Here is a 131,793-nt window from a genome sequence, read left to right on the forward strand (position 1 = left end):
TGTCAGTTTGACTAAAGCTACGTTTGAATGTCGCCCATCATGCGCAAAAATATAAACCTTAAAGTAAACGTTGATATGAATGATATAAAATGTTATTATATGAAGCAAATGAACGTACACTGGGCAAATCATTTATGATTAAGCAATCTATTCACGATTTCATTTGGACGTGGAATATAAATAGATAGTCACTTTCAAAACACGAAACATGTGAGAACCACTCTGCAAACAGTATTTCTACGGAACATCCTTTAATAGTTTCAATATAGACGTGTATGCCTATAACAATGAGAGAAAAAATCTTGAATGGTGTTAGTTTACACAGCGTTAACATCGCCGTTCAATCCACCTCTTGAACGTTTCTACAAATCTGCCTTGTTTTCCCTTCCCATGGACTGCATTCTATGGAGTCGACTGTATCTATATGAATTCTGGACGCCATTGTTCCAGGGCTGTGAATTAGCACAGTGCAAAGCCGGTTACCAAAGGGTAGAGAAACGGGTGTTTGCGTATAGACACTGGTTTTGTAGATTTACGTCGCACCTTTAATGAAAATAAAAGCGGTCCCTTTCTTTAAGAAACTCAAGTAATCAATAGAATATGTCGAGTTTTTTGTTGTTGACCACCAAAGTACCCGGATATCTTTTATTTATGTTTTTAAAGATTTTAACAAAAAAAAGATTTTAAAAAGAAATATACAAGTAAGATGGTTTTGACAATTAACTGTATTTTCCTCCACGAAAACAATTAGTTTGCTAAATTGATTAACACACCCGCTGGAATATTAGGCATAATCACAAATAGTATTGAGTGTTTTTGCACTAAAACGGTATCCACCCAAAGAAACACGAAGCGACTATTCAGTCTTTTCAGACATAAACCCTGTCACTTGAATTCTGACGTAGCAGGATGGCGTTCTGTGAAATCAGTGTGGTGTTTTTGGCACTGATTTCTTGCAGCTCTGCATACTGTAAGTACTATAAAATATTTCTTTTTCTTTTTCAAATATGAAGTATTATTACACAGGGGCGGATTATGGGGGGGGGGGTTCCCAGTTGTATGGACACCCCCCTCCGGCTAAAAAAACAACAACCCCACCACGTCTAAATTGATGTCCATGTAATATTGTAAAATTTCAAATTATAAACATTTACATATTGTTTTGGACCCCCCCCCACCCCTTTACCTAAAGCCTAATCCGCCCCTGTTACAGACAGACAGGCCGATAATTTATTAACGTCTCACTTTATGTACATCATACATATACAAAATAAAACAAAGATAAAAGTACATAAGCCATTCTTTATGGAACTATGACAGACAGTATGGTTAAATAATATAACTATGTACAATTAAAATAATAATGATAAAACTACTGTGTATATAAACGTGCTTGTAAAAAAAAAATATATATAATAATAAAAAAAATAAATAAAAAAAAACCCCACAAAAACACACACAGGTTTTGGCGATTAGAAACGCAAAGTTAAGCTCTGACATTAAAACACTTTTCTAAATCAGGTAACAACATATTTTTGTTTACAACATAACTGAGCATGTTAATACACATTAAAACGAAAATCCCCAAATAACGGACAGATCATAAAACATGAATTTCATCCTCTTCAGATTGGCTATCATGTACAAATAAAGTTTGTTTTGTTTAACGACACCATTAGAGCACATTGATTTATTGATCATCGGCTATTGGATGTCAAATATTTGGTAATTTTGACATATAGTCTTAGAGAGGAAACTCGCTTTTTTTTCTATTAGTAGCAAGGGATCTTTATATTCATCATCCCACAGACATGATGGTATATACCACGGCCTTTGGTATACCAGTCGTGGTGCACTGGCTGAGAAGAGAAATAGCCCACCGACGAGAATCGATCCCACACCGACCGCGCACTAAGCGAGCGCTTTACTACTGGGCAATACTACGTCACACCTTAGCTATCATATACATGCAAATGATTAAGAAATTGTGCTATTAATCGTTAGTACTAACAGAAATTTATTTTCACTTTAACCGCCCTCATATATTACCATAACAACTGTTGTTGCTACCAGGGCCGTACCCTCTGGGTGGCAGGTGGAGGGGGGGGGGGGCAGTTGCCCCTCTCCCCTGAAAATTTCACTTTTTTCTTTTTTTTAGTCCAGAAAATAGCATACCCATCTCATGGTTTAATTTGTATAGTTTTTCATTTGTTTATATCCGATGACTGAGCTATAACGGTTACACCTCATGAAACAGCGGGTTCATTTTAAGGCGTTTTGAAGGATAACCAAGAGATCATATTAAGGTTGCTCGTGAAAGAATTATGTTGCCTCGATTTTGTGTTTTCCGAAACATTTCACTATATATTGATGCGGAAACGATAAACATTTAATATGGAATCTTTTTTGTGTACTCATCTATTCATCATATAACCGAGCTCAACATGAACTCCCTTATACCAAGAAGCTGTGTGGCAGTGACTTAACAAGAACTTACATAATTTAACCGACGGGCAACTCCGATAATAAAAATGAGGTTGGCAGACTGAAAAATAAGTCGTCACGAACGATATGATTACAGGTCAAACAACAATTCCAGGGTGGGGGTGGGGGTAATTATATGGTTATATAAGAATACTCTTTATAAACTGTAACTACAAAATTATCACCACACCCGTTTCCCGGGGTTGTTGTTTGAGGGTACATGTGTTTTGTACGAACATTAAATGCCTGCTATATACACCCAGTTATCTCATCATCATATTTGCCTTGAACATAGTGATCTTGTTTCACATGGGAAAGGTTAAGATATTGTTTCACCATACCACAACACATTTTTAAACTACGGTTTATTTGGTGTCTTAACACATGATCATTTCGACAGTTGTTCTAGACAAAGACAAGAAACTTGTCGGTCGCCACATAAGCTACTACTACCGAATAGCAGTACGGGCTATCTTTGGAATAGCACAGCATATACTACCAAATATACCAGTCGTAGAGCACCTGTTGAAACGCTACCCCTTAATAACACTGAAGTCGTTTGGAGTTGGGCGTGATGGGCGCGGCTTCCTCCCCAACAGCAAAACATGCTGGAAACTTAAAATATGTTTGCTTTTCCCGTCATTGAGCTGAAAATTAGGACAATGAACTAAACATTCGGACTATTAGCTGAAAATTTTATGCAATAGCCTTTATATATGAAGGCTATTGTGGGACATTTTAACATGGATTTTGTTGTTGTTATCGTTTTTGCAATAAGCAAAAAATCAAGGCAATGAGCAAAAAATCAAGCTAAAAATATGAAGATAATTTATTCAATAGTGTTTATATATTTATTTTTAAAATGTGAAAAAAAAAGAATGTGTAATGTTAATCACGTTTATTCTTACAGTGTTTGTTTTCGTATGTTTTCAGATTGTACACTGATACCTCGCCAGTTGTGCCAGCTTGGAAGTTTCTGCACTTCAGGGATTTTGGTACCAGGTGTATTCTGGTGTCCCTCTACCATGGTTTGCTGTAAACAGCAACCAGGTGAGTCAAACAGCATTGTCAATTGTTGACGTATTCAGGAGGTGGAATGTGCGCGAATATCTTGACTGGTACCATCGTCTTTTATCACATCACATTTATCTAACGTTCGGCGCAAAAAACCAGTCTCGACCTCCTTTACATGTCTCAATTTATTTGTCTATCTGTGTTGATTTTCTGACGCATTTCCCATCTCATGATATACCTCAAAGCATGTGCGGTCAACTATATCGTAAATATTGTAAAACAATACCTCACAATAAAAGCATGATTATATTATACCCAGCACGTGTATTGTTTTTCATATGTCTTATTTTTGAAGTGGGGTTTATGGACCATCGTTACGGAGCATTAAAGAAATTGTCCTGAGTTTGCTGTCATTATAAATCTGAATGACAAAACCGTAGACAGTATTCAAAATCGTATCTCTACACAAGGCCGGATCGAGAGGAAGTGTTAGGTAAAGTGGTGACTGCTTCTGTGATCCACTTTCAGGTGAACGTTCCTGAGAGGACCGCCACTCCCCTAGTAAATACAAGATGTGTCTACTAATAAATTCTGTTAACGACTAATTAAAAAACTAAAGATATTTTCATGTTTAGAATATCAGTGTCTGTATATATGCAATGTTTGTAAGTATCCCAATCTTTAATCTCCAAATCATTTCGTACATACAAAACAATAATATTATATATATATATATAAATATATATATATATAAATATATATATATATATATATATATATATATATATATATATATATATATATATATATATATTAGGAAACAAAATGAAGTATAAACACCAAGGCGACCACAAACACAGCCAATGATATTTTATATAGAAAAAAAAAATATGTAATTGTAGTCATTAAAACGTCTGTTATGCTAGGCACAGACTACCAACTTCCAACACAAAGTTAACCAACGTTTTGCTGTCACGACTTTTCAGAATCTCGTCATCGTAAAACCCATTAGTTGTTAATCTGAGCACACCCGTCGTTAATCGGGAATTACAACGCAACCGTCGAGTTGGCCAACGTTTTGCTGGCAGTTGGTAGTCTGACCTCAGCATTAGGCGTCAACATCTTAACAATAGCAACAAACTCAGGACATTCCCTTTAATCGGCCAGTGGAAGAAAACACCACTTGCTCCACGGTGGATAGCCAGTAGGATTTGATTAGCTAAGCCCCTGCGCGTGCTGTAACCTCACCGTGGTGCAGGGGTGTAACATTCTCTTTGAGAATGGCCAATACAGCACAAATTGAAGTTTAGAGTAAAATTCGGTGTCCGTAAAATTCTGTGATATTTGTATTTGTATTTTTGCACAGTTCTTTACACTGTTTTTGTTTAAACCTTGAATTTTTATATTGATGTTGATCATCACTTTATTTATTTGCATTACCATAGTTTGACACCCAATAGCCGATGTATTTTTCGTACTGGGGTGTCGTTAAACATTCATTCATTCATTCATTGATTAGCTAAGCGGCGTCGGTGGTGTCGTGGTTAAGCCATCGGACATAAGGCTGGTAGGTACAGGGTTCGCAGCCCGGCTCCCACCCAGAGCGAGTTTTAACAACTTAGTTGGTAGGTGTAAGACCACCACAACCTCTTCTCTCTCACTAACCAACTAACCCCTAACCCACTGTCCAATGATCAAAAACGGCTCGAATAGTGAAAAATACGCCGTAGTATTTACAAAACAGGGTATGTCACGTTGACAAATATCTTCTTTTTCTCTTTCCCCTAGATGTAAACGAATGTGCCACGATTCCGAATGTCTGTCACACTAACGCGTTTTGCACCAACACAGACGGATCGTATTACTGCACGTGTAATGCTGGATACCAAGGGAATGGAGTATCCTGCACAGGTATACCTTTTTGGTTTTGTTATCACTAGAATAAATATTGATGAAATAACTATAGAGTTTGATTCTAACGGAATGGAGTATCCTACACATGTATAAATGTTTATTATGTTTTTGTTTTCACTAAAATAAATATTGATGAAATAGCTATATAGAGTTTGAATCTAACGGAATGGAGTATCATACATAGGTATAAATGTTTGTTTTTGTTGTTATTGTCACTATGGAGTGTACTGCAGAGGTATAAATGTGTGTTTGTGTTGTTATTGTCACTATGGAGTGTACTGCAGAGGTATACATGTTTGTTTTTGTTGTTATTGTCACTAAGGAGTGTCCTGCAGAGGTATAAATGTTTGTTTTTGTTGTTGTTGTTGTTGTTGTTGTCACTAAAATAAATATTGCTGAAATAACTATAGAGACGTGCGCGACCTAACTTTAAGCATATTAGCCATTCAAATGTAAACAGATCCGAGGGCGTTTGTTCCAGACCCAGCTGAAGTGACTGAAAATTAAACTGATACAGGGACGTAAATAGAGTGACAATGACAAAGTAACAGCAACCATGTACATTTATTTTGAAACTTTTATCCAATCACAAATTCAAGCACGATGTCCTCGTCACACATTTTATCAGCTTTCTAGACTGTCTGTCCAAGAATGACTCTATGGGAAATAATATGTTCATCTTTCGCGAACACCAGCCCTCAGTTCAGTCAGTGAACGTTTCGTTAACATTCGCGAACTATTTGATTGGTTCCCGACGTGGCCATTTGGCTTACCGTGCAGCGCATAACCAGTCTAGAGAACGTTTTTCTGCTCGGTCTGGCTGAACGCAGCCCTGATATCATCACTAGTTTGATAGCGAATCACGTGTGCTTGTCATTACAAGTTCACAACTGTTTAAATATCCATTGGATTTTGTCTTGGGCATGAATATGGTTTATGTAATTTGTTATATACACCATCCCATAGACAGGATTTTACTTACCGCGACCTTTGATATACCAGTAGTGATGAACTGGTTGGGAACGAGAAATAGCCCAATGGGCCCACCAACGCGTCGTGGTTAGTCATCGGTCTACAGGCTGGTAGGTACTCGGTTCGGATCCCAGTCGAGGCATGGGGTTTTTAATCCAGGTACCGACTCCAAAACCTGAGTGAGTGCGCCGCAAGGCTTAATGGGTAGGTGTAAACCACTTGCACCGACCATTGATCCATAACTGGTTCAACAAAGGCCATGGTTTGTGCTATCCTGCCTGTGGGAAGCGCAAATAAAAGATCCCTTGCTGCCTGTCATAAAAGAGTAGCCTATGTGGCGACAGCGGGTTTCCTCTCAAAATCTGTGTGGTCCTTAACCATATGTCTGACGCCATATAACCGTAAATAAAATGTGTTGAGTGCGTCGTTAAATAAAACATTTTCTTTCTTTCTTTCCACCACTGGGCTACGACCTGCTCCAATAAATTGTAAAGCAAATGGCAGCTTCTTTAATAGTTTTTACAGACAAGTCTAAATGTGTCAGTAAGGATTTAAAAGAGTATCTAGAATACATGGATATTATGCCATAATAATTGTTGTGAAAATGTAAACATAAATTTTTTTATTTTTGTTTTAACAGATATAAATGAATGTTCGAATCCTACCATCTGCGGTTCGAATGCCGTGTGTAGTAATACACAAGGATCATACCAGTGTACCTGCAAAAGTGGATTTCAGAAATTAGGAAGTACCTGTATAGGTAATATTTTGTTTCTTTATAAAGGTAGAGCCGTAAGCGTTTTGAATGACTTTCGTCTGTGCTCATGAAATATTTCATTCACAACTATTGTAACCCTAATCCTAACTCTGTTGGTGAAGAGTAGACTTGAATAAAATAAATGTGTACCGTTAACTAGAATAAATATATATTAGAAAATAATCGCATCATGTTTTATATAAGGGCTATTCCAGAATGAATCACGGGGGAGGGCAGCACCGTAATTAGTTTACACATAGTGGATATACCACATGATTGCCCCTATGCAGTTGGTTTAAACAAAGCTATATTTTGTGGGTGGCTGGTATGTAAACAATACCCCTTACCCTCGAATGTGTTGGTGGCCTCAAGTTGCAAAGGAAATGAAAGAATTGCGTATCATTAAAAACAAGAAAACTGGATGACCTATTTTGAATGCTTAAATATTAAAAAATATATATACATACATGTATCTATAAATTACATTAAAAGTATTTTTGTATTTCGTTATTATTTGTTTGTTTGTTTTTATGTTTCCAGATGTAAACGAGTGCACGACAGGGGCACACAACTGTGGTGCGGGTTCTTTCTGCCAAAACCAAATTGGTTCCTACTCATGCGTTTGCAACCCTGGTTACCAGTGGAATGGTGTAGCTTGTGTTGGTAATTATGAAGTTATATATAATTTACATTAAACAAATGATGCTCCATATTTATTATGATATCAAGACGGACCTGAAGTGCGGTGGGTTGTAGGGTCGATCACTTTCAATGGACTCATGCTATATTAAGAGTATTCTGCCATTATGAAGCTGTTTCCAACTATTAGAACTAAAATTACTTCCTCCTCGGTTATTTTAGTCTAAGTGCGGTCCGGTAGCTGTGGGTTTTTTTTAAAAAGACTGTGCATCTTTCGTTCCACATAGTTATTATATTACTTCTGGATTTGTAATTACAATTATCTGGTCCCTTTGGTCTTTTTATCTAAATTTCATATTATTTCATAGTGCACTAATGGTCTTGTAGAGCATTAGAAAGAAATTTTTAAAAATACGAAAAAAAGAAGAAGCGAAACCTCTTATTAAAATAGACCTTCAAGGAACAGACACTAGTTTTTCAACACTATGACGTATTTGTCATTAATAAAGCCGTTTTTAATCATTTAAATTACGAGTACTTACATTTTATTATTTAGAATATTCATTTTCGTACACCTGAAGTAGTTCTGACCATCCAGGTTTTTATAATAACCCAAAATGCATTTTTCATATTTCTAAAGACGCACGTTCGTCTGAGAAGTAATGGTTATCGAGACAGCCTCTAGTCTATTTTTAGACGATATTTTCAGGTTTAAACATCACACTTCAGCTTTTCTCTATTATAATCTTATCCAAATGTTTTGCAGGTGTGTTGATTAATTAAACTTACTGTCCATTTTCACAGGCAAAACTAGGGCCTTTAAATTAATACGTTTCTTCTTCTTTCGTCTTCAGATATTGATGAATGTGCGTCTGGAAGTCATCAGTGTAGCCCATTCGGTTCTTGTTCCAACAACGCCGGTTCATACACGTGTACCTGTTTGCAGGGTTTCTTTGGAACTGGATTCCAGTGCACTGGTCGGTCAAAGTCAAGTTTCCTCTGGCCATACTATACTGAAATTTGCAATCTCATCTCACTATATATATATATATATATATATATATATATATATATCATCATCATACTACATCATATACTAATGCAAAAAGCAAACACAACTATAATTTTAATAAAGGCGTGTGTTATAGCTAAAAAAACAGTTAACGTCACCTGCCTTGATATTTAATACTTCTAGATGGTTTAAAATAATTGGAATATACTGTAGATTGTAACTTTAAAACAGTTCTGTTATGTGAGTTTCAACATGATAGCGAAAGAGGTTCCTTTAATTTAATCCACACGATCTGTACTTTTATTTGTATAGTATCTTACAACTATAATCATTTGAACTCAATACTAGTATATAAACCAGACGCGTGTACAGGAAATTGCGTGTATTTGTTTTGAATGTGTGTGTGTGTGGGGGGGGGGGGGGGGGGGACTGACAAGTGAAGTTAATAGAGACGTTCGGGTCATGCTCCCCCGGAAGATACATGTATGCATATCCATCCATCCATCCATTTATCCATACATCCATTCATTCATTTCCTTTGTTTTCAGATATAGACGAATGCGCGGGTAACACTCACACCTGTGCCGGAAGCTCGGTTTGTAGGAACATACCCAGCTCCTTCCAGTGCACGTGTTCGCCTGGATTCCAGTACACTGGGGTTACGTGTGTAGGTAAGTCATCTTTAATAGGGGGCGGGACGTAGCCCAGTGGTAAAGAGCTTGCCTGATGCGCGGTCGGTCTAGGATCGATCCCTGTCGGTGGGCCCATTGGGCTATTTCTCGTGCCACGACTGATATATCAAAGGCCGTGGTAAATACTATACTGTTTGTGGGATGGTGCATAAAAAAGAGCACTTGCTGCTAATAAAAAAAGAGTAGACCATGAAGTGGCGATAGCGGGTTTCCTCTCTCAATATATGTGTGGTCCTTAACCGTATGTCCAACGCCATATAATCGTAAATAAAATGTGTTGAGTGCGTCGTTAAATAAAACATTTTCCTTCCTTCCTTCATCTTTATGACGACAGAACATCTAGGGCCGAATTTATTTCTTAAACGCAGGTGTTTAAGCAGTGTAAATGTATGCAGTTACACGTGTGTAAATCATAAACTGGTGTTTAAGCAGTGTAAATGTATGCAGTTACACGTGTGTAAATCATAAACTGGTGTTTAAGCAATGTAAATGTATGCAGTTACACGTGTGTAAGACATAAACTGGTGTTTAAGCAGTGTAAATGTATGCAGTTACACGTGTGTAAATCATAAACAGGTGTTTAAGCAGTGTAAATGTATGCAGTTACACGTGTGTAAGACATAAACTGGTGTTTAAGCAGTGTAAATGTATGCAGTTACACGTGTGTAAATCATAAACTGGTGTTTAAGCAGTGTAAATGTATGCAGTTACACGTGTGTAAGACATAAACTGGTGTTTAAGCAGTGTAAATGTATGCAGTTACACGTGTGTAAATCATAAACTGGTGTTTAAGCAGTGTAAATGTATGCAGTTACACGTGTGTAAATCATAAACTGGTGTTTAAGCAATGTAAATGTATGCAGTTACACGTGTGTAAGACATAAACTGGTGTTTAAGCAGTGTAAATGTATGCAGTTACACGTGTGTAAATCATAAACAGGTGTTTAAGCAGTGTAAATGTATGCAGTTACACGTGTGTAAGACATAAACTGGTGTTTAAGCAGTGTAAATGTATGCAGTTACACGTGTGTAAATCATAAACTGGTGTTTAAGCAGTGTAAATGTATGCAGTTACACGTGTGTAAATCATAAACTGGTGTTTAAGCAGTGTAAATGTATGCAGTTACACGTGTGTAAATCATAAATTGGTGTTTAAGCAGTGTAAATGTATGCAGTTACACGTGTGTAAGACATAAACTGGTGTTTAAGCAGTGTAAATGTATGCAGTTACACGTGTGTAAATCATAAATTGGTGTTTAAGCAGTGTAAATGTATGCAGTTACACGTGTGTAAATCATAAACAGGTGTTTAAGCAGTGTAAATGTATGCAGTTACACGTGTGTAAGACATAAACTGGTGTTTAAGCAGTGTAAATGTATGCAGTTACACGTGTGTAAATCATAAACTGGTGTTTAAGCAGTGTAAATGTATGCAGTTACACGTGTGTAAATCATAAACAGGTGTTTAAGCAGTGTAAATGTATGCAGTTACACGTGTGTAAGACATAAACTGGTGTTTAAGCAGTGTAAATGTATGCAGTTACACGTGTGTAAATCATAAACTGGCTATGTAAATTCGGTCCTTAAAGGGACATTCCCGAGTTTGCTGCATTGTAAGATTTTTCCGACTAATAAAATATTTCTACGATTAAATTTACATATTAAATATATTTTCTTGTTTAAAATATCAGTGTCTGTATATTCAATGTGTTTCTGGTCGTCTTAATATTTGTAAGAAGCCCAAACTGGATTTTGTCTTCAAATAATTTCGTACGCACGAAAAAAATTATTTTAGGAAATAAAATGAAATTTAACCTAGTACAAATATTAAAACGATCAGAAACACGTTTAATATACAGCCACTAATATTTTATGCAGAAAAATATATTTGATATGTAATTAGTCTTAGTAGTTAGTCGATAACATCTTAAAAATTGCAGCGAACTCAGGAATGTCCCTTTAATGTTGTAGTAGCTATTAATTAAAACGGACACGTTTCCATAATATATGCATATCATTAGCATCTTAAATTATACACAAATGATTAATCGATTAATCTACTCGCATGTAATAGATCTTATAATATAATAATCGTGTGGAGAAGTTGGGGAGGCTGTGTATAGTAGAAACCGGGCTCGGTGGTGTCGTGGTTAAGCCATCGGACATAAGGCTGGTAGGTACTGGGTTCGCAGCCCGGTGCCGGCTCCCACCCAGAGTGAGTTTTAACGACTAAATGGGTAGGTGTAAGACCAATACATCCTCTTTTTCTCTCGTTAACCGCTAACCCATTAACAACTAACCCACTGTCCTGGACAGACAGCCCAGATAGCTGAGGTGTGTGCACAGGATATCGTGCTTGAACCTTAATTGGATATAAGCACGAAAATACGTTGAAATTAATGAATATAGTAGAAACAATTTATAATTAACAGTGGTGAATCCAAAAAATCCATTGGGGGAGGGCAATGACATGAGTCGTAATGCCAAGGGAACTTTGGGGAAGGTTTGGAGGGGGATCGTAAAACAAATGATAATTAATATATAAGAAAATTATAGCTGTCGCAAAATTTAGGGGGGGGGGGGGGGGCGGGCCCCTGGGGCCTCCTAGATCCGCCTTTGATTAGAATAAGCTTACGTATACTAAAATGCTAAATGTGATTGTTTAGATTGCTGATTATTTCACAACGTATTCCATATATAAATAAATTGATATAATTATCCCTTGCCATAAGTGTATTGGACAGGGGCAAGTGGATGATGTCAACTGCCGTCCTAGTGCTGGAGCAAAACCTCAAATTCGTGGAAAAAATGATAGAGATATTCGGGCAAAATGAGACCTTTTTACCATGAATTTCCATCATTCTACCCTTACAATTATTGTAATCCATCTAAAAATGAGTAGTGATTCATTTGCAACCCTATATTGGGGCCTAATTCACTTTATACTCTCGCAACTTTGCGATCTCGCAGTGCAATGCTAAAAGACTTGCAAAGAAGATGCTTTGTTGTCCAGCACAGCCTAAGAGACCTTTGTGAATTATTAGGCCCTGTTTGGTAGTAATGTTAATGTGAATAAATGTTGTTATCCAGGGGCCTAATTCACTAAACCCTCGCAACTTTGCGATCTCGCAGTGCAATGCTGAACGCCTTGCAAAGAGGATGCTTTGTTGTCTAGCAGAGCCTAAGAGACCTTTGTGAATTAGGCCCCAGATTCGTGAGTCCGTACGCCTAGACCTCCAGGCCTGTGACCTTAAACCGTCTCTCCACTAACTGGGGCCTGGGACCCGTTCAACGAAGCGACCTTAGCCCTAAGATTACCTTAAGCGCATAGCTACCTTATGCACTTAAGTTGATCTTAGGGCTAAGATCGTTTCGTGGAAAGGGGCCCTGGACAACACATGACACTAGGATCTTTACAGTTCACATTCATGTTCAATTATTTGGTATTGCTGGTTATCCTCCATTGTGAGTTATTTTTCAGATATTGACGAATGTGCGACCGGGACTCATAATTGCGGCCTTATGAGCACATGCACCAACAACGCGGGGTCATACACGTGCAACTGTGGACCGGGTTACTATTCAAGCGGAACGCAATGCATTGGTCAGTCACCCTTAAAAGAAATATTAGGAATGTTCTGCCACTGTTAAGATCAAATTACATATTAAATACATTTTAGTATTTAGACGATCAATGTCTGTATGTTCAATGTATTTATGATCGTCCTAATATTTGTAGTAGTTTAAAAAAATAATTTGATAATATAAAAAAAAAATGTTTTACGTACGCGAGTGCGAGTGCGAATAATTTTTACTTGCTCATATACCACTAGAGTTTTGAGCATGTCCGTCCCGGGGCCTGTCTCTGGATAGACAATGACTTGCTCTGGGACAGAAGAACAAAATATTAAGGGGACAATTTTGAAATTTACATCCAAAAATTAAATAGTGGGCCTTAAACATTTTGATGCGCATCTTTAATTAATATAATTAATAAAGAAAATTCTACTCATTAAATTTGGTCGCTAGATTAGATCGGGCGGTCAAAAAGAAATTAGATAGATAGATAACTTGTTTAACGTGGTGTTCGTATACCACCAGGGCCCCGAACACGCCCATCTCGAGTCCGACCTCATAAGATCGGTGGCCTGACTTGGAATGGGGGGGGGGGGGGGGGGGGAGGGTTGAAAATGGACAGAATTTTGTAATTAGCAATTAGTAAAAGAAATTAGTAGTATTAAAAAAAAGTTACAAGCCAAAAATAAAATGAATTGACTGCTCGGCGGAATATTTATATAATTTGGAGCATTTTAGAAGGACAGTCCAAAAATAAATAAAAGAAAGAAGAGAGGATCTGACTATTTAATAATATTATAAAAAAAGATTTTACGTTCGCAATTATACTGAACAATAGTATACATGTATATACATAATATATATTCGCGTTTCATTTGGTCTTCAGTATAACTATTTGGCATGTACGAAAAATTATATTTTATGTTATGAAATAAATTGATATAAATTTGAGCTACTACAAATATTAAGTCCCTCTTTAGACGTCAGTATAGTTGCTATAGCAGCTGCAAGCTTGCAGCAGTCGCTGCTTTAAAATTGATATAACTAACTAACCTGGTTGAATAGTATTAACATAGATTGAGAAGGATTACATTCATATTTTACATTTAAGTTGTTTATAAATAATAGATGATAGATAATAAATAAATTATAACATTTGTATAAGTGCCACATGCAATTTATGCAACTCGATTGAGAATTATTTTATACCCTCCCTCTTCTCTCTCTCTCTCTCTCTCTCTCTCTCTCTCTCTCTCTCTCTCTCTCTCTCTCTCTCTCTCTCTCTCTCTCTCTCTCTCTCTCTCTCTCTCTCTCTCTCTCTCTCTCTCTCTCTCTCTCTCTCACTCAATATATTATATAAAATTAATTCGATAAATATACTTTTAAAATGGGCCTAACATGTTCACAAGACTTTTAACAGACACAAAAAACTAATGGGATTTACAGTGATTACTTTTAAATAAATTAAAGAAAATTAAATTAATTTTCGCGTTTCTTTTGTTGAGTACACATGCATACATATATATATATATATATATATATATATATATATATATATATCTATATATATATATATATATACTCTTTAAAAAAGTAGGGGAACTCTAATAAGAATTTACAATTGCCAAAATTGTACAGTATATTAGCTGTGGGGAATGGTTATATGATAATAGTGAATTAATTGGGCAAACGTTACAACCGGTAGTTCAGTATTACAGTAGGTTTTATGACCACCAAAGATCTTGAACGACGATTGGGGTCATAAGTGAAAATTGAAAGTTGACGTTTTTTTATCAGTAAATCGCAAACAATAAAAATAACTAAAAACAAAACAATAACAACAGTATGATCAACAGAATGAAACAGATTGACAGAAATAATGTTCCACAGTGATTAATGGACCTTCCTGGAAATTGACAAAATCGAGAATGACACCCCACGCACGTGTACGGGGCAACTGTATGATGCACGTGCAAACTATGGAATGTGTTTCTGTGTGTTGATAAACAGATCTGAACGTTCTTTACTAGGGTGTCTGTAGTCAAAACGTATGTTCGGTCTAATAGTTGATATTAACATTAATATTTCAGGTTCCCCTACCTTTTTTGAAGAGTATATATTATATGTATATATTATGTTTTACAGAATATGCCTGCGGTGTGGTTGGTCCACTTCGGCGTGTGAACAACGGGCAGAACGCAGCCCCGTGCGCCTGGCCCTGGCAACTGTCTATACGACGGAATACAGTGAAGCCAAATCCACCGAGTCTTTTGACTTCTTTCCATGACTGCGCAGGGACGTTGCTAAGTCCGTACTGGTTCTTGACAACACCCGAGTGCATTCTCTAGTAAGTTTTATTATCAACTGGTATATCGTTGAAAAGAAACAAGGACAGTAAAGAAATACGTGTATAACGATACCTCTGCTTGGTATGGATATTTAAAACTGTGATCGAGAGAAAGTGGAAAATACAGAGAGAGAGAGAGAGAGAGAGAGAGAGAGAGAGAGAGAGAGAGAGAGAGAGAGAGAGAGAGAGAGAGAGAGAGAGAGAGAGAGAGAGAGAGAGAGAGGAGAGAGAGAGAGAGAGAGAGAGAGAGAGAGAAGAGAGAGAGATAGGGAAAGATAATATATATATATATATATATATATATATATATATATATATATATATATATATATATATATATATATACACACACACACAGAGAGAGGGGGGAAGAGATGGGGGGGGGGGGGGGGTAGGTGGGCATATACACCTTCCCAATACGTCTAATGGCCTATTCAATACACTCGTCTTAAATGAGTTTGTCGACAGACCCTTTAAATTGCATACTTTTAAAAGCATGTGCTGCTCGACTGATAAAACGAAGGCCTTGCAGATGGTATGTGTGCTACCCTGACTTTGAGAAATTGCATAAAAATATTCATTTCGGATAATCGATAAGATCTCTATAAAACCACGTGGAATAATAATTCAAAGGGAAAACAGTGCACTTATCTTTCTCTATCATTCACTTCACAGTTCTGCGAAATACAAGGTCACCTCAAACCCCCAGACTGAGGCGTTTGTCGTCGCCGGGGACAACAACATTAACATCGACGAAGGCATCGAGCAGATCCTGACGATCAGCAAGATATTCATTCACCCCGACTACCCCAACGTGAACTCTTACGAGGAACTGACCAACTACTTCGGACGGTTTTCTAACACCTCAAAACAAGGCAAGTCCATGCTGTGTCCACTACCCCAACCCTGTGTATATGTTATGTTCCCGAGATGACATACAAACAGGGTGTTATGTTCCTGAGATGACATACAAACAGGGTGTTATGTTCCTGAGATGACATACAAACAGGGTGATATGTTCCTGAGATGACATACAAACAGGGTGATATGTACCTGAGACGACATACAAACAGGGTGATATGTACCTGAGATGACATACAAACAGGGTGATATATGGAAGGAAACGTTTTTATTTAACGACGCACCCAACACATTTTATTTACGGTTATATGGCGTCAGACATGGCTAAGGACCACACAGATATTGAGAGAGGAAACCCGCTGTCGCCACTTCATGGGCTACTCTTTTCGATTAGCAGCAAGTGATCTTTTATATGCACCATCCCACAGGCAGGGTAGTACATACTACGGCCTTTGATACGCCAGTCGTTGTGCACTGGCTGGAACGAGAAATAGCCCAATGGGCCCACCGACGGAGATCGATCCCAGACCGCCCGCGTATCGAGCGAGCGCTTTACCACTGGGGGCTACGCCCCGCCCCAATAAATCACAAAGAAACAAAGGAACAAAAACCATGGACAGAAATAAATCTTGAAAGTGAGGCGGTGAGGCGGTGAGGGGGAGGATGATAAAAAAAAAACAAGGAACAGAAATACATCTTGAAAGTGAGGCGGTGAGGGGGAGGATGCTAAAAAAAAAACAAGGAACAGAAATACATCTTGAAAGTGAGGCGGTGAGGGGGAGGATGATAAAAAAAAAACAGGAACAGAAATATATCTTGAAAGTGAGACGGTGAGGGGGAGTGTCACGGGGATTCTATAATTCCCGTAACTGAATAAAACACGATTATAAAAATATCTCTCCTAACGGTATATCTATTAGATCTCTCTGTAACAGGCTGTTAAACCCTAGTATGGCTCGTCTCTAGGTATGATCAGAGATACGATCTTATATAAAGTATATATATTTATAGCACGTTTAGCTCACTAGAAACACAACAAAACACAATACACTTTGGAATCTGTATTATCCTACGCTGACAAATGTACAGCCGTAGTAGTTAATTAATAACAGCAATAATAACAACCCAGAACTGATCACTTATTTAGTTAATCTCTAGGTGTCTAGTTACACAATATGCGAATCACTTCACCGTTACACCACACCCACACGTGTGATAATTGAGAAACGCTTCCAGGAGAAGTTAATTAATAAAGTAATTACAACACCATTCCTAACTGGTTAATTTTTAATTAACCCTTACTACTTGTTCAGTAACGTGTGATAATTTAGGAACGCTTCCAGGGGAACTTAATTAATAAAGGAATTACAGCTCTATTCCTAACGGGTTAATTTTTAATTACCCCTAACTACTCATTCAGTAACCTTGTAACACAGAATTAATACTGGTACCGATCACAATAAAGACAATAACCTACAGTGTACCTAGGTCGTCTAGGATGACTGGCTAAGCTTTATATTACCAAATACTCGTATAATGTTAGAACAAAAAGTCTACGATTTACTTCGTCAGATGACCGAAGACACTGTCTAAAGAATATTGGTATAATACAGTATCAAAATATTTAAAGTCACATCAATCACATCAAGGTTATACACAGAGCAGAAATAATATTTACCAAAGTCCAAACGGACTAACGTTCCCTGGGAGCCGTCCTTTTCTCGTTCTCCTCGATATCTCTAAAACACTAGCTATTTATTATAAATCAGGATTTTGCCTGGGGGTACAAGGCGGTACCTCACGTATCATCTCATTTTCTAACTCTACTAGAGTCGGTATATTTCTCTCTGATCGTCAGTCTGGCTGTCGCCAACCGCGAGCAATCTCCTGGCCATAAACAGCACTACCGGAGATATTACGTAATTACTCGCCACATGGCCTCCACAGCTGCATATTGGAATGTCCGATCGCGCGAAGTATTACGTAACAAGTTGCCCACCTGGGCTACGGGCAATAAACTGCACACGGCCCTCTAACACAATTAAAATCGCCACAGGCGAAACAAATTTAAGCGCATGTACCGTCACAGGGAGGATGATAAAAAAACAGGAACAGAAATACATCTTGAAAGTGAGACGGTGAGGGGGAGGATGATAAAAAAACAGGAACTGAAATACATCTTGAAAGTGAGGCGGTGAGGGGGGAGGATGATAAAAAAAACCCAGCTCGTTGTGGAGTCTTTGTCACAGTATTATATGTGTTGACGTGTTGCTTTTTAAAAGCTAATTTCAGTCCGTGATATATATATATATATATATATATATATATATATATATATATATATATATATATATATATATATATATATATATATTCATTTTGTTTGTTTTTTTCGCAGCGAACGCCTTTGCCTTAGTGAAACTTTCCACCCCGGCTGTGTACAGTGACTGTGTAAAGCATATTTGCCTTCCCGAGCCAGATGAGAAATTCTGTGAGCAACCATGCGCAGTAACTGGCTGGGGGTACGACAGTTCATTCTGTAAGTCTCGTAAACAGTGTTTGCAAAAAAATATATATCCAGGAGCACACATGAGATTATATTCTATTTTTATTTTATTACATACATGTAATTAAAAAGAAGAAGAATAAAGATAATAAATTCGTTGTAAATTAGGGTATAATTAGTTTAGTGGGAAGGGTGCACACAACTAGAACCCATCTTTGAATTCACCACCATCTGATACAGAGATACGACTCATAGGCAACTTAAGCAAACGGTTTTGTCGTTTTTATTATAACTGTCCTTTGAAACTAATATTTAGTTACAAATACCCCTCCTCACCCGACCCAGAAACACAACAACCGAACCCCAACGAATAACGTCAAATAACAGGCAACCTAGCAAGCAAGCAAGCGAGCAAATTGTTTTGATCAAGTTACTGATGCAGCACAAGTTTTAATAGACAGCTTGTTTTATAAAGGTATCTAAGCTTTAATGAATGTGTTACTGTGTTAAACTGAAAGGCGTCAAATACAAACTGTAACCCGTAAACGACAAACTCACGTGTCATGTTTAGTTTGTTAGCAGAGCATATGCTGTCCTGTTTGTGGGAAAGTTCATTGTGAAAAGATCTTTGTTGTGGGAAAGTTCATTATGAAAAAAACCCCACTTGTTGTGGGAAAGTTTATTATGAAAAAGCCCTTGATGTGGGAATGTTCATTATGAAAAGACACATGTCGTAGGAATGTTCATTATAAAAAAAAAACACCCTTGTTGTGGGAAAGTTCATTATGAAAAGACCCTTCATTATGAAAAAACCTTGTTGTAGGAAAGTTCATTATGAAAAACCCTTGTGGGAAAGTTCATTATGAAAAGATCCTTATTGTGGGGGAAGTTAATTAAAAAAAAAAAAAACTTTGTTGTGGGAAAGTTCATTATGAAAAGACCCTTATTGTATGAAAGCCCATTAAAAAGACCCTTGTTGTGGGAAAGTTCATTATTAAATCACACCTATGTTCCCAATACGATGGATGCCCTCACTTCCCCAACTAATAATAACTTCCTGGGACATTGGCCCAACTTCTCCTACCTAACCTCCCCTTCAATCAAGGGCTAAATTTATTTTAAAATTAAATGATATATTTTTGAAGTAGTTTTAAATTTTGGAAAGCCCGATCATAATTTGCGTCAAAATTCAATTAATATTTTATTTAATAAATTTTTATTTTTTAGAAATGCGCTTTTAAAAACAAATTAAAACCCCCTTGGACTTAATTTTCAAAATTGCCCGGGTAATTATTCTGTCCCAGGTCAAGTCCCTGGCTATCCAGAGACAGGACCCGGGATAGACATGCTCGAAACCTTAGTGGTATATGAGCATGTTAAAATTAGCCGCTCCGCTCATTATTAAAATACCGTTGTTGTGGGAAAGTTCGTTATAAAAACACCCTTGTGGGAAAGTTCATTATTGAAAAAACGTCTTGTGGGAAAGTTCATTATGAAAAGACCTCTTGCTGCTATTCGGTAGTAACGGCAACCAAATGGAAACAATGAGTTTCTTCTCTCATTTTGAACGAGAAGTAGTATTCAAACTTAGCGATAATAGCCGATGATTAAACAATATGCTGATATTTCGTTAAAGAAATATTCCATTTCTTTCTGGGGGTTTTCCGCCACAGTGACTTCACGTTGCTAAAGGAGCTTGCAGCTAGCAGCCACGTTGCCAGTTACGTGTACATGTGTTCGCTCAGAAAAAACAACAAAAAACGTTGTCGTACACGTGAACATCTACAGACACGTTGTCCAACACATGATAACAAATAACTGTCTTTATAGTGTGGAAAAATTCACGTTGTGTCCTGTGTGACTCCGGCCTAGTTTACTAAGACCACGTTGTCCGATGGTCAGCACGTTGACCTGCAACGTGAATTCCATCTACATTCACTTTGGGTTGTCCCATGATTGATAACATGGGAGGGGAGGGGAGGGGAGGGGAGGAAGGGGCAATCTGTGTTTATACACCCAGCACATACAAAATGAATTTTACATAAATCTAGTATGCACTGAGAGAAAAAAAACAAGCAACGTACCCACCACGCACAAAATAATAAATACAGTGTCGCCCACCTCCCTCATATATTGAATTCTGGAATAGCCCTTGAAACATATAATACATAATACTAATTGGACGAGTTTACACTGCTTTCTCTTTTTTTTTTTTTAGTTGTGTTTTACTGATCACAGGAACGTTGTTCCATAGATATAGATTTATTCGCCACGTTGCCTATTATTTCAATACACAGCGCAATAATTTACACAATACACATCATGTATGCTCTCTCTATATTCTACTATACTGGTCGGGGATGGGAGTGCGTGAGGGCTGCTAAGAGTTCTGCATTTTACTTTTAATTGTTTACCACCATAATACATATACATTTTTGTGATATAAATATGTATTTGAATAAAGATTTTTTTTTAACTGCGACAGTTCACAAGAATGCAGCTTATAAATGCAGGAAATGTTTTTATTTAACGACGCACTCAACATACTTTATTTATGGTTATATGACGTCAGCCATATGGTTAAAGACCACACAGATATTGAGAGAGGAATCCCGTTGTCGCCACTTCGTGGGTTCTCTTTTCGATTAGCAGCAAGGGATCTTTTATATGCACCATCCCACAGACAGGATAACACATACCACGGCCTTTGTTACACTAGTTGTGGAGCACTGGCTGGAACGAGAAATAGTCAAATGGGTCAACCGATGGGGATCGATCCTAGACCGACCGCGCATCAAGCGGACGCTTTATCACTGGGCTACGTCCCGCCCCTCAGCTTATAAATCTACATGTTATTAGAACACTGTTTTAATAAGATCATAGTTGATTATAAACATTCTTAATAACGTCCCCCATCCACCCTCAGTTTGCAATCCTCCGTTACCGGTACCATCCGACGCCTATGAGGTAGAATTGAAAACAGAAAAAAAAAATCCAGAGAGAGAGAGAGAGAGAGAGAGAGAGAGAGAGAGAGAGAGAGAGAGAGAGAGAGAGAGAGAGAGAGAGAGAGAGAGAGAGAGAGAGAGAGAGATTGAGAGAGAAAGACAGAGACAGACAGACATATATACAGACAGAGACAGAGAAAGGGGAAGTGACGGGAGAGAGGGGGGGGGAGAGAGAGAGAGAAAGGGAGAGAGAGAGAGAGAAAGAGAGAGAGAGAGAGAGAGAGAGAGAGAGAGAGAGAGAGAGAGAGAGAGAGAGAGAGAGAGAGAGAGAGAGAGAGAGAGAGAGAGGGGAGGAGAGACAGAGACAGACACCCAGATAGACATATAGAGACAGACAGACAGACAGAGACAGAGAGAGAAAGGGGAAGTGAGGGGGGGGGAGAGAGAGAGAGAGAGAGAGACAGAGAGAGAGAGAGAGAGAGAGACAGAGAGAGAGAGACAGAGACAGACACACACACACAGACAGACAAACAGACAGATAGAGACAAACAGAGACAGAGAGAGAAAGGGGAAGTGAGGGGGGAGAGAGAGAGAGAGAGAGAGAGAGAGAGAGAGAGAGAGAGAGAGAGAGAGAGAGAGAGAGAGAGAGAGAGAGAGAGAGAGAGAGATAGATACTTCCGCTATAGGCATATGCTACTCTTATGGAAAAACCAGCAACGGGTATTTTCCTAACTGTCATTAGTTAAGGCAGGTCAGTGAGGAAAAGTCACTGCACCAAATTCTTTCGGACTAACCATTAACGCTTGATCGGACACTGTTGCTGTCGAGACGACCTCAGTGAAATAAACTGTTCTGAGACTGAAGTAAACTTGATCAATCTGAACGACAAAACCTTCAGGGCCGTATCTCTGGACAATGCACTTGGCAAAATAGTGGGTTATTCCATCTATATCTAATGCCATGTCTTGTAAGCGGACAGCCACTCCCGAGGAGATTTCATCATTTTTGCACTGCGACAAAGAGGACTGCCAGTCCCAGACTAGTTTACTAAATCAAAACTAGCACAGGACAGAGCTCAGTCGAATAAGTACAGCTGAAGACAACTTAATAACACACGTCCAATACATTTGCATGTTAAAGCAAAAAAAAACCAAAAAAAAAACCCCATATATATATATATATATATATATATATATATATATATATCGAAAACAAGTGCCTATAAAAATCCATTACTTGTAATGGAAAAATGTAGATCGGATTTCCTCTGTTAGTATTCATTCATTCATCACTTTATTTTTGCATATATCATAGTCTGACACTCAACAGCCGATGTATTTTTTGTGCCGGGGTGTCGTTAAACATTCATTCATTCATTATAATGGTCAGTCCCTTTTTTCAATGTGCTTTGTATAGCTAGAGCTTTACCACTGGACTACGTCCTTAATAACCGGCCTCGGTAGCGTCGTGGTTAGACCATCGGTCTACAGGCTGGTAGGTACTGGGTTCGGATCCCAGTCGAGGCATGGGATTTTTAATCCAGATACCGAATCCAAACCCTGAGTGAGTGCTCTGCAAGGCTCAATGGGTAGGTGTAAACCACTTGTACCGACCAGTGATCCATAACTGGTTCAACAAAGGCCATGGTTTGTGCTATCCTGCCTGTGGGAAGCGCAAATAAAAGATCCCTTGCTGCCTGTCGTAAAAAGAGTAGCCTATGTGGCGACAGCGGATTTCCTCTAAAAAAACAAACAGTTTCAGAATGCTATATGTTTGACGTCCAATAGCCGATGATAAGATAAAAAAATCAATGTGCTCTAGTGACGTCGTTAAATAAAACAAACTTTACTTTTTTACGTCCCTAATAATTTAATGCATATGCACTTTAATACACGTATATCTAAAGCCTTACAACTTGTGTTTGTTTTTAATTATGGATTATATTTGGTGTTTTCGTGTTATTTGTTTTTGCAGCGTATGTCAGTCCACTACAAGAAGCCTACATGACGGTCTTCACGGCGGACACGTGCAAAGCGTTTGACCTCACCATACTCGAGAGTTTGACCGAGGTACACCCGGAAAAAACCATCTGTGCAGCAAGTACTAATAACGTCTGGCCATGTCTGGTAAGTCGGATGCCGCTTCATGCAGCTACGTCATAGGGTCCGATTCCATTTATCCTTAGGTGCAAATTCCACTTATCTGTAATCGAATACGCCATCCATAATGCTTATAGTGATCGGATACGCAAACGCATATTTACACGTGTACGGAGACGCATAAATGGAATCAACTCCACCTATATTTGCATTGAAAGTGATTGTTACGGATTACGCATTACGCACACAGATTACAGACAAATGGGATTTGCGCCTTACTCCGCATTCATATACGTAATCCATAATTCGTTATTCCGAAAAGTAACTTTGTGACAGTAGGTTGTATAGATTTCATTATACGTATCCGCATCCACCACTCTAGAGGCGGGACGCTTGATGCGCGGTCGGTCTAGGATCGATCCTCGTCGGTGGATCCATTGGGCTATTTCTCATTCCAGCCAGTACTCCACAACTGGTGTAACAAAGGCCGTGGTATGTACTATCCTGTCTGTCGGATGGTGCATATAAAATATCCCTGGTTGCTAATCAAAAAAGAGTAGCCTATGACGTGACGACATAATCATATGTATAACGCCATATAACCGTAAATAAAATGTTAAGCGTGTCGTTTCCTTCCTTCCATCACTCTAAGGAAAGATTTTTTTTTAATGCGTAGTGATTCGTTTGCAATTAACCCTATGTAGCCTTTTGGCAGTAATGCTAATATTGTTATCCAGATTCAGCAATTTTTGTTTAATTCGAACACAAATGGGAGCCCGTACGCCTATGAATATAATGCACCTTATACTTATATTAAACGTCTATCCAACAATTGTTGTAACAAAAATGTTGAAAATGTGGACCAATGAAGGAAGAAAATGTTTTGCTTTACGACGCACTCAACACATTTTATTTACGGTTATATGGCGTCAGACATATGATTAAGGACCACACATATATTGAGAGAGGAAACCCGCTGTCACCACTTCATGGGCTACTATTTCGATTAGCAGCAAGGGATCTTTTATATGCACCATCCCACAGACAGGATAACACATACCACGGCCTTTGATATACCAGTCGTGGTGCACCCGCGAACGCTTTATCACTGGGCTACGCCCCGCCCTCCTGTGCCGCTCGCTGTGAACCAGTGTGTCCCAATTTGCAATTTTAGTTCATGTGTGGTGTTATAGCTGAATATTATTCGTGTGGTTATTAATTATTGTGTGGGTAACAGAAGCAAAAACAATGAGTCCACTAACAAATGGAAGTATCTACTTAGCCCCCCCCCCCCCCCCACATTTCCTGGATCCGGCCCTGATTGCAATACATCATAAGTGTATATGAAAAGTCACTAATTGTAAAATAAGTTTCTTGAGCTTATTGTTGTAATAAAACAGAAATAATCACTGATGCGGTTTAATTTTAATGTCAAATGAAAAAAACCCAACTCAAATAGGTGTAGACTACCTTCCTTATAACTTTATTTGTACTAGTTTGCTCAAATGGCATCATGCATTTTTGAATTCTCGACAGTCGGGCTATTTCTCGTTCCAGCCAGTGCACCACGATTGGTATATCAAAGTCTGTGGTATGTGCTGTCTTGTCTGGGGGATAGTGCATATCCTTTGTTACTATCAATGGAAAAATGTAGTGAGTTTCTCTGTAAGACTACGTGTCAAAATTACCAACTGTTTGACATCCAGTAACAGATGATGAATAAATCAATGCTATCTAGTGGTGTCGTTAAACAAGACAAACTTTAACCTTAACTTACTTTCACTATACTTCTTTCTGAACAGGGTGACGACGGCGGGCCTATCTCGTGTAAAGAGGGTAACCAGTACGTACTGCGCGGGACATACAGCTACCCCGACAACTGCGGGGACATGGTCAAGGGCATCAGCCTCCTGTCAATAGGTGACGTCAGCAAAGTCGTCACGTGGATTAAAACAACCATGATGTCAAACTAAATCTCCAGTTTCCCCGGCTCGGTTATTTGTGGTTATAAAGGAGAGGCTCTCCTTTTTAACGTATTTTTATGCTTTCTGTGACTTAGTTTTTATTTTTATAAATCAGAGTTTCAAATAAAATTGCTTTATTAATGTAAAAAGAAAAATTAAACAGCAAAGAGAATGTGTATCAGTAAAATGAAGAAGAATAAGAAAACTACATATGTAATAATATTGATAATATATATATTATAAACATTTAAAATCCCAAGCTTTATTTAAGAGTGAAACGAAATTTGCTATTTTCTTTCATGTACTATCAATACAATTTTCATTGAATCTAAAGGTATAAGGATATGTACTTTTTCTGTGTTGAAAAATATATATTAAAAAAGCATATTATCGCCAAAATATCACATCGTTTTTATTTGTTTGTTGTTTTGTTTTGTTTTTCTGTTGTTGTTTTTTTCATTTCAACAATTCTGTTAATCTTCAAATGACTGAATAATAGTTGTTTTCAACACCTAAAACTCATAACCTAACTTAAGTTGGATCTTTCTGTCTCCTACACCGTCAGTAAATCTGACCCAAACCAAAATTGTATTCCATAAGGCTCATATTGACTGTTACCGGCGTCGTGGTTAGGCCATCGGTCTACAGGCTGGTAGGTACTGGGTTCGGATCCCAGTCGAGGCATGGGATTTTTAATCCAAATACCGACTCCAAACCTTGAGTGAGTGCTCCGCAAGGCTCAATGGGTAGGTGTAAACCACTTGCACTGTCCAGTGATCCATAACTGGTTCAACAAAGGCCATGGTTTCTGCTATCCTGCCTGTCCTGTGGGAAGCGCAAATAAAAGATCCCTTGCTGCTAATCGGAAAGAGTAGCCCATGTAGTGGCGACAGCGGGTTTCCTCTCAAAATCTGTGTGGTCCTTAACCATACGTCTGACGCCATATAACCGTAAATAAACATGTGTTGAGTGCGTCGTTAAATAAAACATTTCTTTCTTTCATATTGACTGCATGCGGCGCTTGCGTGCGGTCCGGCTAAAAAAAATTCGAAATACATTAGTTTCAATGAGGGAGCGGGACGTAACGCAGTGGTAAAGCACACACCTGATACGCTGTCGGTTTGGGATCGATCCCCGTCGGTGTGCCTATAGGGCTATTTCTCGCTCCAGCCAGTGCACCATGACTGGTACATGTATATCAAAGGCCGTGGTATGTGCTCTCTTGTCTGTGGGATGTGCATATAAAAGATCCCTTGCTACTAATGGAAACATTTAGCGGGTTTCCTCTCTAAGAATGCACGTCAAAATTACCAAATATTTGACATCCAATAGCCGATGATCAAGAAATCAATATGCTCTAGCGGTGTCGTTAAACAAAACACACATTAACTATAGTTTGAATGAGAGCTTCTAGACTGAATACGTGCGATGGGTACATCTACAAAACGCATGCGGCCAGCCGCAATGAAATAATCGTTTGTGATGCATATGCCCAAAACGCAAGCCGCAGACGCATCAGACGAACAGTCCACCGCATGCACGCGCCGCATCCACTCTATATGAGCCAATATGAGCCTTTAAAATAGCTTTTATTGGAGAGAAGTCTTCTTGTTTTCCCTATTTTTCACTCATTGCCCGAAAGCGAATTTTGACGAATTTTACGAGCCACGTCATGTATGTCTTAAGCCCTGTTCCATTAATTCGTTATTTTCTATTTTCGTACTTATATATTAAGGTTCAAGAATGCTTTCCTAGACACAAACTAACCCCAACAAGGTTTTATATAGCTTCAGTTTATGGCTTGCCCATGTACCTTTAGAGGGGCGGGACGTAGCCCAGTGGTACAGCGCCCGCTCGATGCGCGGTCGGTCTAGGATCGATCCCTTCGGTGAGCCAATTGGGCTATTTCTCGCTCCAGCCAGTGCACCACGACTGGTATATCTAAGGCCGTGGTATGTACTATCCTGTTTGTGGGATGGTGCATATAAAAGATCCCTTGCTGCTAATCGAACAAGAATAGCCCATGAAGTGGCGACAGCGGGTTCCCTCTCTCAATATCTGTGTGGTCCTTAACCATATGTCCGACGCCATATAACCGTAAATAAAATGTGCTGAGTGCGTCGTTAAATAAAACATTTCCTTCCTTTCTTCCGTAAATAAAATGTGTTGAGTGCATCGTTAAATAAAGCATGTCCTTCCATCGCCGCTAATGTACATCTTCCATTTAAGTAGTTGCATGTAGACTTCCTACAAAAACACACAGGATGTGTGCGTGAAGGTAATAAAACGGACATCGATCACTTTACTGCTTTTAAATATTTTACGTGTTGATGATGTTATTGTTCTTTAGTCGTTATGTCGCCAAGTGACAGAGCGCAGACTGAGGAAAAAATCTTATCACAATAAATAATATATTTATTAAAACAAATTCTTTAAAAAACCAGAAGGAAAGGAAAGATTGTAACACTATTTTAAATACTGTATCACCTACCGAATACAAACTGTTTTCTATACGTAGACTTCATCGGATTTAGTTCAGCTTTTATAGCTTTTAAAAATATATATTTATTGCCAGATGGAAAATATTTTATTCCGTAGTGGCTTTGGCTATGTCTGGCTATATCAAGACTTTGGTGATGTATCACCTACCGAATACAAACTGTTTTCTATACGTAGACTTCATCGGATTTAGTTCAGCTTTTATAGCTTTTAAAAATATATATTTATTGCCAGATGGAAAATATTTTATTCCGTAGTGGCTTTGGCTATGTCTGGCTATATCAAGACTTTGGTGATGTATCACCTACCGAATACAAACTGTTTTCTATACGTAGACTTCATCTGATTTAGTTCAGCTTTTATAGCTTTTAAAAATATATATTTATTGCCAGATGGAAAATATTTTATTCCGTAGTGGCTTTGGCTATGTCTGGCTATATCAAGACTTTGGTGATGTATCACCTACCGAATACAAACTGTTTTCTATACGTAGACTTCATCGGATTTAGTTCAGCTTTTATAGCTTTTAAAAATATATATTTATTGCCAGATGGAAAATATTTTATTCCGTAGTGGCTTTGGCTATGTCTGGCTATATCAAGACTTTGGTGATGTATCACCTACCGAATACAAACTGTTTTCTATACGTAGACTTCATCGGATTTAGTTCAGCTTTTATAGCTTTTAAAAATATATATTTATTGCCAGATGGAAAATATTTTATTCCGTAGTGGCTTTGGCTATGTCTGGCTATATCAAGACTTTGGTGATGTATCACCTACCGAATACAAACTGTTTTCTATACGTAGACTTCATCGGATTTAGTTCAGCTTTTATAGCTTTTAAAAATATATATTTATTGCCAGATGGAAAATATTTTATTCCGTAGTGGCTTTGGCTATGTCTGGCTATATCAAGACTTTGGTGATGTATCACCTACCGAATACAAACTGTTTTCTATACGTAGACTTCATCGGATTTAGTTCAGCTTTTATAGCTTTTAAAAATATATATTTATTGCCAGATGGAAAATATTTTATTCCGTAGTGGCTTTGGCTATGTCTGGCTATATCAAGACTTTGGTGATGTATCACCTACCGAATACAAACTGTTTTCTATACGTAGACTTCATCGGATTTAGTTCAGCTTTTATAGCTTTTAAAAATATATATTTATTGCCAGATGGAAAATATTTTATTCCGTAGTGGCTTTGGCTATGTCTGGCTATATCAAGACTTTGGTGATGTATCACCTACCGAATACAAACTGTTTTCTATACGTAGACTTCATCGGATTTAGTTCAGCTTTTATAGCTTTTAAAAATATATATTTATTGCCAGATGGAAAATATTTTATTCCGTAGTGGCTTTGGCTATGTCTGGCTATATCAAGACTTTGGTGATGTATCACCTACCGAATACAAACTGTTTTCTATACGTAGACTTCATCGGATTTAGTTCAGCTTTTATAGCTTTTAAAAATATATATTTATTGCCAGATGGAAAATATTTTATTCCGTAGTGGCTTTGGCTATGTCTGGCTATATCAAGACTTTGGTGATGTATCACCTACCGAATACAAACTGTTTTCTATACGTAGACTTCATCTGATTTAGTTCAGCTTTTATAGCTTTTAAAAATATATATTTATTGCCAGATGGAAAATATTTTATTCCGTAGTGGCTTTGGCTATGTCTGGCTATATCAAGACTTTGGTGATGTATCACCTACCGAATACAAACTGTTTTCTATACGTAGACTTCATCGGATTTAGTTCAGCTTTTATAGCTTTTAAAAATATATATTTATTGCCAGATGGAAAATATTTTATTCCGTAGTGGCTTTGGCTATGTCTGGCTATATCAAGACTTTGGTGATGTATCACCTACCGAATACAAACTGTTTTCTATACGTAGACTTCATCGGATTTAGTTCAGCTTTTATAGCTTTTAAAAATATATATTTATTGCCAGATGGAAAATATTTTATTCCGTAGTGGCTTTGGCTATGTCTGGCTATATCAAGACTTTGGTGATGTATCACCTACCGAATACAAACTGTTTTCTATACGTAGACTTCATCGGATTTAGTTCAGCTTTTATAGCTTTTAAAAATATATATTTATTGCCAGATGGAAAATATTTTATTCCGTAGTGGCTTTGGCTATGTCTGGCTATATCAAGACTTTGGTGATGTATCACCTACCGAATACAAACTGTTTTCTATACGTAGACTTCATCGGATTTAGTTCAGCTTTTATAGCTTTTAAAAATATATATTTATTGCCAGATGGAAAATATTTTATTCCGTAGTGGCTTTGGCTATGTCTGGCTATATCAAGACTTTGGTGATGTATCACCTACCGAATACAAACTGTTTTCTATACGTAGACTTCATCGGATTTAGTTCAGCTTTTATAGCTTTTAAAAATATATATTTATTGCCAGATGGAAAATATTTTATTCCGTAGTGGCTTTGGCTATGTCTGGCTATATCAAGACTTTGGTGATGTATCACCTACCGAATACAAACTGTTTTCTATACGTAGACTTCATCGGATTTAGTTCAGCTTTTATAGCTTTTAAAAATATATATTTATTGCCAGATGGAAAATATTTTATTCCGTAGTGGCTTTGGCTATGTCTGGCTATATCAAGACTTTGGTGATGTATCACCTACCGAATACAAACTGTTTTCTATACGTAGACTTCATCGGATTTAGTTCAGCTTTTATAGCTTTTAAAAATATATATTTATTGCCAGATGGAAAATATTTTATTCCGTAGTGGCTTTGGCTATGTCTGGCTATATCAAGACTTTGGTGATGTATCACCTACCGAATACAAACTGTTTTCTATACGTAGACTTCATCGGATTTAGTTCAGCTTTTATAGCTTTTAAAAATATATATTTATTGCCAGATGGAAAATATTTTATTCCGTAGTGGCTTTGGCTATGTCTGGCTATATCAAGACTTTGGTGATGTATCACCTACCGAATACAAACTGTTTTCTATACGTAGACTTCATCGGATTTAGTTCAGCTTTTATAGCTTTTAAAAATATATATTTATTGCCAGATGGAAAATATTTTATTCCGTAGTGGCTTTGGCTATGTCTGGCTATATCAAGACTTTGGTGATGTATCACCTACCGAATACAAACTGTTTTCTATACGTAGACTTCATCTGATTTAGTTCAGCTTTTATAGCTTTTAAAAATATATATTTATTGCCAGATGGAAAATATTTTATTCCGTAGTGGCTTTGGCTATGTCTGGCTATATCAAGACTTTGGTGATGTATCACCTACCGAATACAAACTGTTTTCTATACGTAGACTTCATCGGATTTAGTTCAGCTTTTATAGCTTTTAAAAATATATATTTATTGCCAGATGGAAAATATTTTATTCCGTAGTGGCTTTGGCTATGTCTGGCTATATCAAGACTTTGGTGATGTATCACCTACCGAATACAAACTGTTTTCTATACGTAGACTTCATCGGATTTAGTTCAGCTTTTATAGCTTTTAAAAATATATATTTATTGCCAGATGGAAAATATTTTATTCCGTAGTGGCTTTGGCTATGTCTGGCTATATCAAGACTTTGGTGATGTATCACCTACCGAATACAAACTGTTTTCTATACGTAGACTTCATCGGATTTAGTTCAGCTTTTATAGCTTTTAAAAATATATATTTATTGCCAGATGGAAAATATTTTATTCCGTAGTGGCTTTGGCTATGTCTGGCTATATCAAGACTTTGGTGATGTATCACCTACCGAATACAAACTGTTTTCTATACGTAGACTTCATCTGATTTAGTTCAGCTTTTATAGCTTTTAAAAATATATATTTATTGCCAGATGGAAAATATTTTATTCCGTAGTGGCTTTGGCTATGTCTGGCTATATCAAGACTTTGGTGATGTATCACCTACCGAATACAAACTGTTTTCTATACGTAGACTTCATCTGATTTAGTTCAGCTTTTATAGCTTTTAAAAATATATATTTATTGCCAGATGGAAAATATTTTATTCCGTAGTGGCTTTGGCTATGTCTGGCTATATCAAGACTTTGGTGATGTATCACCTACCGAATACAAACTGTTTTCTATACGTAGACTTCATCTGATTTAGTTCAGCTTTTATAGCTTTTAAAAATATATATTTATTGCCAGATGGAAAATATTTTATTCCGTAGTGGCTTTGGCTATGTCTGGCTATATCAAGACTTTGGTGATGTATCACCTACCGAATACAAACTGTTTTCTATACGTAGACTTCATCTGATTTAGTTCAGCTTTTATAGCTTTTAAAAATATATATTTATTGCCAGATGGAAAATATTTTATTCCGTAGTGGCTTTGGCTATGTCTGGCTATATCAAGACTTTGGTGATGTATCACCTACCGAATACAAACTGTTTTCTATACGTAGACTTCATCTGATTTAGTTCAGCTTTTATAGCTTTTAAAAATATATATTTATTGCCAGATGGAAAATATTTTATTCCGTAGTGGCTTTGGCTATGTCTGGCTATATCAAGACTTTGGTGATGTATCACCTACCGAATACAAACTGTTTTCTATACGTAGACTTCATCTGATTTAGTTCAGCTTTTATAGCTTTTAAAAATATATATTTATTGCCAGATGGAAAATATTTTATTCCGTAGTGGCTTTGGCTATGTCTGGCTATATCAAGACTTTGGTGATGTATCACCTACCGAATACAAACTGTTTTCTATACGTAGACTTCATCTGATTTAGTTCAGCTTTTATAGCTTTTAAAAATATATATTTATTGCCAGATGGAAAATATTTTATTCCGTAGTGGCTTTGGCTATGTCTGGCTATATCAAGACTTTGGTAATGTATCACCTACCGAATACAAACTGTTTTCTATACGTAGACTTCGTCTGATTTAGTTCAGCTTTTATAGCTTTTAAAAATATATATTTATTGCCAAATGGAAAATATTTTATTCCGTAGTGGCTTTGGCTATGTCTGGCTATATCAAGACTTTGGTGATGTTAAAATATTTCTAAAAACTTTAAAACTTAGACTAACATATGTATATTTACAAGGATGGTTAACAGATATAAATAGTAGTGATAGATATGAAATATATAGATCTTTTAAATCAACTATACTTTTAGAAAAACATTTGGATTGGAATATACATCATTTTAGAAATGCACTCACAAGATTTAGATTAGGCTATACAATTATTAAAACTCATAGATACAGACATGACTTGCTCAAACAGTGTCACTATTGTGATGACATATTGGAAGATGAATTCCATTTTTTGTTTATATGTCCATTATATAGGGATTTAAGAATAAAATATCTGTCTCCAAAATACAGGTGTCATCCCAGTAGATTAAAAATGATAATTTTATTAAATACAGAATGTCATACACAGAAGTGGAATTTAAGTAAATTCATTTGTGAAGCACTTAGAATTTGGGAAGTATTCTGTAATAGTTAATTCAAGTCATTTGGTTAGTATGCATAGATAGTATGATTGGTCTCCATATTTCATATGTATGTGTTGATGTCTGCGCTACTCATCTTGTAACAGGGTGGTCAACCCTAACAAATAAATAAATAAATATTTATTGCCCTCCCTCGCCCCAACGAGGTCGAAAATGTATGCTTTTTGGTCCTACTCTATATAAATAATATACATTGTGTGTGTATATATATATATATGGATAAAAATCTGGCTAGAGATTGTGGCAGCCGCACTAGATATTGTAACCCCCCCCCCCCCCCCCCCCCCCCCCCCCCCCAATACAGTTACTATGGCCTCTTGTAGTGTTACAGTGTTGCTTAATTATATACAGTAAAACAAAGTCGAATCAATAACATGTCAGCATTATGGCTATATACTAGTATTTATAGCATTAGGCCTATTATATCTTCCATATATACAAAACCAATAAGGCACCACGCGTTTGCTTCAAGAATAGTCCGCAGAGCGTTTCTCAGCTAAAAAGATTACAGCAAGGTCACTTCGGGTCATCTCCTAGACTTCGTGTAAACAATCAATGAGGAAATCATTGTGTTTTGGCTATTTATGAAGCCGAACGCACACTCGCTATGCGCCGTTCGAACGACACGGAATATCGCCCCCACGGAGCGCACTCGGATTTTCGCCCGACCACGGCGGTTGCCGTTGTAATGACATTATACGACCACGGACGTTCCTACGTCGCCGCTCGAACCGTGGAACGGACAGTCTGTACAATGTCGTCGCCGCTGTCAAGCACGTGTATGTGTGTGTGATGTGTTGACTGACTTCCAAGGATATAGCCTTTGAGCCGTGTGTCATTCTAAACACAGCAACTGGAAACACGAGGTTATTAATTCTATGACGCTGCCGCTGGAATATCGCTGGATCGGTTCGTATTAATCGCAGTCAATGACTGATATTACCACAGGTGCTGTATTTGAAGAACTTGATTTGAAGATCTGGTTACGTGAAATGGAAAAGCGGTTTTTATTTTATCACGCCGACACTGGAATCAATTGATAATCAATTAATTGTAACGAAGGACCGATTTGAAGACGTGATAACACAGAGGGCTTGCCATCGAATAGTATTACTACTACTACTACTTCTACTACAACTACTTCGCGTGCTAACGTGCTAAAATAAAAAAATAAAAAATCGTTGTACGATATGTGTTTCCGTGCTTATTATTATGCTGTGACAATGTCGTTAACGTTGATGCTGTTGGAATCAAGGTAGGCGTGGTAGTTGTAGCTGTGATAGTGTCGTTAACGTTGATACGGATTTAACCAAGGTAGGCGTAGTAGTTGTAGCTGTGATAATGTCGTTAACGTTGATACAGATTTAACCAAGGAAGGCGTGGTAGTTGTAGCTGCGACAGTGTCGATAACGTTGATACGGATTTTATCAAGGAAGACGTGGTAGTTGTAGCTGTCACAGTATCGATTACGTTCATACGAATTTAACCAAGAGCGACGTAGTAGTTATAGCTGCGACAGTGTCGATAACGTTCATACGGATTTAACCAAGGAAGGCGTGGTAGTTGTAGCTGCGACAGTGTCGATGACGTTGATACGGATGAAACCAAGAAAGGCGTAGTAGTTGTAGCTGTGACAGTATCATTAACACGTTGATACGGGAGAAAATAAGAAAGGCGTAGTAGTTGTAGCTGTTTTTGGTTTTGAGTGGAAAATAATGTTTTTTTAACCAGGCCAGTTGTTGTTTGGAGATTGTACGATGATTGGCGATGGTAAGGTGATGTCGTCGCTAGGCCCGAGAGAGCGCCTTTCAAAGGACAGCCCGTACTACAAGGCGACGGACTTTCGACAGTTGCAGATCATAAAACGGCGAAAGGAGGCAGCGGAGAAGGCACGTGAGCGACGTGAGCGACTACAGCAGCTGGCGGAGGTGAAGACGATCTCCAGGTCGACGGTTACCATCGACACGTCTAAAGCGAAATCTAACAGCGAGGTCGTCAGGGTGTGTAGCGAGGATCTGGGATGGAAAGAGGTAAGATAAATAAATAAATAAATAAATCATTAGTATCATATATGCATGTATGTATGTATGTATGTATGTATTGATGTATGAATATCTATATATTGTATGTATGTCGAGGTTGACTATTACACACATAGATATTAACGCACTGGCGCAGGGGATAATTAAATCCTTTCTGGCCTCACAAATTGTCCCATGGCGTTGCTGGGACTCGAACCTGTGGCACCGATTCGCCCGCAAATTGCAAGGCTAACCACGATACGCTCTGAGCTATCGAAGTTTCCATATGTATGTATGTATGTATGTATGTATGTATGTATGTATGTATGTATGTATGTATGGATATCTATATATTGTATGTATGTCGAGGTTCTGGCCTCAACAATTGTCCCATGCCGTTGCTGAGACTCGAACCTGTGGCACCGAATCGCACGCAAATTCCAGACTAACCACGATGCGCACTGAGCTATTAAGGCATCCATATATGTATGTATGAATGAATGAATGAATGAATGAATGAATGAATGAATGTATGAATGAGTGTGGTGGTGGTGGTGGTGGTGTGTGTGTGTGTGTGTGAGAGAGAGAGAGAGAGAGAGAGAGAGATACATCTCTCTCTCTCTCTCTCTCTCTCTCTCTCTCTCTCTCTCTCTCTCTCTCCTGTGTGTGTGTGCGGTGTCTGGTACCGATGTGTGTCTGTCTGTGTGTGTGTGTGTGTATGTGGTCAGTCTCTGTGTATCTCCCTCTCTGTGTATGTGTGTTGGTGTGTGTATCTGTGTGTGTGTGTGTGTGTGTGTGTATGTGTGTGTGTGTGTGTGTGGTCAGTCTCTGTGTATGTGTGTTGGTGTGTGTATCTGTGTGTGTGTGTGTGTGTGTGTGTGGTCAGTCGCTGTGTATCTCCCTCTCTGTGTATGTGTGTTGGTGTGTGTATGTCTGTGTGTGTGTGTGTCTGTCTGTGTGTGTGTGTGTGTGTGTGTGTGTGTGTGTGGTCAGTCTGTGTATCTCCCTCTCTGTGTATGTGTGTTGGTGTGTGTATTTGTGTGTATGTCTGGATGTAGGTAGTAGATAAGTAGGTAGATATGAGAAAGGAGGTGTTCTTAACTTTTTTTTAACTGACGACAAATTCTCTTGGTGGCGCCGATTTTATATATATATATATATATATATATATATATATATATATATATATATATATATATATATATATATATATATTGATGTACAAAGAAAGTAATATGCAATAACATACAAGCACAAGACAGTCAAGTTAGTCAAACAATGGACACTTCAACAACAGTTTGCTTGAGGGTGGGGACGAAAATCGCTCGCGATTCACTTAGAATATTTGTGAAAAAACATCCCAGACGACAAACAAGAACAGACTAGTGTTATTTTGACTCCGCGTTCAGCGTCAGCGAGCTACACCAACGTTCGCGAACAATATAGGACTGATTCCCAGCGAGGGTAATTCGGTTTAAGTTTGCTTTTTTGTTTAACGACACCACTAGAGCACATTGATTAATTAATCATCGGCTATTGGATGTCAAACACTTGATAATTCTGAATCGTAGTCAACAGAGGAAATCCGCCACATTTTTTCTAATGCAGCCAAGGATCTTTTATATGCACTTTCCCACAGACAGGAAAACACATTGGTATACCAGTCGTGGTGCACTGGCTGGGACGAGAAATAGCCCAATGGGCCCACCGACGGGGATCGATCCTAGACCGACAGCGCACCAAGCGAGCGCTAATTCGGTTTAAAGTGAAGCGCAAAAACCAATCTAGTGAACGTATTATTTTCTGCTTCGTCTGGCTGAACGCAGCGCTGTTAATACAAAACCAGACCCTTTCAAATATGAAAATGTGTAAATGAATCTTATAAAAAAAAGTTTATTGATTTATAAAAAAAAGATAATCAGTCCGCGTTAATTTGTGTGTATTGCTGGGTTAGCGCTCTCTAGTTCTCTAAAATGCATATCATTTGCCATCTAAGTTTGTGTTTGTTACACGCTTCATGCACTACAGGGATTGGCCACCCTCTTTCACTCTGATATATATTGACTTTGTGGCAATAATAAATATATTACAACGCCTGAATGGATATATGGATTTTGTAGCTTATGGGATTTGCTGTTATACGAAAACAAGGTTGTGTGTTTTCGGGTTTAATAGCTGTTACAACGTCTTTGTATGTGGTCAGCTAATGGCCGCATTGTTTCTTGATATTGGTGCACTATTGAAATAACATGAACGTACCAGATTGGCATATAGATACGACAGAAAGAAAGAAAGGTTTTATTTAACGACGCACTCAACACATTGTATTTACGGTTATATGGCGTCAGAGATATGGTTAAGGACCACACAGATATTGAATGAGAAAATAGCTGTCGCCACTTCAATGGCTACTCTTTTCGATTAGCAGCAAGGGATCTTTTATATGCACCATTCTACAGACAGGGTAGTACATACCACGGCCTTTGATATGCCAGTCGTGGTGCACTGGCTGGAACGAGAAATAGCCCAATGGGCCCATCGACGGGGATCGATCCCACACCGACCGCGCATCGAGCGAGCGCTGTACCACTGGGCTACGTCTCGCCCCCATAGATACGACAGATATTTGTCTTGGATGACTTTGACTCCGATGTATAACATAGGTTTGGTAACAGAAATATATTAGAATATTTTTAATTCCATCCAAAATTAATTTTAAAGAATTTAAAACATTTAAAGTTTTATATAAAGTTTTAAAATATACTTACCTTGATATTCCTGTGATGTTTCTACCCACAGCTCTTTACACTGTGGGTTTTTTTTTTTTTTTTACATAATACCTTTTATTTTTAATTTAATCTTATTCATATACTTACCTTTGTTTGACACCCAGTAGCCGAGGTCTAGTTTGTGCTGAGATGTCGTTAAACATTAATTAATTAATTCATTCATTCGTTCGTTCGTTCGTTCGTTCGTTCGTTCGTCCATTCATTCATTCATTCTGATGTTGTAGCACAGTGGTAAAGCGTTCGCTTGATGCGCGGTCGGTCTGGGATCGATCCCTGTCGGTGACCCCATTAGGCTGTTTCTCGCTCCACCCAGTGCACCACGACTGGTATATCAAAGGCCGTGGTATGTACTACCCTGTCTGTGGGATGGTGCATATAAAAGATCTACTAGTATTGCTGCTAATCGAAAAGAGTAGCCCATGAAGTGGCGATAGCAGGTTTCCTCTCTCAATATCTGTGTGGTCCTTAACCATATGTCCGACGCCATATAACCGTAAATAAAATGTGTTGAGTGCGTCGTTAAATAAAACATGTCCTTCCTTCATTCTGATATATAACGTGGCTATACGACGAATGGTTGTTATATAAAACATCACATTGGTTTCATTAATTTATTAACTGGTCCTGGAGGCAGGAGGTTCGAGAGACGATAGCCCACCAAACCCCCACCACGTTCCACGATTAGCAATATTTGAATAATGAACATTTCCATGTTAATAATTGAGTTTTAGAGAAGATGAGGTTGTTAAAGGGGCATGCCTGAGTTTGCTGCAATTTTTAAGATGTTATCGACTAACAGAGACTTTTTAACGATTGTAATATATTAGTGGCTGTATATTAAACGTGTTTCTGATCGTTCTAATATTTGTACTAGGTTAAATTTCATTTTATTTCCTAAAATATTTTTACGAACGAAAATGACAAAATCCAATTTGGGCTTCTTACAAATATTAAGACGACCAGAAAGACATTGAATATACACACACTGATATTGTAAATAAGAAAATATATTTAATATGCAAGTTTAATCGTAGAAATATTTTATTAGTCGGAAACATCTTACAATGCAGTTAACTCAGGAATATCTCTGTGTTTGTTACGTGCTTCATAGATTTCTTTGGTTTCTTTTCTTTTTAAATGCTATATACGGAAATCAGAACACTGTAAAACAAAAGAAAGAAAGAAAGAAAGCAGGACCAATTCCTTTCGATCCCAATACATTTAACTCAGCTTATTATCACAATACAGCCTTCGTGGATCAATCAGTTGTAACATTCATTTGGACAGTTGCCATTTTAGTCATTTGACCAAATGACTGGTTTAACTGATTGTAACGTATACACCCATGCATTATCGTGTATTTATAAGGATTTGACCTACACAATCCACAGGCTTAGCCTAGGCCTAGAAACAATCCTCGATTATGAGCTCTGCCAGAGACTGGACGTGGGCGAGGGGCGGGATGTAGCCCAGTGGTACAGCGCTCGCTCGATGCGCGGTCGGTGTGAGGTCTATCCTCGTCGGTGGCCTCATTGCGCTATTTTTCGTTCCAGCCAGTGCACAACGACTGGTATATCAAAGGCCGTGGTATGTACTACCCTGTCTGGGATGGTGCATATAAAAGATCCCTTGCTGCTAATCGAAAAGAGTAGCCCATGAAGTGGCGACAGCGAGTTTCCTCTCTCTATATATCTGTGTTGTCCTTAACCATATGTCTGACGACATACAACCGTAAATAAAATGTGTTGAATGCGTCGTTAAATAAAACATTTCCTTTATTCATTCCAATAGCCTATGATGAATAAATCAATATGCTTTAGTGGTTTTGTTGAGCAAAACAAATTTTAACCATCCATGCTTAAGGCTATTTCTATTAACTCACTGTCCAGGACAGACAAACTAGATAGCTGAGGTGTGTGACCAGAATAGCGTGCATGACACTGAATTGGATATAAGCACGAATATAACTATATGCTGAAGGAAAGGTGAGAATGAAATTTCATTAAGACAACCACTGAGGTTCTGAACAGCGTGTCAATTACTTCGACCTGATCCGCCCACTTTGCTTTTTTTTTATTTTATTAATTCATGGTAGGTCGAGCAAGGAGTAATGATGCTTCCTGAAACCAGTATGCCCGTAGGAGCCGGGAGTGGGGCCGATATGTCTGTATCTGTCTCTGTCTGTCTCTGTTTGTCTGTCTGTATGTCTATCTATCTCTCTCTCTCTCTCTCTCTCTCTCTCTCTCTCTCTCTCTCTCTCTCTCTCTCTCTCTCTGTGTGTGTGTAAGGGGAGGGGGGGGGGAGGGACCACACAAACACACCTGCGGACGAAAAATCAACGTTTTATTTTACCTACTCTCTATAATTAAAGATAAAAATCGGGCTTGTGCCCATCACTAGAGATTGTGCCTCCTTCCACTTCTATATTCGTTCCTACGGGACTGAACCAAGCTTGAAAAATTGCAACATTTAAACGTGCTTGTTCATCGCATGTGGAAAATACATGGACTTTTTCAGTGTTTGACTAAACCTAAACAGTCAGTGTTTTAGAATACACCACCAACCTGAATGGTGTATGACACTGGGGTCCATTTTAAAATCACATTACCACCCCAACCCCAACACCCCACCCACCCCCACCACGACGCATATGAGCAGTTATTAAAATTTAAGCAACAAATTACGATTGTGTCTACTGCGATTACGCCATGCGGTCTGTGCAGGCTATTTCCACACCTCTAATAGAGAATCTCCATTAACAAGATGACTTTCAATTTTCGATCTCTTCTAATGATTTACATTATTTATTGCGCCGGGCCGGAAAGCAATTACTGCTCTTAGCAATAACAATACAAACCTCTTAATTGAGAAGAGCAGCGGATACAATGCTTGAAGTAACCAAGGATATTGAACTCTCTAGAGAGAGAGAGAGAGAGAGTCATTGGTGGGAAGACGGAAAGAGAAACAGATAGTTAAGAGTGGATGGAGAGAGGGGGAGAGGGGGGGGGGGGGGGAGGAGGGGTACGGGTAAAAACTGCCCACAGTAGGTGTAATGGTGTTTGTCAAGAGTTATGTAACTTTTCTCAATGTGTAATGGTGTTTGTCAAGAGTTATGTAACTTTTCTCAACAATGTCTCATTTTCGTTCGTAAAATAAAATACAGCGATTCATTACCCCCCTTCCCCCCCCCCCCCCGCCAAAAAAAAAAACAGAAAAAAAGAGCACATTGATTTATTAATCATCGGCTATTGGATGTCAAATATTTGGTAATTTTTACCTGTAGTCTTAGAGAGGAAACCCGCTACATTTTTTTTTCCATTAGTAGCAAGGAATCTTTTATATGCATCATCCCACAAACAGTATAATACATACCACGGCTTTTGATATACCAGTCGTGGTGCACTGGCTGGAACGAGAGATAGCCCAATGGGCCCACCGACGGGCATCAATCCCAGACCGATCGCGAGCGCTTTACCATTGTGCTACGTCTCGCGTCCTCCAAACAAAGAGTAACATTATAAATGTCGTATATGTCAAAGTTACAATGACACAATAAAATAAAACCTATAATTATGGTAGGCTATTACGAGTTGTTGGTATTGTTTGGCAATAAGGTTAGGTATAAATATCCCACGAATGCATTACTACAGAGCTGTAAACTTTAAAATTCAATTATAAATATCTCAAAATACCGTATAATAACGTGTGCCCCCACTGGTTATTCCCATTGGAGGGATTACAAATACGTTTAAAATACAGTTAAAAATCAAATTAAATGGCAGCAAAATCAGGTCTCTTTAACAGAATAATGATTCCATTTTCTAGGATACCAAGACACCAAACAAAAGTACAGCCAGTAAATCCATTAATGTTGATTAAATCTAGGCAGTGAGAGGGAAAGAATGAATGAATGAATGAATGAATGAATGAATGAATGGATGAATGAATGAATGTTTGACGACACTCCAGCACGGGGAAGGATGGATGCGACGTGACAAATGTTGCCTAACAAAAAAAAAGGTTACATGGGAAGGGACATCTTCACAAACCAAGGTACCATTTCCTATGCAGTAGTTATACGGAATGGTACCCTGGCTTGCGAACATGGGGAATGGGTATAGAAACTACCATTATTTGTTACCAATTGTTGAACAGCCCCTAAAACCCATTGGTATTTTTTCTTTTGCAGTTACCGTTCGGTGGCAGGAAAGATAATTGTGATGTCCATTGGCACGCGGTTAGCTTTCAGGATAACCCAGATATATACCGAGGGAAGGTGAATAAATTCCCAGGTAAGGACATTTCTTTCTTTCGTTCTCTCTGACTCACTCCTTTCTTTCTCTGTCTTACGCTCTCTCATTTCATCTACATATCTTACTCAGTCACACGCACGCACGCATACATCCATGCAAAGTCACACACACACACACACACACACACACACACACACACTTAGGCACCCCAAGTAGGCACCCCAGACGCGTTTAAAGTTTGTTTTGTTTAACGACACCACTAGATTACATTTGGTAATTCTGACAAGTAGTCATCAGCGTATGCAGCAAGGGATCTTTTATGTGCATGAAGAAAGTTTTAAAAACAGCTATATTGCTTGCTTGAAAGGCTTTATTACAAATGTTAAGGTCATTACTAGAATGAAAAGCATAGTGCCAACTACAAGTACTTATTAAGAGATTTGAAAAAATATATAAACAACAACAAACAACAACAAACAAACAAAACAGACCGTAAATTGAACTTTTAAAGTAGCATTATCCGAGTTGTATCAGAAGCTCATTTTGTACATACCTATATTATTTTGATTGTATACTGTGTCTCATAATTCCGTGATGAGTGACTTATATACTTTTATATTTTGTATATATGTGATGTACATAAAGTGAGACATTAATACATATTCTGTCTTTCTGTCTCATTACAGTATTCTTAATCGTTAGTTTTCATTTAAACTTATTTTCGTGCTTATATCCAATTAAGGTTCAAGCACACTGTCCTGGACACACACCTCAGCTATCTGGGCTGTCTATCCAAGACAGTGGGTTAGTTGTTAGTTGGTTAGTGGTTAGTGAGAGAGAAGAGGGTGTAGTGGCCTTACACCTACCCACTGAGCCCTTAAGAACTCGCTCTGGGTTGGAGCCGGCACCGGGCTGCGAACCCTGTACCTACCAGCCTGTAGTCCGATGGCTTAACCACTTTTTTTTTGTTTACTTTAATCCAGGAGCTGGTCAGATCTTCAACAAAGTGAATCTCTTTCGTTGTCTGGACTTCATGAAGACTTTGTTCCCAAACGAATACAATTTCTACCCAAGAACTTGGTTCCTTCCTTACCAATACACGGAATTCGCGGCCGAGGCGAGGCGGTTAGCGGAGAAAAAATCCCGACCCAAGCCCACCTACATCGTGAAACCAAGCGAGGGATCGCAGGGGGAGGGGATCTATCTGTTGCGTGACCCTCAAAACTACAACTACAATGGGCGCAGCCACGTGGTTCAGGAGTACCTCACGAACGTGTTTCTTATAGACGGATACAAATTCGACCTGCGCATCTACGTTGTTGTCACTAGACTGGAACCGGTGGAGTTCTACATCTGCAACGAGGGTCTGGCACGGTTCTCGACGCTACCCTACGAGAACCCGACCAACAAGAATCTGCAGGAGACCTTCATGCACCTGACGAATTACTCCCTGAACAAGAAGAGCAGCCACTTCATCAAGTCCGAAAAAGACGACGAGGGGAGCAAGAGGAAACTGACGAGCGTGCTGAAGGCCCTGGACCGGATGGGTCATGATTCCGGGACGCTGTGGGAGTCCATAGAGAGGATCGTGTCCAAGACGCTCATCGCAGTTCTCAGCGAGCTGAAAATTGAACGACAGGCAGCGCTGCATGGGAAGGATGCCGTGACGTGTTTTCAGGTTGGATAATTAAAAAATTTATTTTATTTTATTTTTAAAATTTAATTCCCTTAATATATATATATATATATATATATCTCCAATGTTCAAAAAACCTTCTCTGAGAACACATCTCAACTAACTCAGCTCTCCGGCCAAGTCAGGGTTTTATTGTAGTTAAGGGAGTGGGAGTGTGCTGGACGTTGCCCATTGGTAAAGCTCTCGCCTTATGTGCGGTCGGTTTAGGATCGGTCTCCGTCGGTGGAAAAAGGCCGTGGTATGCACTATCCTGTCTGTGGGATGGTGCATATAAAAGATCCCTTGCTGCTAATCAAAAAGAGTAGCCCATGAAGTGGTGACAGCGGGTTTCCTCCATCAATATCTGTGTGGTCCTTAACCATATGTCTGACGCGATATAACCGTAAATAAAATGTGTTGAGTGCGTCGTTAAATAAACCATTTCCTTCCTTTCTTCCAATAGCCGATGATTAATATATCAATGTGCTCTAGTGGTGTAGTTAACAAAACAAACTTTAAAATGTATTGTAGTTAGAGTGCTGTAATGGAAAATGTCTTGGCTGATCGGAAGACGTATGTCAAAGTCAGTGCTTCGATATCGTATCTAGGGTTAATGGTTAGTGATTACCGAGAGCGTTTACCACGTGTAAAGGCTCAGAAACATTTCATTTAATTAATTTCGACTTATCTTCATGCTTATATCCAATTAAGGTTCAAGCACGCTGTCCTGGGTAAACACCTCAGCTATCTGGGCTGTCTGTTGTTAGTGGTTAGTGAGAGATAAGTCGGTGTAGTGGTCTTACACCTACCCAGTGAGTAATTAAAACTCGCTCTGGGTGAGAGCCGATACCGAGCTGCGAACCCAGTACCTACCAGCCTTATGTCCGATGGCTTAACCATGACACCACTGAGGCCGGTGGCCCATAACCTGGTCAGGTCAGGTCATAGCGTTTAACGTGCACATTCAGAGTAAGCTGTTGTCGCGCACGCCTGTCATGGGCGCAGGTGTCGGCCTAAGCCGGCTACTCCGCCCACGACAGGAAAGGGTTTGGGGTGAGTGGGAAGAGGCATTTTGAATGTCCCGTGGGATTAAGTCAAAAATAATAGGAATGCGCAATTTTCATAAGGTAATTTTGGCGCATCATTTGGAACGGTTGATCGAAAGAGAACAAGGAGCTAGCGAGTAATTTTGCTTTAGTTTGCCGAATAGTAGCAGACATTGAAGCCCATAACCGACAGCACGGGTTTTTAAATAGACTAATATCTAAAGGTGACGTCACACGGTACGAGTGCCTTGTTTGAGAATAGTCGATTGCATACTAATGGACACCGATGAAATCGTAATTGCTTTCTTGTCACAATCGACTATTCTCGTGGTTATTATTGTACGAGGTAGTCGCATCGTGTGGCGTCGGCTTAAGCCAATATATCATTACATGACTGCTATTGTACTCAAAATTGTTATTAAAATTAGTATTATAATTCATTCTCGCTTCACTTGAAACTGCATCGTATTGCGAAACTACTAGCGGAACTGCCTTTGTTCGTTAATGTATGTAAGATCTATAACGATTGCAAATGCATTTCTGAAAGCTGCTTTGTGCCAAAACTAGTGTTGACTTGTCAGTTATATACTTCCCTCCCCGGGGCCCCGTTCCACAAAGCGATCTTAGCCCTAATATCACATTAAGTGCATAGCTACCTTATGCACTAAGGTGATCTTAGTGCTAAGATCGCTTTGTGGAACAGAGCCCAGGGGACCTAAGCAAGTTCAATGAGATAGACGTTTGTTCTTGTTCAGTTTAGTGCACTGCCATTTTGGTTTAGTTCAGGCGTGTGTGTATGATATATTATTGATAGTGTTAAAATAATTCGACATACAGTAAAGATGATTTATGAAGCAAAAATCTTGAGTTGGGTAACTTCTTTGAGGGGGGAGGGGCAGGACGTAGCCCACTGGGTAAGTGTCCGCCTGATGCACGGTCGGTTTGGGATCGATCCTTGTCGGTGGCCCATTGGGCTGTTTCACCTTCCAGCCAGTTCACCGCGTCTGGTTTACCAAAGGCCGTGTTATGTGCTATTCTGTCTGTGGGATGGTCCATATAAAAGATCCCTTGCTACTAATGGAAAACTGTAGCGTGTTTCCTCTCTAAGACTATATGTTAAAATTACCAAATGTTTGACATCCAATAGCCAATGATTAATGAATCAAGGTGCTCTAGTGGTGTCATTAAACAAAACAAACTTTACTTTTCTTTGAGGGGAGTATGTCATTGGCAACGATATTTGTTGGTAGCGAAAACACACGAGTTTATTAAAACTTGTTGTGTTTGTATTTTGAATTAATAATAGATTTTATCAAATGAATAAAGAGTGAAAAAAGCTTTAAATATTTATATTGATTAAACTACATGTTACGCCCTAGGCGACCACCAAGTTCAATAAAAATAGCACTACAGTCTACTTTTCAGAAATTATGTATTCAAAGCCGCTGTATTCTTTTATCTGTTAGCCGAGACTGTTTGGATAACGCAAACACACAATGGACATACTTAAATGTATAAAGCTTCTTTTTTATGTGTCGCGTACATAAAAGAAACCTCTTGGTATTTTGGTCTAACAGTAAGCAAACACGTCAAATGGCTAACTCGTATTCATAGTGGAGCTGAAAACATATTTTATTAGTTATAGACATAAAAGGCTTGGCCACATTTTTACAACTTGCCACTCGATACATGTATGTATACTGTTAATAAGTGCTAACATTACAGTTTGCCATAAAATGTAGACTGTTCAGAAATTATCGCGGGGGACGGGAGGAGTTGGAGGGGGCGATTTAACAAAAAGAATAAATAAATAAATAAAGCAAAAACAAAAGCAAACACAAAAACACACATTTATTCAAACATCTAGATACCGACTCCAAACCCTGAGTGAGTGCTCCGCAAGGCTCAGTGGGTAGGTGTAAACCACTTGCACCGACCAGTGATCCATAACTGGTTCAACAAAGGCCATGGTTTGTGCTATCCTGCCTGTGGGAAGCACAAATAAAAGATCCCTTGCTGCTAATCGGAAAGAGTAGCCCATGAAGTGGCGACAGCGGGTTTCCTCTCAAAATCTATGTGGTCCTTAACCATATGTCTGACCATATGTTATTATTTATGTTATTTACACGCATATCAATCCCATTAGTCGCTATAATAAATAATATTATTTTGTATGATAAACCTAATTTTTGATATATTTCTGAAAAAGCCTAGGACGTACTACAGCGACATAAATGTTTCCTTTGTGATTTGACAATGGGATTCGATTATTTTGGTGCTAGACACAGAAAAGTAATCACCAATAAAACTGTCACACGCGTACTAACTCTCAAAACATGTTGGTCTGTTTCACTGGTCGTTTAGTAACCGTCGATGAAGGGATTCAGAGAACGGTTTGGAAACTGGATCTGTGCATGTTGAGAACTTCTATTCACTGTTACATTTGTGTTACCTGCCTCACTGAATCGGTTTGAGCATGTCCGGACTCCATAATGAGTTATAAAATTAAATCTAAAGAGGGAACAACGGGCGGGTATAAAACTGTTTGCAGGGCGCGCGCGCGCGCGCGTGTGTGTGTGTGTGTGTGTGTGTGTGTGTCTGTGTGTGTGTGTGTGTGTGTGTGTCATGTGTGTGTGTGTCATTGTGTGTGTTTCTGTGTGTGTCATATGTGTGTGTGTGTGTGTGTATCTATGTGTATGTGTGTGTGTGTCTGTGTGTGTGCATGTGTGTGTGCGTGTGTGTATGTGTGTGTGTGTGCGCCTGTGTATGTGTGTGTGTGTACGCGCGTCTGTATGTGCGTGTGTCATTGTGGTGTTTCGTTGTGTGCGTGTGTGAGAGAGTACGTGTGTATATGTGTGTGTCTGTGTGTGTGTGTCTGTGTGTATGTCATTGTGTGTGTGTTTGTGTGTGTGTGTGTGTGTGTGTGTATGTGTCATTGTGTGTGTGTGTGTATGTGTCATTGTGTGTGTCTGTGTGTGTGTGTCATTGTGTCTGTCTGTGTGTGCGTGCGTGCGTGTGTGTGTGTAGATGCAAATACATAAATGGAACTTTTATATTGGCGGTGATAGCAGAGATATATTTTTTGTTTTCAAAATTTTGATTAGCGACGTTTCTTGTCAATTAATTGTGAAGTGATCTCTGAAACTTGCCTAACGAAGCACGACACGATAATGAACATAATGAACGCAGTTTCTTTCGTTATGAGCGGGGAGGGGGGGGGGGGGGGGGGGGGGTCCGGACCTCCCTCTGCCCACTGGATCTGCGCCTGAACAAACAATTATTAAATAAATCTAATTTGTTAACTCTTATCGTCTGCTCAAATTCTTCCGAACGCTATTTCTGTTACGTATATTTACACAAAACTGGTTCTTAAAAAACACACCAATCCCCCCCCCAACCAAAAACCGCCCCCCCCCCAAAAAAAAAAAATACAAAAAAACCCCAAACAACAACAAACCTTTCTTACACGCCCATTTAAGGGAACATCATTTGAGATTTGTGATATCATATATTATGAATATATCCAATAATTGTTGGAAATATGTTTAAGGACATCTGATTGGCTCCTTCACGACGATGACATACACATAAAAGCCACACCGTTCAATTAAATTAACACAACCTACACCAATTTCGACCGATGACATGCAAGATATCTGTTCAAGCACAACAACGGAATTAACATAATTGAAAAAACATAGGGGAGGGTGTATTATTATTATTATTTATTTTTTTGTCGTCACAACCGGTTTTTCAGAATATGTTTTAAATAAAATATTACATTTTTTTTCGTGCGTTAGATACCGTTTATCTTACAACTCGGTCGTTTAAAAACGTATCCAACTCTTTTTCGCTTGTTGGATACATTTTGAAAGAAAGAAAGAAGTGTTTTATTTAACGACGCACTCATCACATCACAGGCAGCAAGGGATCTTTTATTTGCGCTTCCCACAGGCAGGATAGCACAAACCATGGCCTTTGTTGAACCAGTTATGGATCACTGGTAGGTGCAAGTGGTTTACACCTACCCATTGAGCCTTGCGGAGCACTCACTCGGGGTTTGGAGTCGGTATCTGGATTAAAAATTCCATGCCTCGACTGGGATCCGCACCCAGTACCTACCAGCCTGTACACCGATGGCCTGCCACGACGCCACCGAGGCCGGTCATTTTGAAAGAAGTCGTAAGATAAAATATAATGATATTAAACTGCCGGTCATAATTCTCTGTAGCTATACTTATGATATCAGGTTTATACAACTTCAGTACATTTGCCAAACGTAACACTTAAGATAAAGGCGTTTTAATGGCTAATAAAAACATTTAGTAGGCACGCCCACCATTCAGTGGGTCACTTCGGTCACTGCCCTTTCTAATCAGCTTTTCCCTGGTATGTGCTGTCATGTCTGTAAAAACAAATGACTATAGACGATCGTTTAGTGGCAATCTTTAAGAGTTGCGTGTGCGGCATAGTGGATTTCTTTCACGATGTAGACCAAGAATCGAATTAGGCCTACCATAGCGGTTATGTAAGCCTATCTAATACTAATAGGCATCCAGTACAAATTTACTAGGATGTCGTTTAGCAAAATGTGTTTTCCATTCATTTACCGTGTGTTTTACGGCACCACACCACCACTTGACATGTCGTTACTTGTTGTAGCAGCTTAATATAGTCCGGCTTAGGAAATAGTTCCTGATACAAAAACATTCTTCAAAATTCTGATATGCTTTTAGAAATCTTTCTTTGATGTTTACACATAGGTTGACCTCCGTATTATTTAAATAACCCATTGGTTACTGCATGTTATATGTAGTAGTAACAGATAACAACTTTGCAAGTGGTATAGTGCCACCTGCATAACAGCAACACGAGGCGTTGCTCAGGCACGAGGGCTGATAACTAAAACATTTCGTGGTTGATCTATGTTGATTTTTTAAAAACACGGTACTTGTCAGTTGAGAGCACTCCATAAAATTAATAGTCACATGACCCTTTCGATAGTGTTGTATTTTTCACAGAATATATTCTGACATGTAAATGTTATTGAACTGAATGGAGTAATTAATGGTGGTGTGTAACCTTTAGGGTTATTCACAAAACGATAATCTCCGTTTAATGGTTGGCAGACCGTGAGAGGGAGAATAGGCAATTTATTTTAAATGTTACTGGTACTAGTACTAGTAAATATATTGTTATTTTATATTATTTTATTTTATATCATGTTAGCTATATATATATATATATATATTATTCTCTTTATAGTTTATTTTATTTTAGCTATATATATTTTTTTAAAATTATTATTCTCTTTATAGTTTATTTTAGTTTATTTTTGCATGATTGGAGCACAGGCAATATCAAACAGTTTACTGGAGCATTCCGGAAACCGATTTTTCCACCATAAGTGATAATTACAGATTTTGTGGGTGGTAAATATATTTTTAATAGCCCTTACCACCATCCTTCAGGGGCGGGATATAGCCCAGTGGCAGAGCGCTCGCTTGATGCGCGGTCGGTCTGAGATCGATCCCCGTCGGTAGGCCCATTGGGCTATTTCTCATCACAGCCAGTGCACCACGACTGGTATATCAAAGACCGTGGTATGTGCTATCCTGTCTGTGGGATGGTGCATATAAAAGATCCCTTGCTACGAATGGGAAAATAATGTAGCGGGTTTCCTCTCTATGACTGTCAAAATGACCGTATGTTTGACATCCAATAGCCGATGATTAATAAACCAATATGCTCTAGTGGTGTCGATAAACAAAACAAACTTTAACCGTCCTTCCCCCGCATATCTAATGTGCTCATATCTGGAATAGCTATGCTTGAATGTGCGTTGCATGTGCTGTCCTTTTAGTGAGAAAGTGCATACAAAAGATCCATTACTTCTAACGGAAAAAAATGTAGCGAGCTTCTTTTGAAGACTACGTGTCGAAATTACCAAAATGTATCCAGTAACCGGCGACTATTTAATCAATGTAGTCTAGAGGTGTTGTTTAACAAAACAAACTTTGAACTGGGTTTTTTTTTAAATAATTGATTTCATATTGTTGACTGTGCCGTTGCATGGTTCTGCGTGTGGTGCAGAAACAACAATAGAGTTGTTAGGGTGAGACACAACACCACACATAAATCCTAGCATCTAATGAACGGTACACCATGACCGTGTTTTATAATTAATACACTTCACACAGAGCGATGATAGACACGCAAGTAGGTGTTGCTAAATCAACACAATACCACAATGGAAGCTAAATTGCCAGGGGTACAAAATAAATAAACCGACTGAGACAGTGTCTATCTACTCCACCCCAGCCCCATATTACAAACATGACACACCCATTCTCACACAACTATGTTTGATTAATTATATCCACACACACACAGAGAGAGAGAGAGAGAGAGCAGGAGGATGAGAGAGAGGGAGAGAGAGAGAGAGAGAGGGAGAGAAGAGGGGAGGAGAGGGGTGAGCGAGAGAGGAGAGAGTGAGAGAAGAGAGAGGGTGAGAGAGAGAGAGAGATGAGAGAGGAGAGGGGAGAGAGAGAGGAGAGAGAGAGAGAGAGAGAGAGAGAGAGAGAGAGAGAGAGAGAGAGAGGGAGAGAGACGGAGAGAGAGGAGAGGAGAGAGGGAGAGAGTGAGAGAGAGGACGAGAGAGAGTGAAGGGAGAGAGAGAGAGGAGAGAGGAGAGAGAGAGGAGAGAGAGAGAGAGGAGAGGGAGCGAAGAGCGAGAGAGAGAGAGAGGAGGATGAGAGTGGGTGAGAGAGGAGAGAGAGGGGGAGGAGAGGGGGAGGAGACCGCGAGGAGAGAGGGTGGAGAGAGAGAGAGTGAAGAGAGAGACTGAGGGAGAGGGGAGAGAGAGAGAGAAGGAGAGGAGAGAGAAAGAAGTGAGACATGGAGGGAGAGAAAGAGTGAGACATGGGAGAAGGGAGAAGCGGGGAGAGAGAGGAGAGAGAGAGAGAGAGGAGAGAGAGAGTGAGAGGAGAGAGAGATCTGCGAGAGAGAGAGAGAGAGAGAGAGAGAGAGAGAGAGAGCGTGTGTGTGGGGGGTGGGGGTGGGCGGGGGCTATGTTCAATTCAATTCAATTATTGCATTGTATGTAAGGCCATAAGCCCATATATACGAGAACTCATATATTGATATATTTTGGGACCAGTTGCCAGCTGTTTTAGAAACACAAAATGGAAACATTTATTACACATACAGAGGGCTACATGGAAGAGAAGACAGATGGATAAAGGGATTGAGGTCGCCAAGCTTTCGGTTACGTACCAAGCAAAATAAAATTGAATGTATCACATATTCTTTTTAACTCTCGCGATATAAACGTGATAATAGCTGGTAGTAAGTTTAATATTCTGTTTATTTACCCCATTCTTTTACTCTTCACCTCTTTCAATGTTCATTATGCACTAATAAATAATTGTTATCCTGGTGATTTTAATAGATTATTGAAGAACTGTCAGAAAACGTATTTTTTTTCATATAAAGAAATAATTAAAATAAAATAAATCAAATCAAATAAAATAAAATATAATACAAATAAAATAAAATAATTGATAGATAGATAGATAGATAGATAGATAGATAGACAGATAGATAGATTTATTGATTGAATAAATAAATAAATAAATAAATAAATAAATAAATAAATAATAAGTAAGTAAATAAATAAATAAATAAATAAATAAAATAAGTAAATAAATAAAAAATCTCTTTTCCTCAGATATTTGGATTCGACATCATCTTGCTGAAGAATCTGAAGCCGTACTTGCTGGAGGTGAACGCCAACCCCAGCATGAGTATCGTGGGTGAGCAGGAGGTGAGTCCGGGCGTCACCCAGACCGTGCCCAGCATCAAGGACGAGGAGGTCAAGTACCCGCTCATCAGGGACACGCTGCTGCTGATAGCTCCAAAACACAAGTATACACGCAGAAAGTAAGTTGTTTATACGGGCGGATTCAGGATTTTGTAAAGGGGTGGGGTGGGGGTGGGTCGCAAAATTATAAAAAGAGCAAGTATGAGTTTGTTAAAGGCAAATGAGCGAGATTTGATGGGAGTTCTGGGGCATGCTTCCCGGAATATTATGAAATAAAAAAGGAAGGAAATGTTTTATTTAACGATGTACTCAACACATTTTATTTACGGTTATATGGCGTCAGACATGTGGTTAAGGACCACACAGATATTGCGAGAGGAAACCCGCTGTCGCCACTTCATGGGCTACTTTTTTCGATTAGCAGCAATGGATCTTTTATATGCACCATTCCACAGACAGGAGAGTAGGCCTACATACCACGGCCTTTGTTATACCAGTTGTGGAGCACTGGCTGGAACGAGAAATAGCCCAATGGGGTCTCCGACGGGGATCGATCCTAACTCGACCGCACATCAAGCGAGCGCTTTACCCCTGGGCTACGTCCCGCCCCATTATGAAATAAAGATTCTCAGAGACACGTTTTCAGGCAATTTAGTGTTGTATATTGTGGATGTTGAATTTAAACAAAGGTAATTAAAAAGGGCCAGCCTCCGGATCCGCTAATGATTTACTTGAGGCCCATAGAAATCGAAACTGAAATTGTTATGTAAACAATTTCTCTTTTTGTCCTCTAGATGCTTGATCACATTTGAGCTCATCCCTAGCTAAAATCTCGAAGAAGGTTGTACCCATCACCCCCTAAATAACGTGGCCCCCTACCTATATTTTATCCTTCATACAGGCCTTTTTTCAGTTATCCAGCTTAGAGGGTGGAACTCGGTGTTAAAATTATTCAGATTAGTAAATTGGCGCTGAATGACCACTTTAATTTAAGGCATTTGAAGTGCGTGTTTTCTCTTTCTCACTCTCTTTGTGTCAACGTCTTGACATCCACTTCCACACTCGAGTCCATGTCTCTCCAAATACAACAGAAAGAAATGTTTTATTTAACGACGCACTCAACACATTGTATTTATAGTTATATGGCGTCATATATATTGTTAAGGACCAAACAGATAGTGAGATCCAGGACGCAGAGCAAATTCTCTAGGAGGTTCTGTCGTATGCTCCCTCATGAAATTTTGAAAACTTGATGTCCTGAAATGCAATTTCCTGCATTCTACAGCCCCCACCTTCCCACCCCCGCTCCGCCGTGCCTGTTAGTGTTTCTGCTACTGCTGCTTTTGTTTTTGCTGCCGCTGCTACTGTTGTTGCTAATATTACTGATAATCCAAAGTAAAAAAACAACATTCTAGTATATCTGTTTAATTGCAGACGACAAAAATGGCGGTTAAGACAGCTGGGAGACCCAAACTCGGTGCAGAGGGATCGCGTCAACAGTAACGAGACTATCACCATCGTGAAGGACGACGACACGACGGGCGACCCAAACCTCGACTGCGGGGCCAGGATAACCGCATCAACCTGGCCGACTTCGACAAACCCATGCAGACGCCCAACGCGCTCATCATCAGGAGCGAGTCGTGCGAGGAATCCCCGAGCTCCAAGGACGAGCACGAATTCACAACGACGGAGACCGACGTCGATGGTAACGAGAATGGCGGCACGGACAGCGACAGCAGCCGCGACGACACGGAGCAGGGCACGGACGAGCAGGGCACGGACGAGCAGGTAGAGGAGGATGAGGAGGAGTCGTGTCTGAAGAAAATATTCCCAGATATCTACGGGGAGGAGTACAAGAGATTCCGTCTCATAGAGAAGCTGGCCTCGATGTTCCTGACCGCTCTGGGACTGCGAGGAATTCAGCGGCTTGGTCCAACAGGATTCAGAACGTTCTCAAGGTAATGTATAGGCGTTGTGATTAATATTTTTTGTCTGTTTGTTTTTTTCCATTATGTTATAGTCATTGTGTTGAGGTTGTCTAAAATGGTTCACGGGTGTGAAAGGGTTAAATTGTGGTCGTTATCACAGTAATGGTCATCTCCATCGCAATGACCAGTCCCATGGAATCATTATCGTCATTATGCAGCTGACATTTTCAAGATCACCACTACCACCACCGGCAACCACCACCACCACCACCACCACCAATCATGATAATCCTGTTATCATCAATATCACCATCACCATCACAACCATCAACGTCATCATTATCATCATCACCACTATCATCATCACCATCATTATCATCATCATCATAATCAGTATTAATCTTGACCATACACGTACTAAACATGGACGCACGAACGCCACACACAAATACAGACAGAATGATGAACGCACGTTTATTTGTTGTTTTTGCAGAAAATGTCGGCTGAACAGAAAAGGTATGACCAATGCCGCCATTGACATTCTGTATATCGACATGCAGAGAAAGTGGGACCACATGAATCCTGACAGATCATCAGGTACGAAAATACCATCTAGTGGGTTACTTTTCTTCAACCGGCCTCGGTGGCGTCGTGGTTAGGCCATCGGTCAACAGGCTGGTAGGTACTGGATTCGGATCCCAGTCGAGGCATGGGATTTTTAATCCAGATACCGACTCCAAACCCTGAGTGAGTGCTCCGCAAGATAGATAGATAACAATTTAACGTGTCCATATACCACTAGGGTTTCGAACACGCCCATCCAGAGTCCGACCTCCGATAAGATCGGTGGCCTGACTCGGGATGAGGGGAGGATAGAGTTGAAAATGGGCAGAATTTTGAAAATGGCTATTAGTAAAAAAGTTAATAGAATTAAAAAAATAATAATAAATAAAAAGTTACAAGCCAAAAATAAAAAGAATTGACTGCTCGGCCGAATATTTATATAATTTGGAGCATTTTAGATGGACAGTCCAAAAATAAATAAGAGAAAGAAGAGAGGATCGGACTATTTAATAATATTAAAAAAAAAGAGAATAATTTCGACATATAATTTTGAACGGAGGTCTAAAAGTTTAAAGTCCGATCTAAATGGTCCGGTCCGGGGGGGGGGGGGGCGTGTGAGTTTAAGGTGGGCGGAATTTGGAATACGAATTTAGTAGTTAGGTCAAAGACCTAAAGCCAAAATGAGGTCATTCATACAACTCATGTCTGGACAAAAATTTAAGTCCAAAGAACAAAATTAGACTGCTCGACCGAAAGGGTTTTAAGGTGATTTGAGCAATTTAGACGGGCTGCCAAAATAAAGTGCGTCGGACTGTTTACCAAAAACAAAAAAAAACACAATTAAAGTCCAACTAAGCCCTAGGAACGGTTGGCGACTACGGGGACGAGATGAAGTGCTTGGCGTTGAACTGTGGCACCAGTTTCCTCCAACGGTGGGCTAGCAAGGTCTTAGCTAGCTCGACGTAATGGGCACCGGCGATGATCTTCAGTACTCTGTGGATGGTGTAGTTGTCCATGTCTTCGAAGAGTATTCCCTGTCTGTAGAGATCATCTCGGCGCGACGTCACCACAAGTCCAAACTTCCCGTCTCGTAGTTCCATGGCGTGGATGGCACACTCAACTCCGTCAGGAAACTTCTTAAAGTTGCCCTCAAGAATGCCTCCCGGCAGTGAGCTGGTGTCCGAGGTGTCCCCGACCAAGTATCGAGCGTACTGGCCCTTGATCTTGGAGATGGCTAGGCTCCAGGCGGCGTCCCTGCCCCGGGCGGTCGCGGAAGGCCGGGCCTTGGCTGGCTGGTCACTACTCGGTGGGGTGACGGCCTTCCGCTTCGCAGCAGCGCCATCCATAGGGGTCTTGGCGGAGCCCCCCGGGGGTGGGGGACTCGACGCCGACCGCCTCGAAGGGGTTGGAACGGGAGACGCACGCCGTGGAGTTTCGCAGATCGCTGTGTCCAACAGCGGCGTCGACTGGTCCGCTGGCTCAGTCTGTTCAGAGGTATCTGCGTCGGCTGGCACTGGTTGATCGGGTTCTGGGGGTGGGGGCGGCGACGCAGACAGGACCGCCGCTGGCGGTTGAGCCGCCAGTTTAGGTCCCCCCCCCCCCCCGAGCCGTCCCTGGTGCAGGTTTCCTCTTCCTCCTTCCTCTTCCCTTCCTCTTCGTCGTGTTCGTTACCGCGTCGCCATACACCAAAGTCACGGTTGCCCGTGAGCCAATGTAAGCGACGCGGTACTCTAACAAAGAGCCGTAGCTTGCAATAAGTCCCCCCAGGTGGGGGGGGGGGGGGGCAACTCGAGAGAGCAGAGCGACACGTCTTTCCTCATCGAAGGCAAGGCTCAATGGGTAGGTGTAAACCACTTGCACCGACCAGTGATCCATAACTGGTTCAACAAAGGCCATGGTTTGTGCTATCCTGCCTGTGGGAAGCGCGAATAAAAGATCCTTTGCTGCTAATCGGAAAGAGTAGCCCATGAAGTGGCGACAGCGGGTTTCCTCTCAAAATCTATGTGGTCCTTAACCATATGTCTGACGCCATATAACTGTAAATAAAATGTGTTGAGTGAGTCGTTCAATAAAACATTTCTTTCTTTCTCCAAGTGAACGGATATAAGTGTACGAGACTGGGACGCTTTACCACTGGGCTACGTCCTGCCTCGCACCTAGTATGAATGCTTTCCATGAACATCAATAGTGAACTTTAACTTTTGAAGCACCACATCCTATGAGAATAATACATTGACAGAATTTTTAAAAACCCACCAACAACAACACACACCCACCCACACCATCCCCTCACCCACCAAGAATCAGAAAATATCATAATTCTCGGCTGGCCTGTGTTACAAGATCGATTGTGTAATCATGTAGTATCGTCTTCTATAGTCGCACTTCGTCCGTGTTGAGTTTATATAAAACATAGTCAAATTAAAGTTATCCTAGTTGCACAGAGCTCTTTTCATGCATCGGTAAATTCTGTATATAATCACTTCCATTGTTAAAGCTATGAATCAGATTTTAAAGTCTCCACATACAATATGCATGTGATTTGTAATTGTGGTCACCAGATGAAACATGATATGGGTGTCACTAGACGTGTTTCAAAGGAGTTCATTTTATAGTTAATCTTTCTCGTTTTTTTTTCTCAAACAAATTGCAATCTTTGCAATGCTTTGTTAATGTTCCTGATACAATATAAATACAAACTGTAATTTAAACCAAAGTACAATTACTGTACATGTGTTGTTTAGGAATGCTTTTTTTGAATTAATTATAATTAGTTTATTCATTCATTTATTCGTTCATAAATTATTATCTTTCCATTTTAATATAGGGTTTTTTTCTAATGCTATTTTCTTGATATCACCTCTATATTTGGATTTTTTTTCTTGCCTTTCCAAAGCTTTAATTTCACCTCTACATTTTAATCTTATTCAAAGGCTATTTTCTTGATATTACCTCTTCATGTTAATGTTTTCCTAATGCTTTTTTTTTTATATTTTTTTATTTTTATTATTACGTTTATAATTTTACTGTTATTCGAATACTATTTTCTTGATATCACCTCTACATTTTATTGTTATTCTAATGCTTATTTTATCATCTCTACATTTTAATGTTAATCCAATACTCTTTTCTGTTATCAACTCTATATTTTAATGTTATTCCAATGCTATTTTCTTCAGATCACTTCTATATTTTAATGTTATTCTTAATGCTATTTTCTTCATATCACTTCTATATTTTCATGGTATTCTAACGCTATTTTCTTGATATCACCTCTCTATTTTTATTTTATTGTAATGCTATTTTCTTGATATCACTTCTTTGTTTTAATGTCACTGTAATGCTATATTTTCTTAATATCACCAGGTTTGGGTTTTCATGGGTTCTTGGACGCATGTTTCGAGATCGCCAGGAGGAAGTTCTATTCCCCAGATCGTTTGGAAATGTTTGAATCCTTTATCGACTACTGCGAATCGAATCTGTGCCAGAGACTGAAGGAGGAGGACATCAAGCGAAAACCGGTGGCCGTGAGAACAGCGCACAAACTCCCCAGACGCACGGTGCATCTGTTTCCGCGGACTACGGTTACCTCCCTTGAAGAGGAGACCGTGCACAATCTGTTCAACCACTCCATGTTCAGGAAACTGCCAACGTTCGTCAGTCCTTACGACATCAACCAGTTCATCGCAGTAAAACGGACCGAGACGTACAGACCTCGCTCGCTGAAGCGATTGCTCAGAACTAACAATGGCCGCGAATAATATCCAGGTGTATTTGGATGATACTGTGTATCATAAAATGACACACATTTATTCATATTGGCGCATGGTGGATATTTCATAAAGTGGATGTGGCAGATAAAAGTTTACTCCAGAAGCAGATGAAGCTCCATTTTCGGTTCTGTTCGATTGCCATTATGGAAATGGTTAAAATGTCAGCCTGACTTATGCTCACACTGTCGCTCTAACTCCACCTTTCATGTCTTTGACTTTAACATGTTAGGACAGTACTTAGTGGATATAAATTCCCAGATGAAACTTCGCTTTAGTCAACTAGGAAAAAAACCCCTAAAAATTCAACTTTGCTTACACATGCATATTATAATTTGATGTGCAAAATCTCACCTGTTTTCATATAGTTTACGTTTTGATGAGAGTAAGAGAAACACATTTCAGATGAAATGAGTCATCCGCCACCAGTTTTCGATAAGCCTATATTTTACTCGTTTTGTTACTATTTTTTGGCACCATGCATTCTGGTCTAATCTGGATCCGCCACTAATAATGGTATTAAGTTCGGGAGCCTTCGACGTCATCATATAGCAATGCACGTTATTGTAAAGGAAAGGTCATCCCCAGTATAGCTACGTAAGTTCTTCATGTTGAAGATAATTACTGAAGCGAAGTCGTTGCATTATCATGGATCAGCCCAAATCCGTCTCCAAGTCGTGTATATAATTGAAACAGAATTGACAGGATCGGATACAGGATTTGTCTAGGGAGGGATTTGCAATGTTCAAAAATTGCATCTCCTGTATTCAGGGAGGAATGCAGTGTTAAAAAACGGTGCCCACAGTATTCAAAAGTAAAGTAACATGCATTATCTGTATACTAATATTTCACAGTAATATCAAGCTGAAACAATAAAGGCACAGTGTTCATCTACTCAACACTGGATTTTCTTCGGGGCAGTTCGAATTACGAGAGAGCGTGCTCGCTCATGCACTCTCCCCTTGGACCAGCACCTTCTAATATACAAGTACGTTTTGTGTCTGACGTTATTAGCACAGTTGTATTCGATTGACTGACGATCGATAGATCTCTACCACCAGTGCTTTTAACTCATTTAAACTCTAGTTCGAATGTCTTCATGAAGTCTGAAGACTTTGCTAGACTCTCGAGTCTGCATTAAAGTTTCAAGGGCCCTGGAGACTGGTGGCCAACTACGCAATGTTTTGTAGCATACACAGCTGAACAGTATACGCAGCTTGTAAAGAAGATATTCATCATGCTATATAAAGAGAACATGAACGAAGGTATACGTTTAAACATGTATACAAACAAAAGAAACAAGACACATCTCCATATATAAATGTGATCAGAGACGTTGCTTGCAACTGTCACGTGGAATTCTATATATATTAAGAGTCAGTGAATTAGCATAAGGAAGCCAAAAAGACACACTTTCAAAGCTATTGGCTTAAAAAAGGCTGGAGTTTGTTGATGTCTTAAAACTGATAGTGGCTTTGACGCGAGAATAGTCCATGTTGGGGCCTATTGAATGAACTCCACGAACCCATATCCTGATGTCGATCCTGCCTAATATTTAAACACAGGCCAAGTAATATCCTGATGTTGATCCTGCCTAATGTTTAAACACAGGCCAAGTAATAATATTCTGATGTTGATCCTGCCTCATGTTTGAACACATGCCAAGTAATAATATCCTCATGTTGATCCTGCCTCATGTTTGAACACAGACCAAGTAATATCATGATGTTGATCCTGCCTCATGTCTGAACACAGTCCAAGTAATACTATCCTTATGTTGATCCTGCCTCATGTCTGAACACAATCCAAGTAATACTATCCTTATGTTGATCCTGCCTCATGTTTGAACACAGGCCAAGTAATAATATCATGATGTTGTCCTGCCCCATGTTTGAACACTTGTTCAAAGAATAATGTCCTTATGTTGATCCTGCCTCATATTTGAACACAGACCAAGCAATAATATCATGATGTTGATCCTGTATTATGTTTACACACGTGTTCAAATAATAATAGTCTAAGCACAGGTTCAATCAAGACTAGTGTCTTTAGCGCAAGATCCATATACACTAGAGTGAACACAGGAAACTACATTCTAAACACCAATTCCATTAAAGCTAGACTAAACACAGGTTCAATAAAACTAAACTGTAAATACGGGTTTATTAAAAGTTAAGACTTTTAAAACACATATTCAATAGAATCTATACTTGAAACTACATTCTAAGCACCAATTCAATTAAATCTAGACTAAACACAGGTTCAATAAATCTAGACTAAACACAGGTTCAATAAATCTAGACTAAACAGTTTCAGCAATACTAGACTTTAAACACGGGTTCAGTTAAGAACTATAGAATTTGAACACAAAACTATGCAGTGGCGGATCAAGAAAATCTACTGGGGGTGGCGGGAGGGGTGCAATGACAAACGTTCCCGAAGTGATTCCTCGGATTCTCCAACGTGAAAAATTAAATAAAAATATAACTGCCGCAAAATGATCCGTCACTGTAGTCTGTCCTCAAACAGGATATGCCAAGTGTTAGGCATTATTAGAGTGTATATTTAAAGTATTCAAGTCTCAAGTTTAATCCAGAGTAAACTTTTATAAACAGGATCCTGGTGATATCACACTTGTTCCACTCATATTCCAGTACAAATATTCTAAATGCATGACTGCATAAAATTATGACTGCGTGTACAATTAGAATATGTCACTGCATATACAGTAAAGACTTGTACACTCGGTGGAGGCGGAATAGAACTCGGTGGTAAAGCGATCGCCCGAGGTGCGATAGGTCATAGAATCGATCCCCCTCGACGGACATGTTTCACCCCACCCCCGTCACGTCTCATCCAGTGCCCCACGACTGGTACATTAAAGGTCATGGCATATTCCTTCCTGTCTGTGGAAAAATCCACATAAAAGATCTCTTGCTGTGTTTTCGGTAGGGGGTAGCTTTTGTGGCGGCAGCAGGGTTTCTTTCAGGCTCGCTCTCTCGACCAAGTGTCGAAATAACCATATGTTTAGCTATAGTTTAAAACGTGTTGGAGGTGTCGTTAAACAAAATTATATTCATTTTATTTGTATTACTTTTGAATTACTAAACTCCAATCAATATACCGGTAATCTACTCGTCGTGTACGTGCTGTTCAAACACGTTTGTCTCGATCACAAAGCACGTTAAGCTAATAGCGCAGATACTTTTATCCCGATCACGAAACACGCAAAGCTAATAGCGTGTGACATATTATTTTGCTTTCTAAATTAGTTTTCTGATTTTGTTTTTTTGTGGGGGGGTTTTCAAATCAAATTCTACATCAAAGTCCACAAGGTGTGTGTCAAAACAAACATACATGTGTACAGTGTTACGTGCTGATGTAATGGTTTTCGATTAATGAAATGTTTTATTTTAACGACACACTCAACACATTTTATTTACGATTATATGGCGTTAGACACATGGTTACGGACAACACAGATATTGAGAGAAGAAACCCGCTGTCGCCACTTCATGGGCTACTCTTTTCGATTAGCAGCAAGGGATATTTTATATGCACCACCCCACAGACATGATAGTACATATCACGGCCTTTGTTACACCAGTTGTGGAGCACTGGCTGGAACAACAAATTGCCCAATGGGTCCACCCAGACCGACCGCGCATCAAGCGAACGCTTTACCACTGGGCTACGTCTGTTGCATTTGACAAAAATGATAATTCATCCATAAGTTAAATAATAATAATAATAATAATAATAATAATAACAACAATAATAATAACAACAATAATAATAATAATAAAATCCCCAAACCACCTAATATTTTCTACTGTTTAATAAAGGTCTAGTACCAGCGGCTCTAATGATTCGCTTCAGTTTTCAGTGTAATAAAATATAAACATTAACATTAATTGTAGAGATTTTATACCATGCATCACAATTACCGTAATTATTATTATACAAGTCACTTAAATTAAAATGTGTTGAGAAAGTCGTTCAACAAACATTCTTGTCTTTCTGTTTATCTAAACTCATATATTAATGTGGGGTTGTTGTTTTTTTCGTTTCTTTTCCATGTCTTATTTTGAAAGTTTCATCAAAATCAAGCAGACCTAATACATTTGGAAAGTAACATACAGTCCAACGTCGTTATCTCGACCTCTGTTATTTCGACATAAGCCTAGAGTATCTCGCAGTCGAGAAATTCCACCACTAAGTCTACATTGTATCTCGAACATCCAATATCTCGTGATTGTTAGTTCGGTTCCTTCAACATCGAAATAACAAAGTTAAACTAATGGATCTTGTTCGCTGCACTAGAAGAAGTTGTAATATATAATTAAAATGACAGTATTTATACCCTAGTTACCTAGTACCACAGTGCAAGAACCAATATACATTTCTCTCGGGATCACCTTAATATACTTGAACACGAAATGATATACATGAAAACGTATGCATAATTGACAGCTGCCCGAGAACAAAAATGTATTATTTGTGGTTTCGTCATACAATGATTGCATGCTTATATGTTGATAATCGTGTTACCTTACAATACCGCATTAGGTGCCATGCAGTTACTGAATGTGCAATTGGTCAATATTTTCAGCCTTTGTGCTCCTTTGCTCAGAATTTAACATACATATATTTATATTTACAGCTGCTGTAAACAGATTTTTATATATTTAAATTAAACACATTTACTGTTTATGTTTATGTATACTACTTAAAACAATTAAGGGGACACAACTTTTTTTTCTATGTACTATCGTGGAATCACTTTTCATATGCATTGATAATAATAATAATAATAATAATAATAAGACTGACATTTCCGCGTGTGACTTTACGAGAAGCTTATTTGGAAATGTTTGTTGACAAACTGCATACAAAAAAAACTACCAGTTATGCTTCAGTTTCATTTTCGTTGCATTTTAAAATAACTAGATGATTCATACGCACGCCCTCCTTTACAGCATTTTGTTCAGTCACAGTGTTGCTTTAAGGATCCGCGGGGTGTGTAGCACAAATAACAGCGGGGCCCCTTTCCCAGGATATATATTTTGCAACCACCCTCAGAGAGAGAGGGGGAAATGACCTGGAGAAAATAATTGTACACATCACCGCGGGGCCCCCTGAAGCGTGGGACCCGTAGCACGTGCTACATGTGCTACTAGGATAAACCGGCTCTGCTCAGTCAATGGATACAAAACTCACCATACTGCAAATATGTTGTGTTCCCTAAATTGTTTGACTAGTATCAGTCGTGTTTGTTATTCTTATTTAATAAGAATCATCGTGTTATTGCTTTCTGTTGTAACTTTTCTATACGGGCTTTCACGTTTTATTTATCAAGAGAATTACCGATGTATATCATGTTGATGATCTTCTTAAAGGGACAGACCCTAGTTTTTAAACACCAAGGCATATTTTTCACCTAGACCCTAGTTTTTAAACACCAAGGCATATTTTTCACCTAGACCCTAGTTTCAACCCGTAATAATGGACACTAAGTTGGTTAATTTACAAACCTGTAACAAATTTGGAAATACCCTTAAAAATAGACCAAAACGCGAATCAATAGTCGTTACTTCTCAGAAGGCACTTGCGTTTTTAAAAATATAAAAAAAGCATTTTGTGGTATTAGAAACACCAGGATGACCAGAAACACTTCGGTAATGGATAATCTAAACAATAAAATATAAGTAATGTTTGATTTCAGTGATCATAAACGGCTCTAATAGTGAAAAATATGCCTTTGTGTTTAAAAACTAGGGTGTGTCCCTTTAATCAGACGACACCTTGTATACTTATGTCATTTGATAAGCAATTACGGAATTGATAAAATATGTAGGGATGTAGGAAAACACTAATATTATATGTATGAGTATGTGAATGATTTTATTCTGCAGTTGGTGCATACTATTGTTCCGATAAAGTTTCACAGAGTAACAAGAAAGGCAAACTATCAGAAATTATGACTGGGGAAATACATGTGTACATGATCTGCCCATAGACTCAATACTTTTTTTGCGGAGATTTTCTTTTACTTTTTTTTTTTTTTTAAATCCAATAGCTTTTTAACATTATGAAATGAAGAATTAAAACGTGGATTTGCATGTATCAATATCAAATCTTTTTTACTGGCACCCCCCCCCCCCAAAAAAAAAAAGAAGAAAAAAAAAAAAAAAAAAGCAAATATATATATATATATTTTTTTTTTTTTTTAAATAATAGAAATAATAATAATAATAATAATAATAAATTAAAAAATATATATATAATAAATTAATTTAAAAAAATAACCATTGAATTCTTGAATGTTGTGAAAAATCGAAAAGTATTGTGCTAATGCCAGCCATAACAAATACGAATAGCACCTCAGACGGACAATTTGAACAATGCATCATGGCTTAAAACACGATTTTAGTAAAACAATATGGTACCCCACTTTGTCCAACTACCACTGTTCTGTATCCGGCCCTTGTTGGGCCAGCAATAATCCACAAGATTACCCTGTCAGTTAGGGGAGGGGGAGGGGGGGGGGGGAGCGTCAAAGGTTAATGGAAATATTACATTTACTTCGGCGACAAAGAGAGTTCTAACAATGGCCATTTTATAGAAATCGAACTGTTGAATGAGAATCGATATGGTAGATACATGAACGATTATTCAGATGGATTTAATACAGCGATAACGTTTCGCATTAAACAATCGTAAATAGCATGGTGTCTATAATGACAACTACAATCAATGCATATTTAGAAAAAATATCCACAACTGTTTAATATTAATGAATACCACGTAGAATATAGAATTAGGCTACACCAAACCAGACACAGCATAGCAGGGCCGTAGCTAGCGGGGGGTGGGGTGTGTGTGTGTGTGGGGGGGGGGGCATTATAGAAACTGAAAGAAAATTCTCTTCTTAACTGTTTAAGGAGTTTTAGACTTAACTACTGAGTTGCCCCCCTCCCCCCCCCCCCAACAAAACATCCTTGCTACGGCCCTGCATTGTAGAGTTGCTTCCTTACAAACTACTGCTTTTTTGGGGGTGGTGGGGTGGGAGGTTATTAGTAATATTATTATTACTTAGAGAAAGGTGTAAATTTATTTATTTTATATTCATGCTTACATTAAAGTTTTGTTTTCCCCAAACAGTTCTGGGCAAACTCCTGGGTAATTCGAGCTATCTAGCTAGATCCAAGATAGACTTAAGCAATATTGATGTCAAAATCTGTGTACTGGCCTTTACACTCTATAGTGAGCTGAGCTGTTGACTTAAGAGTGGGACTTAGCTCAGTGGTACTTAGCGCTCGCTTGATGCGCGGTCGGTTTGGGATCAATTCCCGTCGGTGGGCCCATTGGGCTATTTCTCGTTCCAGCCAGTGCACCAAAGAAAGAAAGAAAGAAATGTTTTATTTAACGACGCACTCAACACATTTTATTTACGGTTATATGGCGTCAGACATATGGTTACGGACTACACAAATTTTGAGAGGAAACCCGCTGTCGCCACTATATGGGCTACTCTTCCGATTAGCAGCAAGGGATCTTTTATTTGCGCTTCCCACAGGCAGGATAGCACAAACCATGGCCTTTGTTGAACCAGTTATGGATCACTGGTCGGTGCAAGTGGTTTACACCTACCCATTGAGCCTTGCGTAGCACTCACTCAGGGTTTGGTGTCGGTATCTGGATTAAAAATTCCATGCCTCGACTGGGATCCGAACCCAGTACCTACTAGCCTGTAGACCGATGGCCTACCACGACGCCACCGAGGCCGGTAGCCAGTGCACCACGACTGGTGTATCAAATGCCGTGGTATGTGCTATCCTGCCTGTGAGATGGTGCATATAAAAGATCCCTTGTTACTAATGGGAAAAATATAGCGGGTTTCCTCTCTAAGATTATATGTCAAAATTACCAAATGTTTGACATCCAATAACCGATGATTAATAAATCAATGTGCTTTAGTGGTGTCGTTAAACAAAGCAAACTTTACTATCGACTTAGGAATTAACCCCAACCGAGCACTTATCCGCCTTAAAATCAATGATATAACTAATGCACCGTCAAGGCCAAATGACAAGAGTGACGTAGACCATTGCTAGGTCGTCAGGTTTGATGTTCAAAGTGGTCGATGGATCAGTAAAGCCCATTTTCACAAAACCACGTTTACCAGCGGTTTTGCACGTAAACGAAATCTACGATGTCAAAACAATATTTGTACAGTAATTAATAACTGTACACATAATTTGGAATATCATTCACCCCCCCCCCCCCCCATCACTGCCTCTGTAAAATTGAACTCGAACACGTTTATAAACGATATTTTGTGAAATTGTTTCCAAATGGTCAACGACTTGCAATCAGACACGTATGCACAATATTGTGCAGGTGGGGGGTCCTATACCGTGGTGAGTATTGAAGTTGGAGGTGGGGTTGGGTCATGCTGTCCCAGAAAATATTTTTAAAAATAGAACGTTCGCTTGCAGTGTGGGGGGGGGGGGGGGGGGGGTGTACGGGTCGATACCCGTTACTCCACCCAGATCGCGCGCTTGCCAGTATATTGAAACAGTCATTAGACAGTCCTGTCCGTTCCTTGTGTACTGACGATAAAGTTAGATAACATGTATTCTGTGATAATGTTATGATACAAAATGTTGCTCAAACCACAGTACCTGTATGTATACTAGTATATATATATTATATATAATCACAAATTATTTTTCATTATCATTGTTGTTAAAACACATTATGCAACACAAATCACCAATGTAACAGTATTAAAGATGGAATCATCTCTGCGTTTTTTTTAATTGTTTTTTTAATTTAAACAGCCACTATCATCATTGCTGGGGTGGGATCTAGCTCACTTGGTAGTGCTCGCCTTACATGCATGCGTCATAGGATCGAACCACCTCAGTGGACCCATTCTCATGACTGGTACATCAAAGGCCATGGTGTATACTGTCCTGTCTGTGGGGAAAGTGGATATAAGAGATTGCTGCTGTTAATGGAAAAATCTCCCGTCATGGACAGAACTGGAGAAGTCAGAGGTTGTGCCCACGACAGGCGTGCTTGAACAGTTCTCTGATGGAAGTTTAAAAAAAGTTTTTGTTCAACGACACCACTAGAGCACACTGATTAATTAATCATCGACTATTGGATGTCAAACATTTGATAATTAGGACTCGTAGTCATGGGAGGAAACCCGCTAAATTTTCCTAATGCAACAAGGTATCTTTTATATGCACTTTCCCACAGACAGGAAAGCACATACCACGGCCTTTGTCCAGTGGTGGTGCACTGGTTGGAACGAGAAAAAATCTGATGGAAGCATGCTAAAAATTACCCACCCACACTGGAAAAAATGTAGTGAATTTTCTGTATGACTTCATGTCAAAAATGACCAAATGTGGGGGGGGGGGATAGCATATTTTATTTTGTCTTGTTTATATGTTAAGGGGGAAAAAAGTGTCTTGGGACTCAAATGGGAGTGCATAGTACTTCCATTTACTACAGACCTACTACAGTTACAGCTATTCTGATACTGCTGTCTGATCTGATGCAACATATGTATCCATTGTTAATACACTGCATTTAGAAAATGTCCCATCTTTTCAGTGGTGATGTGGCAAATTCGCTTTCCATGCCCTAAATTGAAAATTAAAACTGGAGACTTTAGTGTCACTTTAGAATTTGAAAAGTGAGAAAAATATGCTTGCTGGTTCATCATCATAGTAAACAGACTCATAGACATGACCAAAAATGTTCATTTATTATCAAATAATATTATAAAATAAGGCAAATCAAATACTATTTTTATAAATAACAAACTATATTTAGGGATATAATTTTTCAGTTTTATTTAGCATTCATTTTATTTTGACATCTACTTTTGAGCACTTGGTTATTGGTTAAATCAAGAGGTGCCATTAATCAAAAACAAACGTTTAACTTTGGTTATCAGTTAACATATCAGTTCAGCCTACCTAACTGGGCAACTCGCAATACAAAATAGAATTGTTCACAGAATTTGTCAACTGGCCCTTGTGTCCTAATAGTTAATCTATTGAGAGTAAAGCTGTTTAAGCTGGCCTTACAGCTCCAACCCAGACTGAAGACACATTTCTCAGACATTTAATTGCATGCTTTAATCCAAACAAGGTTCAAGCAAGTTGTCCTAGGCAGACACCTCAGCTATCTAGGTTGTCAGTTCAGGACAATGGGTCAGTGGTTGGTGAGAGACAAGTCTGTGTAGTGGCCTTTCACTTGTCCATCGAATGAGATTGATGAAGCTAAAGTCATCACACTTAGATGAGATTGATGAAGCGAGAGTTATCAAACTTGGATGAGATTGATGAAGCTAGAGTCATCACACTTAGATGAGATTGATGAAGTGAGAGTTATCAAACTTGGATGAGATTGATGAAGCGAGAGTCATCACACTTGGATGAGATTGATGAAGCGCGAGTCATCACACTTGGATGAGATTGATGAAGCGCGAGTCATCACACTTGGATGAGATTGATGAAGCGAGAGTCATCACACTTGGATGAGATTGATGAAGCGAGAGTCATCAAACTTGGATGAGATTGATGAAGCGAGAGTCATCACACTTGGATGAGATTGATGATGAGATTGATGAAGCGAGAGTCATCACACTTGGATGAGATTGATGAAGCGAGAGTCATCAAACTTGGATGAGATTGATGAAGCATGAGTCATCACACTTGGATGAGATTGATGAAAGTCATCACACTTGGATGAGATTGATGAAGCGCGAGTCATCACACTTGGATGAGATTGATGAAGCGAGAGTCATCACACTTGGATGAGATTGATGAAGCGCGAGTCATCACACTTGGATGAGATTGATGAAGCGAGTGTACAGGTGACCCATCGTGTGCACATTGGAATGAATCACGGAACTGATCACTGTGGTAAACTTGTCATCACACTCTGAAAAATAAAACATTGACGCAATACAGCTCTTCATATCAATTCAATCTAGAAAAGTAACATCGGTGGTGTTGAAGATTTTATACACACATGTACATCTGCACACTCACATGCATGCACACATACCACACACTTTTATACACATACATGTTTATACACACACAAAATACTTTTTTTTTATCCTATAACTTGCCCATAACATCCATGTCATAAACCCATTAAATATTTACCATTATTCACTCGGTTAATAATGTTTAGCTGTCAATGTGTCATTTGTTTACAGTCAACAAGATTTGTATACCTGAGCATAACATTTTTATGAGATTTAGTTGAAGTGAAAGATGTCAAACTATTTGGTGCTAATCGTGATGATGTCATATTATTGGTGAGGGGACTTCAGAACTTTGATTTACTAAATATCAAATTAAACTGTTATTTTAGAAGTGTTATAGGATAAATAGAATTTGCTATGCCTGATTTTTGATATGAAAAATATCAAGCTTGTCTAGTTAATCACTATTTATATTGGCAGAGCCTCAACAAATACCGATTAACAGACTCTGTTGATATTTTCCATATTAAAAAACCACTTGTGCTGAATCCTCAATATATGCACTTTCCAACCAACAGAATAACACATACCACAGCCGTTAATTTACCAGTTACCAAACAGTGATAGCGAATAGTAGGTAAAAACAAGGCCATTGAGTACTATTATGTAATACTAATTTATGTACAAATTATTGTCTACAATGTATAAAGAAATACCAACTTCTATTTTCAATTTCCAATTTGTTGCAGGTTAGTGGGTTTTCCTGTAAAAATAAGAGAAAAAGAAAAGTAAAATTCAAACACAAAAATTCCAACTGAAAGCAAAAATCAAATAAAGATGTCATGGAAACAACCTTAAAGTGCCAAGAACATGTCAAAAAATCTTTGCTCTTGCCACATCATCTATTGTGACTTTGATAATTAATCTCCAACATTCAAATAGATTTTAAAAATCAGGATCTACAGTCCTTCCCACAGGGAATGCGTTTTTTCATCCTATGCAATTTACTACAAGTTATTTATTTCTGAGCCGATTATTTTCTAAAATTAGTATTTTTTTGTTATATCCAAAACACTTACATTTATTTTGATGCCAAACCAAACTGAAATTATTTACAAATTGTTTCTTTTTGTAGGAGGATAGGACAGATTGACTATATAGATATCAATTTCTGAACACAAATGCAAACATGTTTGTGACAAAATGTAAACCCATTCTAATTAACTAATCAAACTAGCAAATCAAACATATATGTCAGAAGAACATCTACCAAAAAACCATTAATATATCTTCAAGGCATACTAACAATCTTCCAAGGCATACTAACAATCTTCCAAGGCATACTAACAATCTTCCAAGGCATACTAATTCAAGGTTGATGGCACAGTGGTTATGCTACAGGACAATCTAATTAAAATTAGCTCCACTATTACATGTGGATCTAAAGACAGCCAGTTGGAGCTCATTTCCACCAATCAAAACCGTACTTGCAGAATCCTGCCAGTGATTTAAAACTAACAACACTGCGTAGTCCCCAATGTCCAGGTAACATTTCGTCTGTAAATAATAATTTAAATATTGACCAATCACACTTCGCCTTTTATAACGTTATTTGGGAGCATACAAATTCTAAAAATATCGGGCGAGTCTATTTTAGTGGCCGCAGTACAGCGAACCATACCAATACGTACGGGGTGGGTTATCAGTTTTCAATTTTACATTAAAAATTATTTATTTATTTATAAAATTAAAAAAAACTAAATCAGTCTTCAATTTTACATTACAAATTATTTATTTTATAAAATAAAACATGTTTTAAGGCATTCGTAATTCACACGAAACATGTCGTATACCCTCAGGATAATTCGGAATGTTTTCAAATTATTTTTAAATCACTGGCAGGATTCTGCAAGTAAGGTTTTGATTGGTGGACATGAGCTCCAACTGGCTGTCTTTAGATCCACATGTAATAGTGGAGCTAATTTTAATTAGATTGGCTACAGGATATAAGGCTGATGGGTGGTGTTTTCGAATTCTAGTCCCATCTCAAATATGATGGTTTCGAATTCTAGTCCCATCTCAAATGTGGTGGTTTCGTATTCTAGTCCCATCTCAAATGTGGTGGTTTCGAATTCTAGTCCCATCTCAAATGTGGTGGTTTCGTATTCTAGTCCCATCTCAAATTTGGTGGTTTCGTATTCTAGTCCCATCTCAAATGTGGTGGTTTCGAATTCTAGTCCCATCTCAAATGTGGTGGTTTCGTATTCCAGTCCCATCTTAAATGTGGTGGTTTCGTATTCTAGTCCCATCTCAAATGTGGTGGTTTCGTATTCTAGTCCCATCTCAAATGTGGTGGTTTCGTATTCTAGTCCCATCTCAAATTCAAAACGAGTACACAGCTCAACGAGGAAATGTAATGCTAAACAGAATTGCCTGTAACATTAAGACTCAGAATTTCCCTCTCCCTCCCTCTCTCTACTAACTTCAACAGATGGCAGATGTAAATGGCTAACAAAACATGCTTGGACTTTAATTGGATATAAAAACAAAAAGAGATTGAATATAAACAGGCCATTTTACTGTAAATATATTTGGTTATTTACCTTGATGTATCTCCACACACCAATTAGCAACAGATAGCCCTCGTAGGGGGTTGCATAGTAGAAAATTTCTCCGATATTTGACATGGGTCTTGGTAGCATTCCACTCTATAAAAGAAACAAAAACTGAGTACAGATATAATATATTCTAGAATTAATTTTGTCAAATTAAGAGCAGTTTTATTATATACAAAAATTGGATGCTGCTCTGCCGGGTAGCATCCTTTTATTTTGTTTAATGCTTTATGGCAATGTATCCTCATATTATTTATGATATAATAATATCTAGCTCTGGATGAGCAAAACACTTCGCCAAATTATCTTTAAAAATGCAAAACCACAGTTATTTTCCAACAAAATACCAATTATTCCTTAAAATATGTTTGCCAAATTAAAATAAAATTTGCCAACTGTTCCTAAAATTCGCAATTGGCGAATGCCAAAGCTAGCCCTGTAATATTGTCATGCAAATCAGTATTATCACAATGTTGAATGTTCCCAGACAACTATACTATGGCTTATTCTGTGACAATTCATGCAAATCAGTATTATCACAATGTTGAATGTTCCCAGACAACTATACTATGGCTTATTCTGTGACAATTCATGCAAATCAGTATTATCACAATGTTGAATGTTCCCAGACAACTATACTATGGCTTATTCTGTGACAATTCATGCAAATCAGTATTATCACAATGTTGAATGTTCCCAGACAACTATACTATGGCTTATTCTGTGACAATTCATGCAAATCAGTATTATCACAATGTTGAATGTTCCCAGACAACTATACTATGGCTTATTCTGTGACAATTCATGCAAATCAGTATTATCACAATGTTGAATGTTCCCAGACAACTATACTATGGCTTATTCTGTGACAATTCATGCAAATCAGTATTATCACAATGTTGAATGTTCCCAGACAACTATACTATGGCTTATTCTGTGACAATTCATGCAAATCAGTATTATCACAATGTTGAATGTTCCCAGACAACTATACTATGGCATATTCTGTGACAATTCATGAAATAAATTACCACAACAACAACAAAAAAAACCCCAAATAGTTCATTCCTGATTTTTTATAACTTTTATTCAGTATTATTATATTGGGTTATTATTTGTAAAATGTATTTTAAAATTATTATTCACTGTGGCTGAGTGATCTTTTAACATCATCATTCCAAACAAATATGTCCTGAGTTACCATAATTATAGGATATTAAACGAGCTTCCATTTTGTATCATGTTTATGTCCCGAGTGAAATAATTTTCAATTGTCACGAGCTTTAGTGAGTGACAATGAAAATTATTTCACGAGGGACATAAACATGATACGAAATGGTAATGAGTTTAACATCCTGTTTATTACCCATAATCGATCTGAATTTATATCACTCATCTCGTTTCGTTGACGTTCCTGTAAGGTTGTAGTGCGTTAATTGATGATGTCATCATGTGACGTCAAAAGTGTTACATCCCACTTGGCATTCTAGTGGGATGTATCACTTTGATATATACCAAGATATTTGTAACCATATGGGTAATAATTATAAATATCTATGGTACTAAATAATCTTCACTCAGCCCCCATTTTGAGATAAAAAAGTCTTACCCGGCCTAGACAGTGAATCAGTTTACAAGCTGCTTCAAAGTGTTTAGGCGAGTTCCGCATGGCCTTGTCGTGGACACTGTCATAATGGGTCAGCACACTTCCCAGAAGACATCTCAACACAGGTGACATGTGGTACACAAACACAGCATCTGAAATATATAACAATTATCTTGAGAAAACCAAATATCTAATGAATATGAAAAAGAAAATGGTTTATTTAACAACGCACTCAACACATTTTATTTATGGCTATATGGCGTCGGACATATGGTAAAGGACCACACAGATATTGAGGGAGTAAACCTAATGTTGCCACTTCATGGGCTACTCTTTCCAATTAGCAGCAAGGAATCTTTTATATGCACCATCCCATAGACAGGATAGCACATACCATTGCCTTTGATGTACCAGTCGTAGTGCACTGGCTGGAGCGAGAAATAGCCCAACGGGTCCACTGATGGGGATCGACCCTAAACTGACCGCGCATCAAGAGAGCGCTTTACCACTGGACTACGTCTCGCCCCTCCAAATATCTAAGTTACATTTTTTAAAACATATACACAGAAAATGTTGTTGGGTTTTTTAATGTTTTCCATATCGCTTTGGGTTAATGATTATCACGTTGACTTTTTAAAGTGATAAAAGTTGTACATTTACATATTTTTTAATTATACAGAAAGAACTAACAATAATAATCATAATAAGGTACTGTTAACCACATATTTTCCATAACACAATCATGACAATTTAGAAAATGACTATGACAAAAAATATGCTGTCAAAACATATTCTCCACAGCATTTTCTGCAGCAGTTTTGTGGTTAGTGTGCAAGAGAGGAGTTTAAAGGGACACACCCTAGTTACGGCTATTTGTTAACCATTACGGCGTTGTTTTTTGCTATTAAACCCCATTTTTCACAAATAAAATTGCACTTTACTTACATTTTATTATTTAGAATACACATTTCCATTCACCTGAAGTGCTTTTTGGTAATCCTGATGTTTGTAAAACCACGAAATGCATTTTTTGCATTTTTTCACAAGACGTGCTGTCGAGAAAAAAACGTTAAGCAAGCGAGGTCCAATCTATTTTTAGAGGAAATCTTACTGTGTAAAGGTCACAGATGTTGGTATACCACGTGACCATTATCATTTTGGTTCGGTTTGTTTTCTCGTGCACGGTTCGCGCAATTGTTGTTGTTCATTTGTGAGATTTTTCTTCACAGTTCGTGAACATTTTCAGTAACAATAAAGTTCAGACAATTAAGTGTCTCAATACAAAACGTTACAAACCCTTAAAACCAATAATTTTGCTAGGTCTTACGATATCTGGAGAGGGGATACAACCAGGACAGAACAGTTGGAACATGTCCAGGAGAGGTGAAAAGAACGCACCCCAAGTCTGTGCGCACTCTGTGAAATTTGTCGTGACGTAGGCATTGTTGTGCTTCGAGCGACATCTACCGGTGACATCAGAATACTAACTTTCAAAATTATTTCAAGCAATTGGGACATGGGGATTCCCATGGTATTTATCGATATAAAACCTGCTTTTTCACTCCATTTGATAAAAACGTGATCTAAGTGTGTTACAGGTTTGTAGATTAACCAAATTATAATTTATTTTCGCTGGATGGAACTACGGTGTGCGGCTTTAATTTATCAGTGTTTCAAAAATGAATAATTATTTAACCAAAGTGATAGAAAATTTAAAGTTCAATGGAAAAATAAATTCTGCAGAAAACACTGCCACAATCTCCATAGCATTGCCGATAGCCACGATTAATTGCCAGGATTGTATCAAGGTTTTAAGATGGACATTTTCCAAACCAAAGGGGTACGTACTTGAAGAAAATGCACCAAGCAGATCCCAAAGCACTGGATGTGATTCGAATTTCTTCCATACCACTAGATCTCTGAAATATAAAATTTTCACTGTTAAACATGTATGCACTAGACATAAATATGAGGAGTGGGATTTAGCTCAGGTGCTTGTGTCACAGGATCGAACCACCTCGGTGGATCCATTCAGCTGATTGCATATTTTCTCGTTGCAACCAGTGCACCACAACTGGTCAAAGGCCGTGGTATGTGCTTTCCTGTCTGTGGAAAAGTGCACATAAAAGATCCCTTGCTGCATTCAATAAAATGTAGCAAGTTTCCTCTGATGACTATGAGTCAAAATGACCAAATGTTTGACATCCAATAGCCAATGTTTAATTAATCAATGTGCTCTAGGGGTGTCGTTAAACAAAGCAAACTTCTTCTTTTTTAAAGACATAAATATGAGTATTTATTTCACTATTTTATACCAGCCATGGGGCAGTTTAGGATACAAAACTTAATGTGTCCGCTAAAGAAAACTGACTTTACGTAAGTGTCAAAATATGCCAGTAACTGAAGGGGTTAATTATATATCAATGAGGGCAGCCAATGCATAACCTTCAGTTTTTGGGGGGGTAGACACACTGCCCTCTGCCACCCCCTCCACATCCCAACACCATTGTTCCATGACCCATCATACCTCAGGTGTCAATACATTAATTACCTTTCCAAGGAAATTCGCAGAAACTCTTCATCTGGCCAAAAGATATCATTATACAGCACGTCTGGGGTGACAAAATTAACCACTGTGGTTGCCATGGTTATTGCTGCATGTTCGTTCAGTTCGTTGTGCAGAGATTCCTGTGTATTGTCCATCATGTCATCCAGAGAGCTATCCATCGGACTCTCCTGACCACAGATCCATAGTACGTCGAGCAAGCTTCGGATGTTCCGTGCTACCACATCCTGAATATTACAGCAAACAAAACAACCAAATTAAAGTAACAAACCCTAGTTTTTAAACACTATGGCGTACGTTCCACTATTGAGCCCATTTTTAATAAACGAAATCAGATAATTACTTAATACTTCCATTTTATTCTTTTGATTATCCATTTCCGTACATCCAAAGTGTTTCTAGTCATCCTGGTGTTTCTAATACCACGGAATGCATTTTTCATATTTTTAAAACTGCACATACCTTAATAGTTATAGTTATAGAGACTAAGCTCTAGTCTACCTTTTACGGGTATTTCCCCATTTCAGTGTCACAGAGTTTTGTTTTACTTTATTGTAACTTTATCCAAATGTGTTACAAGTTTGTGGAGTAACCAAACTTCGTATCCATTTTCACAGGTCTGCCATTTCTAATTATTAAATCCTAACTACTATGTAAAGATGCAATCGTGAATTACATCCTTTTTATTATAATTACAAACTTTCTGAATTTATACGATTTACTGTATTCTGATTGGCTGACGTCACTAAAAAACCAAGCGTTATCCTTCCATAAACCTCATAAAAATACGTCATCACGGAAGACCAAGATCGATTGGAACTATTTTTAGCTGCATGGGCGAGAAGCCCAATGACCCATTTCGGTGATCGTTTTAAAAATAGAACAAGGAAGTGACCTGTTTTCTCGATTAAAAAACGTAAGGGAAACTGGATGAGATATTCATGTTATAAAAAAAAAAAATTACAATATATTTTTTATTTGTTTTTATTCTGTTAAAAAAAACCCCCAAAACATCCAATAGTATGTATACATGTATTCCTACGCTTATTTACAGACCATGGCTGACGGTAAGAACGAAAGAAATTATTTTTGAGTGTTTTAAGGTACACTTCTTGTACTGTTTGTAATTATAAGAATTGTTTCTCATTTTTTAGGAATTTATCGATGTATAAAAGTCACAGATGTAGTATAAAATCGCTTCGCTACGCTACGTGATTTTATACCATTTGTGACTTTTATACATCGATAAATTCCTAAAAAATTAGAAACAATTCTTATATATACAGAATATATTATCTTCATTAGTTTACTTTTTAATGATGTGCTATTCTTTCATATCTTTTAGCTGTAAATACCAATCTAGATCAAATAAAATGTATAAATTCACCACTCAATGCTGAAAACGTGGGATGCCTTTTCCATTGTCTTTAAAAACAAATAAAAAATTATTATCATGAAATACCCCATAACAGAAAATAACTTTTAACAAATGCAATTGTTAAAGTGGCAATGAAATGAAAAAACTTCTGTTTTGTTGAGACAGGATATTGTGTTACCTTTGGTAAAATGTCTGTAGCAGATCTAGGTTTTAGTCCCTGGCCAATGACACCTGCATGAAAAACACTGGAGTGAGACCGAGTCAGAGTCAGAGATAATGCACTTTTGCGGTTTTCTGCGAGCAAGGAAACAAAGTCTTTACTGTCACTTCTGGAACCAGGCTGGAGCTTTCCACCAAACAGCAGAGCATTTTCCTGGAATCATAACAAAACACACTATGATAAATAAGGAAAGTCTTTACTGTCACTTTCTAAACCAGGCTGGAGTTTTCCACCAAACAGCAGAGCATTTTCCTGGAATCATAACAAAACACACTATGATAAATAACGAAAGTCTTTACTGTCACTTTCTAAACCAGGCTGGAGCTTTCCACCAAACAGCAGAGCATTTTTCTGGAATCATAACAAAACACACTACAATAACAACATAAATATGCTGAACTTTGTTTTTGTTTAATGTCACCACTAGAGCACATTTATTTTATTAATCATCTACTAATGTACATAATAAAAAAGATAAATGACATACAGTTTTTGAGGAAAACTGCTACATTTTTTTCAATAGCAGCAAGGGATCTTTTACAAGCACTTTCCCACAGACAGGACAGCACAAACCATGGTCTTTGAAATACCAGTCATGGGATGGGGAAAAAAACAATCAGAGAATGGGTCCTTAAGCACATCAGGTGAGTGCTCTACCCACTGCACTAGACCCTACCTTACAATGATGTTAATTTAAGGAACATGCAGGATAGGACATAGAATGGGGTTGGTTTGGCTAGGATAAGAGTTGGCTAGGATGGAGATGGGGTGGGATAGGGTACAGTAATGTATAGTAGGGTCTGGATGGTAGAGGGAAAGTTTGTTTTGTTTAACGACACCACTGGAGTACATTGATTTATCAATCATCAGCTATTGGATGTCAAACATATGGTAATTTTGACACAGTCATAGAGAGGAAAACTGCTACATTTTTTCCATTAGCAGCAAGGGATCTTTGATATGCACCATCCCACAGACAGGATAGCACATACCACGGCCTTTGATATACCAGTCGTGGTGCACTTGCTGGAATGAGAAATAGCCCAATGGGCCCACCAACGGGGATTGATCCCAAAACGACCGATCATCAAGCGAGTGCTCTACTACTGGGCTACATCCTGCCCCTGACTGGGAACAGACCTGTGTTGTCAGAGGGAGTGGGGGCTTAGGTATATACTAAATAAATCTGATTTTTAATTGGGACTCGGGTATATAGTCTCCTGGCTTAGGGATTTTCAAAACTATCTTAGCACTGTGAAACCGTAAAAAAACATCATAGGTTGTGACGTCATTATACCACATGCCATAGTGACGTTATAGCTTACAATGGTTTTACAATTTCGTAGGCTAAGATTGCTTTGAAAATATGGGCCCAGGTTTCGATGAAAAGTAATCAACAGAAATGGTGTCCCATCTATTGTCTAGTATGTACCTGTGTATACTCATATTTTTCACATTTGTTTCTAACATAAGTAAACTGTGTATGTCTCCTGTATTTCAGGAATGAGACAAAACAATTGTAAAGCCTACTGCAGAAAAACATTCACTTACACTGACAACGGCTCCCTCGGTCAGGAACTGTAGCAGCATGGATCTGGCTATAGGAAGTGTCTGTATTTGACGACAGCAATTCTTGCAGAGACGGATTCTACGCAACATTATCATGTTATCTGGTAAAGAGAAACATTAACATATTATAATCAGTACAGATCTTCTTCAAAGTGTCATAAAAGACATTCGCAGATCTAAATGCATGAAAAATGTTGCAGTAATCTTGCCATTCAACATACAATTTTTTTTTTTAATTCAACATATTAGAGATTTCAACCATGCAACATACGAGATATTATAAAAAAAATTCAGCATACTGGTTATTTCAAACATTCAACATACCAGAGATTTAAAAAATTAAATATACCAGTGACTTTAGACATTTAACAAACCAGTAATTTAAAACATAAAATATACCAGAGATTTCAAACATACAACATACCAGAAATTAAAAAGATTCATCATATCAGAGATTTAAAACATTTAACAAACCAGTAATTTAAAACATTTAACATACCACAGATTTCAAACATACAACATACCACAGATTTCGAAAATTCAACATACCAGAGATTTAAAACATACAACACACAAGAGATTTAAAAAAATCAACATACCAATGAATTCAAACATTGAAAATGTCACAGATTAAAAAAATTCAACATCCCAAAGATTTCACACTCTCAAGAGATTTTTAAAAATCCAACATACCATTGAATTCAAACATTAAATTAAATGTACCAGCATACCAGAGATTTCGAGCATTCTGAAGAAAGTAGACGACAAAGCACTGCAGAGGTGAGTGAGAGTTGTGGCATCGACTGCTGGAGGGATGTTGATGTGAGTCAGAATACTGAGCACCGCCGCGGACACCTCCCGGTCTGGGTGAAGCATCAGCGACGAAAGTGATCTCATGTGATTCTGTAGACAATGACGCAGTCGAGAACTAAAACAAAACAAAAAAGAATTGTTTTATTTAATGACACACAAAAAACATTTTTATTTATGGTTATATGAAGAAATACATACAATTTGGTGGACTAATGAATAAATTTATACATACAAATTGGTATACTAATGAAGGAAGGAAATGTTTTATTGAATGATGCACTCAACACGTTTTATTTAGTTATATGATGCCAGACATATGGTTAAGGACCACACAGACATTGAGAGAGGAAGCCCACTGTCGTCACTTCATGGTCTACTCTTTTCGATTAGCAGCAAGGGATCTTTTATATGCACCATTCCAGAGACAGGGTAGTACATACCACGGCCTTTGCTATGCCAGTTGTGGTGCACTGGCTGGAATGAGAAATAGTCCAATGGCCCACTGATGGGGTGGTATACTAATGAATACATTTATACATACAAATTGGTGTACTAATGAATAAATTTGGTGCAATAAATTTGATATGTAATTCGTAGATCCAAGTTCATTTCAGAAATATTCAGACCTCTTTATGCAAATTTATGTGCACCAGTAATATGAAATCTGAAATGTGTTTAATTTACTAATAATGTTTTAAGTTGTTATGAACATGATGTAAATAAAAACATATCAATCTGTGCCCAGTTAAAAAATAAAATGGGTTAACTTATTAAAAACCTAAATTTTTGTCAATGAAACATGAAAATATTTTGCCAAATAATGCAACTATAAATAATGTTCCATTAAAACAGGCTTAGTAGTCGATGTGTGTATAATACATCATGGACATACAAATCTGAATATATATGTACTCTACAACTGTCACATTGAACAAGTCCTAAATGTTTTTTGCCAAAACATTCCACAATTTATTTTTAACTAAAATATTCTTAGCAGTTACAAAAAAAAAAAAGAAGAATAAAAGTTTGAATATTTTAATTAATCTACTACAGTAGTGTGACTTTGAAAATGTTACGGGGCGGGACATAGCCAAGTGGTAAAGCATTCGCTTGATGCACGGTCAGTCTAGGATCGATCCCCGTTGGTGGACCTATTGGGCAATTTCTTGCTCCAGTCAGTACTCCACCACTTGTGTAACAAAGACCGTGGTATGTACTATCCTGTCTGTGGGATGGTGCAAATAAAAGATCCCTTGCTGCTAATCGAAAAGAGTAGCCCATGAAGTGGCGACATCGGGTTTCCTCTCGCAATATCTGTGTGGTCCTTAATCATATGTCTGACGCCATATAACCGTAAATAAAATGTGTTGAGTGCGTCATTAAATAAATCATTTCCTTCCTTCCTTGAAAATGTTACAATTATTTGCAAATTTGTATGGTTTCAAACACCTTAGTAACAAAGATTTCAAAACCATTACAATTCTGTGACAAAACAAAACCAGCATATACCTTGTAGTCTTTTTCTTAAATGATTCGGTTTTCCTTTCCCACTGGACGAGAAAAAGGAGATTTTTCAACAGCTGAAGGTGACTGATCTCATTATGTGGAAGCAGTAAACTAAACACGTGATCAACAGTCATGGTAATCACATCAGGAAACACTGTCTCAATTCCTTTTTGAAGTCTCAGAAAAACAATCGACTGAAAAAAACACAAAAAAACTGTTGACAAATAGTGAGAATATTGGTACGTCTAAAGAAAATGAAATAGAATTTTTAAAACTTCAAGGGATATAACTTTAAAATACTGAAGCAACCTCTTAGCATGAAAAACATTAAAGACCATATATCCAAATTACTGAAAAATAACTATTTCATAATATAGCAATTTTCATAATATTGTAGGTGAAGCAGTCTCTGAGTAAGGAACACACTAAGAGCCATAACTTTATAAAATTAATTTAAAATCAACTAGTTTGTAACATAGCAATTTTTATATTTCATTTCAACCTATTTCCGTGCTTATATCCAATTAAGGTTCAAGCACGCTGTCCCGGGCACACACCTCAGCTACCTGGACTGTCTTTCTAGGACAGTTGGTTAGTTGTTAGTGGTTAGTGAGAAAGAAGAGGATGTAGTGGTCTTACGCCTACCAATTGAGTCATTAAAACTCGCTCTGAACCCTATACCTATTAGCCTTATGTCCGTTGGCTTAACCACGCCACCACCGAGGCCGATTTTTCATATTACCTGAGGTGCCCTCTTAGCATGGGCAATAACTCCAGCCAGAATGGAAGCAGCACCGGTTTGTCCACAGTACAAGGCAACACATATGAGCAGCTTCTGAAGCCACATCACACTGAAATAAGAAAATAATATAAACTAGAAAATTAACGTGTTCAGTGTACTGCCATGCAAATACCCAGGGTTTAATGTTCCATGCACACAAAATTCTATTTCTATCCGTGCATCGTTTTAAAACCAACATATGAATCAAGTTTTCAAACATCTGGGATAATCTCAGGATTCATTGGTGCATGGACTACTGGGTTTAAAACTGCAAAGTGTTGGGCACAGTTTCATAAAATGATCATAACACCAATAACAATTGTATGTCTTACTATTGCGACTAAATATTCTTCTATAATATGACTTTAACTCTCTAATGATTGGGGTACTTGTAACCACCTATTTCCAAAACCAGAAGACATTAAGCGGTTACACAATGTAATGACACATGGGAATAGAAAGAAAGAAAGAAATGTTTTATTCAACAACACACTCAACACATTTTATTTACGGTTGTATGGCGTCAAGCATATGGTTATTGACCACACAGATAATGAGAGAGGAAACCTGCTGTCACCACTTCATGGGCTACTCTTTTCGATTAGCAGCAAGGAATATTTTACATGCACCTTCCCACAGACAGGGTAGTACATATCACGGCCTTTGATATACCAGTTGTGGCACATTGGCTGGAACGAGAAACAGCCCAATAGGTCCACCGACGGGGATCGATCCCAGACCGATCCTGCATCGAGCGAGCTGCACCCTGCCCTCCATGGGAAAGGAGACGTGGTGCCTTATGGGTATATTTACAAGACATTACCTTTGTCCCTCACTTTCCATGAGCAGTTCGACGAGCTTGCCTATACTGGGTGTCAGACCTGCAATGAGCGGCACGTCGCAGGATGCCGGGTCTCGTTTCTTACAGTGAACCAGGCGCTGTAACTCCTGTAACAACTTGTTCTGTAACACAAACCATACACTCATAGACTAACATCACACTCACAAATTTCAGTCAAATAATGAAAATAATAAAAGCATTTCAAGACCTTAACTATTCACTATTCTAATGTCTGCCCAATGGCAGCTTATAAATCTGGAAGCCCCAGATTTCAGTGATGAGCCAATAACAAATACTATAACTATTTTTTTTGAAAATATATCTTCTGCTGTGGAAATCCAGCCAGATATCTGTTGATATATTTTATCGGATGCCTACCACAAGTTCGCTGCATGTTTCCTGAACTTCTTTCACTGGGCATTCTACCTCCATGCCATCTGAAAAAAAAAAAAACAAAAAAAAAACTTACTTTTCAAATTAAATTGTAAACTTTCAAGGATATATATAATATTTAAAAAAAACCTAGAAATCACAACTATAACCATAATCTTTGATAAAGCTACATGTAGTATTATCTTTAAAAATTTAGCAAGGCAGGGAAGACTAAATACTTTTGTGGAATTTTGTGGCATTTAAAAAAAAATTAAAAACAAAAATTAATAAAAATCAAATTAAAATTAATGTAATTAATGAACTTGCTTTAATAAACGAATGACAAAATATATAACGGATATTTATTAATTAATAGTGACAGGCATTCTTGACAATTCTCTGAAGGAAGTACGGTATGCTAAAGAGAACCTTACCCATATTAAGAACATAAATGATCACATAGCCTTTTTTATTTACACATTATTTCCATTGTAGATGTGCACTACAGGTACTATTTGAGAAATTTACTTGTCACAAACATAAGCTATGGTACATATATGTGTTAAAATAGCATGTCACAATATTAATCCAGTTTACAGTACTCATTTTGAATACTCACCTGACTGAATTCTTGGCGAGGCAGTCGTAACGAGAAAATGGAGAACATCATAGCTCCCAGTATCAGTTTTGATGGCCAGATGAACTACAAGGGTCAACAGGCTAAAACAAATAATAAATAATAAAATCAAAATATAAAAAGAGAAAGAAAGAAAAGAAAGAAATGTTTTATTTAACGACGCACTCAACACATTTTATTTACGGTTATATGGCGTCAATACAAAAAGAAAGAGACATATTTACCACATATTTAGTAACAAATACAGTCAAACATCAGTATCTTGATGTTCATGAGACCAAACCAAAAATCTCAAGATATTGGGGACTCAATGTAAGTATAACAGTTGTTGGAGAAAATTATACCATGGAAGCATTTTTTATATCCAAGATACTTTGGGCTGATGAGACAATATATAGATGTTCAAATAAGAACGTTTGACTGTATATTACACAGGTGTAATATTGCTCTGTTATAGTGGGGGAAGTACATTTTCAGCACACTGTAAACCACAGGAAACTATTAAGTTAAAGAGAATAGAACTCATAATTACAAATGATAAATAACATGACATACAGTGAATAGAAACAGTGGGATGTCTATTAGCTAAATGCTCATCATCTTTGAAGTTTGATCAAATTACCTGAAGTACTCTTGAGCATTTGTTTTTTTCCAAGTAGCAAACTGTTTGTGAAGTTTATTCAGCACAACTGGGGTTACTGAAATTTAAATTTTAAAAAAGTAAATTGGTAGCATTTAAATTAACAAGAAATAATTTGCAAAAAACCACTAATGAAAACACTTAAAGAACAATTAAAATGGAAGACAAGTTAATTTAGAAGTTACCAGAATGCACCAAAGAGCACATACAATATAGAAATCCTACAGGGGAGCATGTTACCAAAAATTAAAGTTTGTTTTACTTAATGACACCACTAGAGCACATTGATTAAGTGATCATCAGCTATTGAATGTGAAACATTTAGTAATTCTGGTATTTAGCCTTCAGAGGAAATCCACACAAAACATTTTATTAGCAGCAAGAGATTTTTTATATGCACTTTGCAACAGACAAGACAGTACATACCACAGCCTTTGATATACCAGTCAAGGGGCACAGGCTGGGATGGACAAAACACCAAGGAGGTTTAATCCTATGAACAAACCAAACACTCTAATAACTGAGGCCTTTTGTTAGCAATAATAAGCAATATATACTCAACAAAGAAAGTTTAGCAAATATCTTGTATGACGTCTAAATTTGCCATGGTTGAATAAACTTAAAAGAAAACGAGGTCCTCCTGTTGTGTTACGGCAAAGGTTGATGAGTTTATGTTGTTTGTAAATGGTTAACATTTCAGATGTGAATACTAATTAATAAAAATAGGTTCATTTATAAATGTTATGCCATTTCTTTTAACATTAGGTAAACTTTTGTTGTCGAGTACTGTATAATACTTTATTTTCTCGTGGAATTTATTTTTGCGTTTTTCGCGTGTGAATGAAATTCATGAAAATATATTCCACGTGAAAATAAACTTTTTATAAAGGCCGACAATTTTTTTTTTTTAAATGTAGTCTCGTTCAACTATACCACATTAGTTTCCGATGTACGAGGCTAGTAGTATTATTAGTAACAAAGCGGTGCTCCCTCCTGTCACGGAACAAACCACAAAACACAAAAGCTGCTTAAAACTTTAAATCAAGAACACGATTGTAAGTACATACATGATAATAAAACAATACTAACACTAAAAAGCTTTATGCTGTTTTCCTTCGCATGTGCTAGCGATCAGTTCATCGGACAGACTACACGTGTTCAACGACGGAAGTAAACGTGCATTATCACAGTATATTAAAAATGTGGAAGTGAAAAATTCCGGACTGGGCTATGTTCAGATGTTTCACAATTTTATTTTTATTTTTGGCCTGTTAGCCAATCACAAACCGTTTTGAACTAGTATTTTGACGGCAATAAATATTGTTTTAAACAAACTTAAGTTACTGAGTACTAGTAGCTTGTGCCTTCAAATTCCACTTCGTTTTCGGTTTTTGTTTTTATAACAATTATAAGGATTAAGAAAAACTGCACACGGTAAGCACCTTCTGTAAGCTTATTAACTTGTAAACAATAAAGTCTTGATTGGTTGAAGCAGGAAAACTATTGTTTTATGTGTATAGCACTCGTGTGTACATGTAGGATTAGTTCTACAGATTAGCGTAACAACCGGCAAAACTAAGTTCCATTTTTAAAACAAAATTATTGACATCTGTACTTCATTTTTTTTTATTGATGGGGGTTGGGGGATTCGCGAAAATAAATGTTCGCGAATTGATCCATTTTCATTCAATCGCGAAAATTTGATCCCGCGAAAATTAAGTATTATACAGTATATATTTATGACCCTTCCACACCCATAAATTGTAAATTTGTTTCAACAGGCCTCTACCATGACATAAGAGTAACACTTACATGATTTGATCATGTCGGTTGTGAGAACGTGAAGCAGCATGGGAGACATCGAGGCCAGCTGCAGTAGGAACGGAACTGTCGTCACTTTGACTGGGCTACTGTCACCCTGCAAACTGTCCTATTTATGGGAGAAGAGAAAAAAAGCATTCTGAGTGTACTGCTAAAGCAAATTTTCGTATCTCCTAAATTCAAGGACCATAACTCTTGTCAAAAATGGGTAAATCACACGTTGAATGGACAGACTGACATGTAGGTGCCTAATACTAAAAGTAAATCTATAAAGCAAACCTCACAATTTAAAATAATTGCATTACTGCTTTATCATTACAATATAAAGTCATTTGCATGAACCTGGTTAAGCCACAAAAAATGGTTTTGTTCAATCATGTATGAATATCAATGTAAAAAACCCCAAACAGTTCTAAGTTGTTTTATAGAATATGTTTTTGAACAGTGATGTTTCGACTAATATTTAGCTGAGCGCATGTACATGTAATCCCTGCCCCATCAATTCCTTTAAGTCACAATCATTAAATACTTAATTAATAATTTTCAATTATAATAAAGTAAACAAACATTTCTAAACATAAAAATAATTTATTTTGTGTAATTTTAAAAACATTCTTCAAAAATCTACCATAATAATAAAAATACTACTGGTATGTTATGCACAAATGTCAGTATTCTAATATACTGTAAATCAGGAAATGTTAGCGAGCACAAAACTTTAGCGAAACCATATATTTCATGAAGCTAAAATTAAAGAGACGTACAACAGACTCTCCCGAAAAATGTTTGTGTGACTGAACTGTCGGTGATCAACTGAACACACAACAATAGTTACATGCAAAATGGATAGCAAACAACAATAGTTAGTTAGCATGCACATTCTGTAATTTTCTACTAAAATTGAGCAGTATGTAAGCTACATAATGTCAAAATAAATCAAAAGTATTATTTAACCTGATCCTACAGCTTGAGGTTTTTCTTACCATTTCTAATATGACCGTGCTAAAAAAATTATATCGCTAATATATCACTTATTCGGATTTTGCTAAATCTTAAGATCGCTAATATTTTACAATTTCCAGAAAATTATTGACCTCAAATAGATTCATCAATGCGTGTCGAATATCTTGTCCATGTTTTGATGCCAGGTGGCCAAGAATTCCAACGACGGAGGCCATTTTGGGAATCTTCATGCGAGCGGACACGTCTCGACCCGCTGGGTCGGTCTCGGCGCTGCAGAAATCCTTGAGACCGCAGTTTAACACCCGTGTGATTATCATCTTGGGAAAACAAGACCTGAGTAACACAAAGATGTTAGTTAAAAAAAGAAGAAGAAAAATGGTAATGGATTCATTTCATTGAATAATGTGTAGTACATTATGAAAACATTATTTTTGCTTATTGAAACTGATACAAGCTATAAAGAAATCAATACACTAAGATGAAAAATGGAACATCCCAAACACACAAATATATATATATAGAGACAAAATTTAAAATTTTAATTAAAGCAAAGTTTTTAATGATATTGAAACATATTTTTAAAATCCTTACTTTAAAAGATATGCTGTGTTATTTCTTTATGTTTCTATTCAAAATAGAATAAAAAATATGTTAAAAATGTAAATAGTCTGGAAATTCTTATAGTTCCAATGGTTTCACAAAAAGAATTATAAATGTTAGAACTGTATGTATACTTTATACTTATATATATATACATATATATACTTGTATGTATATGAATGGAAAAACGGGTGACCACGTACCCGATGTGAGCGACGACCCAGTCAAAGTGCGGGCTGTACTTGACAGACGCTTCCAACAGAGCATCAACACACTTGTCTGGAGCTCCTCCCACCCTGAAACATTCACGCCACAGGTTTATAGTTTACCTCACCTGTAGCAGTGCTCAACAAAGGTTCGAGAAAGTCACCAGCCCTAACAGAAGCTTTGGCTAGTGCCTTCTGTATTACGCTAATACAGTTGACAAATCCACTAGCCCGGGACCAACGGCTAGTGGATTTGTCGAACCCTGCTGTACATTACATAACCTGCATATTAAGGAAGGACAAAGAAAGAAAGAAATGTTTTATTTAACGACGCACTCAACACATTTTATTTACGGTTATATGGCGTCAGACATATGGTTAAGGACCACAAAGATTTTGAGAGGAAACCCGCTGTCACCACTATATGGGTTACTCTTCTGATTAGCAGCAAGGGATCTTTTATTTGCGCTTCCCACAGGCAGGATAGCACAAACCATGGCCTTTATTGAACCAGTCAAGGATTACTGGTCGGTGCAAGTGACCATTGAGCCTTGCGAAGCACTCACTCAGGGTTTGGAGTTGGTATCTAGATTAAAAATCCCATGCCTCGACCGGGATCCGAACCCAGTACCTACCAGCCTGTAGACCGATGGCCTGCCACAATGCCACCAAGGCCGGTATTAAGGAAGGAAGGAACTATTTATTTAATGATGCACTCAACACATTTTATTTACGGTTATATGGCGTCAGACATATGGTTAAGGACCACACAGATATTAAGAGAGGAAACCCGTTGTCACCACTTCATGAGCTACTCTTTTCGATAAGCAGAAAGAGATCTTTTATATGCACCATCCCACAGACAGGGTAGCACATACCACATACTTTGATATACCAGTCGTAGTGCACTGGCTAACCTGCACATTATATCATGTCTTTTTAAGATTATTAGGTCACACATGTATACACACATCACCACCACAACCTCCACTCAATATTTAAAAAACATTTTTAACTATATTTTCTGGGAGGCACGACTTGAACCATCTTAGAAATTTCGCTTGTCAGAATTTGGACACACACTCCCTAAATATTTTCTTGCAGTGTTACCCGTTTTTGTATTAAAAAAATACTGTAAATTCAAAGTATATAACCTCAGCTGTTGGCAATTAGCAGCTTCATGTTAAACCACAGACTAAATGATATAAGACTTTCACTGTATAACCGTAAATAAAATGAGTTGAGTGCGTCGTTAAATAAAACATTTCCTTGTAAGATATGCTAGGGTATTTAGCAACCAAATTGTGCAAGGTTAGTGATGACACAACTGGTTGCATACTGACAATGCTAAAATCTGACTGAAATAAAGCAATCGGAATTAAACCAGTTACCTTTTTGTTTATTAAGTGCATGTAATTTGTTACAGTAATCAACTGAGTTTGATGCCGATACAGCTAGAAAATGGCATGCTAAAAGACTTTCAGCTGTGTACATTGACTTGGATAACACAAATTTACAGAGCTAGCTCTGGCACTCACCAAATTCACCAATTGATTGCGAATTTCAAAAACAGTTGGCAAATTTTATTTTAATTTGGCAAAATAATTTCATGTCATAATTGATATTTTCTTATAAAATAACTGTTTCTGTAACTTTTGAAGTTTAACAGACATTTTGGCAAAATTTTATGCTGACCTAGAGCTAGACCTGTAAAGTGTATTAACCAAGCTCTCAAATATTTTTTGTTGATTTTTTTTTTCGGGGGGGGGGGGGGGGGGGGGGGGGGGGGGGGGGGGGGGTGGAGGGGCAGGGACTCATCCCTCCTTTTAATTTTTACCTAGCGAGAACAGTTACATCACACGTCTATTATTTACATCACATATACATTATATCACATTTACATCACCAGTCTTCACCAGCAAAAGCTTGTGACCAGCCCTGCAACCATCCACACTGTCTGGAAAGTTTTAAGAGAGCTGCAAATTAATCGCCTTGCATAATGAATTTCGTTTGAAATTTCACGTGGTTGCTAGCCTGGCATCATTTAAGGAGATTCAGTCAGCCTTGATTTTGCAAATGGCGAAGACTGCATCACAGCATATATATATATCACATCATTTGTCGAATATGTCACCTGTACAGTACTCTTAAGAACAATACCTACATTGCAGAGAAGCACTCTGTCGCGAGCTCCATCAGCAGCTGGGTGGGCCTGCACGTCATCCACACCTGAAGAATCTCGTTGAGGGAATTTGAATGTGGAATGCCTCTCTTCTTGGCATACTTGCAACTCACATGTCCAAGCAGCTCCAGAGACCACTACATGTATAACACATTGATGCTAGTTTTTTATTTTTATATCAAATCAAAATGCCATATTTGTTCATTACGGTTCTATACATACAAGTAAATCACAGTTCTGAGTATAAATCAGGATACATATATAACAATATGTATGAAGATAACTGATAATAAATTATTTTATCTTTTTTGTACTCAAATTGCAGATTCAAGATATGTTAAAGGGACATACCCTAGTTTTTAAACACTAGGCATATGTTTTACTATTAGAGCCGTTTTTGATAACTGAAATCATACTTTACTTATATTTTCTGCTTTAGATTATCACTTTCCGCACATTCAAAGTGTTTTTGGTCATCCTGGTGTTTTTAATATTACAAAATACATTTCTCATATTTTTTAAAACACACGTGCGTCTGAGAAGTAACAGTTATGGAGTCAAGTTTTAGTCTATTTTTAGAGGGTATTTCACCATTTCAAAGTCACAGACTCATGTTTCACTCAATTGTAACTTTATCCAAATGTGTTACAGGTTTGTAGATTAACTAAACTCAGTGTTAGTTTTCACGGGTTGAAACTAGGATCTGTCCCTTTAAACTGAATTAATAATGCAACAAGTTTTTAAAGTGAAAGTTCTTGATGTGTAAAGTTTGTTAGCAATTGTTGGGCTCTGCAGTTAATATCTACAATAAAAAAAAATGCATACGTATAAATTGTATGACTTAAGGACCCCCCCACCCCCCACCCATTTAAAGCAAACAATGCTATACACTTCATCATACTAATGGTTTTCCCTTATATTCTTTTAACTTTAAGTGCAAAAACAGGTTTTACATTTTAAGAATAATATACACAATACTGGTACAGGTATATGAAATTGCATTCAATAATTAAGAAACCTTTATTTAAGACACAAAATTACTGATCAAATACAAAAGTAATAAATAAAATTTCATTTCATTTGCAATACACATATATGTGTGCCTATAACCAGTAATTATACATAGTAAAAATATTTTCTCCAATATATACATTAAATCTATTAAAGGGACATTCCTGAGTTTGCTGCACTTTTTAAGATGTTATCGACCAACAGAGACTTTTTAACGACTGTAATTACATATCAAATATATTTTTATGCATAAAATATTAGTGGCTGTATATTAAATGTGTTTCTGATCGTTCTAATATTTATACTAGGTAAAATGTCATCGTATTTCCTAAAATATAGTTTTTTCATACGTACAAAATTATTTGAAGACAAAATCCAGTTTCGGCTTCTTACAAATATTTACGATGACCAGAAACACATTGAATATACAGAGACTGATATTCTAAACAAGAAACTATATTTAATATGTAAGTTTAATCCTAGAAATATGTTATTAGTCGAAAACATCTTACAATGCAGGAAACTCAGGAATGTTCCTTTAAATGTAAGTTATGATAGCTTCTTACACTTGACAGTATTGGTGCCCATGCTTCAGGATTGGTCTGAATAAAGCTTAGCAGGACACCGGATATGTCTCGCAAAATTCCCTCTATGTCTTTTGTTCTTTCGTCTGTTAAAAACAAAGTAAATAACAATTTAATATAATTATTATATCAATATACATGAATGTGGTCTATTAATCAACAAGAACAATAAAATCAAATGAGTTTGAGAACATAACATGGCATTTTCTAACTACCAGTAATAGTACTGGTATATATATAATCATAAATACATGTAGCAATGTGTCATTGATATAACTTTAAAAGTGTGCACCTGGCACACAAAGTGAATTAGGAGCATTAGATTTGACGCAAAGTGAATTATCAGAATTAAATTTGACCGTTGACTGGATTATACTGTAGATATGTAGCAATGTTGTTATTATTTTTATTTCATGATTTCCATTATCTATGTAATTAAAAAAGGTCTAATGTTTTTGGGGTTTTTTCATGATCATTGATAGTCAACACGTTGCAAACCTGTCAGTCACATAGTTCATTCTATCACTATCAGAGGTGAGTGTGGAATAATGCTTTTATTTTGTAAACTAGTACCTTTTCTAGACTACTAGTCCCCCAGGCCAATGGAAATATTTCTTAATGTCTATTCTAAAATTACATCAACAGTGCAGTGTGGGGCCCAAAAATGCAGAGCATGTAGGAAAAATTTGCTAAATCTTCTACATAGTTAATCTAGTGTTCTTTAAAAATGTACAAAGAACAATTTACTTTTATATACTGTAAATCAGGAAGTGTCAACGAGCATAAAATTTTAGTGAATTTAGCAAGCTAGGCTATGTAAAATGCTAATTATTTTATGACACTAAATTTAAAAAGATGTACCACAGATTATGTCCGAAAAACTTTTGTGCAACTGTTTTGAACACACAAAAAATGGATATATGCTACTGATTAAACCAAAAGGATAACAAACAACAATAGTTAGTCAGCATTCACATTACTGAAATTACCTAATAAACTGAAGTTATCTCTAAGCTGCTTAACGTCAAAACTTATAATAAAAGCTATCCTATAATTTAAGCTAAAAAAAATATTTTGTTTCCGATATGACGACCGTGCTAAAGTATTATATAGCTAATATGTCACTTATTTGGATTTCACTAAATTTTAAGATTGATAATATTTTACAATTTACAAGATATATAATCTCACCGAGCTCAGTTAAAGGCATATTGTCACAGACCACTGTCCTATTTAATGATGTAACAAAGTATTACCTGAACAAATATAATTTGATTTGTCCCTAAATGTACTTTATTCAACCATCTTCATAACCACCATACTCCATTTATTAAAGACATTTTGTAAAAATAATTGAATTATGGCAATGGTCCATAATTCAAAAACTAAAATTGACGAGAGGGACGACTTGGATTTCACTCCATCATGGTTCAGTTATGGTGATGCAATAGCTAGATTTGGTTTCCAACAATTAATGTATTTTTTAGTTATTATCCATTTTTAGAGAAATTAGGTCCTTAAATCTGTGACAGTATGCCTTTAAATTCTCACCTGTCACCTTGTGTCCAATGTGCATCTGGAGAAGATGCTCATGGACAGCCTCGTCAAAGACATTGAAAAAATGTTCCAGCACTGCGTGTCGAGCTACCGGGACTGTTCGCAGGAGGAACAGGGCTGACTGAGTCAACGCCTCGCTGTTCACATTACCCTTGCTACTGGTGCCATGAAGAAACTTGTGTACCTCACTTAGTATGTCCTGAAAATACATCTCAGCGTTCTTAAACATGTCCTAACTATCAATTTATACATATTGGTGTTCTGGAGATGGGGGGGGGGGGGGGGGGGGGGGTGGCAAGGATATTCATATTTACAAAATAAGACTTAAATCCAGTATTTGAAAACAATTTATTTTTCAACTAGCCACTAACATTGCTACATGTATATTAGTTATTTACTAGCCCAACATTCAATATCACTAGCCATAGGAGTGGGGCTACCATAATCTAGAAGCCCTGATTATATCATTAATATGTTGTATAAAAGAAGTCACTAGGTCATACGTTTATTTGCTGCAAAAGTCTTCACCCATGGCAATTCTTCAAAACATTGCCGTGGGAGACAAATTCTTAAAGCTGCTTTCCCTGGAATATTTTAGAATAGACGATCCAGTTCTGTTTGGTATATATGAAAGGTCCACCACATCCCTATAGTTTCGCAATGCTCGCTAATCTACATTATCTAGATCAACTACAATGCCCAGCATTGTTTTTTTTCATTTAGTGGAACGTCAGTAGAACTGGGACTTTACTTGAACTTTTCACGTGATTTTGAACAAATTTAACTGTCTTGATTGAGGGGTTGTCTCATATCTCCAAAACATATTTATATCCATACAGGTATGGTACAATACCTTTCCAGGGGTCGGTGGGGGTATTTGCCTTGAAATTTTGACAGTGGCCAGCGATTGGCATATGCGTTACATGTAAGGGGGTGTTAATAATTACGTAACGCTCTAGGGGTAGAGGAAGAGGGTGTTGTTTTCGATTTACGTAACATTTATCAAGACTATATGTTATTTCTATTCATTACTTAGACCTAGAAAGGTGTTTTTTGGAAATGCGCAGTCGGTTTAGAATCGACCCCCATCGGCGGGCTCGTTCCAGCCAGTGCGCCATGACTGGTATAAAAAAGCCTGTGGTATGTGATATCCTGTCTGTGGGATGGTACATATAAACGATCCCTCGCTAAAAAAAAAGGTGCATGTGCAGGGATTTCAGTGGGATTGGGGTTATAGACTGTGTTGAGCGAAGTTTATATATGGGGCCATGCTCTCCCAGAAAATATATTTCAATTTTTTTTAGCTTGGCCAGGTAAAGATTTCAACCCCCAATACCCTCCCCCTGTATATGCACCTGTTTCCTCTTAAATCAATATGCTCTAACATTGATGTCGTTAAACAAAACTTAACTAATTTTACCCTTTCCAAACGAAAGAATATTTATTTGTTTTGTCGATTTTAACACACGTAAAATTAAGAAATGAAAACGTTCATTGTCTACGTTAGTATATGTTATTTTAAAAATATAAACATGATCAATGTGTTACTAGTATACAAATTAAACTTTGAAATTTCTACTAACACTTTATAAAATATTAATTCTGAAATAGGAAGATCCGATTGTCGATAAGACGTTGTCAAGATCAAACCGGTTTTAACGAAAGACTCAAGTACTGTATCCTTAATGAATGTTCTACGTACAGCGCAAAATTTCTCATTTCATTTTTTGAGACGAATCCTACAATTTGAAATCCACAAACACACATGTTAACTGAAACTGACAACAGGCTGTCATTTGTGCTTTGCTCTGCAATGGAGTAAAGCATTAAAATCATATAATAGGTGTCCACGTTATTTATTGGTCAGAATCGCAAAGCATGACCAATTGTTAGTGTGCTTATTTCCTGTGCTGGTTTATTCGGATTCACGATGTCGGACTGTCACTCTGACCAGACAAAATCTCACTTCTTCACTTTCAACTTCTTGCGAAACTTCCAACTTGAGATCACTAGATAGGCAAACAAACACTTTATGTCGGCCCAGCTTCTGATTATAATCAGGGATTGTTCCCATAGTAAACAGTAACGGGGCGAACTGGTAAATCATTGGGGCAAACTGACAGTGACATAATGTTTCGCCACTTTTGGGAGGCGAACTCGGAACTGACTGGGACGAACACGCATGGGGGTGAAACGTCAGGCATTTGCACCAATGACTGGGAAACAGAAGTCCCAATTATTTTTTAATTGCCGTGGGAGACAAATTCTTAAGTTCGAGTCCTGTTTTATGGCACGTAATGAACGTGCACATCAAATATACCTGAGGCATCAACGGATTTGGATTTTCAATGGCGGCAGCCATCTTTTATTAAAGAAGTAAAGTAAGCCATGAAAGTATAAAACAGTTTCGTAATAATTATTTTGTTTTAATCACACGACATTATCATTAAATATATTGAATCATGTAGGAATATTGATTGATTAAAACATCTAAGTGTTTTTGATAATATGTGTTTATTATATTTTTAATGAAATAAAGTTAGCTTTGTGTACAATGTAACCGATATTTGTAACTAATACGTTGCTGTTAAATACCAGTGTACCGGTCCAAGGGCACTCAAAAATGTATGTTTTGATGTTTCAAAAAGTTTAATCATCAGTAAGAAATAATGTAAACAACAAAGTAAATTACTGTAACAGTGTATGTCGTATTATCTAATTTTTCGGTTGTTAAGTTAAATGTTTCATTAGTTTAGCTTATTTTTTCAACGAAGTTTAAGTGATTGTGAAACTTCGACATTTTTGTAGGTAAAACTGCAGCATAGAGGTTCTCTTTGGGTAGCCACTTAAATAATTGCGTAGCAAAGTTAGTAAGACCCCCCCCCCCCCCCTTTGTGACGGTTTGTGAAAATAGTTCAGTGTGAAAACAGTTTCTATGTTTATGTTGATTAATGTGACTTGTTACGAAGGGGAGGTGGCGGGATGTAGCCTAGCCCGAGTACTCTGACTGTAAAAGAGCTAGACGGACATTTGGACATAAACACGCTCTCATTACAGTCAGAGACCAACCTATGTCTTTTTTTGGCAATTCCTGACTACCAAACGGTAGGCAACGAGTCCCGCTCTAATACCACAACAATCCTATGTTTGACGTCAAATACCTTTACATCAATCATTTTCGAGTTAAGTGATACCAAAAAATCCACATATTAATCACTAATACACTTACTACAGAAAGAAACCCGACAGCACCCACATTCAGCTACGCTTCGTGACACTCCGTCGCAACACAGTACAGCGCTCGTTCGATGCGTGGTTGGTATGGGATCGATCCCCATTGGTGGGCTCATTGGTCCATTTCACGTTCCAGCCAGTGCAACACAACTGGTTTATCAAAAACTGTGGTATGTGCTACCCTGTCTGTGGGATGGTGCATATAAAAGATCCCTTGCTGCTTATCGAATAGAGTAGTCCATGAAGTGGCGATAGTGGGTTTCCTCTCTCAATATCTGTGTGGTCCTTAACCATATGTCTGACGCCATATAACCATAAATAAAATGTGTTGAGTGTGTCGTAAATAAAACGTTTCCTTCCTTCCTGTTACAAGAGGGACAATAACAATACTGAATCTGAATATAACAGTAATTTACAAAATGTTGTTTCTCACATGACATTCCATGATTGCTGTAATGAATCTTTTTAGTATTTTAAAACATGGTTGTTAATTAAAAAAATCCAACATATCACAAATAAGCAAAGAAGAAGTATGTCATAATTATATAGACAACATAAACATTGAAACTACCTGTGCATGCGAAATATGGCGATCTCTCCACCGGTCGATCTCGCCGTAAATTCCATATACTGCTGGGCGAAATCGCCGTACTATATATATCTAACTAAAGAGGAATTTTATTATTTAAAATGTTTATATTACTATCATTTACTGCATGAAATGATATGAACAATGTTCAAATCAAATGTGATGTGTCCTTTTTTTCTGTCTTTGCCTGTTAAAGTGTTTCTTGTGAGTATAGTTTTCTCGCAGTGACCACTGTGCATACCATTTTAAAGACGATTAACACTAATAATAGTGAACTCTAATCAACATATAGACATAAACTGTTATAATGAATTATAATTTCCCTGTAATGAAACTGAAATCGTGAAATGCTAATAAGCAATATATCTTTATATCTGTCCTTGTATCTTATCTCGTTAGTTTTCTGATACTGGTAATTTAATTTGATCAGTTCTATAAAACCATAGATGTAAAGAACATATCAAAAAAACAAAACATACACAAGCTTTTAGTTTGACATTTTATTAATTTGTAATATATAAGTGTACTATGAAATTGAACACACAAACATGTCGGCGACCACGGCCAACTTTTTGAGAAACCAATATCAAACCCAAAACAAGCACTGAATAATAATACGCTTAAAGTACTGTCAGTCGGGCCAACTTTGTTGTAAACAGTATGGAAGACAGAAAACAGACAGATGGAGTTTCAGTTTGAATTTTATTAATTTGTTACATTAATATGTTCTCAAACAATAAGTAAGTGTACAATGAAATGGTACACAAAACGTCGGCGATCTCGCCCAACCTTGCTGATATGGAGTAAACTGAACAAAAGCAATGACAGAAAAAACAAAAGCTTGGGAATAAAGAACAGTATCAAACCCAAAACATTAATTAAATATTATTATAATAACCAATTTATTGTAATAAACAGTGACATTCCCGTCTGCTTATATTTATATAGAGTACCACAATTTCGCCCAGCAGTATATGGAATTTACGGCTATCTCGCCCGTGGCGAGAACACCTGGGCGAAATCGCCGGACTTCGTGCATGCCATGGATTATCAGGGCGGGCAGGAGCAGGTCAACTCGCCCCAAAACCAACTCGCCACTACCAACTCGCCCCAGTGGTTGATCAACTCGCCCCAAAACCAACTCGCCCCTACCAACTGGCCCCAGTGGTTGGTCAACTCGCCCCACACTGTTTAGTCAACTCATATCATTACCATTTTATTCATTAATATACCAGTATTTTAAACACTAATGTGCATTGAATATTGTTGATTCTACACACCAGTTGGACTTCAAAAGCCTGGGCTGATCATTCTTTTAAAGAAATACGGGACAAACTCACAAACGTTCTAATAGGCTTGACAGTTCATTGTAATAGATTATTATTTATCTGATATTAGGATCTCCCCAATATAAAACCATTTAACAAGTGGTCGTAATAATGGATTTAATAAATAACATGACACCAAAGTTGTCGATGTCCATTTTTTATTTTGTCACAATTATTTATGGACATTAAAGTTTGGTGCGAGTTGACCAAACACTAGGGTGAGTTGACCAGCATTCATTATGGCTAGCTCTTCAAAAATGTCAGAAAATCAGTTCTTTTCCAATAAAATGTGTTAAAATAATTTCGCCAACTTAAAATAAAATTCACCAATTGTTTTAAAACTTGCTTTTGGCAAATGTGGTGACTGCCAGAGCTAGCCCTGATTATGCTTGAGGGCAATTCGGATGAAATAAATCGGAATATCTGATTAAATTTCAGCATGTTTAAGTGTGAGGGTAAAATCTACTTTGTCAAATTTGTGGAGTTGTAATTATGATTATGATTTTTTAACATGTAAATTTTATCATTGTAAAATAAATTTATAAATCATTACACATTTGTTTCATTGTGCACCATATATTTATAACATGTTTTACATAAATTACAATGCCTGTCTTTTTTTAATGCAGCATGCAATATAAGTAGAAAAACAATTGACATGAAAGAATGCACAAAATATATTTTAAAAAAATGGAATTAACCGTTAAATGTTAACATAATGATAAAGTCATGTTACAGTGTGCATGTACATGTAGTTGTGTTTGTGCTTGACATTATATTAAATGATGAACATATAAAATTGCATTAGCAGCTTTAACTATATATTAATATTTTGTAGTAGTATTCTGTCTTTACTAGTTTAAATTTGTAGAGATGTACTGTTTTTTTAATAATGTGTGTATATGATACTAAATACATACACGTGTATGTTGTATGTATTAATATCTAGAACTGTATCTACATGTGTATATCATTGATAGATCTGTGTATACTGACATATTTGTAAAAACTTTGTTTACTTTATTTAGTAAGTTCAAGTATTCCTGTATGAAGAGGACAAAACGTTTTAGTAATACATCATGTTTAAAAGCCTGCTTGAGCTGCATCGTAGGTTACCTCCCCTACCTCAGGTCCAGCTGTCACAACCTGTCAAACTCACGGCTTTCACTGTGTCGCTCGGTTTTGCTCTGATTGGGATTCTTGCTGTGTTTTTTCGTCGAAGGAAAGGACGCCCTGTGAAAAGACCGCCAAAACCTGCTGGTAAACAGAAGACTAGTTCAGTCAACTACCAGCGACTGACAAAGGTTTCAAGTCCTAATGGAGGTATAGCAGTATAAAAAGGTTTTTCTAAGACATAAATTAATGCTTGTGATCTGGTGAATCATCTTTTAAAATGTGTCACAAAATTTTGTTCATCTTAGACTAGTTAACAAAATTCAGCTTTGTTTTTCTGGGGTGAATTTATTATGAAATATATTTTGATCTTTGCAATTTGATAGAACATATAAACTGGTGAGTTATATTTGTATGATCCTACTTTTAAGATAAACGTATGAATGTTCATTGATTGAGAAATATTAGGTTGATAAATATAAGGCTTTTTTTGTAATGTGTATTTTCAATTGGTTAAACTTTATTTTTGACCACTAGAAATTAGAATGGGCTAGAGTTGTGCATTTTTAAGGAGTTGTAATTATTTCAGTCACAGGTTAAAAGCTACAATGTGACCATCTTTGAGACATTGTTTGTATTTTCAGACGTTAGACCACGCAGTCACTGCAGTGATATTAGTGACATCCGCAATCTGATACAACAGCGATCACTGTCATCTTCCCTGACCAGCCTGGGGGCAGCATCAAGTTCCACTGTGACACACCCTCTTGTTGATACCTCCAAGATGACTCCAGTTCAGCTGTGTGATCAAGGTTAGCATGGTAACTAAAGACCTCAGTCTGAAAGTGGTTAATTTAAGCCATTTGATTTAAACACTGGTCAAGGCTAGCTCTGGCACTTGCCAAATTCGCCAGTTGCAAATTTCAAAAACAATTAGCAAATTTTATGTTTAATTTGCTGAAATAATTTCATGAAATAAATGATATTTTATTGGAAGTTTCTGCCAGTTATTAAGTTTAGAAGATAATTTGGCAAAATGTTCTGCTTACCCAGAGCTAACCCTGCTGGTGATTTAATTGTCAAGGACTGACAACCAGAACTATTTGGTTCCACTGCGAAAATGAGAGTAATCTACTATATATATTGTTATTATTATCATTGTTATTAGTCCCCTTCATGTTGAATTGGAGAGGACTATAGGAGCTGAAATTTTGAAAATAGCTGTTGAGATCAATTTTGACTTTTATGGCAGTTGGCCTGTGGGAAGCGCAAATAAAAGATCCCTTGCTGCCTGTCGTAAAAAGAGTAGCCTATGTGGCGACAGCGGGTTTCCTCTAAAAACAGTGTCAGAATGACCGTATGTTTGACGTCCAATAGCCGATGATAAGATAAAAAAATCAATGTGCTCTAGTGGCGTCGTTAAATAAAACAAACTTTACTTTTATGGCAGTTGACTCATTTTTGCCAAGTTATGGCTCTTCAACTTAGAAGATATGAAAAACAATTCACCGGACTTTGTTTTCCACAGTGCATCAGTATATTGAGCTGAAATTTTGTATATAGCTATATCATGTACTGCTACAAATAAAGGTTGACTTTCATAGTAATTTACCCATTTTTCACAAACTTATGGCCCTTGAACTTAGAAGACACGAAAATAAATGAATCAATTTGCTTTTTGCTTTTTTGTCAGATGTTGAAATTAGAGTTTCTGAAAATGTACAACTTTGGATCTAACTAGTTCTGGTTGCAAACCCTCAATATTTTACATTTGTCCATGGATGTTCTGTGATACTGTGTTTCTATTTTCAGGTATGGAGAGTCTGGCCCATGCGGTATCCTACTGGGAGGAAGGGATTATGAAGCTCACATACCTCAATGATGAGAATGATCAGCCGTACCTAGCAATACCAGTAAACAAATACAGTCACTCTTAATATATATATGTTATATGTTTTTTATAGAGGAATAGACATCCAGAAGCCAATGATTAATAAATCAATGTGCTCTAGTGGTGTCGTTAAACAAAACAAACTTACACTTAAACAAAATATAAAATATTTTTGGATAATGTAATTTTAGTCTCCTTTACCTAGGGTGGTGACAATGGTATCAACTTTTATGTTGAAGTTTTGCGGTTAAACCAGTTTTCTCACAAACTATAAGTCCTAGGTCTCTGGAAACGTGGTTTATAGTTGCACTTATGGATGTCCATCACAGTGCACCGAAAACATTTAATTTCATAGAATTCTTTGGGGTTTTTTAATGGAAAGCTATATATGGTAGAATCTGCATACAGGTGTTTCTCTTGACTGAGGTGTGATGCATCCTGCCATGTCAAGAAATAACTACAATGTTTGGTTTTCATTTGGCAACATTTATTGATAGTTTTACGTTCACAAAATAATGTATTTTTATTGGTGACACCAATAAAGTGTGAAATTTCTGTAGTACCTTCGAGACAATTCGAATGCCCATTCAGCAAAAGCTATGTAAAATCAATTAATGTCAGCAAAGTGTATTTTAACTGAAGCAAACTACTAACGTTTTGAATGGCTGGCAGTGTTTCTGTCCGATAGAAATGTTTGGGTATGGTGCTACAGAATTGAAAGCAACCACAGTCAACAGGCAGTACGAGGGGCCTACCCCTGAAAGAAAATGGGTTAAATTTAGGGATAGGGTTAAGAAAATCATACAGTAATGATAAGAATAATTGATTTTGTCAAAAGGTCAATTTAAGAAAATAAAATCTGCAAAAACTTTTGGGTATGATGCTATACCCGTTTTACCCTCTGGCAAAAACCCTGGAGCCTGGTTATCCATTCATAAAATTTAATCTAAAATATTTTATAACATACAGTTAACATCTCCAGCATCAACTACAATCAGTTTACTATCGATAGGCGAGATATTAATTCCACAGAATTCTTTCTCTTTTTTCCAATAGGATACTGACACAGCTGCCTTACAGCACCGCCTTGAACACCTGCTGGACCTTGCGTACCGCATGCAAGACAACTACGAGAGAGAGTACGAGAAATATGGCGACCAGGTGGCGCTCGAGTCCGCGCTCTCGGCATTTGCCGAAATGGATCGACTTCTCGAACGAAGGAGTCTGGACGACTCATCTAGTGACCATGAGTCATACGTGTCTGCTGCAGACGTGAGTGTTTGTGTTTCCGAGTCGTTCATTCATTTTAATTTAATTTTTGGCTTATCGCCGATGAAGGTTCAAGAACGCTGTCCTGAGCACATTTCTTAACTTTTTAGAGGGTGGGTTTTTTGTGCGGATTAGTGAGAATCGGAGGAATTAGCGTAGAACACTCTTGCATGTTAATTTTAAAAATTATAGAAGTAAAAATAATGTCAGATTTTCGCGTTGTCTAAAAAGGTGATTATTCAAGTGTTGACATATGAAGTTATTCTCACTTTAGTTTGTATGATGATGATTTCAAGGCTTGAAATATAATATAAATCATAAATCTGGAGGAATTATGTCTGATTCAGTTGATAGTGTAGATATTTAAACATATTATATTAACAAAACATTTTAGTCTCTTAAATACTATCAAATATAAAAACAACAAAATACTTAAACCGATTACAACATAAAAACATCTTTGTACAATTATACCAATTTATGATATACCTGAAGTAAACTAAATTTCTCTGCAGTGTTTTTTTGCTCTGATATTAATATAATGTTTATTTTGCCTCTTTAGTTGGCCCACCTAGCAGACCTGGAGAGTCAGAAGGAGATGTTGAAGTATTTTCCCCTGTATGAGGCTGGCTTGATGGAGCTCAAGCACAGTAATGTGCCCTTCCGGTTTCTCAGGTATGAGTGTGAAAAAACACCCCATTGTTTTGTTTAACAACACCACTAGAGCACATTGAGTTATTAATCATCAGCTATTGGATGTCAAACACTTGGTAATTTTGACATACAGTCTTAGAGAGGAAACTCATTGCATTTTTGCTAATGAAGCAAGGGATCTTTTATATGCAGTTTGCCACAGACAGGAAAGCACATACCACAGCCGTTGACCAATTGTGGTGCTCTGGTTGGAACCGGAAAAAAAAACCCCAATCAGTTGAATGGATCCGCCAAGGTGGTTCGATCCTGCGACGCGAGCACTGAACCGACAGCTAAATCCCGCCCCAGTATGAGTGTGATGTAACGTCATTCATAAAATAACATTAGTTATACTCTAACACTGTTCACTACTTTGGTAATGGGTTGGTAGAAAAAAACAGTGTGGACAAAAAACCCAGAAAAAAACCTATTTAATAGGGGCCATTTATAAGGTTTGATCAGTTCATAGCAAATGCTATGTATTTAATGTAATTATAAGTGATTTCAACATTGAAAGCTGAATATGTAGACTCTGAAGTGCAGAAATATCAGTGACATAATCAGGGGAGGGGCCATGGGATCTTCATTGATCTGCTTCACACACACACACACACACACACACACACACACACACACACACACCACCCAACAACACAATTCATAAACTGTGGTTGTCCCTAAGTATGGGTGCCCTCCCATTGTAAAATCCAGGCTACACCAATGAGAAAGATGACTAGATCAATGCCTATAAAAGGTTATCTTAAGTTATACAAACATCTTGAACAGTGAGTCTATAAAAGGTGGTCATTGTTTTAAGCATTCTCATTGCATAGCCAGTTTCAAATTAAGAAGTTTTTGTGGATCGGTATTAGGATTCTTTGCCTTTGTTTAAACTTGCATCTCGTTGCAGCCAGTGCACCATGACTGGTATCTCAAAGGCTATGGTATGTGCTATCCTGTTTGTGGGAAAGTGCATATAAAAGATCCCTTGCTACATTAGGAAAAATGTAGCAGATTTCCTCTGATGACTACGTGTCAGAATTACCAAATGTTTGACATCCAATAGCTGATGATTAATTAGTCAATATGCTCTAGTGGTGTCGTTAAACCAAAACAAAGTCTTGTTTAAACTTTGAAATCAAATATTGACGTTCTGGTACTAAATTTAAAAAAAATATATACTTTTTGGGGGTAAATTGCTTATAGTTTTATAGCTTCTTGTAATGTGTATTATTTCAATACAAGATGAAACGCCTACATGTATGACTGTAGAATGGTATTGGTACACATGCACACTGCTGTGGTATTGCCTCATAACAAATTTTCTTTTTCAGAACTGAAATGGCTGAATGTCTTTCTGATACAGAGTTTTTAGCCAAGTTATTTGGAGTGCGTTTAGCATTTGATGTAAGTATGTGATATTCAGTGATACTTCACAAAACTGAACCCACACAGAACCTGAATTCTATCTAAACTGAACATTTTACACAGTCCTTTAATTAATTTGACTTTTAACTCTAAAATTCACAGGAAACTCCTCCCTTAATATCGAACCAATAATCTGGTCTCACTTTGTATAATCGGTGGGAATTTTGCTTCTGACTTAACTGACACTCTTGTTGGTATTTGATAAAGGAACAAAGTTTGCTGTGTGTAAATCTAAGTTCCTGTTAGCCACTTCTAAGGATTAAAATTTGTTTGAATATCTAACAAACATTGTTTAGGTCATTTCCCATTTTCGATGAGCAGTTGGTCTTGGTAATGTGATTAACACTCAATGATACAGACCCATGAATGATAATTTTCACTCATTGGCCAGCTTGAACTTTGTACTCCAGCAATGGAGTGTGGTGTTTACTGTCTTTGTTGGAAAGTGAATATTAAAAAAGCAAATAGCTCACTGAACCCTATCTGACAAAAGCAGGTTTCTTTTCTTCTACTATATGTCAGAAATATGATATATGCTTGATATCTAATGTCCATTCAGATTAACACTCCTTTCGATTTGTAATTTCCTTTCAGACTTTACTTCAGAGTACAGAAAAGCGGAACTGGTTTTCATCCATGGGTAGAAAATTACTTTCCGATATGCTGATCCAAGCCGACAAGGCAAGTATTGATATTATGCACTGTAATTGACAATAGTTTTGAAAGAATTTCGTCAACAGAGCACAATCTGCTGGTCCAATTATTACCAGCATGTTACATTTATTTAGAATTCTTTAGTAAATTTGGATTAAAAAATACTGACAGAGCTTATGGTAGCATTATTAGTCCCCTGTCGGTCCAACCAGAGGGTTATAGGTTTTGTTTCTGTCAGTTTGTTTATCTGTCCCACATATAGTTCTCCAGATAATTTTTTCAGAATTCGTCAAGAGGTTTGACTTTCATGGGGTTTTATCCATTTTTGACAGAGTTATGGCTAGATTAAGTTTTCATTTTCATGAGAATTTATTCAAGGAACATGACTGTTGATAAATGGAATTTATGAATGTTTCACAGAGTTATGGACCTTGAACTGAGGAGATTATGAAGATTTGTTAGGCCCAGTAGGGGACATGTATTGCTTTAGCAGTACTTTCATAATGCTTGTTTTCTTTTTGAGCTGTCCGTATTCGAATTAAAGAGATACTTGATAATAAAATTAATGTAAAGTGCCTTACCAGCTTGTACTATTATAATAATGAAATATAATTTCCGATGTGTGTTGTGTTTATGTGAGTATTGTTTGATGATCAAATGTTATTAATCGTCTGGAATCCAAAATAGATAGTGTATCACTTAGAACGGATAAATTAGAGTGATTATGCATTGTCAGGTATTGCAGTAAACGTTTTAGAGATTTTAAATAAAATATAGTATTATTTCTGTGGAGTAGAGACTGAATACTTTTAACTGATAAATTTTGAGGTTCCTCAAAATAAGTATGCCATTATTTTTTATCAGAATCTTCATAATGGATATGAAGATTTATTTATTTTAATTTTATAGTGAATATTAACAAGCTGTTTTAAAAAATATTTCATATTTGTTTTACAGGATCCTGAAGACTTTTATGTGGCGTATGACAAGTGTATTGATTTTGTGGCCGATGCCGACAACTGGGTCAAAATAGAGGAAGAGCTGAAAGGGAGAGGGGTGTGTATTTTCAATAAGGGAGGGTTTTTTTTTTTATAAGGATATGTATTTTTAATATTTAAAGGGTTGTTTATTTATAATAGGGAGCAAAATATAAATTTTTAATAGGCTAAGGGGGAGGGGTGTGTATTTTAATGATATATTTTTTAAAAAGGGTAAAATGTGTGTATTTAGAATTGAATGTGTTATGATTATGGGGTTTGTTTTTTAATGTCTGGTATTAGTATATTTGTGGTGTTGAGAACTAGCTCAGTTGGTAGAGCGCTCACCTGCGGTACTTTGTTCACAGGATCAAACCTCTTCAGTGGATCCATTCTCTGATTGGGTTTTTCAGTACCAACCAGTGCCCAACGACTTGATATATCAAAAACTGTGGTATGTGCTGTCCTGTCTGTGGGAAAGTGCATATAAAAAATCTCTTGCCACTAATGGAAAAATGTAGTGAGTTTCCTCTGAAGACTACAAGTAAAAATTACCACATACATGTATTTGACATCATTGTGCTCTGGTCTACAGGCTGGTAGGTACTGGGTTTGGATCCCAGTCGAGGCATGGGATTTTTAATCCAGATACCGACTCCAAACCCTGAGCAAGGCTCAGTGGGTAGGTGTAAACCACTTGCACCGACCAGTGATCCATAACTGGTTCATCAAAGGCCATGGTTTGTGCTATCCTGCCTGTGGGAAGCGCAGATAAAAGATCCCTTGCTGCTAATCGGAAGAGTAGCCCATGTAGTGGCGACAGCGGGTTTCCTCTCAAAATCTGTGTGGTCCTTAACCATATATCTGACGCCATATAACCGTAAATAAAATGTGTTGAGTGCGTCGTTAAATAAAACATTTCTTTCTTTCTTTCAATGTGCTCTAGTGGTGTCATAAAACAAAACAAACTTTAAACGTTTGTATTCTTTTTAAAGAATAGTTTTTAGAACACATGTCAGGACCTATTAGTGTGACAGTGTATGCACGTTAGCAGCTTCATTTCACAAAGTGTTTGGATTTTTCTGTAATGTGTCACAGTGGTGGTTTCAGAAACTCGTACCAGATGCACATAAAACAGGTGTGCAATTTGTCCTTTTATGAGGCACTGTTGCTTCTAATGAGAGGTTTGTGGGGATGGGGTGTAATATAATATATAGTTGTATAAATTTCTAAAACTGCTATTCTCATGATCTGTCACGTTTATTTGCCAAATTATTCTCTCATTTTAGTGTTTTAACAGATTTCATTTTAACATTTCATTTTCAATTCAGGTAAAAGTAATGTCTTTTTATGACATTGTTTTGGATTTCATCATGATGGATGCGTTTGATGATTTAGAGAATCCCCCGCGGTCAGTGACCGCCGTGGTACAGAACAGGTGGCTGTCCAATGGCTTTAAAGAAACGGTAAGCGACCTTGACATTGTACAGGACAGGTGACAATGAAATCTGTGAGGTAACATGATTTGATTGGTCACTGGAAAACGTTTGCTTTTAATATAGGGATAGGCACATGCATTTTTAATAGTTAAAGAGTTGTTTATTTTTAATAGGGAGCAAGATATACATTTTTTATTGGCTAAGGGGGAGGGGTGTGTATTTTAATGATATATTTTTTTAAAAGGGTAAAATGTGTGTATTTAGAATTGGATGTGTTATGATTTTGGGGTTTGTTTTTTGATGTCTGGTATTTGTATATTTGTGGTGTTGAGAACTAGCTCAGTTGGTAGAGCGCTCACCTGCGGTACTTTGGTCTAATGGCTTTAAAGAAACAGTAAGCAACCTTGACATTGTACAGGACAGGTGACAGTGAAATCTGTGAGGTAACATGATTCAATTGGTCACCGGAAAACATTGCTACCAACATGGTACATTTAGGAACTCAGTGCTGTTACTGGCAGGTGACTTTGAAACCTGTTGTGTAGTATGTAATTTGATTTCCGGGATGCTACCAGCTTCTTTGTTCCTGTAGAATAGCCATAATTAAAATAAAAGCTATGTTTTCATCCCAATATTTTTCAAAATTGTGTGTGTGTAGGGGTCTAATTTTGTTATATATATATATATATTTTTTTTTTTGGCCAGTAAAGAAAATGGCAGCCTCCTTTATCCTTGGAGCAGATGGAGTTGAAAATCTGGGATTTATTTTATTATAATTACAAACGTCATAATTATATGATTTACTCTATTCTGATTGCATGATGTCACTATAAAAAAAACCTGAATGTTATCATTTGATAAACCTCAGAAAATTATGTCATAAGTCAAATGTGATGACATTACATAAAACAGGTCATGAAAAGGAAGTTAGAAACTGATTTTTGTGTATTTTAACTAAATAGAAACTGTGTTGTTTGTAATTATAAAAATTGTTTGCCATTTTTATGTGAATTTATCGATGTACAACAGTCACAAATTTAGTATTAAATTTATTTTTTACTGTTATACATCAATAAATTCACCAAAAATTACAAACAATTCCTGTATGGGCTATAATACATGTATCATGGTGATGGTAACTTCTATTCCTCAGGGGTGGGAATTCTTGGATCAGCTCATGGAACATTGTATTTTCCTCGCATTTTAATCATCCTTTCCTCCAAAATGTGTCAGATGGCACAGATTTTAACCTAGGATTTCAAGAATTTCCAGGACCCCTCTAGATTTCCTCTGTTTTTTTACAGTTTACCAATTCCCACCCCTGATCCCTACTGTTTTATTAATATGGACAATTGCAGTTGAAATTATTGTTACCTGTTATTATTTGTAATATTTTGTAGTATTGTTAACAGGTTAATTGTGTGTTATATCATTACATATTGTTCATCTTATAATTAATTTTGTTTTACTTTTAGGCATTGGCAACAGCTGTTTGGTCAGTAATTAAGGCAAAGAGGAGAATGTTGAAGGTATGGAATCTGAAAAATACCAGACATCCTTGTGTTTTTCATTCTTATCAGTAACTTACTATATGCTATTAAATGAGCTTCTCTTTCATGTCCAAATGACATATAATTTCCATTTGACATAAGCTTTTTAGCAATTGATAAAAATAATTTATTCCACATGGGATATAAATGAAATAGTAGTGAGTTTGATATTCTATTTGTTATCTAATAATTCTGTGTTTTAAACAATGTGGCCCAGGAAAATGGTATGTCATGGTAATTGACAATGTATGTATGTGTAATATACTTGTGGAAATAAATAAGTGAATACATGGAATTGGAGATCAAATTTAATTTACTACTAGCATAATAGTATCTATATTTCAAACTTAGTCGTAATGTGTAATTAAATGCCAGTAGAGTTGAACTCATTGCCAGTAACGTGGTCAGACTTCTGATACTATGAATTGAGTGTTGTGGTTGCAGTCACTATTTGATGTTACTATTTGTTTGATCACTTATTTTTTTCCTGTTGGTATAGATTTTATTAAAGTTTGTTTTGTTTAACAACACCACTAGAGCACATTGATTTATTAATCATTGGCTATTGAATGTCAAACATATAGTCATTTTGACAGTCATACAGAGAAAACTCGCTACATTGTTCCATTAGTAACAAGGGATCTTTTATACGCACCATCCCACAGACAGGATAGCACATACCACAGCCTTTGATAAACCAGTCGTGGTGCACTGGCTGTGATGAGAAATAGCCCAATGGACCCACAGACGGGGATCGATCACAGACCGACCACACATCAAACTGGGCTATGTCCTGCCCCTAGATTATATTAATGACTAGATAATGCAGTTTCTAGATGAAAACAATTTTCTGTTTCAGTATTCCGATGGGTTCATTTCTCACTTCTACGGTATCACAGAACACATCACACCAGTTTTGGCCTGGGGATTCTTGGGACCAGATTCCGATGTCAAACAGCTGTGCCACTTTTTCAGAGTAAGTTTGTCTAGATTTCATTTCATGTCCAGTTTCAAAATTACCTAAGAGCCTTAATGGAAATATAAACCTATAAAGATGTCTTTTTTTTCTGTTTCAATGATTGTGATGAATTATGTTATATGTTTAAGAACTGTAAATTCTATAAATTAAGGCATGAGGCTTGCATCATTATATATAAAATTTACATTTTGACTAGTTCCCATTTAATCACATTCATTTAACACCAAGTGCAAAAACCAGTCTAGTGAGCATTTCATAACCCGACAAAGAGTTTGCATGTTGAAAAGAAAGAAAGAAATGTTTTATTTACTGTAATGACACTCTCAATAGTTGATAAACTCTCATAACAAACCAAACAGCATTGTTAATTAAGATAGAATGAATCTTTATTATGTTCTTTTAATATTTAGTGACATTGTTCTTGCTGACATTTTTCTGTTCTGTCTTTAAACTGTCTGTTATGTACCAGTAGCAGATTAGGTCCCAGTGGACTGTCCCAAATATTTGATGGGCTGTTTGGGCCAATCCATAAGCTCGACTAGAGGAAAATCTTTAGGCTCAGAGGTCAGGTTACATATTCATGAAAAAGAGAAAACAATCAATTTTTTTCTATGTACAGTTTTATAAAGATTGTTACATTGATTTCTTGATTCTCGCTCCAGCTGGTATATCAAAGGCCATGGTATGTGCTTTCCTGTCTATGGGATGGTGCATGCTTGCTGCTAATTGAAAAAGAGTAGCCCATGAAGTGGCGACAGCGGGTTTCCTCCCTCAATATCTGTGTGGTCCTTAACCATATAACCGTAAATAAAATATGCTGAGTGCGTCATTAAATGAACCATTTCCTTCATTTCGATTTCTGGACTCGTTTCTTTTTTACAGGGTTTGATAGTGGGATTTATTAGTGATATCTTCAGTTTCGAATGTTCGAGATACACGACTGTTGAAGCTCTTGCAGAAGACATTTTGAAGAATGCCAAAGTTAAGAGCAAAATTGCGTCCCAGAGACTTTCTCCATCTTTATTATAGTGTGAAATTGTGTTGTGGTTTTTTTCATGTGATACCAATACCTCATGAGTTGTGTCATGATGGCACAGTGGTTTTCCTTTGATGCACAGACAATGTGGAGTATTGACAGTCAAGAAAAAAAAGAAGATTTTATGCACATAATCAAATTGCATTTTAAATCAAGATTTAACAATTTAAGAAGAAAATATTTGGAACTAGAAAATGAGCCTGGATAGAATTGCTTAACAGAAACAGATTTTCAGTCTTGTGAAAAGATAAAAAAAGTTTTTTTTTTTAAATCAGTTAATGGAACAGATGCAGAAATGAACTGGAATTGAATGTTACCCCAGCTTTCTTGTTATTCTCATTGTAAATCATTTTGTTAATTTATTCTTAATGAATTTCATTATAGTTAATATATACTCACATTTCATACAGTATAATACTAATATTATGCTTAGGGATCTTTTTTCAGTTTCCAGCTCAACACACTTGTTTTTATTTCACACACAACATGTTTATCGAGATATTACTTGTATAATATACCAATGTGAAACTATTCAGTTTCATTTAAGTTATCACTTTACCATCCAACTTTATGTTAGACAAGGACCCTTACTTTAAAAAAAACCTAACTCCAGACTGTCCCTTACTTATAAGACTAAGTCCAGACTTAACACTAGTCAAGTCTTCCTACTACTGCTATTGAAAAACGCAATAAACTCCAGACTGTCCCTTACTTATAAGACTAAGTCCAGACTTAACACTAGTCAAGTCTTCCTACTACTGCTATTGAAAAACGCAATAAAATCCAGACTGTCCCTTACTTATAAGACTAAGTCCAGACTTAACACTAGTCAAGTCTTCCTACTACTGCTATTGAAAAACGCAATAAACTCCAGACTGCCCCTTACTTAAAAGACTAAGTCCAGACTTAACACTAGTCAAGTCTTCCTACTACTGCTATTGAAAAACGCAATAAAATCCAGACTGTCCCTTACTTATAAGACTAAGTCCAGACTTAACACTAGTCAAGTCTTCCTACTACTGCTATTGAAAAACGCAATAAACTCCAGACTGTCCCTTACTTATAAGACTAAGTCCAGACTTAACACTAGTCAAGTCTTCCTACTACTGCTATTGAAAAACGCAATAAAATCCAGACTGTCCCTTACTTATAAGACTAAGTCCAGACTTAACACTAGTCAAGTCTTCCTATTACTGCTATTGAAAAACGCAATAAACTCCAGACTGCCCCTTACTTATAAGACTAAGTCCAGACTTAACACTAGTCAAGTCTTCCTACTACTGCTATTGAAAAACGCAATAAAATCCAGACTGTCCCTTACTTATAAGACTAAGTCCAGACTTAACACTAGTCAAGTCTTCCTACTACTACTACAACTACCATTACTACTACTATTACTACTACTACTACTACTACACAATTTAAATCTGTTGAAATAATTGATATGGACACCATTTTTTCAATATACTCCATCCTGACCTCTGACCTTGTGCATTTCCCCCCTTTTCCAACTTACACCCCGAACATTCAAAGCCGAAATCTGTTGAAATAATTGATATGGACACCCTTTGTTTGTCACTTAGATTTGATGAGGTGTATGCACGTAGCTGCCTGTAGATGTAGGCCTGTGATTCAAACTTCCGTTTTTACACCACGTGTCAAAATAAACATGTATTGGATACCAAATAGCTATAGTTTAAAGAGTGTTGAGACTTTGTTAAACTAGAAGTTTTATGTCTTTAGTTGTTGATAATTGTGACCAGTAGTGCTTGATGTGTGTTCCTCTGTGTTTGAGTGATGTCTCAGTGCACTACTCACAAGTAAATAAGAGTATTTTTTATATATTATATTGACATATTTTACTTGTAAATATTATGTTATTTAACAGTAATGTAAAATGTTTAACATGTAAATGATTTCATGTTTGATGTACACGTGATGATTAAATACACATGTATGTACATTTTGTTAATGGTATAAAATTGTTTCATCCTTTCATCTATAGTGTTAACAATCAAACAGACTACTTTATGTCACAAAACCTAGATAATCAACTAAGCCTAAACAAAATAATGTTTTCAGAAACCCTACCCTACATGAAAAAAAATCTAGAGCCGGCCTTAAAGGCATACTTTCACACATTTAAGGACCATATTTCTCTGAAAATGAATAAAAAAAATCAAAATTACATTAACTTTTACAGACCAAATCTAGCTATTGCATCACTTTTAACTGCACCATGATGGAGTGAAATCCATGTCAACCCTCTCAGCAATGTTTTAGTTTTTGAATTATGGACCATTGCCATAATTCAATTATTTTTACAAAATATTAATAAGTGGAGTATGGTGGTTAGGTAGATGGTTGAATAAAGTACATTTAGGAACAAATCAAATATATACATTATGTATATTTTTTTAAGTAATACTTTGTTAAGCCATGTAATAGGTCAGTGGTCTGTGACAATATGCCTTTTAACTTTTATCCAATGCATTTTTTCTTCTTCTGATTTTTTTAATATTATGAAGGTAAAAAGAGTAGATGTTATTTAAACCTGTACGGGTGAATGTTATAAAAAATATTAAATTACATTTAAAAAATAATAATAAGTCTGCCTACCTATATGAACCTAATTTTATAATATTTTTTTTGCACATTCTCTGAAATGTTCGCTTTGTTTAGGCTTTACATCTAAAGGATATCAATGAATGAAAAATAATGTGGATCTCTGCTGAACAATTAAATCAAACTTTAAACATTTATTTTAGATTACAGCTCTAAACCTTCCATGCAATATATGTGTAGGTTTGCCTGGGCATTTAGATATTACAATATCTGACACATTGATTTAATAATGTTCCCTTGTTAAATACATTACAAATACTAGTTGTTTTATTTGCATTTGTTGAGTTTAACTACTAAGTGCACTGTGCTATATACTTGCATACACTACTGCAGGTAAATCAGTGGCTATTTCCCGACTTATTACACACCAGTGTAAGATATTGCTCATGTCATAACAATCACTCAGTATCTAACTAGTGTAATATTGGTGTGACGTAGATCACTTGCTGACCCAATTCGTAGAAAAATAACGTAGTAGGTCTCAACATTTGCTTGCTTTTGCACGTTTGCAGTTGGTTTGTAATAAATAAAATACTAAACTAGCTTGTTTGTCATACCATTTTTATTAATTTCGTGAACAGTGTTGGTATCTGATTCGCTTTCGATCGTCACATACCAAAACTTCACTTATTTCATAAAAATGATATGACAGGCAAGCTCATTTAGTATTCAATATTTAAGGAACCAGACAGGAATGTGGGGTACAGCCTCCACACCTAAGGACCTTAAAGGCTTTTTTCTTTTGTTGTATTACATATCGAGGGATGACAACTTAAAATATCCTTCCTAGAGGCTTTTATTTCTCTTTCATTGGTGCATGTATTCATAAACTGTATATGGTTCATGGGCACACTTAGGTGAAAAGTAATAATACTATTGAGATGTACTTCAGAATTCAAAACAAGTTACAATGGGTGGCATAATACATTTTCAGTTTCTTTTTAAAATAATCAAGTATTCTTGCATACATTCCAGTTTTCATAAATAAATCTTATAATACAACTTTTTGTAAATGTTTTTTTTTATGTGAAATACAATTTGGTAATGAAGTCACTAAAAAAAATTCTTTTAAATTTGACTACATTTTGTAAATATACCATTCTTCATCCACTTGTTTTTTCATGCCAAAGTTTCATTGTTTTGGTTATATTCTCGCCGAACATTTTGCATGTATTCGATAGCCTAATATATAAACGCACAAAGAGTGGATACCTTGTAGAAGTAATTTTTTGACTGATCACTCCGAGTGTTAAGTAGCATTATGTTTGTAGGCCCCTACCAGTCCAACAGGAGGGGACCATAGGCTTTGTCTGCCAGTCCAACAGGAGGGGACCATAGGCTTTGTCTACCAGTCCAACAGGAGGGGACCATAGGCTTTGTCTACCAGTCCAACAGGAGGGGACCATAGGCTTTGTCTGCCAGTCCAATTGGAGGGGACTATAGGCTTTGTCTACCAGTCCAACAGGAGGGGACCATAGGCTTTGTCTGCCAGTCCAACAGGAGGGGACCATAGGCTTTGTCTACCAGTCCAACAGGAGGGGACCATAGGCTTTGTCTGCCAGTCCAACAGGAGGGGACCATAGGCTTTGTCTACCAGTCCAACAGGAGGGGACCATAGGCTTTGTCTACCAGTCCAACAGGAGGGGACCATAGGCTTTGTCTACCAGTCCAACAGGAGGGGACCATAGGCTTTGTCTACCAGTCCAACAGGAGGGGACCATAGGCTTTGTCTACCAGTCCAACAGGAGGGGACCATGGGCTTTGTCTACCAGTCCAACAGGAGGGGACCATAGGCTTTGTCTACCAGTCCAATTGGAGGGGACCAAAGGCTTTGTCTGTCAGTCCAATTGGAGGGGACCATGGGCTTTGTCTGCCAGTCCAATTGGAAGGGACTATGGGCTTTGTCTACCAGTCCAATTGGAAGGGACTATGGGCTTTGTCTACCAGTCCAACAGGAGGGGACCATAGGCTTTGTCTACCAGTGCAATTGGAGGGGACCAAAGGCTTTGTCTACCAGTCCAACAGGAGGGGACCATAGGCTTTGTCTGCCAGTCCAACAGGAGGGGACCATAGGCTTTGTCTGCCAGTCCAACAGGAGGGGACCATAGGCTTTGTCTACCAGTCCAACAGGAGGGGACCATAGGCTTTGTCTACCAGTCCAACAGGAGGGGACCATAGGCTTTGTCTACCAGTCCAACAGGAGGGGACCATAGGCTTTGTCTACCAGTCCAACAGGAGGGGACCATGGGCTTTGTCTACCAGTCCAACAGGAGGGGACCATGGGCTTTGTCTGCCAGTCCAATTGGAAGGGACTATGGGCTTTGTCTACCAGTCCAATTGGAAGGGACTATGGGCTTTGTCTACCAGTCCAACAGGAGGGGACCATAGGCTTTGTCTACCAGTGCAATTGGAGGGGACCAAAGGCTTTGTCTACCAGTCCAACAGGAGGGGACTATAGGCTTTGTCTGCCAGTCCAATTGGAAGGGACTATGGGCTTTGTCTACCAGTCCAATTGGAAGGGACTATGGGCTTTGTCTACAAGTCCAGTTGGAAGGGACTATGGGCTTTGTCTACCAGTCCAATTGGAAGGGACTATGGGCTTTGTCTACCAGTCCAATTTGAGGGAACTATGGGCTTTGTCACCATCCTATGTGTGTGTCCATCCATCCATCCCACTTAGTTTTAAAGACTTTGTTTTGCAATGCCTCAAGATATTTTGTGTATAGCTTTGTTCTGTTACAGATAAGTTTGACTTTTATGGCAATATAACCATTTTCCCCAGAGTTATGGCCCTTGAATTTAGGAGATGAGAACATTTGTTGGGCTTTAGCAGTACTCAGAATGCTTGTTTAAGATTGTTTCAGTAATATTTATTCAGGTTTTATTACATGGGGAAAAAAACCCCTGCATTCTGAAGATTAGTAACATTATTTAGAGTACCTTAAGTATGAACATAAATGTGAAGCAAATGTTTTTATTGTGAGGTCAAATAATATAACTTGCATAATGATGTGTTTACACTGTGATCGGAGTGCTTCTTTACACTATAGCCTCTATATATAGAATTGTAAATAATCAAGAGATGAAAGTGGGTTTCGAAAATATTTTTTTTAAATCTGGAAATTTTAATATTGGTGGTCTAACTGGTTTGGTATGGAGTTTGGCCCTAGGGCTAGTGTTGACCAAAAGTCTAAAATGGCAGCCCCCATTCAGAATGTATGCAAAACATCAGCCGAAACCATATTGTAAGTTTTGGACGAAGATGGAAAATCTTGGATTTTGTTTTTTTAATTCCTGATATACTGTACAGATAATTTAAAATCTGGAATACCTTCAACTGAATAACTGACAAGAGAGGATGTGTGTGATGACTTGAATAAAAGATGAATATCAATCGTTTGTTGATTTTTTTTTCTTTTATCATTTGTAATATTAATAATTTTAATGACAAAAGAAAAAACCCTCATGTTGTGAATATTTCATTTACATCTGTCCGACAGAACTGGAATAAATTAAACTTTAAAAAAAAAATAACTGCATTTAAACACTTCCCATGTAAATGCAGTATATGTTTTGACATGGCCTCAGATGTTATCAACTAACAGACTTTTTAACAATTGTAATTACATATCAAATATATTTTCTGCATGAAATATTAGTGGCTCTTTATTAAGCGTGTTTCTGATCATTGTAATATTTGTACCAGGTTAAATTTTATTTCCTAAAATATTGTTTTTGAACGTACGAAATTATTTGAAGACAAAATCCAGTTTGGGCTTCTTGCAAATATTAAGACGACCAGAAACACATTGAATATACAAACACTGATATTCTAAACAAGACAATATATTTAATATGTAAGTTTAATCATAGAAATATTTTATTAGTCTGAATCATCTTACAATGCATCAAACTCAGGAATGTCCCTATAATATCAATATCTCACTTTTTCACTACATAAACGAGACAAAAATGAAAAGCAAATATTTCTCATGTTTATTTTCAGAAGGTACTTGGTACATGTAGTACGTACACCAAAAATATAATACATGTATTAAATATTCAAAATTTAGTTAGACAAACAAAAAAGGTGTAAATTAATAAATTCTATCACTTATCGCAATGGACCAATAGGTTTTGGCCTGGAAGTACAATATTTTATAATATACCATAGAACTGTTAAAAATACTAATAATAAATGTCAAAAATACTGCTCTACTCTAAGAAGCAATCTTAACATCTTTTCAAATCGCCCGATAACTGCTTTTTAAAAATAAAATAAAACAATCATCTGTAGTGTCTGAGCCTTAGAATGCACCAAAGTGAAGGCAATAATCATTGTGCCCCAAAATAATCCTGTCCAAATTAAGGACACGCTGATCTCAAAACATTTCACCCCAAAATGCAAAATGTTACGCTTTAATCTGAACCATAAAGAAGAAAAACCTCACATTAAAGTTGCAACCGTGCCTAATAATTTTTTTAACATTTAACTAAAGCAAAATACAAACAAAACTAGTTTTAATGAACTCATGTTATCTCTATTGACAGTTATCGACTGCCTTCAAGTAACATACAATCCTGTCACCACCATTTTTAATACACCATAGCACCAGGACTAGCTCTGACACACTCCATATTCGCCAACTGCGAATTTTGAAAGCAGTTGGCGAATTTTATTTTCGTTTAATAGACAAGTAAATTATCAGATCCAGATCGTTACACAGGCTGGCCTGCATATACATTAGCACTTTCTTCAAAGACATGATTTTGTGTGTGTGTGTGGGTGTGCTCTAACCCCAACCCACATCCCAGTAACGTTTTAAAAAATGGTTCTGAAGCCTTCTTGATCAGCATACTCCTTGAGGGCTTCTAGAATTTTTTTTAAATCCACTAGTCGCCAGGCATGCCAATAGTAGTTATTTACTAGCCCAACATAGAATATCACTAGCCATGGGATTGGGGATACCATAATCTACAAGCCCAGCTCCATGGTTTTTGTATGAGGCAGCTCACACCCAGACCCAATGATAACTCGGTCAATGCTATATACTTCATCTGTTTGAAGAAAAACATATACTAAATTTATTCTACTAATCTATGTGTAGCATAAAATACCCAAGACACAACTCAAAAGATACAGTTTGGTTTATAGTATACATGTAGTTATTATGTTCCATAGTGTGGTTTATATGTCTTATCCATAATATGGTTTATATGTTGCATACATAGTATGGTTCATATTATATCCATAGTATGGTTCATGTCACAATTATAGTATTGTTTCTATGTCACATCCATAGTACAGTGCTATAACATATCTTTAGTATGGTTTATGTCATAACCATGCAGGTACAGTAGTAGTGTTAATAAATTCACAGAAGACAACCTTTTATGATGTTTACATATACATGTAGTCCTTCCCACAGGGAACACCTTTTTTAATACTATGGAATTTACTACAATCTACAAGTTATTGATCTCCGAGTCGATCGACTTTTCTTCTATGTCAAACCAAACTCAAATTATTTACAAAAAACCCAACATTTTTGTAGGAGGATGGCATGGACTATAACTAACAGATTGTTTGCTTACTTGAAGAAAAATCAACTGTTTGCAGGTTCAAAAACAAAACCTTTTGGTGGTATCGTTTATTAAAGTTGTTTAGCCCACATGCTACAGCATGATGGTTTGTATGAAATATTGTGACCTGGGTTTGTACATGTATGTCACATCCATAGAATGATGCATGTCACATCGTGGGCAGAAAACTAACAGGATATCCCCGCCCATCCTGCTATTTCATTTCATTTCAACTTATTTTCGTGCTTATATCCAATTAAGGTTCAAGCACGCTGTCCTCGGCACACACACACACTTCAGCTATCTGGGCTGTCTGTCCAGGACAGTTGCTTAGTTGTTAGTGAGAGAGAATAGGGTGCAGTGGCCTTACACCTACCCATTATATCCAATTAAGGTTCAAGCACGCTGTCCTGGGCACACACCTCAGCTATCTGGGCTGTCTGTCCAGGACAGTGGGTTAGTTGTTAGTGGTTAGTGAGAGAGAATCCTGTACCAGCCAGTAGTCCGATGGTTTAATCACTGCGCCACCGAGGCCGGTACCATCCTGCTATAGATGTCCTTGAATCTTTAGTGGATGAAAGCACTTGTCAATGGGTTGTTTGATTGTCAAGCAATATAGAACTCAACAAACTGTGCGCTACATGTAAGCAAAAATATAAACGTAACTTGTCAAATAAATCATGATCATCCGAGCTTAGTATTGAAATAAGAAGTGAAACATGTATACACAGACAGAGTTTTACAAGCAGAAGAATGGCAAGAATAGAACATTGGATGTGTAGCCATTAGCATATCAAGAAAGAAGACATAAATATGTACATATGATGAAAACTGATACAACATATATAAAATAAAAGTTAAAGATGGTTTTGTTTCATTACACCACTAGAGCACACTGATTAAATAGTTAAGCTTCAGAATGTGACACATTTGGTAGACACCAGAGGAAACCCGCCACATTTTCCCACTAGCTAGCAGCAAGGGATCTTTTATATGCACTTTCCCACAGACAGGACAGCACATACCATGGCCTTTGATATACCAGTCATGGGACACTGGTTGGGACAGCAAAAGAACAATCAGAAAATGAGTCTACTGAAGAGGTTTGATTCTACGACCCAAACACACCAGGCAAGCGCTTTCCTGACTGAGCTAAATCCTTTTTTTTTTTTTTTTTTAAGTCTACAAAAGTGAGATTCAAACCTGCCGAGGACTGCAAATTTGTTAAGCATTTGACAATCTTTACTCTTAACCGTAAAGATAACACTCAATTAATTAATAGCACTTCACAAGAACAACTGTACATTATACCGTATAATATATGTTAATATTCAGTCACTGATAGTATATATTTAAGATTATCAAGGAAAACCTATATATAAAAGTATTTCTTAAAATAAAATTAAATGTCATCACATTAACATTGCTCTGATCATTCATGTATTATACTGATAGACACAACTACAGTTTTTCTCATAATTATTCTATTTTTAATGCAAACGTTTTTTGGTACAGTGAGATACAAAGTGAAAAAAGAAAGTATACTATAGTTTTAAAAACTATATATCACTTCCAACATATGGAAAAAAGGAATAAGAAATGGCTGTACTGTATTAACTAATAAAATAGGTCAAGTCAACAATGTTCAACGAAAATCTTACTAACAATAGTAACATAACATATTATTCCCAATTTATATAATTTAAAACGGCAGAAATAATTTAGCCATTTGATTTGTTCATGAATTCAGCCATTTTGTTTTTTACCAGTCATTTCACAGCTTAATACATCAATGCAGATATCTTCACAAACTGGAGCCATATACAATATCAGACGCTTATTGTTTTACAATTAAATCTATCACTGTAAGAATAGAAAAATATATAGGCCTACTTTTTGTATTTACATGTAATATGTATTTCAAACTATCTCATTTGTACTATTTGTAATTACTATGAAATCTTTTATTTTCGTGGGTTTTAATTTTCATGGTTTTGCTAAAAAAAAAAAAAAAATCCCCAATTCATTTGGTACTTAAAATTTGTTGACTGAAATGGTTTTGTCATAAATTTTTATATTATATTTTCGTTATGTTCTTAAATTCGTTGATCACACTATTCCAAAATATACATGAAAATTAGACCATCATGAACAAAAATGATTTCACCATTTAAGAATTGCAAATTGTGACACCTACTTTGGCAGACCGTGCCATTTATGGGGAGCTATCACTCTCGCTCCCAAAAACACCCCGGAGATTAGTTCACAGAGGTTAACTTCTAGCTCCCCTTAACGTGAATTTAAAATTTTAAAAAAGGATTAAAGGGGACATACCCATAAAAATTAACACTTTGTTTAGTTAATCTACAAACCTGTAACACATTTGGATAAAGTTACATTTGAGTGAAACATGAGTCTGTGACTTTGAAATGGTGAAATACCCTCTAAAAAAGACCAAAACTCGACTCCATAACTGTTACTTCTCAGACGCACATGCGTTTTTAAAAATATGAGAAATGCATTTTGTGATATTAAAAAAAACAGGATGTCCAAAAACACTTCGAATGTACGTAAATTGATAATCTAAACAATAAAATCTAAGTAAAGTATGATTTAAGTTATCAAAAACGGTTATAATAGTAAAAAATATATATTAGTATTGAGGTCTGCTTAGGCTTAAAGTATTTAGTCAAAACGATCCCAGATTATTAAAATTGTCAAGCATGGATTGAAATTCTTGTTCTACAGTTATGTGGATGACAAAACTGATAAGAAAGCAAGGCAAGCCACAGCAGAATATCAAAAGTGAGAAGGCAACACTTCCCAGAGACTACATGTAGATCACACAGATTAACTTTTAGCTCCCCTTAGCATGTGAATTTTTTTTTTTAAGTATATGTATTACAAAAGTGCTCAGTATGTTTAAAGTATTACAAAAGGATTACTATCAGTAATTTATCATCCATTAAAGGCTTTTGTAGGAGATATCACTTCTTTTGTTACATCACTGTGTATGTTTCAGCACTAAACCTACCATTAGTGATGTCACATCACTGTCGTTGTGCTAGTTAACGAGTCTACCGCTGCCAAATATAGTGACATTTAACCCTCATTACTTACGTTGTTTACAATTGTCGCAAATGAAAAGAATGATGATGGATGATAAAAAGAAAACCCCCATCATCTCTTGTGATATCATAATTTATCACCACTCGTTGATAAAAGTATAAAAATCCTTGGCAAGCCTCGAATTTCATACTTTTATCAACTTGTGCAGATAAATTATGATATCACAAGACACTCGGGGTTCTCCATAATCTAAGTTAGAGGAGCAACTATTCAATCTCCTCAACTGTTTTCACATTAGAGGTCGGCTTAGCCTTACAGTCAGTATTTAGTCAAAACGATCCCAGACTAATAAAGCCATCGAGCATGGATCGAAATTCTTGTTTCACAGTTATGTGGGTGACTAACTGATAAGAAAGAAAGCAAGGTGAGCCACAGCAGAATATCACAAGTGAGTTAAGTCGACACACATAGCCACGGGTCTCAATACGGCTCGGGTGGAGGTGCAGATGCTTTTTGTAAAACGTCCGTGTCTGGAGGCGGACAGCTGGCTTGAGCTTTGTAATCGTACTGCGGGTAACCACCTCCCGATACGGGAGGATACGTCTGTTGTATGGGAGGTCCGGGGTACGGAGGTGGAGCTGAAGTAGAAGAAAACAAATCATTTATCATTAACTTATAACAGGATGATGAATGGATGAGTTTGTGGGTGGATGGATGGATGGATGGACAGACAGACAGAAGTCTGGAAACAAACTGATGGATGAACATATCGATGGTTTATCAACACCCCAATTTTTATTGTCTTAAATTTTTTGAATAGTTTTTTTAATTCTAAAACACACACAAAAAAATAGAACAAGATCTACATGTAGTTTGTACCTCAGTGGCTATTTGGGTGTCCAAAATATATTCAGTGCCTTTTAGAGGAATTTCTGGTCAGCACAAATTTTATGTGAGCTTCAATATATTAAAACGGCTGACTTTAGATTCTGAGGCAAGTACAATGTAACATGTACATGTATCTCTATGTACCTTGTTTGTTTTGCATGTAATTAATTTTGAGTTAATTAATTACTACAAAAAAACATGATGATCACAACAGGAACTTAGATTATGTACACCAAAGTCAAGGTGATAAAACTTTATGTCCAAAATATGCATGCCCAATATAAAATACTAACATGCTGACCTCTTCAGGGTTAGCTCTGAGTGAGCAAAACCTTTAGCCAAATTGTCTGTTAAAACTTCAAAAATTGCAGAATTTGACAGATATTTTCTTTAAAATTATTGCATGAAATTATTTCACCAAATTAAAACAAAATTCGCCATCTGCTTTCAAAATTCGCAATTGGTGAATTTGTCGAGTGCCAGAGCTAGCCCTGATATTTAGTAAATTAGTGTTAAAGTCATCACGATTAGCACAAATTTGTTTGATTAAATTGTATGAAAACATTACGCTCAGGTATACAGGTCTTGTTGGCTTGTAAACAAATGACCAATTGACATCAACAAATTATTACCTAGAGACCTTGCAAATTTGCATATACTTTTCAATTTGCATACCATTATTAACCAGGTTAATACACTAACTTATCACATGGGTTTATGACATGGATATCATGGGTAAGTTACAGGATAAAAAAAAAGTAAAGTTTGTTTTATTTAACGACACCGCTAGAGCACATTGATTTTTTATCTTATCATCGGCTATTGGACGTCAAACATATGGTCATTCTGACACTGTTTTTTTTAGAGGAAACCCGCTGTCGCCACATAGGCTACTCTTTTTACGACAGGCAGCAAGGGATCTTTTATTTGCGCTTCCCACAGGCAGGATAGCACAAACCATGGCCTTTGTTGTACCAGTTATGGATCACTGGTCGGTGCAAGTGGTTTACACCTACCCATTGAGCCTTGCGGAGCACTCACTCAGGGTTTGGAGTCGGTATCTCGATTAAAAATCCCATGCCTCGACTGGGATCCGAACCCAGTACCTTCCAGCCTGTAGACCGATGGCCTGCCACGACGCCACCGAGGCCGGTGTGTTACAGGATAAATGCATATATGAATATCCTTTCACAGTGATTTAATTATGTTGAAGATGTGACGGTATGTTGCTTGCTGCTATTCATATGGCACCCAAAAAAAAGGCAGAGCTAGAGCATGATGTCATTCCAACACAGACACAAAAAGGTTAAAAAGACTTTTGTAAGTTCTGAATACAATGTAAAACCTAAATCCATAATTGATTGTCGTTGAAAATGTTAATTGTAATTGTTCCTCCAGTTAGATAATGGAATATGTATAAAGAAATAAATATTAAATAGCTATAATAATAGGTTAAATTTGCATTAATTTAAACAGGTGTATGGTACATGTACTTATAAATAATTCAAATCATGTTTCTGTTCTAACTGATTGTGTGTTCGAAAGTTGTTTGGTTGGTTGGTGCAAATCAGTTATAACCGATGATGAAATTCTCACCAATTCCCAACACTACTTCAGAAACAGCTACTTAATATGTAAGTGTCACCTGGGTTGAATGAAAGAGAAAACAACTGAAGTTGAGTCCCAGGGCTTCTACAATGTTTATCAAATCCACTAGCCATGGGATCAGTGATTTAAAAAAGTTACTAGCCACAATTAAAAATTCACTAGCCCTACTTTACTTTAAGTTAATAAAATTTTACTAAATAATATTAATAATCAGATATGTCACCTAAACAGGGAAATGGATCTTAAAAACACTAACATTGGGGGGTTTGGGTGGGGAAGGGATATTCATATGTACAAAATAGACTTAACTACAACATTTGACCAAAACAATCACTAGCCATCGGGCATGGCAATATTTACTAGCCCAACATTGAATATCACTAGCCATGGGAGTGGGGCTACCATAATCTAGAAGCCCAGGGTTGACAAATAAATACCTTGTCCAGCAGGTACCATGTATCCTTGAGGTGGGTAGTTAGAGGGTTGAGGTTGGTAATACGGCGCTGGCATTTGGTACGTTGTTGACGTGGTTACTGCAGAGACGGGGACGGCCGGTCTGTACACAGTTCCACTTGATGTAGCTCGTCTCCTACATACACAGCAGCAAATGACGATAATACTGATCACCAGCAGAGCCACAATGGCAAAAACAATGGCGATTATTGTTCCAATCGTTATCCTCGCTGCTGTCTCAACTGAGAAAAAAAGTGAAAAGGAAAAGATGCACAACTTGGAACATTTTCTTCAGAATCAAACTTCAAACAGCTCTGAAAAGTGCAAGAATATTTCACTTGCCAGACATTATCATTTAAGGTGAGATATCACTCTGGTACTCCATCACTTTCCTGAGACTACAACATTAAGGTAGTTCAAGGAAAGTAATTTTTAGCTTCCCTTAACATGTGAATTTTAAAAATAGTATTACAAAAAGGATTATTAAATACCTTTGCTCTATAAGGTAATATCTTAAATGGCTCCACATAATCTAATTTAGGGGAGCAATTAATCCCCCCCCCCCCCCCCAAAAAAAAAAATTCATTATGAGATTTGGCTCATGCAAGTCCAGTATTTATAATGAAGTTTGGTTGGGTTTTTTTTGCAAGCATTAAATTTAGGAGATCACTTACATGATCATAACAGGTTACATATATGTAAAAATTAAACGGGTTATATGAATTTATTTTTGCATAAAAGTATGCACAAATTTTCAATTCTCAAAGGCCTGGGTCATGTCATGATTTACTATGCAAATTTCTGTAATTGCTACACAATTAAAAAAAATGTCAAATAGTAATCGATAATCAATATGGATAATCTAAATTTTAAAAACAACATATTGCCTGTATAGGACTTACAAATTAGTCACTGACCCTAAAATTTCCCCGGGTACAAACTTGAGAATTACCTTTAATATTGTTTAGCATAAAATATATTTTGAGCTGTGTCCATGTACCAGCTAAGGCACAATATTCAATGTGATATAAGCTTATAACCCCAATCTACACTATAACCCTAATGTGGAATGTGAACTTAATCCCGAGGAAGCCCTTAATCTTTACCGTACTCTAGACTGAGTACTCTTCCATTTGAGAGCTATACGGACATTTGGAAGGTTAACATCTTTCTCTGATGGCAATGAAAGAAAAACATGAGATGTTTGCCTACCACCAAGTAGATAAAGATTTCCACTCAAATGCAATAATAATCCTACATGGATGTTTGACGTTAAATATAAAACTATATAATTTTTTAGTTCACTGACAGCACCTATGTATTTAACCGAAACATTGTTAAAAGGGAATGCATTAATGATTAATCAATGAACTAAAAACTTATCAATATAAATGTATTTTACGTCAAACAATATTACTGTTGTATTAAAGCGGGAATCATTGTCTATCCGGTGGTTGGCTGAATTCTGTGTTTTTTGTTATTTATAAGAGTTGTCCTTGACGGTAGAGAGTGATTATAATTGTCCAAATGGCTGTCTATCTCTCCAATAACAGAATACTCGGGCTACTCTGAAATACAATTATTACATAGTATACCCATTTAATCTTACCATAGACTAGTAACAAAGACAATTCTGACCGGGCAGTACAAAAATCTTTAACTGAACATATGTGTGATAAACAATCTTGCAGTATATGTTTACCAGAATGTCGTTAAGCCCTTAGCCAGGATTAGTTTATAGTGCGTAACCGGCCTCGGTGGTGTCGTGGTTAAGACATCGGACATAAGGCTGGTAGGTACTGGGTTCGCAGCCCGGTGCCGGCCTCGGTGGTGTCGTGGTTAAGCCATCGGACATAAGGCTTGTAGGTACTGGGTTCACAGCCCGGTACCAGCTCCCAAACAGAACGAGTTTTAACGACTTAATGGGTAGGTGTAAGACCACTACACCATCTTCTTTCTCACTAACCACTAACCCAGTGTTCTTGACAGACAGCCCAGATAGCTGAGGTGTGTGCCCAGGACAGCATGCTTGAATCGTAATTGGATATAAGCACGAAAATAAGTTGAAATAGAATGAAATATATTGCGCAAGATTTAGACCAATTCTTGCGCACTATAAACTTGTGTGCACAATAACATGGCAAAACAACTGGTATCGTCTCAGTATGTATTATGACGCGGTGTGTATCTTGGCGCGCTATCTTTAAATAGCAATTGTGTTTCAAAGAAAAGCTATGACGTCAAATGCAGAAATTTTTGTTGATGGAAGTATTTTTTGTTGATAAGAATAATGCAATGTTTTCAAATTGCCAGTTTGCAGTAAATATAAACAATTAAAAATGCCATGTACTATTTTCCGTAAGGCACTTTTTTAACATACGTAAACATCCCTCTATCTCCAAATTTTCTCAATAAATTTTACTCACCTGCTGCAAGAAACATTTTCATCTGCTACTATTGAAATAAACACAAGGCAATTAGATCACCTCTATGTCCCCTGTCTTTATTTTATATGCACTACATACGATTATATTGGGTCAGGATTAAACGACGTTCAAGTGCATATTACATCTTAAAATAATATCTATTTCACATGAAATGTAAAGTGGACATTCTTTTGAATAATACTAATAATAAACAAACAAAAAAGTTTCGAATGGCTGTTAGATTTACTCCCACCCTATCAATGTACAAATAGCGACTATGTTTGCACTGGGCTATATATGGTTTACATGTGACAATCTGGTTAAAATGTATTTTAATTGTGATATTTTTGACGTGTATTATTAATATGGAATTTATGGACCACCACACATCGTTTCCAGTTGTTTAGAGTTGTTTTTCATGAATATTGGTCATTCACAACTTATCTGGATGTTCATCGTCAAAATACATACCACATTAAAAAGGTTAGAATATTACAGCATGCACATGTAAGCTAAAACTAAAACTCTCACTATATATTGAATTTAATGTTTATATTTTAATTATATATATACATTACAGTGTTCTACGTTGCGACCAAAATGGTCACCAATGCGACCAACATGTTGGTGTGGCGACTGATTGAATACGTCTAAGTATTAAATTATTTGCCATGTGCGTTCAGAGTCCTAGCAGCAAAAACAAATGAAATTTGTTGACATCATTGTGCAGTCGGAACATTTCGCTATTTACGAAGTTGTCCGATTGATCACGAGTCCGGTGTTTAGAACGTTGCCATGTGTGTCACCTGAAATTGTCTGCTAGAAAGTGACTGCTAGAATCCACTCGGTAAAGTCGGACTTTTTTCCTTTAATTCAAAATGAAGATCGTTTCAAAGTAAGTATTTCTTGGTCTCAGTGAGCTCGAAATAGATCACAATATACGATTAGGGTGGGAAAATGTGATGGTAATCATTATTTTGACCGCAATTTCGTTCCGAGCAAAATTCCTCGGAACCGGTCCAGAAACAGCTAATGGCGGAATGGCTAGGCAAGATAAACCTCGCAGTTGTGCTTGCACGTGAGGTTAATCTTGATGAACTAACATTAATCGTTGCTTATCTGCATCAAAACCCATACAGCGAGGATAGGCCTATGGCTATGTGGTTTTGTCTATAATTATATATTATATAGAACTGTGGGAATTTTTGAAGAGTTGCCTTAATATAAACACCAGAACATATAACTTGAAACTTACAGTCTGGAAAATCGTCTCTGTGACTGATGTCAGACATCTTCGTTTTGCTTCTCAAGTTCTTCTCTTTTTTTGGCGATTGGACTTCGAAGCTGAAGCCTGAGGCAGTGAAGCTCTTCTTTTTATTTGTTTACAAAACTTTACAAGTAAATCATGAAGAACACAGCGTATTTACATATTCCTTAAAGCAATCACAGTTGACTATCGTGGAATATTTCTTGGGTTAATAAAGTCACATTTTCCACCATACATTACTAAAACACAAACAAAAGAAAAAGTCGCACAGTTTATTTACAAAAGTGATTCTGTCACTTCCGTGTTATCGACGGATGTGCGTCACATGTCATTCGGAAATCATCGGATATTTTCGCAACAAATCGTGACATTTCGGACATATAATTTAAAGCTACGGTACCGTCTCTAGAATTTAATTTAGTTTATAATTCCTATATATTGAAAACATTGCAAATTGAAGTCACTGACTTCACGTGTCAAATCACCGTATATAGCCATCCTGGCTAAACACCAAGTACTTAAACATTAACTCAATAATCCCCAAAA

General features: G+C 37.2%; 5 protein-coding genes across 6 annotated transcripts in view; 3 read left to right on the top strand and 2 right to left on the bottom strand.

Annotated features, from left to right (window-relative positions):
- The first annotated feature begins 909 nt into the window (after nt 1–909).
- On the top strand, nt 910–26,167 carry LOC121383561 (chymotrypsinogen B-like). Its single transcript, XM_041513649.1, has 9 exons — nt 910–970; nt 3,418–3,534; nt 9,341–9,463; nt 12,965–13,087; nt 15,205–15,406; nt 16,082–16,281; nt 18,666–18,806; nt 23,693–23,844; nt 25,620–26,167. The coding sequence occupies exons 1-9, from the start codon at nt 910–912 to the stop codon at nt 25,788–25,790; spliced, it is 1,290 nt and encodes a 429-aa protein (XP_041369583.1). The 3' UTR covers nt 25,791–26,167.
- An 8,973-nt stretch (nt 26,168–35,140) lies between these two features.
- LOC121383562 (tubulin polyglutamylase TTLL11-like) lies at nt 35,141–60,962 on the top strand. The gene is made up of 7 exons (XM_041513650.1): nt 35,141–35,816; nt 42,786–42,888; nt 43,833–44,527; nt 53,300–53,511; nt 54,910–55,353; nt 55,817–55,920; nt 59,254–60,962. Exons 1-7 carry the CDS (start codon nt 35,544–35,546, stop codon nt 59,646–59,648), a joined length of 2,226 nt encoding a protein of 741 aa, XP_041369584.1. The 5' UTR covers nt 35,141–35,543; the 3' UTR covers nt 59,649–60,962.
- Nucleotides 60,963–69,507: 8,545 nt separating this feature from the next.
- LOC121383180 (integrator complex subunit 5-like) lies at nt 69,508–97,509 on the bottom strand. Its single transcript, XM_041513028.1, has 22 exons — nt 97,469–97,509; nt 95,143–95,347; nt 93,574–93,677; nt 91,979–92,133; nt 89,812–89,904; nt 89,140–89,341; nt 88,037–88,154; nt 86,207–86,282; nt 85,567–85,667; nt 84,954–85,012; nt 84,558–84,697; nt 83,696–83,804; nt 82,957–83,147; nt 81,366–81,562; nt 80,617–80,735; nt 79,024–79,218; nt 77,453–77,694; nt 76,750–76,820; nt 74,905–75,053; nt 73,284–73,388; nt 71,401–71,443; nt 69,508–70,628 (listed from the first exon to the last, which is right to left on the bottom strand). Exons 1-22 carry the CDS (start codon nt 97,475–97,477, stop codon nt 70,525–70,527), a joined length of 2,787 nt encoding a protein of 928 aa, XP_041368962.1. The 5' UTR covers nt 97,478–97,509; the 3' UTR covers nt 69,508–70,524.
- A 219-nt stretch (nt 97,510–97,728) lies between these two features.
- Nucleotides 97,729–115,609, top strand: LOC121383181 (mitoguardin-like). 2 transcript variants are annotated; one of them, XM_041513029.1, is made up of 13 exons: nt 97,729–97,773; nt 101,328–101,622; nt 102,057–102,224; nt 103,225–103,325; nt 104,360–104,575; nt 105,135–105,247; nt 106,600–106,672; nt 107,288–107,374; nt 108,305–108,403; nt 109,656–109,790; nt 111,239–111,292; nt 112,173–112,289; nt 113,175–115,609. In XM_041513029.1, the coding sequence occupies exons 2-13, from the start codon at nt 101,379–101,381 to the stop codon at nt 113,319–113,321; spliced, it is 1,554 nt and encodes a 517-aa protein (XP_041368963.1). In that variant the 5' UTR covers nt 97,729–97,773; nt 101,328–101,378; the 3' UTR covers nt 113,322–115,609. The 2 variants fall into 2 exon arrangements, with proteins under 2 accessions (XP_041368963.1, XP_041368964.1); XM_041513030.1 differs by having other exon boundaries at nt 97,768–97,849.
- A 9,141-nt stretch (nt 115,610–124,750) lies between these two features.
- The window catches only part of LOC121384726 (protein shisa-5-like), a 7,605-nt gene continuing 562 nt past the window's right edge, over nt 124,751–131,793 (bottom strand). The window contains exons 1-3 of the mRNA XM_041515246.1: nt 131,236–131,793; nt 127,539–127,796; nt 124,751–125,243 (exon numbers count right to left, since the gene is read on the bottom strand). The exon at nt 131,236–131,793 is cut by the window's right edge and continues 562 nt beyond it. Of these exons, the coding sequence (XP_041371180.1) occupies nt 125,086–125,243; nt 127,539–127,796; nt 131,236–131,272 (453 nt within the window). The 5' untranslated portion in view covers nt 131,273–131,793 and the 3' untranslated portion in view covers nt 124,751–125,085. The remainder of the gene's footprint in view (nt 125,244–127,538; nt 127,797–131,235) is intronic.

This window comes from Gigantopelta aegis, chromosome 10, assembly GCF_016097555.1.
Source record: "Gigantopelta aegis isolate Gae_Host chromosome 10, Gae_host_genome, whole genome shotgun sequence".
Taxonomy (NCBI): domain Eukaryota; kingdom Metazoa; phylum Mollusca; class Gastropoda; order Neomphalida; family Peltospiridae; genus Gigantopelta; species Gigantopelta aegis.

Bases quoted from the DNA above. Each gene is read 5' to 3' on its own strand.
- LOC121383561 (XM_041513649.1), top strand. From the start codon at position 910: ATGGCGTTCTGTGAAATCAGTGTGGTGTTTTTGGCACTGATTTCTTGC. The intron at 16,282-18,665 runs GCAAGTCCATGC...TTTTTTTCGCAG, and splicing joins TTCTAACACCTCAAAACAAG to CGAACGCCTTTGCCTTAGTG. The intron at 23,845-25,619 runs GTAAGTCGGATG...CTTTCTGAACAG, and splicing joins ATAACGTCTGGCCATGTCTG to GGTGACGACGGCGGGCCTAT.
- LOC121383562 (XM_041513650.1), top strand. From the start codon at position 35,544: ATGATTGGCGATGGTAAGGTGATGTCGTCGCTAGGCCCGAGAGAGCGC. The intron at 35,817-42,785 runs GTAAGATAAATA...TTTCTTTTGCAG, and splicing joins AGGATCTGGGATGGAAAGAG to TTACCGTTCGGTGGCAGGAA. The intron at 55,354-55,816 runs GTAATGTATAGG...TTGTTTTTGCAG, and splicing joins GGATTCAGAACGTTCTCAAG to AAAATGTCGGCTGAACAGAA.
- LOC121383180 (XM_041513028.1), bottom strand. The intron at 85,013-85,566 runs GTGAGTATTCAA...TTTTTTTTTCAG, and splicing joins CTCGCCAAGAATTCAGTCAG to ATGGCATGGAGGTAGAATGC. The intron at 84,698-84,953 runs GTAGGCATCCGA...TTTGTGTTACAG, and splicing joins AAACATGCAGCGAACTTGTG to AACAAGTTGTTACAGGAGTT.
- LOC121383181 (XM_041513029.1), top strand. From the start codon at position 101,379: ATGTTTAAAAGCCTGCTTGAGCTGCATCGTAGGTTACCTCCCCTACCT. The intron at 104,576-105,134 runs GTGAGTGTTTGT...TTGCCTCTTTAG, and splicing joins CATACGTGTCTGCTGCAGAC to TTGGCCCACCTAGCAGACCT. The intron at 109,791-111,238 runs GTAAGCGACCTT...TTTTACTTTTAG, and splicing joins CCAATGGCTTTAAAGAAACG to GCATTGGCAACAGCTGTTTG.